This window comes from Pleuronectes platessa, chromosome 10, assembly GCF_947347685.1.
Source record: "Pleuronectes platessa chromosome 10, fPlePla1.1, whole genome shotgun sequence".
Taxonomy (NCBI): domain Eukaryota; kingdom Metazoa; phylum Chordata; class Actinopteri; order Pleuronectiformes; family Pleuronectidae; genus Pleuronectes; species Pleuronectes platessa.
In genome coordinates this window covers 4323782-4467204 of record NC_070635.1, presented here as the reverse complement: position 1 = coordinate 4467204, position 143423 = coordinate 4323782, and the positions used below count along the sequence as shown (strand labels likewise).

Here is a 143423-nt window from a genome sequence, read left to right as displayed (position 1 = left end):
CTAGAGGGAAGAACAACAATAAAATCATAATGTGCCTTCTTTAAAGAAGATTCTGCTTCCTCTCTACAGACCCGCCCACTGAACCTAAACTGTCTATGAGGTCTGAGGTCACAGAAGGTCAGACCATCACCATCAACTGCACTGTTGAAAGTTTCCCACAGTCAACTCTCACCTTGATGAAGATCAATACAAATAATCAGGCTGAAATAATCCCTGAAAATAATCTTTATTCACGACCCATCAACTCTCTCTACCACACGTTTACTGTGACTTCATCCGACGCTGGCTGGTACGTCTGCCGTGCCAAGAACACTGAGGACTCAAAGGACAGCGAGCAGAAGGAGTTGGTGGTGAAATGTGAGTGTTTCAGCTGCGGCTTTTTTTTTCAACCAAACACATCAAACCAAATCTTCCTTTAAAAAATCTGTTTATGCAAAAGTAGCTTTTCTCATGTATTTTTCTATCAACTATTACGTCTGACAGTTGAAACAATAGCACCTGAGAAATGAATGACCTAAACTAAATGTGTCTATTTGATTAAGTTCTGTAGAGCTTGGAAAATATGAATAAACTACCAGACCATATAAAGTAATTTAATCTATAAATTATCAATAAAAATGATCCAGTATTGTTAAGTGGTGCCACTCTGCTACTTAATGAATACTCCTGATAAACTACTGTGCTGCTTATTTAAATTATGAAATCAGGGCCTATACTTGTAATGGAGTATTTTGTACTGCGATTTTTCGAATTTCTTCTACTATTCAACATGACTTAAGTGTCCTGTAGTCATAACTTGATTTATTTAAATAGCTCTTCTAAAAACAACGTTATAAAGTGCTTCCGATATAACATATATAGTAACAACACATCAAAATATGAAGATACATTTAATAACAATTAAAAATGTCTCAGATTCACCTGGTCTTGATGTGAAGGAAAATGTGTTGTTGACACTGAGGGAAGAAAAACAATAAAATCATAATGTGCCTTCTTTAAAGAAGATTCTGCTTCCTCTCTACAGACCCGCCCACTAAACCTCTACTGTCTATGAGGTCTGAGGTCACAGAAGGTCAAACCATCACCGTCAGCTGCACTGTTGAAAGTTTCCCACAGTCAACTCTCACCTTGATGAAGACCTACCCAAATCCTCAGGCTTTAATAATCACTGAAGAAAATCTGTATTCACGACCCATCAACTCTCTCTACCACACGTTTAAAGTGACTTCATCCGACGCTGGCTGGTATTTCTGCCGTGCCAAGAACACTGAGGACTCAAAGGACAGCAAGCAGCAGGAGTTGGTGGTGAAATGTGAGTGTTTCAGCTGCGGCTTTATGTTTTAAACAAACAAATCAGACAAAATCTTCCATAAAAAAAACTGTCCATGCAGAAGAAAAATCTTCTCATGTATTTTTTCAGTGATCCAGTTTTTCATTAATTTTTACTTCTGATAGTTGAAACAACAGCACCTCAGGAATTTATAACCGAAAGTACTTAAATCTCAGGGCTGTTGTTTCAAAAGCTTTGTCCCCAAACTTTGTCTTCATGTATTGTTTTAATTTGAATTCTGAACTAAAATCTTCTGCATAGTATTCACAATATTACATTCTTAGTGGACCGTCACTCACATAGCAAGTGTCTTGGTCCAGATTTGTCCTGGGCCAGGAGAAGACCAGAAGTGATGGATCATTTCCTGAAGTGGCCCACATCCGTGTGCTATCTGGGTTGTGAATTAACCTGAAAGAATCTTCTGTTTCAGATTCACCTGTTGTTGAGATAAAGCTCATTTCACTTGGGTCCTTTTTCCAGATAAGCCGAGGAAGACGAGCATTTCTGTCAGTGGCTCTTCTGATAACCAAGTGAAAGTTGGTGGTTCTCTCATGTTAACCTGTGACACCGATGCCAATCCTGCCCCGACGACTTACTCCTGGTCCCGCAGCAAAAATCAACAAACTGACTCTTGGTGGAAGAACACAAACAGACGAATGCTGAGTTTAACAATACAAAGAGCAGATGAAGCTTGTTACAGCTGCAGCTCCTCAAACCTCATTGGTGGAGGGGATAAGAGTCAACCAGTGTGCATACAAGTACTGTGTAAGTACTATGATGTTTCCGATCATTTTTATGTAATTCAAATACTTTGATCATCTGCTTCCAGCTTGTGTGTGAAATGTCAGCCTCTGCTCTCGCTTTAAACTACCGTGCTGCTTATTTTAATTATGAATTCAGAGCCTACACTTGTAATGGAGTATTTTTGCTCTGCGATATTTCTACTTTTACTTAAATCTCTGTAATTCATCCACCAGAGTAAAATATAATTATGTTGATATGAAGCCTTGTGACTCCCAGTAATTACACGGTTTCTTATAGTATACATTTGGTTTCATGCAATGTTCTATTTTCACAGGTTTGCATGTTATTGTGATCCCTAATCCACTGTCTCCAAACTTACCTTGATTTACATCCTGATGAAACATAAAAACATATATTATGCAGGTTATTCTATGTTATAAAGACCATTATATTAGAAAGTGGTTAAATCTGACAGTTCTCTGTTTTCTATATCTTTGGTTACTGCAGACAGTCCCAAACATGTGACAGTTCAAGCCAATCCTGGTTTTGATGTGAAGGAAAATGTGTTGTTGACACTGAGCTGTTCTGCCGAGTCCAACCCACCAGTGAGCTCTGTCACCTGGAGGAAGACGACTGATGGGAGAGAGGAAATCATCCAACAGACTCAGACTCAGACCTTCAGGGTGAATTCAGCCAGTCCCTCTGACAGTGGACTGTACAGCTGTGAAGCCACCAATGACATTGGAAGTGGAAAGTCACAGCCAGCTGAGGTTAAAGTCAGATGTGAGTAGAATGATGCACTTGTGATGGTGAATGGATAAACAAGGAGGATATATTCTACATTACTGTGTATAAAGTAAATACTGATCAGACGTGCTGGTTCCATAAAGAAGAAAACATTACTCCACAATATGATGTCATTCAAAATAAGGTTTAGCAAACCTGATCAGAAATAAGTAAAAAAATGGAACACTTACCTAAAATCAGTGGCTGTTAGGGTTAACCCTTTGCTAGGAAGAGAAATTGCTGAGAGAAAAATTGAAAGTTTCATCAGGAGAATCTAAAGCCAGTCTGTTTCATCTTTTATTGTTTCAATGCCCATTAACTGGTGTGAAAATACGTTTCACATTCTTCTCAGTCTGGTTTTAAAGAGCAGTAATAATGTCACTTCACTTGTTGTGTATTTCATGTTTGATCTTTGATGAGGTTCAGAAAATGACGTTGTCTTTTCTCCTGAATTTCCCGGCTAGTTTCTCCAAAACACACACACATCACGGAGTCGGCAGAGAAGCAGGAGCTTGACGGGAGGAGCTCCGTGATGCTGAGGTGCTTCAGTCACAGCTTTCCCCCAGTCCAACACTACTCATGGTACAGGAAGAGTCAGGGAGAGGAAAAGGATGAACTTGTGTCAGAGCATCAAAACCACACAGTGTACTCAAACCAGTCAGGAGTCTACTACTGCATCGCTCAAAATGAAGTAGATCAAAGTTTGTCTGATCCCGTCCATCTGTTTGAACGTGAGTGAATTTCAAGACCTTATAACTGTGTGTGTTTTATTGCTCAGGAGACATGTGGGAGGTTTATATAAGATCATGTTTTCTGGTTGTCCATCTGTACGTCCCATTTCCTACGTCCTTCGCACAAACACACAATAAGAATCAAGGAGTAAATGATTTGATTTCGGTAGCCAAAGGTGAAGCTCGATATGATGCTCTCTCTCTTTTAGCCACAGGAAACTCTCTGCACATCCTGAAGTTCATCGTTCCTGCTCTATTTGTCCTGATGATTATCATTTTAATCTTTATAGTTTTAAGGTGAATGAATAAGAAGTGAATTTGATTAAATAAATACATTTCAGAGATGGTCCGGCATGTGTAACCACATCATGTCCCTCTATGTTTTCAGACTCAGGAGGAAAAAATCTATTCAACAAGGAACAACAAACATCAAATCCCCTTCTGGTTTCTCGGAGCAGTTGAGTCGTCCAGACGCCCCTGAACACCAGCCTCTTCCAGAGAGCACGTACGAGCACACCCACTCAACACACTGTCCCCACCCAGGACAAGGATCATCATGTGGGACAGAGTCAGACATGGACTGCTGCTCATGCTATAGTCAAAGCATCCATTTATGTTCTATATCCTCCGACATGAATAACACAATGAAAGTCTGCCCTGTTATTTTTGAAAGTCATTCACTCTGTATGCATATGTTTATTCTTACATATCTTTTATATTCCACAGGCCTCCGACCGACATCAACCTTGTTTACAGCATTTTGAATCTGCCCCAGGTGAGTCCCAGGTTGAGACAACACTTTAAACTAGAAAACAATAAGTTAAAACAGTCTTTAAACAGAGACTTTAGTAAAACTCAAGAAGATTTATATTAAAAAGAGTTTAATTCAAAGTGTCTAGTCATGGTGGCCTGTTGTCAGAACCGTGTCGTAGCACAATAGATTTTTTAATTATTTAACAACCAGTTGTTGAAACTTCAACATTTATATCTAATTGGCTTTATGTATATTGAAATCGTAGGAAACAGTGAATAAGGAGAGTACAAGTTTACGTTTCAGGATACTTAAGCCTCTGCCTCATCACTTCTGACCTGTTACAGCTGTAAAACTACTGATTCTTCCAAATACTCTAAAGCAAATCTAGATATATCTACTTAACAAATCTAGATATATCTAGTTAACAAATCTAGAAAAATCTCTGTAAAAACAACAAAAATGGTTGATTTTCAGTGTTTACGAATTGAAAACAAAATTAAAATGCAGTTTGTAGTTGTACTGCATCTCAGAACCATATGTACATCAATATATAACGTTCATGACTTAAATGTACAGACATGTAGCTGACATGTTGAGAGAACGTTAAAGTAACGGTGATCAATAACAATCATGGTTTGTGCCAACTGTAGGGGCTTGCTTAGGCCCGATTTAAGCTTGTCTATTCATTCTGTTGGGAGAACTGCTACTCGATAGACGTAAGTGTTATAACTCTGCTAAGAAATTGTTTCTCAACCAGCGAACGTGGTAAAGTTGACTGTTAATGCAATTAATTGTTTTGGCTATTATGCCAATTCATTTTTCTCATTACAAAGTATTTGTTTTTCACTCTTTTGTTTTATTTCATATTGTCATTATTAATGCTGCCCTTTTGGGCCTTCTTTTTGGGAAAACAAAAATTCCCATCACACAAACTACATCTCCAACACCTCCTGAGAGTTTTTCTACCTATGTCAACCGCTCTTGTACATCTCTCTTTAACACGCATGCACAGGGGAAAACTACCTGCAGTTTCTAGCCCCAAGCCGGTTTCAAGGCTCCCCTCATCACCTTTATATTATTTAAGATATATTTCTCTTATTTTAGATATTTTTCACGATGTTCAAGAGTAATCTGGAAATGTGTTGAAATATCAAAGTTAATTTCGCAGACCTCCTGCAATGCCGTCACGGACCACCAGGGGGCCGCGGACCCCTGGTTAAAAACCCCTGCTCTAAAGTCATAATTTCAATAATATGTTATCAAATATGTTTTAATGGTGATATTACAAAGCATCCAAAGTCCCAGAATCTGTTATTTGTTTTATTTTGAGAACACACGATGCAAGGATCTGAAACAAGACAACAACATGTGCACATCATTTTTAAAAATTACGAATAAAATAATCTATCAGGATATCTTCAACCCCTCAAATTGACCATGTAGAGCTACTGCCTTCCATCTTCTATCATCAGTATTAATCTGGCTCTACAGGCAGATGTGTCTTTTACTGTTCAAGCTGTTGCTTTTCCCTCCTTGTTCTTCCGTATCCTGCCCTCACTGTTTGCCCTGTCAGTAGCTGTCTATCAGTGCACTTATATCTCAGTATACTGGGGCCAGTGATTAAAAGACAACCTGTACAGCATCCATTTTAGAGCATTAATGAAGAGATTCAGTTGCTGCTTGATAATCACTGATGTTTTCTGTCTGCATCTGCTCAGGCTGCCTCTGCACAAAACCCCACAAGACGGCAAGCTGGAAACACCAAGGAGGATTCTGTCAACTACGCTCCTCTGAACTTTAAGAATAATCTGAAGTGAGAATTTAATCTTTGTGTTACAATACCAGAACAACAAAGTCGTTATTAATCAGCACATGTCATGTTGATATTTGTTTTTCAAGGAAGAAGCAAAGAAAGGTGGAAGAAGACTCCGTGTATGCAAAGGTGTCCAAGCCAACACGAGTTAAAAAGGTCAGGAACCGTGACCTCTCATTTCTTCATATCAGTCCGTATATTTTGCTATTAGGTGAATTTAATCCAGAAATTGTAGCACAAATAAACTTTAAACTACCTTCACTCTCATCCTAGAAGGAACCAGAGATCCTGCAGGACTATGATGACATTAGTGATGCAGCTGCACGTGCACCAACATCTTCAAATCTACTTGACGACCACACCAGTGAAGGTGAAGTGGAGCTGAACTTTCCACAGGTGAGATTCACAGCGACGCCCCGACGTCAGACGACCAACAGAGACTCCAGCAGCTCACACCAAGATGAGAGTCTTTACTCTAACGTCAGGATTTGACCCGAGATGTTCTCGTCCTGCTTTTTACAGCTACCTCGGGCCTGAGGAAGTTTATATTCACAATAAGTCATCACATAGAGTCTGAAGAGTTCATGTGTTAAACCGTGTTGCCATTTGGAGTATTTTAAAACAAGTTAGCAAGAAGGCACAGAAGTTACATTACTGAGCTAAAATATAATATATCAATATTTAAAACTGTTAATTAAAGGTTCTGGAGAAAATAGTGAACAAAGCTAAATGTGAGGGATAAACGGTTAAAATCCTTATTTTGAAACTTATAATGTAAATAATGTGAGTGTAAAATGATTGTATTAATAACTTTTGATATAATCTATATATACATAAATTACATGCAGTTAGATAAGAAATGCTGAGAATCACTGCTGAATGTTTTTTTTGTGCTTTCCAGTGTTGTGAACTTAATCCAAACCCACACACATGAAATGTAAATATCCTGTTGCTCAAAATAAAATGAAATATGTTTGAACAAATTATGAACTTTCTTTCTTTGTATTCAACAGCACAGTTATATAACACTAATACTGCCCTGAGTGGGAACAGTGGGAACACTGGTCCTTGTCTCTCATCATCACCACCTTTCTGTCTTTCTCTCTTGGGCTTGACTTCAGCCTCTTGTTCCTTCCCAAAGGAAAGTGTGTCTGAAGAAATCTCTTCATTTGAGTCTCAGTGAAGAAACACAACAACCCAGCTCACATATTTACATTGTAACAGTGCAGAGTAGATTCTGTCCATCAATTCACTAATTGGCCTTGTGTTGTAAGAGTAGAGCTTCAATGTGTTTAAGAGAGTGAGTGGTCCAGAGAGAGAGAGAGAGAGAGAGAGAGAGAGAGAGAGAGAGAGAGAGAGAGAGAGTATAAAGATGGACAAGGTCAGTTACAGTGTGTTGGAAAATAAAGACAACAACAGCTCCTCCGTTATTTCTCTACTGCTGCAGAAAGTGAAGGGTGTGAACCCTGAAGTGAGAAGCGGCTTCAGCCCGGGAGGAGAACAGACATCTCCCCTGTACGTCACCGACTCCGGTCTGGAGGTCGAGCAGGAGACGTTAACACTACGTTACCTTGTATATTTACCAGAAGATGATCCACTCCACCTCCTACTCACTCACCCACCGCCCACATACACACATTTTTAAATAATACCGAGGTCCGGACCTGCATGGAGCTGATTAAGTTACTTCAGATGAAGGTATTTGTCTGGGTCATGCTCTCCTGAACAACTAAAGATAGGTGAAGGGTCATAAGTTGTGGAAGGGCAGTCTGTTGGACGACTTGGGCAAAGACCTTCCAGAGATCCGAGCCCAAGCCCTTCTCTTGGCTCTCCCGATGCTCACCTCAGCCCTGGTCACCCAGAAAAAGGAGACCTTCAAAGCTCTGGTATGGGCCTCTGCGTCGCTATCCGTTGGGATGTCTGCCGTTCCCGCCCCCCTGGTGGCTTCTATGGTGGACTCGTGAGTACCGGTGTGGATCCTGACGTGCGCTGTCAGGGGAGGTCACCAAAGGGGAAGTGAAGTGGCGGCTGGCGGCGGCAGAACAGGACTTGGCCACGGTGTCGTCAAAGCTGGTGGAGATGGCCATGCCCAGACACGCCCGTTATGCCAGCCGCTCCTTTACCGCCATGCTGCAAGCTCTGAACGGCGCCATGAAAATGAAATGATGAAATGGCGGCCGATGCCGTGAAGATCGTGGCTGCAGCTCTCAGGGAGTGAAATGCTTTTCTCTGTGTGAGATGTTTCCTGTTTACGTGTTGTTCACCTGCACTTTTATGTTTATTAAACTCTCCACAAACCCTTTTGATACGTTTTCACATTGTTAGATGAAGTTTTAAATAGAGACACTGTGAATACTATGTGAGCAGGAATTCTCAAAATAAATATGAAGTAATGAAAACTGCTCTGTGCCTATCAACAAGACTTCACTACAAACAACAACTAATAGAGGAAGTGGGGGGAAGAGCATCTGAGTGCAGATACTGTGAGAAGCTGCAAACTCTATCACTGTCATCATAACACCTACAATAAGCTGTTTTCTAGCTTGCATGACAGGGGATGATAATCATTTCTTTGCATCCCTTTTCAAAGTGTGAAAACTTCCTTTTTCTGTAAAGTCTCATTCTCGGAGTGAGGCTGTGTGTGACAGACTGATACAAGTGGGTCCTCTGAGGTAAGAACAAGCTTCAATGGTTATTTATCTCCTCATGATGTTAATCTACTAGAGTAAAATAAAGTCTTTCAGAAGTTGTATTTACAGTAGATACACTGATTACAAAGAAGATGATTTTTTTTTCATAAAATTTATAATAATTTAAAACACTTTTTCTTCCAGTCAGTTGAAAAACTTTTTTCCAAATGAAAACTCAAACATTGGTTTCAGACGTCGTAGTTCCCTGAAGACTGAGATGAACCCAAAGAACCAGATATGACTTTTTAAACTGTATATTTCAGACTAAAGGTTAAAAAATGTAAATGTAATGAATACACTGTTATTTTTCCAGTCGACATATTGTATATGTGTTCTTTGGGTTCTTTGAATAAAGGTTAGTCAGACAAGTAGCTAATTTCCTATAAAATTAAAAAATAAAACAGAAAATAAACAATACTTTAGTTATTAAAGTAAAAAAGAAACTGAACTCTGGGATTAACAAAAACACTTAATTTCCTTTAATAAATGACTAATTCTGCATAGAGGTGAGGTGAATTTTGTATTTTCAAACCACAAGTTCACAACCATTTTGACATGAGGAACAAAACAAAGACAACTCTAACTGTCAGTAAAAGAAATGAAAAGAGGAAGAAGGAAATTCTGAAAGAAGCTGAAAAATAACTTATAATCACACGTTTTACAGTAAATAGAGAAAGTTATGTGATCTTAAGATGTTTTTATCCACTTTTTAATTTTTAATTTGTTTCAGAAATCCAGTTGTAGTCCCACATGAGATGGAGGCTCAGACAGTCACGTGGTTGGTTTTTCTGGCCCTAATAAAACGTAAGGATTTTATTTTTCCATTTTGAAAATGAAGTTGGTGTTTTTTTTTCCAACATTTGCATTAAAGATTAACTGACTTCTCCACTTGTGTTTTCACCGACAGATGTTTCTACAAGTGACTATGGAAGTCCCGTTAAATGTATGTACAATACAAATCTGAATATGGAAATATGTTTCAGAATATACATAAAATTACAATCAGGACACAAATGTGTCCTTCCTGCCCGAGGACCAAGGCTCCTCCGGGTGGAAATATAATTATTAACCTAACGTACATGAAAAATGGATGTTTGAACAGACAGAATGAATCTTTGAGATCATTTTAGTTGATGTGTATTTTGACTTTTTAGTTTGGTTCATGTCCCATTTACAAAAATTCATGAGGTGAGATTTATACTGCAATCAGGCACCAGGTGGCGATCTAGACACTTTGACTTCACTTTTAGTCGATGGTTTGAACTCTTCAGGATCAGTTATGACTCTAGAGTAGTTTGGCACAAAAAGATTCACTCTTCATAGTTTCACAATCAATTTGGCTACAAAAATCTGTCATAAAAGAATAAATAAACGAACAGAAAACTAGACCTACGTAAAATCAGTGAATGAAGAAAGATAAAAGTTTGTTTTCACCTCCTGACTCAGTCTGCTGGATGTCCTCGTTCAGGCTGTTTCAGAGCCTCAGGGCTCTTGTTTCAAAAGCTTTGTCCCCAAACTTTGTCCTTTTGTACAATAATTCATATCAGCTGAACTGATGAAGAGGAGTTAAGGAGCTTCAGGAGAGGAGTTCACTTTACCACAGATTGTTGGATATTTTGCTCTGCAGAACTTTTACATTTACAAGAAACATATGTAACACAGACTAAAGGGAAGAACAACAGTACAATGATAATGTGCCTTCTTTAAACAAGATTCTGCTTCCTCTCTACAGACCCGCCCACTGAACCTAAACTGTCTATGAGGTCTGAGGTCACAGAAGGTCAGACCATCACCGTCAGCTGCACTGCTGAAAGTTTCCCACAGTCAACTCTCACCTTGATGAGGATCAACACAAATAATCAGGCTGAAATAATCCCTGAAAATAATCTTAATCCACGACCCATCAACTCTCTCTACCACGAGTTTACTGTGACTTCAGCTGATGCTGGCTGGTACTTCTGCCGTGCCAGGAACACTGAGGGCTCAAAGGACAGCATCCAGAAGAAGTTGGTGGTGAAATGTGAGTGTTTCAGCTGCGGCTTTTTTTTTCAACCAAACATATCAAACCAAATCTTTCTTAAAAGATCTATAAATACAAAAGTAGCTTTTCTCATTTACTCCTCAATCAACTTTTACTTCTGAGAAATGAATCACATAAACTAAATGTGTCTATTTGATTAAGTTCTGTAGAGTTTAGAAAATATCAATAAACTACCAGACCCTATATAAAGTCATTTAATCTATAAATTATAAATAATAATGATCCAGTAATGTTACGTGCTGCCACTCTGCCACTTAATGAATACTCCTGATAAACTACTTTGCTGCTCATTTAAATTATGAATTCAGGGCCTGTACTTGTAATGGAGTATTTTTGTACTGCAATATTTCTACTTTTACTTAAATCTCTGTAATTCTTCCACCAGAGTAAATTATTATTCTGTTGATATGAAGGCTTGTGATTTTAAGCACTTTTTCTTATAGTACAATTTGTGGTGTAATTATGTAATGCAATGAATTATTTTCACAGTTTTGCATGTTATTGTGCTCTCTTATATAAATTAGTCCACTACCTACAAATTAACCATGAATTAGACCCTGATGAAATAAAAAAAAATATTATACAGGGTCATTCTATATTATAAAGACCATTATACTGAACAGTGGTTAAATCTGACAGTTCTCTGTTTTCTATATCTTTGGTTACTGCAGACAGTCCCAAACATGTGACAGTTCAAGCCAATCCTGGTCTTGATGTGGATGAAAATGTGTTGTTGACACTGAGCTGTTCTGCCGAGTCCAACCCACCAGTGAGCTCTGTCACCTGGAGGATGACGACTGATGGGAGAGAGGAAATCATCCAACAGACTCAGACTCAGACCTTCAGGGTGAATTCAGCCAGTCCCTCTGACAGTGGACTGTACAGCTGTGAAGCCACCAATGACATAGGAAGTGGAAAGTCACAGCCAGCTGAGGTTAAAGTCAGATGTGAGTAGAATGATGCACTTGTGATGGTGAATGGATAAACAAGGAGGATATATTCTACATTACTGTGTATAAAGTAAATACTGATCAGACGTGCTGGTTCTAAAAAGAAGAAAACATTTATCCACAATGTCAAAAACACAACAGGGTTCTTTTAACTATGGTGTAAATTAATTAATTCATTAAACTTATCCAACATTTCCTCTAAGTGAAAACGTCTATTTCAAACTGACTAAAGTGGCCTGTTGTCATAACTTGATTTATTTAAATAGCACTTCTTAAAAAAACGTTACAAACTGCTTCCCAAATATCAAAAAAAAATTAAATACAGAAAAATATGAATATAAATTTAGAAACCAATTAAAAATCTGTCATAAAAGAATACAAATTTGACCAACGTTAAATCAGCGAATGAACCAAGATAAAAGTGTCCTGTTGTCATAACTTGATTTATTTAAATAGCTCTTCTAAAAACAACGTTACAAAGTGCTTCCGATATAACATATATAGTAACAACACATCAAAATATGAAGATACATTTAATAACATTTAAAAATTTCTCAGATTCACCTGGTCTTGATGTGAAGGAAAATGTGTCGTTGACACTGAGGGAAGAAAAACAATAAAATCATAATGTTCCTTCTTTAAAGAAGATTCTGCTTCCTCTCTACAGACCCGCCCACTGAACCTAAACTGTCTATGAGGTCTGAGGTCACAGAAGGTCAGACCATCACCGTCAGCTGCACTGCTGAAAGTTTCCCACAGTCAACTCTCACCTTGATGAGGATAAACACAAATAATCAGGCTGAAATAATCCCTGAAAATAATCTTTATTCACGACCCATCAACTCTCTCTCCCATGAGTTTAAAGTGACTTCATCCGACGCTGGCTGGTACTTCTGCCGTGCCCAGAACACTGAGGGCTCAAAGGACAGCAAGCAGAAGGAGTTGGTGGTGAAATGTGAGTGTTTCAGCTGCGGCTTTATGTTTTAAACAAACAAATCAGACAAAATCTTCCATAAAAAAAACTGTCCATGCAGAAGAAAAATCTTCTCATGTATTTTTTCAGTGATCCATTTTTTCATTAATTTTTACTCCTGATAGTTGAAACAACAGCACCTCAGGAATTTATAACCGAAAGTACTTAAATCTCAGGGCTCTTGTTTCAAAAGCTTTGTCCCCAATCTTTGTCTTCATGTATTGTTTTAATTTGAATTCTGAATTAAAATCTTCTGCATAGTATTCACAATATTACATTCTTAGTGGACCGTCACTCACATAGCAAGTGTCTTGGTCCAGATTTGTCCTGGGCCACTTGAAGACCAGAAGTGATGGATCATTGCCTGAAGTGGCCCACATCCGTGTGCTATCTGGGTTGTGAATTAACCTGAAAGAATCTTCTGTTTCAGATTCACCTGTTGTTGATATAAAGGTCTTTTCACTTGGGTCCTTTTTCCAGATAAGCCGAGGAAGACGAGCATTTCTGTCAGTGGCTCTTCTGATAACCAAGTGAAAGTTGGTGGTTCTCTCACGTTAACCTGTGACACCGATGCCAATCCTGCCCCGACGACTTACTCCTGGTCCCGCAGCAAAAACCAACAAACTGACTCTTGGTTGAAGAACACAAACAGACAAGAGCTGAGTTTAACAATACAAAGAGCAGATGAAGCTTGTTACAGCTGCAGCTCCTCAAACCTCATTGGTAGAGGGGATAAGAGTCAACCAGTGTGCATACAAGTACTGTGTAAGTACTGTGATGTTTCCGATCATTTTTATGTAATTCAAATACTTTGATCATCTGCTTCCAGCTTGTGTGTGAAATGTCAGCCTCTGCTCTCGCTTTAAACTACTGTGCTGCTTATTTTAATTATGAATTCAGAGCCTACACTTGTAGTGGAGTATTTTTGCTCTGCGATATTTCTACTTTTACTTAAATCTCTGTAATTCTTCCACCAGAGTAAAGTATAATTATGTTGATATGAAGCCTTGTGACTCCCAGTAATTATACGGTTTCTTATAGTATACACTTTGGTTTCATGCAATGTTCTATTTTCACAGGTTTGCATGTTATTGTGATCCCTGATCCACTGTCTCCAGACTTACCTTGATTTACATCCTGATGAAACATAAAAACATATATTATGCAGGTTATTCTATATTATAAAGACCATTATACTGAACAGTGGTTAAATCTGACATTTCTCTGTTTTCTATATCTTTGGTTACTGCAGACAGTCCCAAACATGTGACAGTTAAAGCCAATCCTGGTTTTGATGTGAAGGAAAATGTGTTGTTGACACTGAGCTGTTCTGCCGAGTCCAACCCACCAGTGAGCTCTGTCACCTGGAGGAAGACGACTGATGGGAGAGAGGAAATCATCCAACAGACTCAGACTCAGACCTTCAGGGTGAATTCAGCCAGTCCCTCTGACAGTGGACTGTACAGCTGTGAAGCCACCAATGACATTGGAAGTGGAAAGTCACAGCCAGCTGAGGTTAAAGTCAGATGTGAGTAGAATGATGCACTTGTGATGGTGAATGGATAAACAAGGAGGATAAATTCTACATTACTGTGTATAAAGTAAATACTGATCAGACGTGCTGGTTCTAAAAAGAAGAAAACATTACTCCACAGAGTCAAAAACATCACAGGGTTCTTTTAACTATTGTGTAAATTAATTCATTTATTAAACTTATCCAATATTTCTTTGAACTGAAAACGTCTATTTCAACATGAAAATAACGTTTAGCAAACCTGCTAAACATTATTTAAAAAAAAAAAAGGAACAGTAACATTAAATCAGTGGCTGTAGTTTGCTTCAAAGAGAGATTGTTGAGAAAAAAATTGATAGTTTCACCAGGTGAATCTGAAGCCAGTCTGTTTTTTTTTTTGTTTTTTTTTAAAGATTATTTTTTGGCATTTTTATGCTTTATTGATAGTTTTAGAGACAGAGTTGAAATGGGGCAGAGAGGGGAGTGACATGCAGAGAACGACCGCGGGCTGGAATCGAACCCGGGTCCGCTGCTGGCCGAGGCCCATGGGGGGGACGCCCTACCAACTGAGCTAAGGGCGCCCCGAAGCCAGTCTGTTTTATCCTCCCATTTAAAGTTTCACATTCTTCTCAGTCTGGCTTTAAAGATTTGTTGTGTTATTCATGTTTGATCTTTGATGATGTTCAGAAAATGACGTTGTCTTTTCTCCTGAATTTCCCATCTAGTTTCTCCAAAACACACACACATCACGGAGTCGGCAGAGAAGCAGGAGCTTGACGGGAGGAGCTCCGTGATGCTGAGCTGCTTCAGTCACAGCTTTCCCCCAGTCCAACACTACTCATGGTACAGGAGGAGTCAGGGAGAGGAGAGGATGGAAATTGTGTCCGAGCATCAAAACCACACAGTGTACTCAAACCAGTCAGGAGTCTACTACTGCATCGCAAAAAATGAAGTAGATCACAGTTTGTCTGATCCCGTCCATCTGTTTGAACGTGAGTGAATTTCAAGGTCTTATAACTGTGTGTTTTATTGCTCAGGAGACATGTGGGAGGTTTATATCAGATCATGATTTCTGGTTGTTCGTCCATACGTCCTATGTTTGTGAACATGACATCTCTAGAAGGTCTTGAGGGGATTTCTTTAAACCTTAAATGTAAATGTTCAGTGTGATTCAGGAATGAAATTATAAGAATGTGGAGGTCAAAGGTTAAGATTGTGTCCTCACAAAACTGTGAACTCACAAGGCATACTTACACAAACCTCAACTTTCGATGAGAACTCAAAACTGTGAAGTGATTAGATATCAGTGGTCAAAGGTCACAGTGGCCTCATCAGAATCTTGGTTGATGGAGGTAAACATCTGCGGAACAGTATTTCTAGTTCAGTCTTAAATAAATATCTACACAAGGAATAAAGTTTAAACTAATTCTCCATGTTCACAAGTCTATATGATGCTCTCTCTCTTTTGACCACAGGAGACTATCTGGAGAACCTGAGGTTCCTCATTGTTGCTCTACTTCTCCTGATGATTATCAGTGTAATTGTGGTAAATTTAAGGTGAATGAATAAGAGGTGCATTTGATCAAATTCAATAAATACATTTCAGAGATGGTCTGCCTTGTTTTACCACATCATGTCCCTCTATGTTTTCAGATACTGGAGGAAATCTGTTCAACAAGGGACAACAAACAATGAATCCCCTTCTGGTTTTTCGGTAATGACACATTTGTTTAAACTTAAAAATCTATTTCTAATTGACTATTTGAATATTGGAAATCATAGCAAACAGTGATTATGGAGAGTACAGTTATAAGATTTAGGATATTTAAGCCTCTGCCTCATCACTTCTGACCTGTTACAGCTCTAAAACTACTAATTCTTCTAAATACTCTAAATTATGTCATAATTTCAATAATATGTAATCAAATATGTTTTAATGGTGATATCACAAAGCCTCCAAAGTCCCAGAATGTTTTGTTAATTTTATGTTAAGAACACAAGATCCAAGGATCTGAAAAAAAACAACAACATGTGCACATTAGATTTTAAAATGATAAATAATCTATCATGATATCTCCAACCACTCAAATTGACCATGTAGAGCTACTGCCTTCCATCTTCTATCATCAGTATTAATCTGGCTCTACAGGCAGATGTGTCTTTTACTGTTCAAGCTGTTGCTTTTCCCTCCTTGTTCTTCCATATCCTGCCCTCACTGTTTGCCCTGTCAGTAGCTGTCTATCAGTACACTTATATCTCAGTATACTGGGGCCAATGATTAAAAGACAACCTGTACAGCATCCATTTTAGAGCATGAATGAAGAGATTCAGTTGCTGCTGGATAATCATGTGGTTAGAGGAAACAAAAATCGTCAGGAGATGAAACCTCCCCTTCACCCATTTATTCTGTGCAACAAACAAAACAATTAAATCAAGAAAAATTTCTTCAAGTCCTTAGAGAATCAGATGTGAGTCTTGTATGAACTTTATTGTGCGTTAAATCCAGAAATTGTCACTCAAATAATCTATAAACTACCTCCGCTCTCATCCTAGAATGAACCAGAGAGCCTGCAGGACTATGAAAACATTAGTGATGCAGCTGCACGTGCACCAACATCTCCAAATCTACTTGACGACCACACCAGTGAAGGTGAAGTGGAGCTGAACTTTCCACAGGTGAGATTCACAGCGACGCCCCGACGTCAGATGACCAACAGAGACTCCAGCAGCTCACACCAAGATGAGAGTCTTTACTCTAACGTCAGGATTTGACCCGAGATGTTCTCGTCCTGCTTTTTACAGCTACCTCGGGCCTGAGGAAGTTTATATTCACAATAAGTCAACACAGAGAGTCTGAAGAGTTCATGTGTTAAACCGTGTTGCCATTAGGAGTATTTTAAAACTAGTTAGCAAGAAGGCACAGAAGTTACATTACTGAGCTAAAATATAATATATCAATATTTAAAACTGTTAATTAAAGGTTCTGGAGAAAATAGTGAACAAAGCTAAATGTGAGGGATAAACGGTTAAAATCCTTATTTTGAAACTTAAAATGTAAATAATGTGAGTGTAAAATGTATTAATAACTTTTGATATAATCTATATATATAAATAACATGCAGTTAGACAAGAAATGCTGAGAATCACTGCTGAATGTTTTTTTTGTGCTTTCCAGTGTTGTGAACTTAATCCAAACCCACACACCTGAAATGTAAATATCCTGTTGCTCAAAATAAAATGAAATATGTTGGAACAAATTATGAACTTTCTTTCTTTGTATTCAACAGCACAGTTATATAACACTAATACTGCCCTGAGTGGGAACAGTGGGAACACTGGTCCTTGTCTCTCATCATCACCACCTTTCTGTCTTTCTCTCTTGGGCTTGACTTCAGCCTCTTGTTCCTTCCCAAAGGAAAGTGTGTCTGAAGAAATCTCTTCATTTGAGTCTCAGTGAAGAAACACAACAACCCAGCTCATATATTTACATTGTAACAGTGCAGAGTAGATTCTGTTCTGTTCATTCACTAATTGACCTTGTGTTGTAAGAGTAGAGCTTCAATGAGCTTCAATGTGTTTAAGAGAGAGAGAGAGAGAGAGAGAGAGAGAGAGAGAGAGAGAGAGAGAGAGAGAGAAAGAGAGAGAAAGTATAAAGATGGACAAGGTCAGTTACAGTGTGTTGGAAAATAAATACAACAGCTTCTCTGTTATTTCTCTAGTGCTGCAGAAAGTGAAGGGTGTGAACCCTGAAGTGAGAAGAGGCTTCAGCCCGGGAGGAGAACAGACATCTCCCCTGTACGTCACCGACTCCGGTCTGGAGGTCGAGCAGGAGACGTTAACACTACATTACCTTGTATGTTTACCAGAAGATGATCCACTCCACCTCCTACTCACTCACCCACCGCCCACATACACACATTTTTAAATAATACCGAGGTCCGGACCTGCATGGAGCTGATTAAGTTACTTCAGATGAAGGTATTTGTCTGGGTCATGCTCTCCTGAACAACTAAAGACAGGTGAAGGGTCATAAGTTGTGGAAGGGCAGTCTGTTGGACGACTTGGGCAAAGACCTTCCAGAGATCCGAGCCCAAGCCCTTCTCTTGGCTCTCCCGACGCTCACCTCAGCCCTGGTCACCCAGAAAAAGGAGGCCTTCAAAGCTCCACGATGGGCCTCTGCGTCGCTATCTGTTGGGATGTCTGCCGTTCCCGTCCCCCTGGTGGCTTCTATGGTGGACTCGTGAGTAGCGGTGTGGATCCTGACAAAAGCTCAGTTATCTCTGTGCCTGGATGACAAATCAGTCGAGCGACTGGCCCGGCAGCGAGGCGTGGAACCCCCGAGACTTAAAGGGCTGCGGACCTGTGTGCTGTCAGGGGAGGTTACCAAAGGGGAAGTGAAGAGGCGGCTGGCGGCGGCAGAACAGGACTTGGCCACGGTGTCATCAAAGCTGGTGGAGACGGCCATGCCCAGACACGCCTGTTAAGCCAGCTGCTCCTTCACAGCCATGCTGCAAGCTCTGAACGGCGCCATTGATGAAATGGCGGCCGATGCCGTGAAGATCGTGGCTGCAGCTCTCTGGGAGTGAAATGCTTTTCTCTGTGTGAGATGTTTCCTGTTTACGTGTTGTTCACCTGCACTTTTATGTTTATTCATCTCTCCACAAACCCTTTTGATACGTTTTCACATTGTTAGATGAAGTTTTAAATAGAGACACTCTGAATACTATGTGAGCAGGAATTCTCTAAATAAATATGAAGTAATGAAAACTGCTCTGTGTCTGTGAACAAGACTTCACCACAAAGAACAACTAATAGAGGAAGTGGGGGGAAGAGCATCTGAGTGCAGATACCGTGAGAACCTGCAAACTCCATCACTGTAATCAGAATAACTTCAAGAAGCAGTTTTTCCGGTTTGCATGACAGGGGATGATAATCATTTCTTTGCATCCCCTTTCAAAGTGTGAACACTTCCTTTTTCTGTAAAGTCTCATTCTCGGAGCGAGGCTGTGTGTGACAGACTGATACAAGTGGGTCCTCTGAGGTAAGAACAAGCTTCAATGGTTATTTATCTCCTCATGATGTTAATCTACTAGAGTAAAATAAATTGTTTCAGAAGTTTTATTTACAGTAGATACACTGATTACAAACAAAATGATTTTTTTTTCATAAAATTTATAATAATTTAAAACACTTTTTCTTCCAGTCAGTTGAAAAACTTTTTTCCAAATGAAAACTCAAACATCGGTTTCAGACGTCGTAGTTCCCTGAAGACTGAGATGAACCCAAAGAGACAGATATGACTTTTTAAACTGTATATTTCAGACTAAAGGTTCAAAAATGTAAATGTAATGAATACACTGTTATTTTTCCAGTCGACATATTGTATATGTGTTCTTTGGGTTCTTTGAATAAAAGTTAGTCGGACAAGTAGCTAATGTCAAATAAAATTAAAAAAGAAAACAGAAAATAAACAATACTTTAGTTATTAAAGTAAAAAAGAAACTGAACTCTGGGATTAACAAAAACACTTAATTTCCTTTAATAAATGACTAATTCTGCATAGAGGTCAGGTGAATTTTGTGTTTTCAAACCACAAGTTCACAACCATTTTGACATGAGGAACAAAACAAAGACAACTCTAACTGTCAGTAAAAGAAATGAAAAGAAGAAGAAGGAAATTCTGACACAAGCTGAAAAATAACTTATAATCACACGTTTTACAGTAAATAGAGAAAGTTATGTGATCTTAAGATGTTTTTATCCACTTTGAATTTTTTATTTGTTTCAGAAATCCAGTTGTAGTCCCACATGAGATGGAGGCTCAGACAGTCACGTGGTTGGTTTTTCTGGCCCTAATAAAACGTAAGGATTTTATTTTTCCATTTTGAAAATAAAGTTGGTGTTTTTTTTCCAACATTTGCATTAAAGATTAACTGACTTCTCCACTTGTGTTTTCACCGACAGATGTTTCTACAAGTGACCCTGGAAGTCCCGTTAAATGTATGTACAATACAAATCTGAATATGGAAATATGTTTCATAATATACATAAAATTACAATCAGTACACAAATGTGTCCTACCTGCCCGAGCAACCAAGGCTCCTCCGGGTGGAAATATAATTATTAACCTAACGTACATGAAAAATGGACATTTGAACATAAACCATTGATAAAACGACAGAATGCATCTTTGAGATCATTTTAGTTGATGTGTATTTTTACTTTTTAGTTTGGTTCATGTCCCATTTACAAAAATTCACGAGGTGAGATTTATACTGCAATCAGGCACCAGGTGTCGATCTAGACACTTTGACTTCACTTTTAGTCGATGGTTTGAACTCTTCAAGATCAGTTATGACTCTAGAGCAGTTTGGCACAAAAAGCTTCACTCTACATAGTTTCACAATCAATTTGGCTACAAAAATCTGTCATAAAAGAATAAATAAACGAACAGAAAACTAGACCTACGTAAAATCAGTGAATGAAGAAAGATAAAAGTTTGTTTTCACCTCCTGACTCAGTCTGCAGTATGTCCTCGTTCAGGCTGTTTCAGAGCCTCAGGGCTCTTGTTTCAAAAGCTTTGTCCCCCAACTTTGTCCTTTTGTACAATAATTCATATCAGCTGGACTGATGAAGAGGAGTTAAGGAGCTTCAGGAGAGGAGTTCACTTTACCACAGATTGTTGGATATTTTGCTCTGCAGAACTTTTACATTTACAAGAAACATATGTAACACAGACTAGAGGGAAGAACAACAATAAAATCATAATGTGCCTTCTTTAAACAAGATTCTGCTTCCTCTCTACAGACCCGCCCACTGAACCTACACTGTCTATGAGGTCTGAGGTCAAAGAAGGTTGGACAATCACCATCAGCTGCACTGCTGAAAGTTTCCCACAGTCAACTCTCACCTTGATGAAGATCAACAGAAATAATCAGGCTTTAATAATCACTGAAGAAAATCTTTATTCACAACCCAGCAACTCTCTCTCCCACGAGTTTAAAGTGACTTCATCCGACGCTGGCTGGTACTTCTGCCGTGCCCAGAACACTGAGGGCTCAAAGGACAGCAAGCAGCAGGAGTTGGTGGTGAAATGTGAGTGTTTCAGCTGCGGCTTTATGTTTTAAACAAACAAATCAGACAAAATCTTCCATAAAAAAAAGCTGTCCATGCAGAAGATAAATCTTCTCGTGTATTTTCTCAGTGATCCATTTTTTTCATAAATTTTTACTTCTAATAGTTGAAACAACAGCACCTCAGGAATCTATAACCGTAAGTACTTAAATCTCAGGGCTCTTGTTTCAAAAGCTTTGTCCCCAAACTTTGTCCTTTTGTACAATAATTCATATCAGCTGAACTAATGAAGAGGAGTTAAGGAGCTTCAGGAGAGGAGTTCCCTTTACCACAGATTGTTGGATATTTTGCTCTGCAGGACTTTTACATTTACAAGAAACATATGTAACACAGACTAGAGGGAAGAAAAACAACAAAATCATAAAGTGCCTTCTTTAAAGAAGATTCTGCTTCCTCTCTACAGACCCGCCCACTGAACCTAAACTGTCTATGAGCTCTGAGGTCACAGAAGGTCAGACCATCACCATCAACTGCACTGCTGAAAGTTTCCCACAGTCAACTCTCACCTTGATGAGGACCTATCCAAATCCTCAGGCTTTAATAATGACTGAAGAAAATCTTTATTCACGACCCATCAACTCTCTCTACCACACGTTTACTGTGACTTCAGCCGACGCTGGCTGGTACTTCTGCTGTGCCAGGAACACTGAGGGCTCAAAGGACAGCGAGCAGAAGAAGTTGGTGGTGAAATGTGAGTGTTTCAGCTGCGGCTTTATGTTTTAAACAAACAAATCAGACAAAATCTTCCATAAAAAAAACTGTCCATGCAGAAGAAAAATCTTCTTGTGTATTTTTTCAGTGATCGAGTTTTTTCATTAATTTTACTTCTGACAGTTGAAACAACAGCACCTCAGGAATTTATAACCGTAAGAACTTAAATCTCAGGGCTGTTGTTTCAAAAGCTTTGTCCCCAAACTTTGTCTTCATGTATTGTTTTAATTTGAATTCTGAACTAAAATCTTCTGCATAGTATTCACAATATTACATTCTTAGTGGACCGTCACTCACATAGCAAGTGTCTTGGTCCAGATTTGTCCTGGGCCAGGAGAAGACCAGAAGTGATGGATCATTTCCTGAAGTGGCCCACATCCGTGTGCTATCTGGGTTGTGAATTAACCTGAAAGAATCTTCTGTTTCAGATTCACCTGTTGTTGAGATAAAGCTCATTTCACTTGGGTCCTTTTTCCAGATAAGCCGAGGAAGACGAGCATTTCTGTCAGTGGCTCTTCTGATAACCAAGTGAAAGTTGGTGGTTCTCTCATGTTAACCTGTGACACCGATGCCAATCCTGCCCCGACGACTTACTTCTGGTCCCGCAGCAAAAATCAACAAACTGACTCTTGGTGGAAGAACACAAACAGACGAGAGCTGAGTTTAACAATACAAAGAGCAGATGAAGCTTGTTACAGCTGCAGCTCCTCAAACCTCATTGGTGGAGGGGATAAGAGTCAACCAGTGTGCATACAAGTACTGTGTAAGTACTATGATGTTTCCGATCATTTTTATGTAATTCAAATACTTTGATCATCTGCTTCCAGCTTGTGTGTGAAATGTCAGCCTCTGCTCTCGCTTTAAACTACCGTGCTGCTTATTTTAATTATGAATTCAGAGCCTACACTTGTAATGGAGTATTTTTGCTCTGCGATATTTCTACTTTTACTTAAATCTCTGTAATTCATCCACCAGAGTAAAGTATAATTATGTTGATATGAAGCCTTGTGACTCCCAGTAATTATACGGTTTCTTATAGTATACATTTTGGTTTCATGCAATGTTCTATTTTCACAGGTTTGCATGTTATTGTGATCCCTAATCCACTGTCTCCAAACTTACCTTGATTTACATCCTGATGAAACATAAATTCTTCAGGGTCATTATATATTATAAAGACCATTATATTGGACAGTGGTTAAATCTGACAGTTCTCTGTTTTCTATATCTTTGGTTACTGCAGACAGTCCCAAACATGTGACAGTTCAAGCCAATCCTGGTCTTGATGTGAAGGAAAATGTGTTGTTGACACTGAGCTGTTCTGCCAAGTCCAACCCACCAGTGAGCTCTGTCACCTGGAGGAAGACGACTGATTGGCGAGAGGAAATCATCCAACAGACTCACACTCAGACCTTCAGGGTGAATTCAGCCAGTCCCTCTGACAGTGGACTGTACAGCTGTGAAGCCACCAATGACATTGGAAGAGGAAAGTCACAGCCAGCTGAGGTTAAAGTCAGATGTGAGTAGAATGATGCACTTGTGATGGTGAATGGATAAACAAGGAGGATATATTCTACATTACTGTGTATAAAGTAAATACTGATCAGACGTGCTGGTTCAAAAAAGAAGAAAACATTACTCCACAATGTCAAAAACACAACAGGGTTCTTTTAACTATGGTGTAAATTAATTAATTCATTAAACTTATCCAACATTTCTCTGAAATGAAAACATCTATTTCAACATGACCAAAGTGGCCTGTTGTCATAACATGATTTATTTAAATAGCGCTTCTCAAAACAACGTTACAAAGGGCTTCCCAAATAACCAAAAAGGCAAAACACATCAAAATATGAATATGAATTTTAAAACAAATTAAAAATCGGTCATAAAAGAATAAATACAATAATAAAAACTAGACCTATGTAAAATCAGTGAATGAAGAAAGATAAAAGTATGTTTTCAGCTCCTGACTCAGTCTGCTGTATGTCCTCGTTCAGGCTGTTTCAGAGCCTCAGGGCTCTTGTTTCAAAAGCTTTGTCCCCCAACTCTGTCTTAGTACAATAAATCATATCTGCTGGACTGATGAAGAGGAGTTTAGGAGCTTCAAGAGAGGAGCTCCCTTTACCACGTATTGTTGGATATTTAGCCTTGCAGTACTTTTACATTTGCAATAAACCTATGTGACACAGACTATAGGGATGAGAAACGATAAAATCATAATGTTCCTTCTTTAAAGAAGATTCTGCTTTCTCTCTACAGACCCGCCCACTGAACCTAAACTGTCTATGAGGTCTGAGGACACAGAAGGTCAGACCATCGCCATCAGCTGCACTGCTGAAAGTTTCCCACAGTCAACTCTCACCTTGATGAGGACCGACACAAATAATCAGGGTGAAATAATCACTGAAGAAAATCTTTATTCACGACCCATCAACTCTCTCTACCACACATTTACTGTGACTTCAGCCGACGCTGGCTGGTACTTCTGCCGTGCCAGGAACACTGAGGGCTCAAAGGACAGCAAGCAGCAGGAGTTGGTGGTGAAATGTGAGTGTTTCAGCTGCGGCTTTTTTTTTCAACCAAACATATCAAACCAAATTTTTCTTAAAAGATCTATAAATACAAAAGTAGCTTTTCTCATTTACTCCTCCATCAACTTTTACTTCTGACAGTTGAAACAAAAGCACCTGAGAAATGAATCACATAAACTAACTGTGTCTATTTGATTAAGTTCTGTAGAGTTTAGAAAATATCAATAAACTACCAGACCCTATATAAAGTCATTTAATCTATAAATTATAAATAATAATGATCCAGTAATGTTACGTGCTGCCACTCTGCCACTTAATGAATACTCCTGATAAACTACTGTGCTGCTTGTTTAAATTATGAATTCAGGGCCTATACTTGTAATGGAGTATTTTTGTACTGCAATATTTCTACTTTTACTTAAATCTCTGTAATTCTTCCACCAGAGTAAATTATTATTCTGTTGATATGAAGCTTTGTGATTTTAAGCACTTGTAATTTTTCTTATAGTACAATTTGTGGTGTAATTATGTAATGCAATGAATTATTTTCACAGGTTTGCATGTTATTGTGCTCTCTTATATAAATTAGTCCACTACCTACAAATTAACCATGAAATAGACCCTGATGAAATAAAAAACATTTATTATGCAGGGTCATTCTATATTATAAAGACCATTATACTGAACAGTGGTTAAATCTGACAGTTCTCTGTTTTCTATATCTTTGGTTACTGCAGACAGTCCCAAACATGTGACAGTTCAAGCCAATCCTGGTCTTGATGTGAAGGAAAATGTGTCGTTGACACTGAGCTGTTCTTCCAAGTCCAATCCACCAGTGAGCTCTGTCACCTGGAGGAAGACGACTGATGGGAGAGAGGAAATCATCCAACAGACTCAGACTCAGACCTTCAGGGTGAATTCAGCCAGTCCCTCTGACAGTGGACTGTACAGCTGTGAAGCCACCAATGACATTGGAAGTGGAAAGTCACAGCCAGCTGAGGTTAAAGTCAGATGTGAGTAGAATGATGCACTTGTGATGGTGAATGGATAAACAAGGAGAATATATTCTACATTACTGTGTATAAAGTAAATACTGATCAGACGTGCTGGTTCCAAAAAGAAGAAAACATTACTCCACAATGTGATGTCATTCAAAATAAGGTTTAGCAAATCTGATCAGAAATAAGTAAAAAAATTGAACACTTACCTAAAATCAGTGGCTGTTAGGGTTAACCCTTTGCTAGGAAGAGAAATTGCTGAGAGAAAAATTGAAAGTTTCATCAGGAGAATCTAAAGCCAGTCTGTTTTATCTTTTATTGTTTCAATGCCCATTAACTGGTGCGAAAATACGTTTCACATTCTTCTCAGTCTGGTTTTAAAGAGCAGCAATAATGTCACTTCACTTGTTGTGTATTTCATGTTTGATCTTTGATGAGGTTCAGAAAATGACGTTGTCTTTTCTCCTGAATTTCCCGGCTAGTTTCTCCAAAACATACACACATCACGGAGTCGGCAGAGAAGCAGGAGCTTGACGGGAGGAGCTCCGTGATGCTGAGCTGCTTCAGTCACAGCTTTCCCCCAGTCCAACACTACTCATGGTACAGGAAGAGTCAGGGAGAGGAACAGGATGAACTTGTGTCAAAGCATCAAAACCACACAGTGTACTCAAACCAGTCAGGAGTCTACTACTGCATCGCACAAAATGAAGTAGATCAAAGTTTGTCTGATCCCGTCCATCTGTTTGAACGTGAGTGGATTTCAAGACCTTATAACTGTGTGTTTAATTGTTCAGGAGACATGTGAGAGGTTTATATCAGATTATGTTTTCTGGTTGTCCATCAGTACATCCCATTTCCTACGTCCTTCGCACAAACACACAATAAGAATCAAGGAGTAAATGATTTGATTTCGTAGCCAAAGGTGAAGCTCGATATGATGCTCTCTCTCTTTTAGCCACAGGAAACTCTCTGCACATCCTGAAGTTCATCGTTCCTGCTCTATTTGTCCTGATGATTATCATTTTAATCGTCATAGTTTTAAGGTGAATGAATAAGAAGTGAATTTGATTAAATAAATACATTTCAGAGATGGTCCGGCATGTGTAACCACATCATGTCCCTCTATGTTTTCAGACTCAGGAGGAAAAAATCTATTCAACAAGGAACAACAAACACCAAATCCCCTTCTGGTTTTTCGGAGCAGTTGAGTCGTCCAGACGCCCCTGAACACCAGCCTCTTCCAGAGAGCACGTAAGACCACACCCACTCAACACACTGTCCCCACCCAGGACAAGGATCATCATGTGGGACAGAGTCAGACATGGACTGCTGCTCATGCTATAGTCAAAGCATCCATTTATTTTCTATATCCTCCGACATGAATAACACAATGAAAGTCTGCCCTGTTATTTATAATAGTCATTCACTCTGTATGCATATGTTTATTCTTACATATCTTTTATATTCCACAGGCCTCCGACCGACATCAACCTTGTTTACAGCATTTTGAATCTGCCCCAGGTGAGTCCCGGGTTGAGACAACACTTTAAACTAGAAAACAATAAGTTAAAACAGTCTTTAAACAGAGACTTTAGTAAAACTCAAGAAGATTTATATTAAAAAGAGTTTAATTCAAAGTGTCTAGTCATGGTGGCCTGTTGTCAGAACCGTGTCGTAGCACAATAGATTTTTTAATTATTTAACAACCAGTTGTTGAAACTTCAACATTTATATCTAATTGGCTTTATGTATATTGAAATCGTAGGAAACAGTTATTAAGGAGAGTACAGGTCTAAGATTCAGGATATTTAAGCCTCTGCCTCATCACTTCTAACCTGTTACAGCTGTAAAACTACTGATTCTTCTAAATACTCTAAAGCAAATCTAGATATACCTAGTTAACAAATCTAGAAAAATTTCTGTAAAAAACAACAAAAATGGTTGATTTTCAGTGCTTACGAATTGAAAACAAAATTAAAATGCAGTTTGTAGTTGTACTGCATCTCAGAACCATATGTACATCAATATATAACCTTCATGACTTAAATGTACAGACATGTAGCTGACATGTTGAGAGAACGTTAAAGTAAAGGTGATCAATAACAATCATGGTTTGTGCCGACTGTAGGGGCGTGCTTAGGCCCGATTTAAGCTTGTCTATTCATTCTGTTGGGAGAACTGCTACTCGATAGACGTAGGTGTTATAACTCTCCTAAGAAATTGTTTCTCAACCAGCGAATGTGGTAAAGTTGACTGTTATTGCAATTAATTGTTTTGGCTATTATGCCAATTCATTTTTCTCATTACAAAGTATTTTTTTCCGCTCTTTTGTTTTATTTAATATTGTCATTATTAATGCTGCCCTTTTGGGCCTTCTTTTTGGGAAAACAAAAATTCCCATCACACAAACTACATCTCCAACACCTCCTGAGAGTTTTTCTACCTAGGTCAACTGCTCTTGTACATCTCTCTTTAACACGCATGCACAGGGGAAAACTACCTGCAGTTTCTAGCCCCAAGCCGGTTTCAAGGGTCCCCTCATCACCTTTATATTATTTTAGATATATTTTTCTTATTTTAGATATTTTTCATGATATTCAAGAGTAATCTGGAAATGTGTTGAAATATCAAAGTTAATTTTGCAGACCCCCTGCAATGCCGTCACGGACCACCAGGGGGCCGCGGACCCCTGGTTGAAAACCCCTGCTCTAAAGTCATAATTTCAATCATATGTTATCAAATATGTTTTAATGGTGATATTACAAAGCATCCAAAGTCCCAGAATCTGTTATTTGTTTTAGTTTGAGAAAACACGATGCAAGGATCTGAAACAAGACAACAACATGTGCACATCATTTTTAAAAATTATGAATAAATAATCTATCATGATATCTCCAACCCCTCAAATTGACCATGTAGAGCTACTGCCTTCCATCTTCTATCATCAGTATTAATCTGGCTCTACAGGCAGATGTGTCTTGTACTGTTCAAGCTGTTGCTTTTCCCTCCTTGTTCTTCCATATCCTGCCCTCACTGTTTGCCCTGTCAGTAGTTTTCTATCAGTACACTTATATCTCAGTATACTGGGACCATTATATAAAAGACAACCTGTACAGCATCCATTTTAGAGCCTGAATGAAGAGATTCAGTTGCTGCTTGATAACCACTGATGTTTTCTGTCTGCATCTGCTCAGGCTGCCTCTGCACAAAACCACACAAGACTGCAAGATGGAAACACCGAGGAGGATTCTGTCAACTACGCTCCTCTGAACTTTAAGAATAATCTGAAGTGAGAATTTAATCTTTGTGATACAATACCAGAACAACAAAGTCGTTATTAATCAGCACATGTCATGTTGATATTTGTTTTTCAAGGAAGAAGCAAAGAAAGGTGGAAGAAGACTCTGTGTATGCGAAGGTGTCCAAGCCAACACGAGTTAAAAAGGTCAGGAACCGTGACCTCTCATTTCTTTATATCAGTCCATATATTTTGCTATTAGGTGAATTTAATCCAGAAATTGTAGCACAAATAAACTTTAAACTACCTCCGCTCTCATCCTAGAAGGAACCAGAGAGCCTGCAGGACTGTGAAAACATTAGTGATGCAGCTGCACGTGCACCAACATCTCCAAATCTATTTGACGACCACACCAGTGAAGGTCAAGTGGAGCTGAACTCTCCACAGGTGAGATTCACAGCGACGCCCCGACGTCAGACGACCAACAGAGACTCCAGCAGCTCACACCAAGATGAGAGTCTTTACTCTAACGTCAGGATTTGACCGAGATGTTCTCGTCCTGCTTTTTACAGCTACCTCGGGCCTGAGGAAGTTTATATTCACAATAAGTCATCACAGAGAGTCTGAAGAGTTCATGTGTTAAATCGTGTTGCCATTAGGAATATTTTAAAACAAGTTAGCAAGAAGGCACAGAAGTTACATTACTGAGCTAAAATATAATATATCAATATTTAAAACTGTTAATTAAAGGTTCTGGATAAAATAGTGAACAAAGCTAAATGTGAGGGATAAACGGTTAAAATCCTTATTTTGAAACTTAAAATGTAAATAATGTGAGTGTAAAATGATTGTATTAATAACTTTTGATATAATCTATATATATAAATGAGATGCAGTTAGACAAGAAATGCTGAGAATCACTGCTGAATGTTTTTTTTGTGCTTTCCAGTGTTGTGAACTTAATCTAAACCCACACACCTGAAATGTAAATATCCTGTTGCTCAAAATAAAATGAAATATGTTGGAACAAATTATGAATTTTCTTTCTTTGTATTCAACAGCACAGTTATATAACACTAATACTGCCCTGAGTGGGAACAGTGGGAACACTGGTCCTTGTCTCTCATCATCACCACCTTTCTGTCTTTCTCTCTTGGGCTTGACTTCAGCCTCTTGTTCCTTCCCAAAGGAAAGTGTGTCTGAAGAAATCTCTTCATTTGAGTCTCAGTGAAGAAACACAACAACCCAGCTCAGATATTTACATTGTAACAGTGCAGAGTAGATTCTGTCCATCAATTCACTGATCGGCCTTGTGTTGTAATTCAAGAGCGGCTCCTTTGAGAGAGAGAGAGAGAGAGAGAGAGAGAGAGAGAGAGAGAGAGAGAGAGAGAGAGAGAGAGAGAGAGTAAAGATGGACAAGGTCAGTTACAGTGTGTTGGAAAATAAATACAACAGCTTCTCTGTTATTTCTCTACTGCTGCAGAAAGTGAAGGGTGTGAACCCTGAAGTGAGAAGCGGCTTCAGCCCGGGAGGAGAACAGACATCTCCCCTGTACGTCACCGACTCCGGTCTGGAGGTCGAGCAGGAGACGTTAACACTACGTTACCTTGTATATTTACCAGAAGATGATCCACTCCACCTCCTACTCACTCACCCACCACCCACATACACACATTGTTAAATAGTATCGAGGTCCGGACCTGCATGGAGCTGATTAAGTTACTTCAGATGAAGGTATCTGTCTGGGTCATGCTCTCCTGAACAACTAGAGACAGGTGAAGGGTCATAAGTTGTGGAAGGGCAGTCTGTTGGACGACTTGGGCAAAGACCTTCCAGAGATCCGAGCCCAAGCCCTTCTCTTGGCTCTCCCGACGCTCACCTCAGCCCTGGTCAACCAGAAAAAGGAAGCCTTCAAAGCTCCACGATGGGCCTCTGCGTCGCTATCTGTTGGGATGTCTGCCGTTCCCGCCCCCCCCCGGTGGCTTCTATGGTGGACTCATGAGTAGCGGTGTGGATCCTGACAAAAGCTCAGTTATCTCTGTGCCTGGATGACAAATCAGTCGAGCCACTGCCCCGGCAGCGAGGCCTGGAACCCCCGAGACTTAAAGGGCTGCGGACCTGTGTGCTCTCAGGGGAGGTTACCAAAGGGGAAGTGAAGCGGCGGCTGGCGGCGGCAGAACAGGACTTGGCCACGGTGTCGTCAAAGCTGGTGGAGATGGCCATGCCCAGACACGCCTGTTAAGCCAGCTGCTCCTTCACCGCCATGCTGCAAGCTCTGAACGGCTCCATTGATGAAATGGCGGCCGATGCCGAGAAGATCGTGGCTGCAGCTCTCTGGGAGTGAAATGCTTTTCTCTGTGTGAGATGTTTCCTGTTTACGTGTTGTTCACCTGCACTTTTATGTTTATTCATCTCTCCACAAACCCTTTTGATACGTTTTCACATTGTTAGATGAAGTTTTAAATAGAGACACTGTAAATACTATGTGAGCAGGAATTCTCAAAATAAATATGAAGTAATGAAAACTGCTCTGTGCCTATCAACAAGACTTCACTACAAACAACAACTAATAGAGGAAGTGGGGGGAAGAGCATCTGAGTGCAGATACTGTGAGAAGCTGCAAACTCCATCACTGTAATCATAACACCTACAAGAAGCTGTTTTCTGGCTTGCATGACAGGGGATGATAATCATTTCTTTGCATCCCCTTTCAAAGGGTGAACACTTCCTTTTTCTGTAAAGTCTCATTCTCAGAGTGAGGCTGTGTGTGACAGACTGATACAAGTGGGTCCTCTGAGGTAAGAACAAGCTTCTATGGTTATTTATCTCCTCATGATGTTAATCTACTAGAGCATTGGTTCCCAAACTGGGGTACGTGTACCCCCAGGGGTACGCGAAGTGGTTCAGGGGGTACGCAGGGAAATATTTGATTTGCGTTTTGCATAGCTCAACATCTTTCGTGTCCTATCGCACGCGTTGCGGGGGGTTCGACCTGGAGATTGAATGTCTGAAGGGGTACGGGACTGTATAAAGTTTGGGATCCACTGTACTAGAGTAAAATAAATTGTTTCAGAAGTTGTATTTACAGTAGATACACTGATTACAAACAAAATTATTTTTTTTTCATAAAATTTATAATAATTTAAAACACTTTTTCTTCCAGTCAGTTGAAAAACTTTTTTCCAAATGAAAACTCAAACATCAGTTTCAGACGTCGTAGTTCCCTGAAGACTGAGATGAACCCAAAGAGCCAGATATGACTTTTTAAACTGTATATTTCAGACTAAAGGTTAAAAAATGTAAATGTAATGAATACACTGTTATTTTTCCAGTCGACATATTATATATGTGTTCTTTGGGTTCTTTGAATAAAAGTTAGTCGGACAAGTAGCTAATGTCAAATAAAATTAAAAAAGAAAACAGAAAATAAACAATACTTTAGTTATTAAAGGAAAAAAGAAACTGAACTCTGGGATTAACAAAAACACTTAATTTCCTTTAATAAATGAATAATTCTACATAGAGGTGAGGTGAATTTTGTGTTTTCAAACCACAAGTTCACAACCATTTTGACATGAGGAACAAAACAAAGACAACTCTAACTGTCAGTAAAAGAAATGAAAAGAGGAAGAAGGAAATTCTGACACAAGCTGAAAAATAACTTATAATCACACGTTTTACAGTAAATAGAGAAAGTTATGTGATCTTAAAATGTTTTTATCCACTTTTAATTTTTAATTTTTTTCAGAAATCCAGTTGTAGTCCCACATGAGATGGAGGCTCAGACAGTCGCGTGGTTGGTTTTTCTGGCCCTAATAAAACTATTAGGGCCAACTTTATTTTCAAAATCTTTCCATTTTGAAAATAAAGTTGGTGTTTTTTTTCCAACATTTGCATTAAAGATTAACTGACTTCTCCACTTGTGTTTTCACCGACAGATGTTTGTACAAGTGACCCTGGAAGTCCCGTTAAATGTATATACAATACAAATCTGAATATGGAAATATGTTTCAGAATATACATAAAATTACAATCAGTTCACAAATGTGTCCTTCCTGCCCGAGGACCAAGGCTCCTCCGGGTGGAAATATAATTATTAACCTAACGTACATGAAAAATGGACATTTGAACATAAACCATTGATAAAACGACAGAATGCATCTTTGAGATTTTAGTTGATGTGTATTTTGACTTTTTAGTTTGGTCCATGTCCCATTTACAAAAATTCATGAGGTGAGATTTATACTGCAATCAGGCACCAGGTGGCGATCTAGACACTTTGGCTTCACTTTTAGTCGATGGTTTGAACTCTTCAAGATCAGTTATGACTCTAGAGCAGTTTGGCACAAAAAGCTTCACTCTACATAGTTTCACAATCAATTTGGCTACAAAAATCTGTCATAAAAGAATAAATAAACGAACAGGCCATCCAGGAAGACGAGGAGACGGGCAGCGTTATAGGCCCCTAGCTGGGCATGACGGTGCAACATCCCATGGTGATTCATTGCAGCACACATTGTGATGTTCCCACCACGCTGGCCGGGGACCTGAACACTGGCCCGCTGGCCAATGACGTTTCTGCCCCGTCACCTCCTCTTCACCAGGTTGAATCCCACCTCATCAATAGAGATGTACTGGTACAACACATGAGCTGTGTCATGCGCCTGGATCCGCTGATTCAGACAGTATGAGAATGTACGTTACAGTATGGACACAGAGAGGTCCACACAGTGGGCTACAGTGAGACACTGTAGAAAAGGAACAATATTGGATTACAGGTACAATACATGCATGTGTCAGTGCTGAATGTTGGAACTTACAAGCACAAACTCTCACCATAACTCCTTCATGCCTGTGTTCCGTTCTAATGGGACCCTGAACACTTGTTTCATCAGCATGGCAGTCCTATGAAGAATACAGTCCAATGACGGTCTGGACGTTTCTAAATGTAGCATGGTCAGCCAGGATCCTAGTTTTTATTTGTCTGAGTGTGATAGAGTTGTTCTCACGAACCATATCTACAGTTTCAGTTTCCTGTTCGGCTGTGTAAATGCGGTGAAATTGCTCAACAGACCTGGATGTTTAGAGATTTGAGTATTTGTGTGTTGTAGGTTGATGCTTTGAGATTTTACTTGAGAAGTGTGTGCAACAACTGAACATTGTGTGTAGTGTTTTGACAACAAGGTGATGTGTAATTGACATCAGAGTGTAAAGAAGGAAAGTCAGACTCTAATGCAGATAAGGGAGTGTGAAGTGGTGCCAAATTGGGTCGAGTGATCGGTACATGAAGTGAAGGTTGTGCAAATTGTGCCGAATATTCGCTTTTTGTGTGTTAACAACTGAGAAAACTAATTCCTGTCTCAATCTTGGCCTACAGAACCAGTCTGAACTGGCTCGGACAAACGGCCTTAGTTCTTCTATATAAGATCCTTGCATTTGACTGTTCTCCATCTTCACTGAGATCCCTGTGACTCTCTTTGTTGATCCTTTCTGCAGAAAGCTCCTATTAAAATACACAAAGACAAATATGGTGTTCCAGCCTCCTACACATCACAGTGTGTAAAAGCCTGTCGATGTGCACAGGAAAAACATTTCTCAGCAGTGACTTCCTTAAACTGTTGAGTGTGATAATTGGGGAGTAGACAGAAAAGCAACAAGAGCAGAAGTCACTTCAGAGCAGAAACAGAGAGAGAGGGAGAGAGAAAGGTAAAATACAACATTTAACTAATACTTGACTTATATAATGTTCTGAAATGTAAAGGCTTATGTAACCATCTTTGCCTCATTCCTGGCTTTGCTGGTGAAGTGAAGGTGTGAGATGTAAATCGATTCAGAGCTGCTGCTTGTTCTCCTAAAAGAGGAAAATCCAAACGTGCAGCATCCTTTATTAAGACGATGATTTCGATGGTAGACTGTCCTCTGGTTCCGTTACTGTATGTTCTGTGTCAGGTTCGTTGGAGGAAGAAGAAGAAGAAGAGATGTTTGTTCTCATCTGGGCGACTCTGCTTTTCTCTGTGAGAGTCAGCAATGCTGAGACAGGTATTCACTTTTTATTTTACTTATATGCCAACTTTATGGTTATGAAGAAAATAGGTGGAAATAGTTTGCCATTAAAACAATTTGCTACTGACAAGGTTTTAATTTGGGATTAGGATTTCAACTATACATTTGTTTTCCAAAGTATTATACGTTGATTATTGGAATTCTTCTGTGTCGTGTTTGCTGACCTCATTTCATATATATATATATATATATATATATAAAACTGTTTAAAACTGACAGATTCACATGTTCTATTTTTTTTAAGTAGCCTTTCTTCTTTTTTGGTATATTTTAAAAGTTTAAATAATCTCTCTCCCTGTTTTTCTCTTAATGTTTGCATTAACAGGTTCTTCAGTGTGGGGGAAACAAAGTTGTCGGTTGACGGATTACTGTATCACTCTAGTTGAAGGAGAAATAACAGCGGAGGCCGGACTCTGTGTCGTGATACCATGCTCCTTCACTGTTCCTGAGGATATCAAAGTCTTACATATAGTTTGGTTTAAATGTGACCCGGCTGGACAGAGATGTGGTGAAAAAGACATATTTTTCAACAGTAGCACCTTCAGCGATCAGGTTCAGTCGGAGTTTAAAGGACGAGTGTCCCTGCTGGAGTCTGATGTGAGCAAGAAAAACTGCAGCATCATCGTCAATGACCTGAAGGAGTCGGACTCTGGAACATATCGACTCAGAGTTGAAGCTTTACCGAGTTCAGGTTCATTTAATTTCCTCCAAAGAGCAACTGTCTCTGTTCAAGGTATGAACCATTCTGCTGTATGACATGTTTGGTGTATTTGGGCCATAGGCTGCAAATAAACATGAACGACACTTCCCCATTTCCTTCCATGGTACAAAATACGTGTGATGCCACGTTGCACTTTTGGTGTCAAAGTTTGCACAGTAGAGATGTTGTGATGTAGAGTGGTGTCAAAGTCCAGTCAGTACATGGGCTCAACCGATTGTATGACCAATTAAGATGTTTCATCCCGTTACAGAGGCTAACACCAAAAAACGTATTAGAAACAAACTTTCTGAAGAATTTGCAATTTAACAAACATCAGTGTGATATGATCTCCTGGAAGTGACGGAAACAGTTCTTGTGAAAAGTTCATTTGAGTTGAGGTTTGAGTTTTTGATCCATGTCCCATTTACTAACATGGAGGTGGCAACCACCAGAGGGTGATCTAGGGAATTTGGCTTCACTTTAGTGGAGCTGTCATGTCGTCCATCTTTATTCACAGTCTATGGGTGGGACATAAAGTAATTTTGGCCGTTGTTTAGCTGATGCAGATTCCTATCGTTGCCCCATTTAAAAAAATGTGAATGAAGGGAATGATGACGTTCTGTTCTGACTCCATTCATGAACTGGTCTCCCATCAGGTCTGAGTCAGAGGCCCACAGTGATGATTCCACCTCTGACTGAAGGACAGCTGACCACACTGACCTGCACTGCTCCTGGTCTCTGCTCTGGATCTGAACCTACATTCACCTGGAGGTGGCGAGGAGGAGGAGAGAGCGACGCTGACCTCACAGGAAACATCACGGCCTTCGAAACTGAGAATGTGGCTGAGTTCGCTAAGAGACGCAGCTCGACTCTGTCCTTCTCCCCATCAGCTGAACATCACGGAACCAGCATCACCTGCACGGTCCTCTTCCAAGGAAACGTGAGCACAGAGGAGACGGCAACTCTGAGTGTGACCTGTGAGTAGAACTACTTCATTTCTGAGGGGCTGAATTTTACAACAAGAAACTTTGTGCTTTAACCACATTATATAACTGTGCAACGTGTGTTTATCTATCGTAGATGTGAAGGAAGTCAGATTAACCCAAAATGTGTTAGTGAGAGCGAGACTCTGACTCTGAAGTGCAGTGTTGAAGGTTTCCTTCAAACGTTGATCACGTGGAATAAAGTTTTTGACCAAAGCAGCAGAAATGGAACAGGAACAACTCTGCAGAAAACCACAATCAATGACTTGCTCTATTATGAAGAAGAAAGAGGAACTGCCACTCTCTCTATCTTTAATGTCACAGCAGAGCTCAGGGCTCTTGTTTCAAAGGCTTTGTCCCCCCAACTTTTTCTTAGTACATTAAATCGTATGAGCTGGACTGATGAAGATGAGTTTAGGAGCTGCAAGAGAGGAGCTCCCTTTACCACAGATTGTTGGATATTTTGCTCTGCAGAACTTTTACATTGACAAGAAACCTATGTAACACAGACTAGAGGGAAGAACAACAATAAAATCATAAAGTGCCTTTTTTAAAGAAGATTCTGCTTCCTCTCTACAGACCCGCCCACTGAACCTATACTGTCTATGAGGTCTGAGGTCGACTTTCTTCTACTATTCAACATGACTTAAGTGGCCTGTTGTCATAACTTGATTTATTTAAATAGCACTTCTCAAAACAACGTTACAAAGTGCTTCCCAAATAACAAAAAAAGTAAAAACACATCAAAATATGAATATAAATTAAAAAACAAATAAAATTTTTTTCAAAAATAAAAAATAAAAGAATAAAAACTAGAAGTATGTAAATTATACAGCGAAGTAAGATAAAAGTATTAGTTTTAGTTTTAAGCTAGTCAGGGTGTTGCAGAGCTTCCTGGTTCTTATTTCTAAAACTCTGTTCCCAAACTTTGTCTTAGTACAAAAGCTTTGTTTATTATTTAACGACATTTCAAGTCGTTTATACTTCAAAAATCTATTTCAGATAGACTTTTTGGACAAATCATTCAATGTAACGTTTAGCAAACCTGCTAAAAAATAAGTTAAAAAAAGGAACAGTAACATTAAATCAGTATCTGTAGTTTTTTTCAAAGAGAAATTGTTGAGAAAAAAATTGGAAGTTTCACCAGGTGAATCTGAAGCCAGTCTGTTTTATCCTCCCATTTAAAGTTTCACATTCTTCTCAGTCTGGCTTTAAAGATTTGTTGTGTTATTCATGTTTGATATTTGATGATGTTCAGAAAATGACGTTGTCTTTTCTCCTGAATTTCCCGGCTAGTTTCTCCAAAACACACACACATCACGGAGTCGGCAGAGAAGCAGGAGCTTGACGGGAGGAGCTCCGTGATGCTGAGCTGCTTCAGTCACATCTTTCCCCCAGTCCAACACTACTCATGGTACAGGAAGAGTCAGGGAGAGGAGAGGATGGAAATTGTGTCCAAGCATCAAAACTACACAGTGTACTCAAACCAGTCAGGAGTCTACTACTGCATCGCTCAAAATGAAGTAGATCACAGTTTGTCTGATCCCGTCCATCTGTTTGAACGTGAGTGAATTTCAAGGTCTTATAACTGTGTGTTTTATTGCTCAGGAGACATGTGGGAGGTTTATATCAGATCATGTTTTCTGGTTGTCCGTCAGTAAGTCCTATGTTTGTGAACGTGACATCTCCAGAAGGTCTTGATGGAATTTCTTTCAACTTAAAATGTAAATGTTCAGTGTGATTCAGGAATGAAATTATAAGAATGTGGAGGTCAAAGGTTAAGATTGTGTCCTCACAAAACTGTGAATTCACAAAGCATACTTTTGCCTTGTAAAAGCAATACCCACGTAACGCCTTGAGGGGACAAACACACAATTAGACTCAAGGAGTTAGTGATTTGATTTGGCAGTCAAAGGTCAAAGGTCAAGATCACAAGCGGCCTCACAAAACACGTATTTTGTCCTCTTGAAAGTCATTTTACAAAACCGCCTTTAGAGAAATTCCTCAACTTTCAATGAGAACTCAAAACTGTGAAGTGATTAGATATCAGTGGTCAAAGGTCACAGTGGCCTCATCAGAATCTTGGTTGATGGAGGTAAACAACTACAGAACAGTATTTCTAGTTCAGTCTTAAATAAATATCTGCACAAGGAATAAAGTTTAAACTAATTCTCCATGTTCACAACTCAGTGTCTATATGATGCTCTCTCTCTTCTGACCACAGGAGACTATCTGGAGAACCTGAGGTTCCTCATTGTTGCTCTACTTCTCCTGATGATTATCAGTGTAATTGTGGTAAATTTAAGGTGAATGAATAAGAAGTGCATTTGATCAAATTAAATAAATACATTTCAGAGATGGTCTGGCTTGTTTTACCACATCATGTCCCTCTATGTTTTCAGATACTGGAGGAAATCTGTTCAACAAGGAACAACAAACAATGAATCCCCTTCTGGTTTTTCGGTAATGACACATTTGTTTGATCTTAAAAATCTATTTCTAATTGACTATTTTTATATTGGAAATCATAGCAAACAGTGATGATGGAGAGTACAGGTATACGATTTAGGATATTTAAGACTCTGCTTCATCACTTCTGACCTGTTACAGCTGTAAAACTACTAATTCTTCTAAATACTCTAAATTATGTCATAATTTCAATAATATGTAATCAAATATGTTTTATTGGTGATATTACAAAGCCTCCAAAGTCCCAGAATGTTTTGTTAATTTTATGTTAAGAACACAAGATCCAAGGATCTGAAAAAAAAACAACAACATGTGCACATTAGATTTTAAAATGATAAATAATCTATCATGATATCTACAACCACTCAAATTGACCATGTAGAGCTACTGCCTTCCATCTTCTATCATCAGTATTAATCTGGCTCTACAGGCAGATGTGTCTTTTACTGTTCAAGCTGTTGCTTTTCCCTCCTTGTTCTTCCATATCCTGCCTTCACTGTTTGCCCTGTCAGTAGCTGTCTATCATTAGACTTATATCTCAGTATACTGGGGCCATTATTTAAAAGACAACCTGTATAGCATCCATTTTAGAGCCTGAATGAAGAGATTCAGTTGCTGCTTGATAATCATGTGGTTAGAGGAAACAAAAATCGTCAGAAGATGAAACCTCCACTTCACCCATTTATTCTGTGCAACAAACAAAACAATTAAATCAAGGAAAATGTCTGTAAGTCCTAAATGAATCAGATGTGAGTCTTGTATGAACTTTATTGTGACTTACATCCAGAGAGTGTCACTCAAATAATCTATAAACTACCTCCGCTCTCATCCTAGAATGAACCAGAGAGCCTGCAGGACTATGAAAACATTAGTGATGCAACTGCACGTGCACCAACATCTCCAAATCTACTTGACGACCACACCAGTGAAGGTGAAGTGGAGCTGAACTTTCCACAGGTGAGATTCACAGCGACGCCCCGACGTCAGACGACCAACAGAGACTCCAGCAGCTCACACCAAGATGAGAGTTAATACTCTGACGTCAGGATTTGACCCGAGATGTTCTCGTCCTGCTTTTTACAGCTACCTCGGGCCTGAGGAAGTTTATATTCACAATAAGTCATCACAGAGAGTCTGAAGAGTTCATGTGTTAAATCGTGTTGCCATTTGGAGTATTTTAAAACTAGTTAGAAAGAAGGCATAGAAGTTACATTACTGAGCTTAAATATAATATATCAATATTTAAAACTGTTAATTAAAGGTTCTGGAGAAAATAGTGAACAAAGCTAAATGTGAGGGGTAAACGGTTAAAATCCTTATTTTGCAACTTAAAATGTAAAATTATTTTATTAATAACTTTTTATATAATCTATATATACATAAATGAAATGCAGTTAGATAAGAAACGCTGAGAATCACTGCTGAATGTTTTTTTTTTGTGCTTTCCAGTGTTGTGAACTTAATCCAAACCCACACACATGAAATGTAAATATCCTGTTGCTCAAAATAAAATGAAATATGTTGGAACAAATGATGAACTTTAAGTTTATTGACATTATTGTTGGATTTGTGAACATGTCACAGTGCTGCATTTCTATTTTCTATCAACGGACCATTTAAACCTTAAATTACGTCTTGAAAAAGAACACATGCATGTGAGCAGGCACGTGCACAAATTTCGCCCCGACATGCTCGGCGGCGCTCACTAGAGACAGGGAGAGAGATACTGACAGACAGACAGACAGACAGACAGACAGACAGACAGACAGACAGACAGGCAGACAGGCAGAGAATTTAAAGGCAGTTTTACTGTTCTACTATTTATTTATTATTATTATTTTTAACTTCATAAATAATTTTGGCAATGGGTGCCCTTTTTTTTGGTTTGAGCACCTGCCGCCCAAAATGTCTATGCACGTGCCTGCATGTGACTGAGGTGTAATGTTTCTAAATGTCTTCTTACAGTTTTTCACAATTGTTAACACACGTTTTTCAAAACAATAACGGCTTTCTCAAAACTGCACACAGACAACTGAAAACCTCACACACAAAATGCTAAACCTGACACTCCCTTTGCAAGATGACTCTTTGCCATCAAATCTCTTACCTGTTCACAAAATGGAACTCGTGTTTTCATTTGGTACACACAGCCATATTTTCAAATGACACACACATACCATTCATTGAGAACACACAACTAAGCATTTGCTTGCACACTATCAAGCATTTACAGCACACTGAAGTGCAAAATTGAAAACACAATCATCAAAATGGAACACACCATATGAATGACAATGACTCTGGAGAATGAGTCATTTCTCCTTTTGTAAAATGTCTCAGTGTAGGCCTACTCTTTTCATAGTCAAACATAAAACAGCACACAAATATGCAGCATAAAAAGGTTTATTTCGGGACACACAGAGAACAGTACAGTAAACCGGCCTGCTCAACCCCCCCCCCCCCCCCCCCTTCACAAAAATTACAGTTTTTCACAATTTTTAACACACGTTTTTCAAAACAATAACGGCTTTCTCAAAACTGCACACAGAAAACTAAAAACCTCACACACACAATGCTGACAGGCCTCGACACTCACGTAGCCACAGGCCTCCTCCATGGCCTGGAGCAGTGGGACCCGGTCCTGTGGGTTCCGTTCATATACCTTCCACCTCCAAGCTGAAAATAATTCCTCAATAGGATTCAGGAAAGGAAAATAAGGTGGAAGGTATAGAATGGAAAAATGTGGGTGGTCCTGGAACTACTCCCACATTTGAAAGCTCACATTGTCCCGGATGACAACGTGATTGATCCACTGTGGGTCATCTGTCTGGTCAGGTGGTACCAGCAGGTCATGCAGGCCATCCAGGAAGTGAGGAGACGGGCAGCGTTATAGGCCCCTAGGTGGGTGTGACGGTGCAACATCCCATGGGGATTCATTGCAGCACACATTGTGATGTTCCCACCACACTGACCGGGGACCTCAACAATGGCCCGCTGGCCAATGACGTTTCTCCCCCACCTCCTCTTCACCAGGTTGAATCCCACCTCATCAATAAAGATGTACTGGTACAACACATGAGCTGTGTCATGCTCCTGGATCAGCATGAGAATGCAAGTTACAGTATGGACACAGAGAGGTCAACACAGTGGGCTACAGTGAGACACTGTAGAAAAGGAACAATATTGGATTACAGGTACAATACATGCATGTGTCAGTGCTGAATGTTGGTACTTACAAGTACAAACTCTCACCATAACTCCTTGATGCCTGTGTTCCGTTCTAATGGGACCCTGAACACTTGTTTCATCCACATGGCATTCCTATGAAGAATACGGTCCAATGTAGAGAGGCTGAGGGTCTGGACGTTTCTAAATGTAGCATGGTCAGCCAGGATCCTAGTTTTTATTTGTCTGAGTGTGATAGAGTTGTTCTCACGAACCATATCTACAATGTCAGTGTCCTGTTCAGCTGTGTAAATGCTGTGAAATTGCTCAACAGACCTGAATGTTTAGAGATTTGAGTATTTGTGTGTTGTAGGTTGATGCTTTGAGATTTTACTTGAGAAGTGTGTGCAACAACTGAACATTGTGTGTAGTGTTTTGACAACAAGGTGATGTGTAATTGACATCAGAGTGTAAAGAAGGAAAGTCAGAGTCTGATGCAGATAAGGGAGTGTGAAGTGGTGCCAAATTGGGTCGAGCGATTGGTACATGAAGTGAAGGTTGTGCAAATTGTGCAGAATTTTCGCTTTTTGTGTGTTAACAACTGAGAAAACTATTTCCTGTCTCAAACTTGGCCTACAGAACCAGTCTGAACTGGCTTGGACAAACGGCCTTAGTTCTTCTATATAAGATCCTTGCATTTGACTGTTCTCCATCTTCACTGAGATCCCTGTGACTCTCTTTGTTGATCCTTTCTGCAGAAAGCTCCTATTAAAATACACAAAGACAAATATGGTGTTCCAGCCTCTTACACATCACAGTGTGTAAAAGCCTGTCGATGTGCACAGGAAAAACATTTCTCAGCAGTGACTTCCTTAAACGGTTGAGTGTGATAATTGGGGAGTAGACAGAGAAGCAACAAGAGCAGAAGTCACTTCAGAGCAGAAACAGAGAGAGAGTGAGACAGAAGGTAAATACAACATTTAACTAATGCTTGACATATATAATATTCTGAAATGTAAAGGTTTATGTAACCATCTTTGCCTCATTCCTGGCTCTGCTGGTGAAGTGAAGGTGTGAGATGTAAATCGATTCAGAGCTGCTGCTTGTTCTCCTAAAAGAGCGACTCAAGGAAAATCCAAACGTGCAACATCCTTTTTTAAGACGATGATTTCGATGGTAGACTGTCCTCTGGTTTCGTTACTGTATTTTCTGTGTCAGGTACGTTGGAGGAAGAAGAAGAAGAAGAGATGTTTGTTCTCATCTGGGCGACTCTGCTTTTCTCTGTGAGAGTCAGCAATGCTGAGACAGGTATTCACTTTTTATTTTACTTATATGCCAACTTTATGGTTTTGAAGAAAATAGGTGGAAATAGTTTGCCATTAAAACAATTTGCTACTGACAAGGTTTTAATTTGGGATTAGGATTTCAACTATACATTTGTTTTCCAAAGTATTATACGTTGATTATTGGAATTCCACTGTGTCGTGTTTGCTGACATCATTTCATATATATATATAAAACTGTGTAAAACTGACAGATTCACATGTTCTATTTTTTTTTAAGTAGCCTTTCTTCTTTTTTGGTATATTTTAAAAGTTTAAATAATCTCTCTCCCTGTTTTTCTCTTAATGTTTGCATTAACAGGTTCTTCAGTGTGGGGGAGAACAAGTTGTCGGTTGAAGGATTACTGTATCACTCTAGTTGAAGGAGAAATAACAGCGGAGGCCGGACTCTGTGTCGTGATACCATGCTCCTTCACTGTTCCTGAGGATATCAACATCTCACATATAGTTTGGTTTAAATGTGAATCGACCAAACAGAAATGTGGTGATGGAGACATGATTTTCCACAGTAACACCTTCAGCAATAAGGTTCAGTCGGAGTTTAAAGGACGAGTGTCACTGCTGGAGTCTGATGTGAGCAAGAAAAACTGCAGCATCATCGTCAATGACCTGAAGGAGTCGGACTCTGGAGCATATAAACTCAGAGTTAACACTTTACCGAGTTCAGGTTCATTTAAATTCCTCCAAAGAGCAACTGTCTCTGTTAAAGGTATGAACCATCCTGCTGTATGACATGTTTGGTGTTTCTGGGCCATAGGCTGCAAATAAACATGAACAACACTTCTCCATTTCCTTCCGTTGTACAAAATACGTGTGATGCCACGTTGCACTTTTGGTGTCAAAGTTTGCACAGTAGAGATGTTGTGATGTAGAGTGGTGTCAAAGTCCTGTCAGTACATGGGCTCAACCGATTGTAAGACCAATTAAGAGTTTTCATCCCGTTACAGAGGCTAACACCAAAAAACGTATTAGAAACAAACTTTCTGAAGAATTTGCAATTTAACAAACATCAGTGTGATATGATCTCCTGGAAGTGATGGAAACAGTTCTTGTGAAAAGTTAATTTAAGGTGAAGTTTGAGTTTTTGATCCATGTCCCATTTACTAACATGGAGGTGGCAACCACCAGAGGGTGATCAAGGGAATTTGGCTTCACTTTAGTGGAGCTTTCATGTCGTCCATCTTTATTCACAGTCTATGGGTGGGACATAAAGTAATTTTGGCCGTTGTTTAGCTGATGCAGATTCCTATCGTTGCCCCATTTAAAAAAAATGTGAATGAAGGGAATGATGACGTTCTGATCTGACTCCATTCATGAACTGGTCTCCCATCAGGTCTGAGTCAGAGGCCCACAGTGATGATTCCACCTCTGACTGAAGGACAGCCGACCACACTGACCTGCACTGCTCCTGGTCTCTGCTCTGGATCTGAACCTGCATTCACCTGGAGGTGGCGAGGAAGAGGAGAGAGCGACGCTGACCTCAGAGGAAACATCACGGCCTTCAAAACTGAGAATGTGACTGAGTTCGCTAAGAGACGCAGCTCGACTCTGTCCTTCTCCCCTTCAGCTGAACATCATGGAACCAACATCACCTGCACGGTCCTCTTCCAAGGAAACGTGAGCACAGAGGAGACGGCGACTCTGAGTGTGAGCTGTGAGTAGAACTACTTCATTTCTGAGGGGCTGATTTTACAACAAGAAACTTTGTTCTTAACCACATTATATAACTGTGCAACGTGTGTTTATCTATCGTAGATGTGAAGGAAGTCAGAATAACCCAAAATATGTTAGTGAGAGCGAGACTCTGACTCTGAAATGAAGTGTTGAAGGTTTCCTTCCATCGCGGATCACATGGACTAATGCACTTGTGATGGTGAATGGATAAACAAGGAGGATATATTCTACATTACTGTGTATAAAGTAAATACTGATCAGACGTGCTGGTTCCAAAAAGAAGAAAACATTACTCCACAATATGATGTCATTCAAAATAAGGTTTAGCAAACCTGATCAGAAATACGTAAAAAAATGGAACACTTACCTAAAATCAGTGGCTGTTCGGGTTAACCCTTTGCTAGGAAGAGAAATTGCTGAGAGACAAATTGAAAGTTTCATCAGGAGAATCTAAAGCCAGTCTGTTTTATCTTTTATTGTTTCAATGCCCATTAACTGGTGCGAAAATACGTTTCAAAACACACACACATCACGGAGTCGGCAGAGAAGCAGGAGCTTGACGGGAGGAGCTCCGTGATGCTGAGCTGCTTCAGTCACAGCTTTCCCCCAGTCCAACACTGCTCATGGTACAGGAAGAGTCAGGGAGAGGAACAGGATGAACTCATGTCAGAGCATCAAAACCACACAGTGTACTCAAACCAGTCAGGAGTCTACTACTGCATCGCAGAAAATGAAGTAGATCAAAGTTTGTCTGATCCCGTCCATCTGTTTGAACGTGAGTGAATTTCAAGACCTTATAACTGTGTGTTTTATTGCTCAGGAGACATGTGGGAGGTTTGTATCAGATCATGTTTTCTGGTTGTCCATCTGTACGTCCCATTTCCTACATCCTTCGCACAAAAACAAAATAAGAATCAAGGAGTAAATGATTTGATTTCGGTAGCCAAAGGTGAAGCTCGATATGATGCTCTCTCTTTTAGCCACAGGAAACTCTCTGCACATCCTGAAGTTCCTCGTTCCTGCTCTATTTGTCCTGATGATTATCATTTTAATCGTCATAGTTTTAAGGTGAATGAATAAGAAGTGCATTTGATTAAATAAATACATTTCAGAGATGGTCTGGCATGTGTAACCACATCATGTCCCTCTATGTTTTCAGACTCAGGAGGAAAAAATCTATTCAACAAGGAACAACAAACACCAAATCCCCTTCTGGTTTTTCGGAGCAGTTGAGTCGTCCAGACGCCCCTGAACACCAGCCTCTTCCAGACAGCACGTACGACCACACCCACTCAACACACTGTCCCCACCCAGGACAAGGATCATCATGTGGGACAGAGTCAGACATGGACTGCTGCTCATACTATAGTCAAAGCATCCATTTATTTTCTATATCCTCCGACATGAATAGCACAATGAAAGTCTGCCCTGTTATTTATAATAGTCATTCACTCTGTATGCATATGTTTATTCTTACATATCTTTTATATTCCACAGGCCTCCGACCGACATCAACCTTGTTTACAGCATTTTGAATCTGCCCCAGGTGAGTCCCGGGTTGAGACAACACTTTGAACTAGAAAACAATAAGTTAAAACAGTCTTTAAACAGAGACTTTAGTAAAACTCAAGAAGATTTATATTAAAAAGAGTTTAATTCAAAGTGTCTAGTCATGGTGGCCTGTTGTCAGAACCGTGTCGTAGCACAATCGATTTTTAAATTATTTAACAACCAGTTGTTGAAACTTCAACATTTATATCTAATTGGCTTTATGTATATTGAAATCGTAGGAAACAGTGATTAAGGAGATTACAAGTTTAAGATTCAGGATATTTAAGCCTCTGCCTCGTCACTTCTACCCTGTTACAGCTGTAAAACTACTGATTCTTCTAAATACTCTAAAGCAAATCTAGATATATCTAGTTAACAAATCTAGAAAAATCTCTTTAAAAAACAACGAAAATGGTTGATTTTCAGTGCTTACGAATTGAAAACATAATTAAAATGCAGTTTGTAGTTGTACTACATCTCAGAACCATATGTACATCAATATATAACGTTCATGACCTAAATGTACAGACATGTAGCTGACATGTTGAGAGAACGTTAAAGTAACGGTGATCAATAACAATCATGGTTTGTGCCAACTGTAGGGGCGTGCTTAGGCCCGATTTAAGCTGGTCTATTCATTCTGTTGGGAGAACTGCTACTGGATAGACGTAAGTGTTATAACTCTGCTAAGAAATTGTTTCTCAACCAGCGAACGTGGTAAAGTTGACTGTTATTGCAGTATTAATTGTTTTGGCTATTATGCCAATTCATTTTTCTCATTACAAAGTATTTGTTTTTCACTCTTTTGTTTTATTTCATATTGTCATTATTAATGCTGCCCTTTTGGGCCTTCTTTTTGGGAAAACAAAAATTCCCATCACACAAACTACATCTCCAACACCTCCTGAGAGTTTTTCTACCTAGGTCAACCGCTCTTGTACCTCTCTCTTTAACACGCATGCACAGGGGAAAACTACCTGCAGTTTCTAGCCCCAAGCCGGTTTCAAGGTTCCCCTCATCACCTTTATATTATTTTAGATATATTTCTCTTATTTTAGATATTTTTCATGATATTCTAGAGTAATCTGGAAATGTGTTGAAATATCAAAGTTAATTTCGCAGACCCCCTGCAATGCCGTCACGGACCACCAGGGGGCCGCGGACCCCTGGTTGAAAACCCCTGCTCTAAAGTCATAATTTCAATAATATGTTATCAAATATGTTTTAATGGGGATATTACAAAGCGTCCAAAGTCCCAGAATCTGTTATTTGTTTTATTTTGAGAACACACGATGCAAGGATCTGAAACAAGATAACAACATGTGCACATCATTTTTAAAAATTATCAATAAAATAATCTATCAGGATATCTTCAACCCCTCAAATTGACCATGTAGAGCTACTGCCTTCCATCTTCTATCATCAGTATTAATCTGGCTCTACAGGCAGATGTGTCTTTTACTGTTCAAGCTGTTGCTTTTCCCTCCTTGTTCTTCCATATCCTGCCCTCACTGTTTGCCCTGTCAGTAGCTGTCTGTCAGTGCACTTATATCTCAGTATACTGGGGCCAGTGATGAAAAGACAACCTGTACAGCATCCATTTTAGAGCATGAATGAAGAGATTCAGTTGCTGCTTGATAATCACTGATGTTTTCTGTCTGCATCTGCTCAGGCTGCCTCTGCACAAAACCCCACAAGACAGAAAGCTGGAAACACCGAGGAGGATTCTGTCAACTACGCTCCTCTGAACTTTAAGAATAATCTGAAGTGAGAATTTAATCTTTGTGTTACAATACCAGAACAACAAAGTCGTTATTAATCAGCACATGTCATGTTGATATTTGTTTTTCAAGGAAGAAGCAAAGAAAGGTGGAAGAAGACTCCGTGTATGCGAAGGTGTCCAAGCCAACACGAGTTAAAAAGGTCAGGAACCGTGACCTCTCATTTTGTTATATCAGTCCGTATATTTTGCTATTAGGTGAATTTAATCCAGAAATTGTAGCACAAATAAACGATAAACTACCTTCACTCTCATCCTAGAAGGAACCAGAGAGCCTGCGGGACTATGATGACATTAGTGATGCAGCTGCACGTGCACCAACATCTCCAAATCTATTTGACGACCACACCAGTGAAGGTGAAGTGGAGCTGAACTTTCCACAGGTGAGATTCACAGCGACGCCCCAACGTCAGACGACCAACAGAGACTCCAGCAGCTCACACCAAGATGAGAGTCTTTACTCTAACGTCAGGATTTGACCCGAGATGTTCTCCTCCTGCTTTTTACAGCTACCTCGGGCCTGAGGAAGTTTATATTCACAATAAGTCATCACAGAGAGTCTGAAGAGTTCATGTGTTAAACCGTGTTGCCATTAGGAATATTTTAAAACAAGTTAGCAAGAAGACACAGAAGTTACATTACTGAGCTAAAATATAATATATCAATATTTAAAACTGTTAATTAAAGGTTCTGGAGAAAATAGTGAACAAAGCTAAATGTGAGGGATAAACGGTTAAAATCCTTATTTTGTTTTTTATTTTAACTTAAAATGTAAATAATGTGAGTGTAAAATGATTGTATTAATAACTTTTGATATAATCTATATATATAAATAACATGCAGTTAGACAAGAAATGCTGAGAATCACTGCTGAATGTTTTTTTTTGTGCTTTCCAGTGTTGTGAACTTAATTCAAACCCACACACATGAAATGTAAATATTCTGTTGCTCAAAATAAAATGAAATATGTTGGAACAAATTATGAACTTTCTTTCTTTGTATTCAACAGCACAGTTATATAACACTAATACTGCCCTGAGTGGGAACAGTGGGAACACTGGTCCTTGTCTCTCATCATCACCACCTTTCTGTCTTTCTCTCTTGTGCTTGACTTCAGCCTCTTGTTCCTTCCCAAAGGAAAGTGTGTCTGAAGAAATCTCTTCATTTGAGTCTCAGAGAAGAAACACAACAACCCAGCTCACATATTTACATTGTAACAGTGCAGAGTAGATTCTGTCCATCAATTCACTAATTGGCCTCCTGTTATAATGGTAGAGCTTCAATGTGTTTAAGAGAGTGAGTGGTCCAGAGAGAGAGAGAGAGAGAGAGAGAGAGAGAGAGAGAGAGAGAGAGAGAGAGAGAGAGAGAAGTATAAAGATGGACAAGGTCAGTTACAGTGTGTTGGAAAATAAATACAACAGCTTCTCTGTTATTTCTCTACTGCTGCAGAAAGTGAAGGGTGTGAACCCTGAAGTGAGAAGCGGCTTCAGCCCGGGAGGAGAACAGACATCTCCCCTGTACGTCACCGACTCCGGTCTGGAGGTCGAGCAGGAGACGTTAACACTACGTTACCTTGTATATTTACCAGAAGATGATCCACTCCACCTCCTACTCACTCACCCACCACCCACATACCCACATTTTCAAATAATACCGAGGTCCGGACCTGCATGGAGCTGATTAAGTTACTTCAGATGAAGGTATTTGTCTGGGTCATGCTCTCCTGAACAACTAGAGACAGGTGAAGGGTCATAAGTTGTGGAAGGGCAGTCTGTTGGACGACTTGGGCAAAGACCTTCCAGAGATCCGAGCCCAAGCCCTTCTCTTGGCTCTCCCGACGCTCACCTCAGCCCTGGTCCCCCAGAAAAAGGAGACCTTCAAAGCTCCGCGATGGGCCTCTGCATCGCTATCTGTTGGGATGTCTGCCGTTCCCGTCCCCCTGGTGGCTTCTATGGTGGACTCGTGAGTAGCGGTGTGGATCCTGACAAAAGCTCAGTTATCTCTGTGCCTGGATGACAAATCAGTCGAGCGACTGGCCCGGCAGCGAGGCCTGGAACCCCAGAGACTTAAAGGGCTGCGGACCTGTGCGCTGTCAGGGGAGGTTACCAAAGGGGAAGTGAAGCGGCGGCTGGCAGCGGCAGAACAGAACTTGGCCACGGTGTCATCAAAGCTGGTGGAGACGGCCATGCCCAGACACGCCCGTTATGCCAGCCGCTCCTTCACCGCCATGCTGCAAGCTCTGAACTGAGCCATTGATGAAATGGCGGCTGATGCTGAGAAGATCGTGGCTGCAGCTCTCGGGGAGTGAAATGCTTTTCTCTGTGTGAGATGTTTCCTGTTTACGTGTTGTTCACCTGCACTTTTATGTTTATCCATCTCTCCACAAACCCTTTTGATACGTTTTCACATTGTTAGATGAAGTTTTAAATAGAGACACTGTGAATACTATGTGAGCAGGAATTCTCAAAATAAATATGAAGTAATGAAAACTGCTCTGTGCCTATCAACAAGACTTCACTACAAACAACAACTAATAGAGGAAGTGGGGGGAAGAGCATCTGAGTGCAGATACCGTGAGAAGCTGCAAACTCCATCACTGTAATCATAACACCTACAAGAAGCTGTTTTCTGGCTTGCATGACAGGGGATGATAATAACTTCTTTGCATCCCCTTTCAAAGTGTGAAAACTTCCTTTTTCTGTAAAGTCTCATTCTCGGAGTGAGGCTGTGTGTGACAGACTGATACAAGTGGGTCCTCTGAGGTAAGAACAAGCTTCAATGGTTATTTATCTCCTCATGATGTTAATCTACTAGAGTAAAATAAAGTGTTTCAGAAGTTGTATTTACAGTAGATACACTGATTACAAACAAAATGATTTTTTTTTCATAAAATTTATAATAATTTAAAACACTTTTTCTTCCAGTCAGTTGAAAAAAAATTTTCCAAATGAAAACTCAAACATTAGTTTCAGACGTCGTAGTTCCCTGAAGACTGAGATGAACCCAAAGAGACAGATATGACTTTTTAAACTGTATATTTCAGACTTAAGGTTAAAAAATGTAAATGTAATGAATACACTGTTATTTTTCCAGTCGACATATTGTATATGTGTTCTTTGGGTTCTTTGAATAAAGGTTAGTCAGACAAGAAGCTAATTTCAAATAAAATTAAAAAATAAAACAGAAAATAAACAATACTTTAGTTATTAAAGTAAAAAAGAAACTGAACTCTGGGATTAACAAAAACACTTAATTTCCTTGAATAAATGATTAATTCTGCATAGAGGTGAGGTGAATTTTGTGTTTTCAAACCACAAGTTCACAACCATTTTGACATGAGGAACAAAACAAAGACAACTCTAACTGTCAGTAAAAGAAATGAAAAGAGGAAGAAGGAAATTCTGATACAAGCTGAAAAATAACTTATAATCACACGTTTTACAGTAAATAGAGAAAGTTATGTGATCTTAAGATGTTTTTATCCACTTTTAATTTTTAATTTGTTTCAGGAATCCAGTTGTAGTCCCACATGAGATGGAGGCTCAGACAGTCACGTGGTTGGTTTTTCTGGCCCTAATAAAACGTAAGGATTTTATTTTTCCATTTTGAAAATAAAGTTGGTGTTTTTTTTCCAACATTTGCATTAAAGATTAACTGACTTCTCCACTTGTGTTTTCACCGACAGATGTTTCTACAAGTGACCCTGGAAGTCCCGTTAAATGTATGTACAATACAAATCTGAATATGGAAATATGTTTCAGAATATACATAAAATTACAATCAGTACACAAATGTGTCCTTCCTGCCCGAGCAACCAAGGCTCCTCCGGGTGGAAATATAATTATTAACCTAACGTACATGAAAAATGGACATTTGAACATAAACCATTGATAAAACGACAGAATGCATCTTTGAAATCATTTTAGTTGATGTGTATTTTGACTTTTTAGTTTGGTCCATGTCCCATTTACAAAAATTCATGAGGTGAGATTTATACTGCAATCAGGCACCAGGTGGCGATCTAGACACTTTGACTTCACTTTTAGTCGATGGTTTGAACTCTTCAAGATCAGTTATGACTCTAGAGCAGTTTGGCACAAAAAGCTTCACTCTACATAGTTTCACAATCAATTTGGCTACAAAAATCTGTCATAAAAGAATAAATAAACGAACAGAAAACTAGACCTACGTAAAATCAGTGAATGAAGAAAGATAAAAGTTTGTTTTCACCTCCTGACTCAGTCTGCAGTATGTCCTCGTTCAGGCTGTTTCAGAGCCTCAGGGCTCTTGTTTCAAAAGCTTTGTCCCCCAACTTTGTCCTTTTGTACAATAATTCATATCAGCTGGACTGATGAAGAGGAGTTAAGGAGCTTCAAGAGAGGAGCTCCCTTTACCACAGATTGTTGGATCTTTTGCTCTAGAGAACTTTTACATTGACAAGAAACCTATATAACACAGACTAGAGGGAAGAACAACAATAAAATCATAATGTCCATTCTTTAAAGAAGATTCTGCTTCCTCTCTACAGACCCGCCCACTGAACCTATACTGTCTATGAGTTCTGAGGTCACAGACGGTCAAACCATCACCATCAGCTGCACTGTTGAAAGTTTCCCACAGTCAACTCTCACCTTGATGTGGATCAATACAACTAATCAGGCTGAAATAATCCCTGAAAATAATCTTAATTCACGACCCATCAACTCTCTCTCCCACGAGTTTAAAGTGACTTCATCCGACGCTGGCTGGTACGTCTGCTGTGCCCAGAACACTGAGGGCTCAAAGGACAGCAAGTGGAAGGAGTTGGTGGTGAAATGTGAGTGTTTCAGCTGCTGCTTTTTTTTTCAACCAAACAGATCAAACCAAATCTTCCTTTAAAAAATCTGTTTATGCAAAAGTAGCTTTTCTCATGTGTTTTTCTATCAACTATTACGTCTGACAGTTGAAACAATAGCACCTGAGAAATGAATGACCTAAAGTAAATGTGTCTATTTGATTAAGTTCTGTAGAGCTTGGACAATATGAATAAACTACCAGACCCTATATAAAGTAATTTAATCTATAAATTATCAATAAAAATGATCCAGTAATGTTACGTGGTGCCACTCTGCCACTTAATGAATACTCCTGATAAACTACTGTGCTGCTTATTTAAATTATGAAATCAGGGCCTATACTTGTAATGGAGTATTTTGTACTGCGATTTTTCGACTTTCTTCTACTATTCAACATGACTTAAGTGGCCTGTTGTCATAACTTGATTTATTTAAATAGCTCTTCTAAAAACAACGTTACAAAGTGCTTCCGATATAACATATATAGTAACAACACATCAAAATATGAAGATACATTTAATAACAATTAAAAATGTCTCGTAATTCACCTGGTCTTGATGTAAAGGAAAATGTGTTGTTGACACTGAGGGAAGAAAAACAATAAAATCATAATGTTCCTTCTTTAAAGAAGATTCTGAGTGTTTCAGCAGCGGCTTTATGTTTTAAACAAACAAATCAGAAAAAATCTTCCATAAAAAAATTTGTCAATGCAGCAGAAAAATCTTCTCATGTATTTTTTCAGTGATCCAGTTTTTTCATTAATTTTACTTCTGATAATTGAAACAACAGCACCTCAGGAATTTATAACCGTAAGTACTTAAATCTCAGGGCTGTTGTTTCAAAAGCTTTGTCCCCAAACTTTGTCTTCATGTATTGTTTTAATCTGAATTCTGAACTAAAATCTTCTGCATAGTATTCACAATATTACATTCTTAGTGGACCGTCACTCACATAGCAAGTGTCTTGGTCCAGATTTGTCCTGGGCCACGAGAAGACCAGAAGTGATGGATCATTTCCTGAAGTGGCCCACATCCGTCTGCTATCTGGGTTGTGAATTAACCTGAAAGAATCTTCTGTTTCAGATTCACCTGTTGTTGAGATAAAGGTCTTTTCACTTGGGTCCTTTTTCCAGATAAGCCGAGGAAGACGAGCATTTCTGTCAGTGGCTCTTCTGATAACCAAGTGAAAGTTGGTGGTTCTCTCATGTTAACATGTGACACCGATGCCAATCCTGCCCCGACGACTTACTTCAGCTGCTACTTTTTTTTCATCCAAACAAATCAAACCAGAATGTTCCTATAAAAAAACTATCATTGCAAAAGTAAATTGTTCACATGTATTTTTTCTGTGGTCCAGTTTTTTTTCATGAATTATTTCTTCTGACCGTTGAAACAGTAGCAACTGAGAAATTAATGACCTAAAGTACTTAAATCTCTGTAATTCTTCCATCAGACTAAAGTACAATTCTATTAAATTGAAGCCATCTAACTTTAAGCAGTTATATGTGTTCTTATAGTATAATTTGTGGTGTAATTGTGTAATGCAATGTATTGTTTTCATAGGTTTGCATGTTTTTGTTCTCCCTTTGATAAATTAGTTCACTACCTATAAATCTACCATGAATTAGACCCTGATGAAATAAAAAAACATATTATACAGGGTCATTCTATATTATAAAGACCATTATACTGAACATTGGTTAAATCTGACAGTTCTCTGTTTTCTATATCTTTGGTTACTGCAGACAGTCCCAAACATGTGACAGTTCAAGCCAATCCTGGACTTGATGTGAATGAAAATGTGTTGTTGACACTGAGCTGTTCTGCTGAGTCCAACCCACCAGTGAGCTCTGTCACCTGGAGGAAGACGACTGATGGGAGAGAGGAAATCATCCAACAGACTCAGACTCAGACCTTCAGGGTGAATTCAGCCAGTCCCTCTGACAGTGGACTGTACAGCTGTGAAGCCACCAATGACATTGGAAGTGGAAAGTCACAGCCAGCTGAGGTTAAAGTCAGATGTGAGTAGAATGATGCACTTGTGATGGTGAATGGATAAACAAGGAGGATATATTCTACATTACTGTGTATAAAGTAAATACTGATCAGACGTGCTGGTTCCAAAAAGAAGAAAACATTACTCCACAATGTCAAAAACACAACAGGGTTCTTTTAACTGTGGTGTAAATTAATTAATTCATTAAACTTATCCAACATTTCCTCTAAGAAAACGTCTATTTCAAAAAGATTAAAGTGGCCTGTTGTCATAACATGATTTATTTAAATAGCACTTCTCAAAACAACGTTACAAACTGCTTCCCAAATATAAAAAAAAAATGAAATACAGAAAAATATGAATATAAATTTAGAAACAAATTAAAAATCTGTCATAAAAGAATACAAATTTGACCAACGTTAATTCAGCGAATGAACCAAGATAAAAGTGTCCTGTTGTCATAACTTGATTTATTTAAATAGCATTTCTCAAAACAACGTTACTACCAAAGTGCTTCCGATATAACATATAGTAACAACACATCAAAATATGAAGATACATTTAATAACATTTAAAAATTTCTCAGATTCACCTGATCTTGATGTGAAGGAAAATGTGTCGTTGACACTGAGGGAAGAAAAACAATAAAATCATAATGTGCCTTCTTTAAAGAAGATTCTGCTTCCTCTCTACAGACCCGCCCACTGAACCTAAACTGTCTATGAGGTCTGAGGTCACAGAAGATCAGACCATCACCATCAACTGCACTGCTGAAAGTTTCCCACAGTCAACTCTCACCTTGATGAGGATCAACACAAATAATCAGGCTGAAATAATCCCTGAAGAAAATCTGTATTCACGACCCATCAACTCTCTCTCACACACGTTTAAAGTGACTTCAGCCGACGCTGGCTGGTACTTCTGCCGTGCCAAGAACACTGAGGGCTCAAAGGACACCAAGCAGAAGAAGTTGGTGGTGAAATGTGAGTGTTTCAGCAGCGGCTTTATGTTTTAAACAAACAAATCAGCCAAAATCTTCCATAAAAAAAATTGTCAATGCAGCAGAAAAATCTTCTCATGTATTTTTTCAGTGATCCAGTTTTTTCATTAGTTTTTACTTCTGATAGTTGAAACAACAGCACCTCAGGAATTTATAACCGTAAGTACTTCAATCTCAGGGCTGTTGTTTCAACATCTTTGTCTTCATCTATTGTTTTAATTTGAATTCTGAACTAAAATCTTCTGCATAGTATTCACAATATTACATTCTTAGTGGACGTCACTCCCATAGAAGTGTATTGGTCCAGATTTGTCCTGAGTCATGAGAAGACCAGAAGCTTCAGATTCAGCTGTTGTTGAGATAAAGGTCATTTCACTTGGGTCCTTTTTCCAGATAAGCCGAGGAAGACGAGCATTTCTGTCAGTGGCTCTTCTGATAACCAAGTGAAAGTTGGTGGTTCTCTCACGTTAACCTGTGACACCGATGCCAATCCTGCCCCGATGACTTACTCCTGGTCCCGCAGCAAAAATCAACAAACTGACTCTTGGTGGAAGAACACAAACAGACGAGAGCTGAGTTTAACAATACAAAGAGCAGATGAAGCTTGTTACAGATGCAGCTCCTCAAACCTCATTGGTAGAGGGGATGAGAGTCAACCAGTGTGCATACAAGTACTGTGTAAGTACTATGATGTTTCCGATCATTTTTATGTAATTCAAATACTTTGATCATCTGCTTCCAGCTTGTGTGTGAAATGTCAGACTCTGCTCTCGCTTTAAACTACTGTGCTGCTTATTTTAATTATGAATTCAGAGCCTACACTTGTAATGGAGTATTTTTGCTCTGCGATATTTCTACTTTTACTTAAATCTCTGTAATTCATCCACCAGAGTAAAGTATAATTATGTTGATATGAAGCCTTGTGACTCCCAGTAATTATACGGTTTCTTATAGTATACATTTTGGTTTCATGCAATGTTCTATTTTCACAGGTTTGCATGTTATTGTGATTCCTAATCCACTGTCTCCAAACTTACCTTGATTTACATCCTGATGAAACATAAAAACATATATTATGCAGGTTATTCTATGTTATAAAGACCATTATATTAGAAAGTGGTTAAATCTGACAGTTCTGTTTTCTATATGTTTGGTTACTGCAGACAGTCCCAACCATGTGACAGTTCAAGCCAATCCTGGTTTTGATATGAAGGAAAATGTGTTGTTGACACTGACCTGTTCTGCTGAGTCCAACCCACCAGTGAGCTCTGTCACCTGGAGGAAGACGACTGATGGGAGAGAGGAAATCATCCAACAGACTCAGACTCAGACCTTCAGGGTGAATTCAGCCAGTCCCTCTGACAGTGGACTGTACAGCTGTGAAGCCACCAATGACATTGGAAGTGGAAAGTCACAGCCAGCTGAGGTTAAAGTCAGATGTGAGTAGAATGATGCACTTGTGATGGTGAATAGATAAACAAGGAGGATATATTCTACATTACTGTGTATAAAGTAAATACTGATCAGACGTGCTGGTTCCAAAAAGAAGAAAACATTACTCCACAATGTGATGTCATTCAAAATAAGGTTTAGCAAATCTGATCAGAAATAAGTAAAAAAAATGGAACACTTACCTAAAATCAGTGGCTGTTAGGGTTAACCCTTTGCTAGGAAGAGAAATTGCTGAGAGAAAAATTGAAAGTTTCATCAGGAGAATCTAAAGCCAGTTCCTTTTTATCTTTTATTGTTTCAATGCCCATTAACTGGTGCGAAAATACGTTTCAAAACACACACACATCACGGAGTCGGCAGAGAAGCAGGAGCTTGACAGGAGGAGCTCCGTGATGCTGAGCTGCTTCAGTCACAGCTTTCCCCCAGTCCAACACTACTCATGGTACAGGAAGAGTCAGGGAGAGGAACAGGATGAACTTATGTCAGAGCATCAAAACCACACAGTGTACTCAAACCAGTCAGGAGTCTACTACTGCATCGCTCAAAATGAAGTAGATCAAAGTTTGTCTGATCCCGTCCATCTGTTTGAACGTGAGTGAATTTCAAGACCTTATAACTGTGTGTTTTATTGCTCAGGACACATGTGGGAGGTTTATATCAGATCATGTTTTCTGGTTGTCCATCTGTACATCCCATTTCCTACATCCTTCGCACAAACACACAATAAGAATCAAGGAGTAAATGATTTGATTTCGGTAGCCAAAGGTGAAGCTCGATATGATGCTCTCTCTCTTTTAGCCACAGGAAACTCTCTGCACATCCTGAAGTTCGTCCTCCCTGCTCTATTTGTCCTGATGATTATCATTTTAATCGTCATAGTTTTAAGGTGAATGAATAAGAAGTTAATTTGATTAAATAAATACATTTCAGAGATGGTCTGGCATGTGTAACCACATCATGTCCCTCTATGTTTTCAGACTCAGGAGGAAAAAATCTATTCAACAAGGAACAACAAACACCAAATCCCCTTCTGGTTTCTCGGAGCAGTTGAGTCGTCCAGACGCCCCTGAACACCAGCCTCTTCCAGACAGCACGTACGACCACACCCACTCAACACACTGTCCCCACCCAGGACAAGGATCATCATGTGGGACAGAGTCAGACATGGACTGCTGCTCATGCTATAGTCAAAGCATCCATTTATGTTCTATATCCTCCGACATCAATAGCACAATGAAAGTCTGCCCTGTTATTTATAATAGTCATTCACTCTGTATGCATATGTTTATTCTTACATATCTTTTATATTCCACAGGCCTCCGACCGACATCAACCTTGTTTACAGCATTTTGAATCTGCCCCAGGTGAGTCCCAGGTTGAGACAACACTTTGAACTAGAAAACAATAAGTTAAAACAGTCTTTAAACAGAGACTTTAGTAAAACTCAAGAAGATTTATATTAAAAAGAGTTTAATTCAAAGTATCTAGTCATGGTGGCCTGTTGTCAGAACCGTGTTGTAGCACAATCGATTTTTTCAATTATTTAACAACCAGTTGTTGAAACTTCAACATTTATATCTAATTGGCTTTATGTATATTGAAATCATAGGAAACAGTGATAAAGGAGAGTACAAGTCTAAGATTCAGGATATTTAAGCCTCTGCCTCATCACTTCTAACCTTTTACAGCTGTAAAACTACTGATTCTTCCAAATACTCTAAAGCAAATCTAGATATATCTACTTAACAAATCAAGAAAAATCTGTGTAAAAAACCACGAAAATGGTTGATTTTCAGTGCTTACGAATTGAAAACATAATTAAAAAGCAGTTTGTAGTTGTACTGCATCTCAGAACCATATGTACATCAATATATAACGTTCATGACTTAAATGTACAGACATGTAGCTGACATGTTGAGAGAACGTTAAAGTAACGGTGATCAATAACAATCATGGTTTGTGCCAACTGTAGGGGCGTGCTTAGACCCGATTTAAGCTTGTCTATTCATTCTGTTGGGAGAACTGCTACTCGATAGACGTAAGTGTTATAACTCTCCTAAGAAATTGTTTCTCAACCAGCGAACGTGGTAAAGTTGACTGTTATTGCAATTAATTGTTTTGGCTATTATGCCAATTCATTTTTCTCATTACAAAGTATTTGTTTTTCACTCTTTTGTCTATTCATATTGTCATTATTAATGCTGCCCTTTTGGGCCTTCTTTTTGGGAAAACAAAAATTCCCATCACACAAACTACATCTCCAACACCTCCTGAGAGTTTTTCTACCTAGGTCAACCGCTCTTGTACATCTCTATTTAACACGCATGCACAGGGGAGAACTACCTGCAGTTTCTAGCCCCAAGCCGGTTTCAAGGTTCCCCTCATCACCTTTATATTATTTTAGATATATTTCTCTTATTTTAGATATTTTTCATGATATTCAAGAGTAATCTGGAAATGTGTTGAAATATCAAAGTTAATTTCGCAGACCCTATGCAATGCCGTCACGGACTATCGGTTATCAAATATGTTTTAGTGGTGATATTATAAAGCATCCAAAGTCCCAGAATCTGTTATTTGTTTTATTTTGAGAACACACGATGCAAGGATCTGAAACAAGACAACAACATGTGCACATCATTTTTAAAAATTATCAATAAAATAATCTATCAGGATATCTTCAACCCCTCAAATTGACCATGTAGAGCTACTGCCTTCCATCTTCTATCATCAGTATTAATCTGGCTCTACAGGCAGATGTGTCTTTTACTGTTCAAGCTGTTGCTTTTCCCTCCTTGTTCTTCCATATCCTGCCCTCACTGTTTGCCCTGTCAGTAGCTGTCTATCAGTGCACTTATATCTCAGTGTACTGGGGCCAGTGATGAAAAGATAACCTGTACAGCATCCATTTTAGAGCATGAATGAAGTGATTCAGTTGCTGCTTGATAATCACTGATGTTTTCTGTCTCCATCTGATCAGGCTGCCTCTGCACAAAACCCCACAAGACGGCAGGCTGGAAACACCGAGGAGGATTCTGTCAACTACGCTCCTCTGAACTTTAAGAATAATCTGAAGTGAGAATTTAATCTTTGTGTTACAATACCAGAACAACAAAGTCGTTATTAATCAGCACATGTCATGTTGATATTTGTTTTTCAAGGAAGAAGCAAAGAAAGGTGGAAGAAGACTCCGTGTATGCGAAGGTGTCCAAGCCAACACGAGTTAAAAAGGTCAGGAACTGTGACCTCTCATTTCTTTATATCAGTCCGTATATTTTGCTATTAGGTGAATTTAATCCAGAAATTGTAGCACAAATAAACTTTAAACTACCTTCACTCTCATCCTAGAAGGAACCAGAGAGCCTGCGGGACTATGATGACATTAGTGATGCAGCTGCACGTGCACCAACATCTCCAAATCTACTTGACGACCACACCAGTGAAGGTGAAGTGGAACTGAACTTTCCACAGGTGAGATTCACAGCGACGCCCCGACGTCAGACGACCAACAGAGACTCCAGCAGCTCACACCAAGATGAGAGTCTTTACTCTAACGTCAGGATTTGACCCGAGATGTTCTCGTCCTACTTTTTACAGCTACCTCGGGCCTGAGGATGTTTATATTCACAATAAGTCATCACAGAGAGTCTGAAGAGTTCATGTGTTAAACCGTGTTGCCATTAGGAATATTTTAAAACAAGTTAGCAAGAAGGTACAGAAGTTACATTACTGAGCTAAAATATAATATATCAATATTTAAAACTGTTAATTAAAGGTTCTGGAGAAAATAGTGAACAAAGCTAAATGTGAGGGATAAACGGTTAAAATCCTTATTTTGAAACTTAAAATGTAATTAATGTGAGTGTAAAATGATTGTATTAATAACTTTTGATATAATCTATATATATAAATTACATGCAGTTAGACAAGAAATGCTGAGAATCACTGCTGAATGTTTTTTTTGTGCTTTCCAGTGTTGTGAACTTAATCCAAACCCACACACATGAAATGTAAATATCCTGTTGCTCAAAATAAAATGAAATATGTTGGAACAAATTATGAACTTTCTTTCTTTGTATTCAACAGCACAGTTATATAACACCAATACTGCCCTGAGTGGGAACAGTGGGAACACTGGTCCTTGTCTCTCATCATCACCACCTTTCTGTCTTTCTCTCTTGGGCTTGACTTCAGCCTCTTGTTCCTTCCCAAAGGAAAGTGTGTCTGAAGAAATCTCTTCATTTGAGTCTCAGAGAAGAAACACAACAACCCAGCTCATATATTTACATTGTAACAGTGCAGAGTAGATTCTGTCCATCAATTCACTAATTGGCCTCCTGTTATAATGGTAGAGCTTCTGTGTGTTTAAGAGAGTGAGAGAGAGTGAGAGTGAGAGTGAGAGTGAGAGAGAGAGAGAGAGAGAGAGAGAGAGAGAGAGAGAGAGAGAGAGAGAGATTTTGATTTTTTAAGTCACTTTTATTTTCTCAGTTTAGTTCCAACAAACAAGTTACTATAACATATCAAAAAATTGATCGAAAAGAAAAAACAATAATACAATATTCAAACCCAAAAAAATGACCAAAAACCAGCTGCTCTTTTTTGACTTCAAACAAAGAACTTCCACATTTAAACTCAGGAACAAAAGGTTTTCATCGGGAAGAGGATCACTGGAGTCCGGCTGAATGAGTCCATCACAGTGATCAACTGAAGGTCAGGGTGAGTCAGCTTCTGGTTCCAGCCTCTCAGCAGGAGGCTGACCACCTGACTGACCTGATCCCCCAAACGTGAGGCCAGACCTGCAGCGTAGTCCAGGTAAGGGCCACACCGCTCCAGTATGGCACGGGCTACTGGTCTCCAGACCAGGTTGGATGAGAGTGTCTTTAGACCAAAACATAAAGGGTCAAAACAGACAGAGGAAAAACAGACAGGGTTTAAACATCAAGTGGCCAATTGGGCTCGGATTTTTGCCATTATTTTTTTCAGGCGGTAAAACTCCTGTTTTGTGAACCACGGGTCATCCTCATCCTTCAACACGGAGTGTCTCACTGAGTGGAGGAAAAGTTTCAAATCAGGGAAGTAGTCCTCTACGTTAACCAGTCTTGAGCCCTTAGTCTGTTGTAAAAAGGTCTGGATGCTGGTGAAGGTGTAAAAACCTTCTTCATCCACCTGCTTGTTCTCCTGTGTTTCTGTTAAACGTTCCTCTGACTGAGAGGAAGAACACGGTGGGTTTTTCTTTGAAACTTTTGTAGCTTGGTCACTATTTGTCTTGTTTTCTGGGTTTTTTCTTTTGGCTGACAGTTTTTTAAACTCTTCCTCCATCAAAAAATCCTCCTCATCAGAGAGCTCTGCCTCTGCTCCTCTAGTGTCTGTTTGAGTGTTTCTGACCTCGTTCTCCTGATGGACATCCTCAATGTCCTCCCCCCGTGAACCTGGTGTGTCGCCCCGCGGCTCCATCAGGACAGAGGCCCCAGCACCCCCCAAGGCCGGCGGGGGCCCCGATGCAGGAGCAGACGAACCACCATCCGCCAAATCAGGCGGGGGCCCCGGTGCAGGAGCAGCGGAACCATCAACGGCCAAGGCAGGAGGGGGCCCCGGCGCAGGAGCACCGGAAACACCACTAGCCAGGGCAGGCGGGGGCCCCGGTGCAGGAGCAGCGGAACCATCGACTGCCAAGGCAGGCGGAGGCCCCGGTGCAGGAGCAGCCGAGTCACCACCCCCCAAGGCCGGCAGGGGCCCCGATGCAGGAGCAGACGAACCACCATCCGCCAAATCAGGCGGGGGCCCCGGTGCAGGAGCAGCGGAACCATCAACGGCCAAGGCAGGAGGGGGCCCCGGCGCAGGAGCACCGGAAACACCACTAGCCAGGGCAGGCGGGGGCCCCGGTGCAGGAGCAGCGGAACCATCGACTGCCAAGGCAGGCGGAGGCCCCGGTGCAGGAGCAGCCGAGTCACCACCCGCCAAGGCAGGCGGGGGCCCCGGTGCAGGAGCAGCGGAACCATCAACGGCCAAGGCAGGAGGGGGCCCCGGCGCAGGAGCACCGGAAACACCACTAGCCAGGGCAGGCGGGGGCCCCAGTGCAGGAGCAGCGGAACCATCGACTGCCAAGGCAGGCGGAGGCCCCGGTGCAGGAGCAGCCGAGTCACCACCCGCCAAGGCAGGCGGGGGGCCCGATGCAGAGGCAGCCGACTGGCCCCCACCGGCTCTGTCCGGGCACAAGCGGATCAGGTGTCCCTCCTTCCCACAGCCAAAACATTTCATGTTCCCTGATGTTACATGCACCGTGTAGTTGAAATCCTCAACTTTAAAACTAAAAACCAGGTTCAACTCTTCCTCACTTTTCTTGAGCACCATAAACACGTGTCTCCTAAAAGACACGACATGTTTGAGGTGTGGAGATCTACTGTAAATGGGGATCATTTTAATGGGGGACATTAATTGTCCATGTCTGGCCAGTTCTTTCTCTATTAGCTCATTCTTCAGGAATGGGGGGACATTAGAAATGAGGACCTTCTTGACCGGATTAGCCAGGGACAACACAGGTGTGTAGGAGCCCTGAATCACCACTCCCCTCTCCAGTAGCTGGTTAGCTTTTTCAATGCTATCCACAAACACAACCACAGCACTGTTCATACGTGAGGCCGACTTCACACTGTCATACCCCACAACCTCACCCACAGCCAGACCGACCTCCTCCACCGAGCAGTCCACAGCCGGACACAGTTTGATGCCGTGTCGGCGTGTTAACTTGTGGAGGCCGGAGCCTCCACCTGCAGCAGCCATGCTGCACAAACACAAACACACAACTAACAACTAAAAACTGCTGCTCATGACACTGTCACTCACACAGAAACAAAAAACACCTCTACTACAAGTGCAGAGGGAAAAAAGAGCAAAAAAACAGGTAGAAAAATCAAACAATTTGAACAAACTTTCTCCAGCTCACTCACCACACTCAGTCCCAACATGCACTCAGAGAGAGAGAGAGAGAGAGAGAGAGAGAGAAAGTATAAAGATGGACAGTAAAAGTTACAGTGTGTTGGAAAATAAATACAACAGCTTCTCCGTTATTTCTCTACTGCTGCAGAAAGTGAAGGGTGTGAACCCTGAAGTGAGAAGCGGCTTCAGCCCGGGAGGAGAACAGACGTCTCCCCTGTACGTCACCGACTCCGGTCTGGAGGTCGAGCAGGAGACGTTAACACTACGTTACCTTGTATATTTACCAGAAGATGATCCACTCCACCTCCTACTCACTCACCCACCACCCACATACCCACATTTTCAAATAATACCGAGGTCCGGACCTGCATGGAGCTGATTAAGTTACTTCAGATGAAGGTATTTGTCTGGGTCATGCTCTCCTGAACAACTAAAGATAGGTGAAGGGTCATAAGTTGTGGAAGGGCAGTCTGTTGGACGACTTGGGCAAAGACCTTCCAGATATCCGAGCCCAAGCCCTTCTCTTGGCTCTCCCGACGCTCACCTCAGCCCTGGTCACCCAGAAAAAGGAGGCCTTCAAAGCTCCACGATGGGCCTCTGCGTCGCTATCTGTTGGGATGTCTGCCGTTCCCGCCCCCCCCCCGTTGGCTTCTATGGTGGACTCGTGAGTAGCGGTGTGGATCCTGACAAAAGCTCAGTTATCTCTGTGCCTGGATGACAAATCAGTCGAGCGACTGGCCCGGCAGCGAGGCCTGGAACCCCCGAGACTTAAAGGGCTGCGGACCTGTGTGCTGTCAGGGGAGGTTACCAAAGGGGAAGTGAAGCGGCGGCTGGCGGCGGCAGAACAGGACTTGGCCACGGTGTCGTCAAAGCTGGTGGAGATGGCCATGCCCAGACACGCCTGTTAAGCCAGCTGCTCCTTCACCGCCATGCTGCAAGCTCTGAACGGCGCCATTGATGAAATGGCGGCCGATGCCGTGAAGATCGTGGCTGCAGCTCTCTGGGAGTGAAATGCTTTTCTCTGTGTGAGATGTTTCCTGTTTACGTGTTGTTCACCTGCACTTTTATGTTTATTCATCTCTCCACAAACCCTTTTGATACGTTTTCACATTGTTAGATGAAGTTTTAAATAGAGACACTATGAATACTATGTGAGCAGGAATTCTCAAAATAAATATGAAGTAATGAAAACTGCTCTGTGCCTATCAACAAGACTTCACTACAAACAACAACTAATAGAGGAAGTGGGGGGAAGAGCATCTGAGTGCAGATACTGTGAGAAGCTGCAAACTCTATCAGTGTAATCTGAACACCTACAAGAAGCTGTTTTCTGGTTTGCATGACAGGGGATGATAATCATTTCTTTGCATCCCCTTTCAAAGTGTGAAAACTTCCTTTTTCTGTAAAGTCTCATTCTCGGAGTGAGGCCGTGTGTGACAGACTGATACAAGTGGGTCCTCTGAGGTAAGAACAAGCTTCAATGGTTATTTATCTCCTCATGATGTTAATCTACTAGAGTAAAATAAAGTCTTTCAGAAGTTGTATTTACAGTAGATACACTGATTACAAACAAAATGATTTTTTTTTCATACAATTTATAATAATTTAAAACACTTTTTCTTCCAGTCAGTTGAAAAACTTTTTTCCAAATGAAAACTCAAACATCGGTTTCAGATGTCGTAGTTCCCTGAAGACTGAGATGAACCCAAAGAGACAGATATGACTTTTTAAACTGTATATTTCAGACTAAAGGTTCAAAAATGTAAATGTAATGAATACACTGTTATTTTCCAGTCGACATATTGTATATGTGTTCTTTGGGTTCTTTGAATAAAAGTTAGTCGGACAAGTAGCTAATGTCAAATAAAATTAAAAAAGAAAAAGGAAAATAAACAATACTTTAGTTATTAAAGGAAAAAAGAAACTGAACTCTGGGATTAACAAAAACACTTAATTTCCTTTAATAAATGACTAATTCTGCATAGAAGTGAGGTGAATTTTCTGTTTTCAAACCACAAGTTCACAACCATTTTGACCTGAGGAACAAAACAAAGACAACTCTAACTGTCAGTAAAAGAAATGAAAAGAGGAAGAAGGAAATTCTGACACAGGCTGAAAAATAACTTATAATCACACGTTTTACAGTAAATACAGAAAGTTATGTGATCTTTAAATGTTTTTATCCACTTTTAATTTTTAATTTGTTTCAGGAATCCAGTTGTCGTCCCACATGAGATGGAGGCTCAGACAGTCACGTGGTTGGTTTTTCTGGCCCTAATAAAACGTAAGGATTTTATTCTCCACTTTAAAACAATGTTTTGTGTTTTTACCAACATTTGCATAATTAAAGATTAACTGACTTCTCCACTTGTGTTTTCACCGACAGATGTTTCTACAAGTGACCCTGGAAGTCCCGTTAAATGTATGTACAATACAAATCTGAATATGGAAATATGTTTCAGAATATACATAAAATTACAATCAGTACACAAATGTGTCCTTCCTGCCCGAGCAACCAAGGCTCCTCCGGGTTGAAATATAATTATTAACCTAACGTACATGAAAAATGGACATTTGAACATAAACCATTGATAAAACGACAGAATGCATCTTTGAAATCATTTTAGTTGATGTGTATTTTGACTTTTTAGTTTGGTTCATGTTCCATTTACAAAAATTAGAAAGATAAAAGTTTGTTTTCACCTCCTGACTCAGTCTGCAGTATGTCCTCGTTCAGGCTGTTTCAGAGCCTCAGGGCTCTTGTTTCAAAAGCTTTGTCCCCCAACTTTGTCCTTTTGTACAATAATTCATATCAGCTGGACTGATGAAGAGGAGTTTAGGAGGTTCAAGAGAAGAGCTCCCTTTACCACAGATTGTTGGATATTTTGCTCTGCAAAACATTTACATTTACAAGAAACATATGTAACACAGACTAGAGGGAAGAACAACAATAAAATCATAATGTGCCTTCTTTAAAGAAGATTCTGCTTCCTCTCTACAGACCCGCCCACTGAACCTAAACTGTCTATGAGGTCTGAGGTCACAGAAGGTCAGACCATCACCATCAGCTGCACTGCTGAAAGTTTCCCACAGTCAACTCTCACCTTGATGAGGACCAACACAAATAATCAGGCTGAAAATAGTCTTAATCCACGACCCATCAACTCTCTCTCCCACTCGTTTACTGTGACTTCAGCTGACGCTGGCTGGTACGTCTGCCGTGCCAGGAACACTGAGGGCTATAAGGACAGCAAGCAGAAGAAGTTGGTGGTGAAATGTGAGTGTTTCAGCTGCGGCTTTTTTTTTCAACCAAACATATCAAACCAAATCTTTCTTAAAAGATCTATAAATACAAAAGTAGCTTTTCTCATTTACTCCTCCATCAACTTTTACTTCTGAGAAATGAATCACATAAACTAAATGTGTCTATTTGATTAAGTACTGTAGAGTTTAGAAAATATCAATAAACTACCAGACCCTATATAAAGTCATTTAATCTATAAATTATAAATAATAATGATCCAGTAATGTTACGTGCTGCCACTCTGCCACTTAATGAATACTCCTGATAAACTACTTTGCTGCTCATTTAAATTATGAATTCAGGGCCTATACTTGTAATGGAGTATTTTTGTACTGCAATATTTCTACTTTTACTTAAATCTCTGTAATTCTTCCACCAGAGTAAATTATTATTCTGTTGATATGAAGGCTTGTGATTTTAAGCACTTATAATTTTTCTTATAGTACAATTTGTGGTGTAATTATGTAATGCAATGAATTATTTTCACAGGTTTGCATGTTATTGTGCTCTCTTATATAAATTAGTCCACTACCTACAAATTAACCATGAAATAGACCCTGATGAAATAAAAAAACATATTATACAGGGTCATTCTATATTATAAAGACTAGGGATGCACCGATATATCGGCCGAACATCGGTAGCGGCCGATATTCGCCTCGTTTACTGATATCGCAGAGCTGCCAACTCTCACGCTTCCGCCGTGTGACACACGCTTTTGCATGTTTTCACACGCACTCACGCCACACATCCAATTTCTCACGCCAAAAAAAACCTGGATCTTTGAAGTGAAGCGCATGACTAAATCTATTTTAACTTGTTGACGAGACGAGACGAAAATGTTGGTGGTTAACTAAGTCACGATCATTTTTTAAAACATCATCGTATCAGGCCGTCATGAAGTACCAGGAGCGGGCGTGTGTGTGTGTGTGTGTGTGTGTGCCCCAGATAGCGCACCGGTCCCGAGGCTCCGCCCCCCGCCCCGCGCACTCGCTCAGAGACACAAGACCAGAGCTCGTTCACGTGAAGGAGCTGGTCACTGACTCACCGGCTGCTCAGTGGAAACAGTGAAAACACAGAGTTTCTCTGGTCTCAGCTGATCAGAGCTCAGCGTCTTGATCAGAGCAGAAGCTGCATTTGGTTTCTACCGAGCTGCAGTTTCTGTGTCCGCCTCCAGCCTGAGCTGCTCTCACTTTTCGTTTAAATATTTCGCCAACTAAAATATATATTTTTAAGCTATTAGGCTGCAGCTATATGTTTTTATTTATTTAAAAATAGGGTACTTCTTATTTCATACATTTCCCACAAATACGGGGAGGACTCAAATAACCCTACAAAGGTCTGTTTAATTTATTTCAAAGTAGGCCGACACTTGCCTGTGTATTTTCTTCTCTTCATAAGCGTTTGGTTTTTCCTTTGTTGTAACAGGTAAAAATATCAATCAAATGTCAACAGTTTTCTTTATTGTTGTTCGATAATTTCATAAATGCAACAAACCATAGTTTAGTATAGTATAACTTTATATAAAACTTTATTAGCTTTGTTATCAAATATGTTTTGCGGCTCCAGACAAATTTTACTTTGGGGAAGAGGGTCCATTGTGTTGCTTAAAAAGGCTACTGTTTAAGCACTTTATTTGTTGTACTTTTTTGTCTGATGGAAAGTGTGGTGGGAGGCGAACATAAATCATTAACTGCTCTTAAGAATACAATTATTTAAAATATAGGTTAGGTTTCAGTTCAGAATTAGTTGAAAACCATTGTAATCAAAATGTCAATCAACCTACCTTGGTCAAATCTTAAACAAAGGTCTATTAATTAGGCTATATTGTGGTCATTGAGGCACAACAATAGTTTTCTGGTTGAATGTTCAGCTCAAGGCTAGAAGGCCCTACAAGTCATGATCAGAGGAACATGAATCAGAAGAAGTTCAGGTATTGCACATCTTTAGCATACCACCCAAAAATCCACTAGAATGCAGGAAACAACATCTACTTAAACCAACATTTCCTGGGGGTGGACCTTCAGCTATGTCTTTGCGTCACAGAATGTAACCAATGTTGTCCATCTCCAGTCGGCCGCTCCTATCAACGACTTCGGGCCCCAAAGGCCACCAGAATGCAGCGAACAACATGGATACAACGCCAAATTCCAACAATTCCCTGATATTTGAGCCACCAACGTGTGTGGCTGTGTGCGCGGCAAAATGTTGGTCACCCCCGACAAAATCTCACTCCAAGGTTTTTTGAAAAGTTGGCAGCTCTGTATCGGCTTATCGGTAATAAACTTGACTTTCACCGATATCATTGGCCGATGTTCATATTTGTGGTAAAACCGCTGGGCACGTGCCGCGGCTGGGGGAGCAGTCCCTCCGTCGCCCTCCTCTCCGCGGCCAGAGGCTCAGTGTGCGGCACCGGGAGGTCCTCATCCGGTGGCACCTCACGGCGCCGGCGCGGAAGGCGGGCCGTTGGAGGGGACTGGGTACGGCGGTCAGCGGCGGCCACTCTAGACGCGTGTCGGGCCCTTCTCGCGGATCACCTCAGCAACGGCGACCGCTGGGGGAACCCTCCGGCTGGCCCCTGGCAGCTGACTGAGAACTGGTGCGGACCAGGGGAATCCGACTGTTTAATTAAAACAAGCATCGAAGGGCCACGGTGGGTGTTGACGCGATGTAATTTCTGCCCGACACTCAAAACAGGTAAAACTGAGGAGGGCTTGTTAAGTTATCTTGACTCACGCAGTGTAACTTGGTGTAAAAAGTATGAGCGTAGCGTCTGTTTAAGTACTTTATTCTCATGTGCATCGGCTCTACTCATCCGTCTCATGCACAGGTAACAAGGGAATTGACAACATACGTTATACACAAAGAAGCCGTAACACATCTAATAAACGGGCAATACTGCTACCGTAAATCAATGAGAAGAGCGTTCTCTATAATGATACTTTAACAGGGCTGTTTTAGACATGGTAAAAAGGTACTGTTTTAAATTATCCTTGTGGTATTTTGACCAAAATATGTTACAGACATTTCATTAAGATCCCAAGGAACCATTTCAACTTGCGGTAAAATGGGCCTAATATGCCTAATATAATGTGCCTTCTTTAAAGAAGATTCTGCTTCCTCTCTACAGACCCGCCCACTGAACCTAAACTGTCTATGAGTTCTGAGGTCACAGAAGGTCAGACCATCACCATCAGCTGCACTGTTGAAAGTTTCCCACAGTCAACTCTCACCTTGATGAGGATCAACACAAATCCTCATTCGTTAAAAAGCACTGAAAATAATACTTATTCACGACCCAGCAACTCTCTCTACCACGAGTTTAAAGTGACTTCATCCGACGCTGGCTGGTACTTCTGCCGTGCCAAGAACACTGAGGGCTCAAAGGACAGCAAGCAGCAGGAGTTGGTGGTGAAATGTGAGTGTTTCAGCTGCGGCTTTATGTTTTAAACAAACAAATCAGACAAAATCTTCCACAAAAAAATTTGTCAATGCAGCAGAAAAATCTTCTCATGTATTTTTTCAGTGATCCAGTTTTTTCATTAGTTTTCACTTCTGACAGTTGAAACAACAGCACCTCAGGAATTTATAACCGTAAGTACTTAAATCTCAGGGCTGTTGTTTCAAAAGCTTTGTCCCCAAACTTTGTCTTCATGTATTGTTTTAATTTGAATTCTGAACTAAAATCTTCTGCATAGTATTCACAATATTGCATTCTTAGTGGGCCGTCACTCACATAGCAAGTGTCTTGGTCCAGATTTGTCCTGGGCCACGAGAAGACCAGGAGTGATGGATCATTTCCTGAAGTGGCCCACATCCGTGTGCTATCTGGGTTGTGAATTAACCTTAAAGAATCTTCTGTTTCAGATTCACCTGTTGTTGAGATAAAGGTCATTTCACTTGGGTCCTTTTTCCAGATAAGCCGAGGAAGACGAGCATTTCTGTCAGTGGCTCTTCTAATAACCAAGGGAAAGTTGGTGGTTCTCTCACGTTAACCTGTGACACCGATGCCAATCCTGCCCCGAAGACTTACTCCTGGTCCCGCAGCAAAAATCAACAAACTGACTCTTGGTTGAAGACCACAAACAGACGAGAGCTGAGTTTAACAATACAAAGATCAGATGAAGCTTGTTACAGATGCAGCTCCTCAAACCGCATTGGTAGAGGGGATGAGAGTCAACCAGTGTGCATAAAAGTACTGTGTAAGTACTATGATGTTTCCGATCATTTTTATGTAATTCAAATACTTTGATCATCTGCTTCCAGCTTGTGTGTGAAATGTCAGCCTCTGCTCTCGCTTTAAATTACTGTGCTGCTTATTTTAATTATGAATTCAGAGCCTACACTTGTAATGGAGTATTTTTGCTCTGCGATATTTCTACTTTTACTTAAATCTCTGTAATTCATCCACCAGAGTAAAGTATAATTATGTTGATATGAAGCCTTGTGACTCCCAGTAATTATACGGTTTCTGATAGTATACATTTTGGTTTCATGCAATGTTCTATTTTCACAGGTTTGCATGTTATTGTGATCCCTAATCCACTGTCTCCAAACTTACCTTGATTTACACCCTGATGAAACATAAAAACATATATTATGCAGGTTATTCTATGTTATAAAGACCATTATATTAGAAAGTGGTTAAATCTGACAGTTATCTGTTTTCTATATCTTTGGTTACTGCAGACAGTCCCAAACATGTGACAGTTCAAGTCAATCCTGGTCTTGATGTGAAGGAAAATGTGTTGTTGACACTGAGCTGTTCTGCCAAGTCCAACCCACCAGTGAGCTCTGTCACCTGGAGGAAGACGACTGATGGGAGAGAGGAAATCATCCAACAGACTCAGACTCAGACCTTCAGGGTGAATTCAGCCAGTCCCTCTGACAGTGGACTGTACAGCTGTGAAGCCACCAATGACATTGGAAGTGGAAAGTCACAGCCAGCTGAGGTTAAAGTCAGATGTGAGTAGAATGATGCACTTGTGATGTTGAATGGATAAACAAGGAGGATATATTCTACATTACTGTGTATAAAGTAAATACTGATCAGACGTGCTGGTTCCAAAAAGAAGAAAACGTTACTCCACAATGTCAAAAACACAACAGGGTTCTTTTAACTATGGTATAAATTAATTAATTCATTAAACTTATCCAACATTTCCTCTAAGTGAAAACGTCTATTTCAAAATGACTAAAGTGGCCTGTTGTCATAACTTGATTTATTTAAATAGCACTTCTCAAAACAACGTTACAAAGTGCTTCCGATATAACATATAGTAACAACACATCAAAATATGAAGATACATTTAAAAACATTTAAAAATGTCTCAGATTCACCTGGTCTTGATGTGAAGGAAAATCTGTCGTTGACACTGAGGGAAGAAAAACAATAAAATCATAATGTGCCTTCTTTAAAGAAGATTCTGCTTCCTCTCTACAGACCCGCCCACTGAACCTAAACTGTCTATGAGGTCTGAGGTCACAGAAGGTCAGACCATCACCGTCAGCTGCACTGTTGAAAGTTTCCCACAGTCAACTCTCACCTTGATGAGGACCTACCCAAATCCTCAGTCTTTAATAATCACTGAAGAAAATATTTATTCACGACCCATCAACTCTCTCTCACACACATTTAAAGTGACTTCATCCGACGCTGGCTGGTACTTCTGCCGTGCCCAGAACACTGAGGGCTCAAAGGACAGCGAGCAGAAGAAGTTGGTGGTGAAATGTGAGTGTTTCAGCTGCGGCTTTATGTTTTAAACAAACAAATCAGACAAAATCTTCCATAAAAAAAATTGTCAATGCAGCAGAAAAATCTACTCATGTATTTTTTCAGTGATCCAGAGTTTTTTCATTAATTTTACTTCTGATAGTTGAAACAACAGCACCTCAGGAATTTATAACCGAAAGTACTTAAATCTCAGGGGTCTTGTTTCAAAAGCTTTGTCCCCAAACTCTGTCTTCATGTATTGATTTAATTTGAATTCTGAACTAAAATCTTCTGCATAGTATTCACAATATTACATTCTTAGTGGACCATCAGTCACATAGCAAGTGTCTTGGTCCAGATTTGTCCTGGGCCAAGAGAAGACCAGAAGTGATGGATCATTTCCTGAAGTGGTCCACATCCGTGTGCTATCTGGGTTGTGAATTAACCTGAAAGAATCTTCTGTTTCAGATTCACCTGTTGTTGAGATAAAGGTCATTTCACTTGGGTCCTTTTTCCAGATAAGCCGAGGAAGACGAGCATTTCTGTCAGTGGCTCTTCTGATAACCAAGTGACAGTTGGTGGTTCTCTCACGTTAACCTGTGACACCGATGCCAATCCTGCCCCGACGACTTACTCCTGGTCCCGCAGCAAAAACCAACAAACTGACTCTTGGTGGAAGAACACAAACAGACGAGAGCTGAGTTTAACAATACAAAGAGCAGATGAAGCTTGTTACAGATGCAGAGCCTCAAACCTCATTGGTGGAGGGGATGAGAGTCAACCAGTGTGCATACAAGTACTGTGTAAGTACTGTGATGTTTCCGATCATTTTTATGTAATTCAAATACTTTGATCATCTGCTTCCAGCTTGTGTGTAAAATGTCAGCCTCTGCTCTCGCTTTAAATTACTGTGCTGCTTATTTTAATTATGAATTCAGAGCCTACACTTGTAATGGAGTATTTTGCTCTGCGATATTTCTACTTTTACTTAAATCTCTGTAATTCATCCACCAGAGTAAAGTATAATTATGTTGATATGAAGCCTTGTGACTCCCAGTAATTATATGGTTTCTGATAGTATACATTTTGGTTTCATGCAATGTTCTATTTTCACAGGTTTGCATGTTATTGTGATCCCTAATCCACTGTCTCCAGACTTACCTTGATTTACACCCTGATGAAACATAAAAACATATATTATGCAGGTTATTCTATGTTATAAAGACCATTATATTGGACAGTGGTTAAATCTGACAGTTCTCTGTTTTCTATATCTTTGGTTACTGCAGACAGTCCCAAACATGTGACAGTTCAAGCCAATCCTGGTCTTGATGTGAAGGAAAATGTGTTGTTGACACTGAGCTGTTCTGCCGAGTCCAACCCACCAGTGAGCTCTGTCACCTGGAGGAAGACGACTGATGGGAGAGAGGAAATCCTCCAACAGACTCAGACTCAGACCTTCAGGGTGAATTCAGCCAGTCCCTCTGACAGTCGACTGTACAGCTGTGAAGCCACCAATGACATTGGAAGTGGAAAGTCACAGCCAGCTGAGGTTAAAGTCAGATGTGAGTAGAATGATGCACACCGTGATGGTGAATGGATAAACAAGGAGGATATATTCTACATTATTGTGTATAAAGTAAATACTGATCAGACGTGCTGGTTATAAAAAGAAGAAACATTACTCCACAATGTCAAAAACACCACAGGGTTCTTTTAACTGTGGTGTAAATTAATTAATTCATTAAACTTATCCAACATTTCCTCTAAGTGAAAACGTCTATTTCAAAATGACTAAAGTGGCCTGTTGTCATAACATGATTTATTTAAATAGCACTTCTCAAAACAATGTTACAAAGTGCTTCCCAAATATCAAAAAAAAATTAAATACAGAAAAATATGAATATAAATTTAGAAACAAATTAAAAATCTGTCATAAAAGAATACAAATTTGACCAACGTTAAATCAGCGAATGAACCAAGATAAAAGTGTCCTGTAGTCATAACTTGATTTATTTAAATAGCATTTCTCAAAACAACGTTACAAAGTGCTTCCGATATAACATATATAGTAACAACACATCAAAATATGAAGAAACATTTAATAACAATTAAAAATTTCACAGATTCACCTGGTCTTGATGTGAAGGAAAATGTGTCATTGACACTGAGGGAAGAAAAACAATAAAATCATAAAGTGCCTTCTTTAAAGAAGATTCTGCTTCCTCTCTACAGACCCGCCCACTGAACCTAAACTGTCTATGAGGTCTGAGGTCACAGAAGGTTGGACCATCACCATCAGCTGCACTGTTGAAAGTTTCCCACAGTCAACTCTCACCTTGATGAAGATCAACACAAATCCTCAGTCTTTAAAAAGCACTGAAAATAATATTTATTCACAAACCAGCAACTCTCTCTACCAGGAGTTTAAAGTGACTTCAGCCGACGCTGGCTGGTACTTCTGCCGTGCCAAGAACACTGAGGGCTCAAAGGACAGCAAGCAGAAGGAGTTGGTGGTGAAATGTGAGTGTTTCAGCTGCGGCTTTATGTTTTAAACAAACAAATCAGACAAAATCTTCCACAAAAAAAATTGTCAATGCAGCAGAAAAATCTTCTCATGTATTTATTCACCTGGTCTTGATGTGAAGGAAAATGTGTCGTTGACACTGAGGGAAGAAAAACAATAAAATCATAATGTTCCTTCTTTAAAGAAGATTCTGCTTCCTCTCTACAGACCCACCCACTGAACCTGGTGAATCTGAAGCCAGTCTGTTTTATCCTCCCATTTAAAGTTTCACATTCTTCTCAGTCTGGCTTTAAAGATTTGTTGTGTTATTAATTTTTGATCTTTGATGATGTTCAGAAAATGACGTTGTCTTTTCTCCTGAATTTCCCGGCTAGTTGCACACACACACATCACGGAGTCGGCAGAGAAGCAGGAGCTTGACGGGAGGAGCTCCGTGATGCTGAGCTGCTTCAGTCACAGCTTTCCCCCAGTCCAACACTACTCATGGTACAGGAAGAGTCAGGGAGAGGAGAGGATGGAAATTGTGTCCAAGCATCAAAACCACACAGTGTACTCAAACCAGTCAGGAGTCTACTACTGCATCGCTCAAAATGAAGTAGATCAAAGTTTGTCTGATCCCGTCCATCTGTTTGAACGTGAGTGAATTTCAAGACCTTATAACTGTGTGTTTTATTGCTCAGGAGACATGTGGGAGGTTTATATCAGATCATGTTTTCTGGTTGTCTGTCCATACGTCCTATGTTTGTGAACGTGACATCTCTAGAAGGTCTTGAGGGAATTTCTTTAAACCTTAAATGTAAATGTTCAGTGTGATTCAGGAATGAAATTATAAGAATGTGGAGGTCAAAGGTTAAGATTGTGTCCTCACAAAACTGTGAACTCACAAGGCATACTTACACAAACCTCAACTTTCGATGAGAACTCAAAGATGTGAAGTGATTAGATATCAGTGGTCAAAGGTCACAGTGGCCTCATCAGAATCTTGGTTGATGGAGGTAAACATCTACAGAATAGTATTTCTAGTTCAGTCTTAAATAAATATCTACACAAGGAATAAAGTTTAAACTAATTCTCCATGTTCACAAGTCAATATGATGCTCTCTCTCTTTTGACCACAGGAGACTATCTGGAGAACCTGAGGTTCCTCATTGTTGCTCTACTTCTCCTGATGATTATCAGTGTAATTGTGGTAAATTTAAGGTGAATGAATAAGAAGTGCATTTGATCAAATTCAATAAATACATGTCAGAGATGATCTGGCTTGTTTCACCACATCATGTCCCTCTATGTTTTCAGATACTGGAGGAAATCTGTTCAACAAGGAACAACAAACATCAAATCCCCTTCTGGTTTTTCGGTAATGACAGATTTGTTTGATCTTAAAAATCTATTTCTAATTGACTATTTGTATATTGGAAATCATAGCAAACAGTGATTATGGAGAGTACAGGTATAAGATTCAGGATATTTAAGCCTCTGCCTCATCACTTCTGACCTGTTACAGCTGTAAAACTACTAATTTTTCTAAATACTCTAAATTATGTCATAATTTCAATAATATGTAATCAAATATGTTTGAATGGTGATATTACAAAGCCTACAAAGTCCCAGAATGTTTTGTTAATTTTATGTTAAGAACAAAAGATCCAAGGATCTGAAAAAAAAAAACAACATGTGCACATTAGATTTTAAAATGATAAATAATCTATCATGATATCTCCAACCACTCAAATTGACCATGTAGAGCTACTGCCTTCCATCTTCTATCATCAGTATTAATCTGGCTCTACAGGCAGATGTGTCTTTTACTGTTCAAGCTGTTGCTTTTCCCTCCTTGTTCTTCCATATCCTGCCTTCACTGTTTGCCCTGTCAGTAGCTGTCTATCAGTGCACTTATATCTCAGTATACTGGGGCCATTATTTAAAAGACAACCTGTACAGCATCCATTTTAGAGCCTGAATGAAGAGATTCAGTTGCTGCTTGATAATCATGTGGTTAGAGGAAACAAAAATCGTCAGGAGATGAAACCTCCCCTTCACACATTTATTCTGTGCAACAAACAAAACAATTAAATCAAGAAAAATGTCTTCAAGTCCTTAGAGAATCAGATGTGAGTCTTGTATGAACTTTATTGTGCGTTAAATCCAGAAATTGTCACTCAAATAATCTATAAACTACCTCCGCTCTCATCCTAGAATGAACCAGAGAGCCTGCAGGACTATGAAAACATTAGTGATGCAGCTGCACGTGCACCAACATCTCCAAATCTATTTGACGACCACACCAGTGAAGGTGAAGTGGAGCTGAACTTTCCACAGGTGAGATTCACAGCGACGCCCCGACGTCAGACGACCAACAGAGACTCCAGCAGCTCACACCAAGATGAGAGTCTTTACTCTAACGTCAGGATTTGACCCGAGATGTTCTCATCCTGCTTTTTACAGCTACCTCGGGCCTGAGGAAGTTTATATTCACAATAAGTCATCACAGAGAGTCTGAAGAGTTCATGTGTTAAACCGTGTTGCCATTTGGAGTATTTTAAAACTAGTTAGCAAGAAGGCACAGAAGTTACATTACTGAGCTAAAATATAATATATCAATATTTAAAACTGTTAATTAAAGGTTCTGGAGAAAATAGTGAACAAAGCTAAATATTTTGCAACTTAAAATGTAAAATTATTCTATTAATAACTTTTTATATAATCTATATATATATATAAATGAAATGCAGTTAGATAAGAAATGCTGAGAATCACTGCTGAATGTTTTTTTTGTGCTTTCCAGTGTTGTGAACTTAATCCAAACCCACACACCTGAAATGTAAATATCCTGTTGCTCAAAATAAAATGAAATATGTTGGAACAAATGATGAACTTTAAGTTTATTGACATTATTGTGGGATTTGTGAACATGTCACAGTGTGAAAGAGTTTCGGGAACATGCATGTACACACAAAATGCATTGCGTCAAGAAAGCACATTATTTTGTGATGCATTTCTATCAACGGACCATTTAAACCTTAAATTACGTCTTGAAAAAGAACACATGCATGTGAGCAGGCACATGCACAAATTTCGCCCCGACATGCTCGGCGGCGCTCACTAGAGACAGGGAGAGAGATACTGACAGACAGACAGACAGACAGACAGGCAGAGAATTTAAAGGCAGTTTTACTGTTCTACTATTTATTTATTATTATTATTTTTAATTTCATAAATAATTTTGGCAATGGGTGCCCTTTTTTTTGGTTTGAGCACCTGCCGCCCAAAATGTCTATGCACGTGCCTGCATGTGACTGAGGTGTAATGTTTCTAAATGTCTTCTTACAGTTTTTCACAATTGTTAACACACGTTTTTCAAAACAATAACGGCTTTCTCAAAACTGCACACAGACAACTGAAAACCTCACACACACAATGCAAAACCTGACACTCCCTTTGCAAGATGACTCTTTGCCATCAAATCTCTTAACTGTTCACAAATTTCCTCAATGGGATTCAGGAAAGGAGAATAAGGTGGAAGGTATAGAATGGAAAAACACAGTGTGGATCGATCACGTTGTTCCAGAAGGACAACGTGATCGATCCACTGTGGGTCATCTGTCTGGTCAGGTGGTACCAGCAGGTCATGCAGGCCATCCAGGAAGACGAGGAGACGGGCAGCGTTATAGGCCCCTAGGTGGGCATGACGGTGCAAGATCCCATGGTGATTCATTGCAGCACACATTGTGATGTTCCCACCACGCTGGCTGGGGACCTCAACAATGTCCCGCTGGCCAATGACGTTTCTGCCCCGTCACCTCCTCTTCACCAGGTTGAATCCCACCTCATCAATAAAGATGTACTGGTACAACACATGAGCTGTGTCATGCTCCTGGATCAGCATGAGAATGCAAGTTACAGTATGGAAACAGAGAGGTCAACACAGTGGGCTACAGTGAGACACTGTAGAAAAGGAACAATATTGGATTACAGGTACAATACATGCATGTGTCAGTGCTGGATGTTGGTACTTACAAGCACAAACTCTCACTGTAACTCCTTGATGTCTGTGTTCCGTTCGAATGGGACCCTGAACACTTGTTTCATCCATATGGCATTCCTATGAAGAATAAGGTCCAATGTAGAGAGGCTGACGGTCTGGACGTTTCTAAATGTAGCATGGTCAGCCAGGATCCTAGTTTTTATCTGTCTGAGTGTGATAGAGTTGTTCTCACGAACCATATCTACAGTTTCAGTTTCCTGTTCGGCTGTGTAAATGAGGTGAAAATGAATTAGGCATCACCTCTTCCTCCTCCTCCTCCTCTCACTCTTACCCCTCTCTTTCTCTGGTTGTCGATATCTTCCAAGTTCTCCATTGTTCATCAAACAACACAGAGGCTCAACAGACCTGAATGTTTAGAGATTTTAGTATTTATGTGTTGTAGGTTGATGCTTGGAGATTTTACTTGAGAAGTGTGTGCAACAACTGAACATTGTGTGTAGTGTTGTGCAATAGTACGTAAAAAGTGTTACCATAGAATGGTGTGCCTTTAGGCACTCAATAAATTTGGTTATCAAAATAAAATGTAAAACATTAATATTTAAAATATTAATATTAAATCATAACTTTAATTGGTTAAAGTTCTCGCGTGGCACCACCCTTCATAGAAGGGAAAAGATAGCCAATTCATTGATTAAGATCAGTCTCATTTAGATCTAGTTCAATTAGAAATCTCAATATTTTACCATTAAAGATTATATAATGAACAATGAAGGTTTATGGAGTTCTTAACAGTGTAACAGTTGGCAAGATTCACTTATGCAATATTAATGACAGAACATTTGTGAAAGAAGAACATTTATTATGAACATAATAAAGTATAAAAACACAAATTACTAAACAATCAAACTAACTAACAAGGAGGTGTGTGAGTGTGTGTGTGTGAATGTAAATTAGCATGCTTTAAAAATGGTCCCTAAGATAAGAGCCCCCCCCCCTTCTTCTGAGGTTGCTTTATGGGGGTAGGTTTAATTAGGTGGAGACTATGCGTGTGTCTGTGGAGATGTTAATCAGATAATGCAAGAGTCAGAGAGACCTACAAAGGAGGCCTATGAAGGGCCTAACTAACAATTACTTTCAAATAACTTGTTGCCACAATATCACAACACATATCAAACTTATAAACACACACCGATCAAATAAACAGTCTTGCTTAGCGTAGTATAATTATTAAGCCCAGATTATGTTACCAGTCCGAGGGAAAGGGGAAAAGAAGTTGCAGTCCAGTTGCAGTTCTGTGACGTCTCCTGGGTTGGTGGTCGTAGAGTTCTGCATTCGCGATTCTGTCGAGCTGTGTGCTCAGATGCTGGTTGAAGTTTTCCTGCAGGACATCGCGTCGCTACGAGGAGTTTTGTAGAGCTTGAAGGGCGAGGAGATTTCCTTGAGAGGGGTGAGCTGGGAGCTGCACCTCTGACCTCCGGTTGTGGGTTGGATAGAGAAGGAAGCTGGATCAGCCAGGCCCCCCCCCCCCCCCCCCCTTGGCGATGTAGGAGAGAGAGGCTGTAGCAGCCTTCCGTCCTTGGAGGGATGAGAGAAGAGAGGCTTTAGCAGCCTTCCGCCCTCGGGAGGATTGGAGAAAGAGAGAGATTTTAGGCAGACCTCTCCTTATATTGGCCCCGGTGACCTCACAGGTCTTGGACCAGAGTGACCAATAGGAGTGACCCCCCAGGTTCTTGACACCTTTGTGTGATATTGCCCAAATCCCAGGACATGCAGCATCCTGTTACATCCTCTGGGAGACTGAGTTCCTTGACTGTCTTAAGACAAAGGGAACATGTGGCACTCTGGGAGACTGAGTTCACTCCAGAACATGCGGCTTGCCTGTTTCCAGTTTGACTGAAGGGAGGCCTGTGGTTTGCACAAAAACCATGTCCCAACAGTAGTGTTTTGACAACAAGGTGATGTGTAATTGACATCAGTGTGTAATGAAGGAAGTCAGAGTCTAATGCAGATAAGGGAGTGTGAAGTGGTGCCAAATTGCGTTGAGCGATTGGTACATGAAGTGAAGGTTGTGCAAATTGTGCAGAATTTTCGTTTTTGTGTGTTAACAACTGAGAAAACTAATTCCTGTCTCAAACTTGGCCTACAGAACCAGTCTGAACTGGCTCGGACAAACGGCCTTAGTTCTTCTATATAAGATCCTTGCATTTGACTGTTCTCCATCTTCACTGAGATCCCTGTGACTCTCTTTGTTGATCCTTTCTGCAGAAAGCTCCTATTAAAATACACAAAGACAAATATGGTGTTCCAGCCTCTTACACATCACAGTGTGTAAAAGCCTGTCGATGTGCACAGGAAAAACATTTCTCAGCAGTGACTTCCTTAAACGGTTGAGTGTGATAATTGGGGAGTAGACAGAAAAGCAACAAGAGCAGAAGTCACTTCAGAGCAGAAACAGAGAGAGAGGGAGAGAGAAAGGTAAAATACAACATTTAACTAATGCTTGACTTATATAATGTTCTGAAATGTAAAGGCTTATGTAACCATCTTTGCCTCATTCCTGGCTTTGCTGGTGAAGGGAAGGTGTGAGATGTAAATCGATTCAGAGCTGCTGCTTGTTCTTGTAAAAGAGCAACTCAAGGAAAATCTGAACAGGCAGCATCCTTTATTAAGACGATGATTTCGATGGTAGACTGTCCTCTGGTTCCGTTACTGTATTTTCTGTGTCAGGTTCGTTGGAGGAAGAAGAAGAAGAAGAGATGTTTGTTCTCATCTGGGCGACTCTGCTTTTCTCTGTGAGACTCAGTGATGCTGAGACAGGTATTCACTTTTTATTTTACTTATATGCCAACTTTATAGTTATGAAGAAAATAGGTGGAAATAGTTTGCCATTAAAACAATTTGCTACTGACAAGGTTTTAATTTGGGATTAGGATTTCAACTATACATTTGTTTTCCAAAGTATTATACGTTGATTATTGGAATTCTTCTGTGTCGTGTTTGCTGACCTCATTTCATATATATATATATATATATATATATATATAAAACTGTGTAAAACTGACAGATTCACATGTTCTATTTTTTTTAAGTAGCCTTTCTTCTTTTTTTTGGTATATTTTAAAAGTTTAAATAATCTCTCTCCCTGTTTTTCTCTTAATGTTTGCATTAACAGGTTCTTCAGTGTGGGGGAAACAAAGTTGTCCGTTGACAGATTACTGTATCACTCTAGTTGAAGGAGAAATAACAGCGGAGGCCGGACTCTGTGTCGTGATACCATGCTCCTTCACTGTTCCTGAGAATATCAAAGTCTTACATATAGTTTGGTTGAAATGTGAATCGACCAAACAGAGATGTGGTTATGGAGAAATGATTTTCAACAGTAACACCTCCAGCGATCAGGTTCAGTCGGAGTTTAAAGGACGAGTGTCACTGCTGGAGTCTGATGTGAGCCAAAAAAACTGCAGCATCATCGTCAATGACCTGAAGGAGTCGGACTCTGGAACATATCAACTCAGAGTTGAAGCTTCACCGAGGAGAGGTTCATATAAATTCTCCCAAAGAGCAACTGTCTCTGTTCAAGGTATGAACCATCCTGCTGTATGACATGTTTGGTGTTTTGGGGCCATAGGCTGCAAATAAACATGAACAACACTTCCCCATTTCCTTCCGTTGTGCAAAATACGTGTGATGCCACGTTACACTTTTGGTGTCAAAGTTTGCACAGTAGAGATTTTGGGATGTAGAGTGGTGTCAAAGTCCTGTCAGTACATGGGCTCAACCGATTGTAAGACCAGTTAAGATGTTTCATCCCGTTACAGAGGCTAACACCAAAAAACGTATTAGAAACAAACTTTCTGAAGAATTTGCAATTTAACAAACATCAGTGTGATATGATCTCCTGGAAGTGACGGAAACAGTTCTTGTGAAAAGTTCATTTGAGGTGAAGTTTGAGTTTTTGATCCATGTCCCATTTACTAACATGGAGGTGGCAACCACCAGAGGGTGATCAAGGGAATTTGGCTTTCATGTCGTCCATCTTTATTCACAGTCTATGGGTGGGACATAAAGTAATTTTGGCCGTTGTTTAGCTGATGCAGATTCCTATCGTTGCCCCATTTAAAAAAATGTGAATGAAGTGAATGATGACATTCTGATCTGACTCCATTCATGAACTGGTCTCCCATCAGGTCTGAGTCAGAGGCCCACAGTGATGATTCCACCTCTGACTGAAGGACAGCTGACCACACTGACCTGCACTGCTCCTGGTCTCTGCTCTGGATCTGAACCTACATTCACCTGGAGGTGGCGAGGAAGAGGAGAGAGCGACGCTGAACTCACAGGAAACATCACGGCCTTCAAAACTGAGAATGTGACTGAGTTCGCTAAGAGAAGCAGCTCGACTCTGTCCTTCTCCCCTTCAGCTGAACATCACAGAACCAACATCACCTGCAGGATCCTCTTCCAAGGACACGTGAGCACAGAGGAGACGGCGACTCTGAGTGTGAGCTGTGAGTAGAGCTACTTCATTTCTGAGGGGGGGTATTTTTACAACAAGAAACTTTGTTCTTAACCACATTATATGACTGTGCAACGTGTGTTTATCTATCGTAGATGTGAAGGAAGTCAGATTAACCCAAAATGTGTTAGTGAGGGCGAGACTCTGACTCTGAAGTGCACTGTTGAAGGTTTCCTTCCATCGCGGATCACATGGACTAATGCACTTGTGATGGTGAATGGATAAACAAGGAGGATATATTCTACATTACTGTGTATAAAGTAAATACTGATCAGACGTGCTGGTTCCAAAAAGAAGAAAACATTACTCCACAATATGATGTCATTCAAAATAAGGTTTAGCAAACCTGATCAGAAATAAGTAAAAAAATGGAACACTTACCTAAAATCAGTGGCTGTTAGGGTTAACCCTTTGCTAGGAAGAGAAATTGCTGAGAGAAAAATTGAAAGTTTCATCAGGAGAATCTAAAGCCAGTTCCTTTTTATCTTTTATTGTTTCAATGCCCATTAACTGGTGTGAAAATACGTTTCAAAACACACACACATCACGGAGTCGGCAGAGAAGCAGGAGCTTGACGGGAGGAGCTCCGTGATGCTGAGCTGCTTCAGTCACAGCTTTCCCCCAGTCCAACACTACTCATGGTACAGGAAGAGTCAGGGAGAGGAACAGGATGAACTTGTGTCCAAGCATCAAAACCACACAGTGTACTCAAACCAGTCAGGAGTCTACTACTGCGTCGCAGAAAATGAAGTAGATCAAAGTTTGTCTGATCCCGTCCATCTGTTTGAACGTGAGTGAATTTCAAGACCTTATAACTGTGTGTTTTATTGTTCAGGAGACATGTGGTGGTTTATATCAGATCATGTTTTCTGGTTGTCCATCTGTACATCCCATTTCCTGCATCCTTCGCACAAAAACAAAATAAGAATCAAGGAGTAAATGATTTGATTTCGGTAGCCAAAGGTGAAGCTCGATATGATGCTCTCTCTCTTTTAGCCACAGGAAACTCTCTGCACATCCTGAAGTTCCTCGTTCCTGCTCTATTTGTCCTGATGATTATCATTTTAATCGTCATAGTTTTAAGGTGAATGAATAAGAAGTGCATTTGATTAAATAAATACATTTCAGAGATGGTTCCGGCATGTGTAACCACATCATGTCCCTCTTTGTTTTCAGACTCAGGAGGAAAAAATCTATTCAACAAGGAACAAAAAACACCAAATCCCCTTCTGGTTTTTCGGAGCAGTTGAGTCGTCCAGACGCCCCTGAACACCAGCCTCTTCCAGACAGCACGTACGACCACACCCACTCAACACACTGTCCCCACCCAGGACAAGGATCATCATGTGGGACAGAGTCAGACATGGACTGCTGCTCATGCTGGAGTCAAAGCATCCATTTATTTTCTATATCCTCCGACATGAATAGCACAATGAAAGTCTGCCCTGTTATTTTTTTAAGTCATTCACTCTGTATGCATATGTTTATTCTTACATATCTTTTATATTCCACAGGCCTCCGACCGACATCAACCTTGTTTACAGCATTTTGAATCTGCCCCAGGTGAGTCCCAGGTTGAGACAACACTTTAAACTAGAAAACAATAAGTTAAAACAGTCTTTAAACAGAGACTTTAGTAAAACTCAAGAAGATTTATATTAAAAAGAGTTTAATTCAAAGTGTCTAGTCATGGTGGCCTGTTGTCAGAACCGTGTCTTAGCACAATAGATTTTTTAATTATTTAACAACCAGTTGTTGAAACTTCAACATTTATATCTAATTGGCTTTATGTATATTGAAATCATAGGAAACAGTGATTAAGGAGAGTACAAGTTTAACATTCAGGATATTTAAGCCTCTGCCTCATCACTTCTGACCTGTTACAGCTGTAAAACTACTGATTCTTCCAAATACTCTAAAGCAAATCTAGATATATCTACTTAACAAATCTAGAAAAATCTCTGTAAAAAACAACAAAAATGGTTGATTTTCAGTGCTTACGAATTGAAAACAAAATTAAAATGCAGTTTGTAGTTGTACTGCATCTCAGAACCATATGTACATCAATATATAACCTTCATGACTTAAATGTACAGACATGTAGCTGACATGTTGAGAGAACGTTAAAGTAAAGGTGATCAATAACAATCATGGTTTATGCCAACTGTAGGGGCGTGCTTAGGCCCGATTTAAGCTGGTCTATTCATTCTGTTGGGAGAACTGCTACTCGATAGACGTAAGTGTTATAACTCTGCTAAGAAATTGTTTCTCAACCAGCGAACGTGGTAAAGTTGACTGTTATTGCAATTAATTGTTTTGGCTATTATGCCAATTCATTTTTCTCATTACAAAGTATTTGTTTTTCACTCTTTTGTTTTATTTTATATTGTCATTATTAATGCTGCCCTTTTGGGCCTTCTTTTTGGGAAAACAAAAATTCCCATCACACAAACTACATCTCTAACACCTCCTGAGAGTTTTTCTACCTATGTCAACCGCTCTTGTACATCTCTCTTTAACACGCATGCACAGGGGAAAACTACCTGCAGTTTCTAGCCCCAAGCCGGTTTCAAGGTTCCCCTCATCGCCTTTATATTATTTTAGATATATTTCTCTTATTTTAGATATTTTTCACGATATTCAAGAGTAATCTGGAAATGTGTTGAAATATCAAAGTTAATTTCGCAGACCCTCTGCAATGCCGTCACGGACCACCAGGGGGCCGCAGACCCCTGTTTGAAAACCCCTGCTCTAAAGTCATAATTTCAATCATATGTTATCAAATATGTTTTAATGGTGATATTACAAAGCATCCAAAGTCCCAGAATCTGTTATTTGTTTTATTTTGAGAACACACGATGCAAGGATCTGAAACAAGACAACAACATGTGCACATCATTTTTAAAAATTATGAATAAATAATCTATCAGGATATCTTCAACCCCTCAAATTGACCATGTAGAGCTACTGCCTTCCATCTTCTATCATCAGTATTAATCTGGCTCTACAGGCAGATGTGTCTTGTACTGTTCAAGCTGTTGCTTTTCCCTCCTTGTTCTTCCATATCCTGCCCTCACTGTTTGTCCTGTCAGTAGCTCTCTATCAGTGCACTTATATCTCAGTATACTGGGGCCAGTGATTAAAAGATAACCTGTACAGCATCCATTTTAGAGCATGAATGAAGAGATTCAGTTGCTGCTTGATAATCACTGATGTTTTCTGTCTGCATCTGCTCAGGCTGCCTCTGCACAAAACCACACAAGACGGCAAGCTGGAAACACCGAGGAGGATTCTGTCAACTACGCTCCTCTGAACTTTAAGAATAATCTGAAGTGAGAATTTAATCTTTGTGTTACAATACCAGAACAACAAAGTCGTTATTAATCAGCACATGTCATGTTGATATTTGTTTTTCAAGGAAGAAGCAAAGAAAGGTGGAAGAAGACTCTGTGTATGCGAAGGTGTCCAAGCCAACACGAGTTAAAAAGGTCAGGAACCGTGACCTCTCATTTCTTTATATCAGTCCGTATATTTTGCTATTAGGTGAATTTAATCCAGAAATTGTAGCACAAATAATCTATAAACTACCTTCACTCTCATCCTAGAATGAACCAGAGAGCCTGCAGGACTATGATGACATTAGTGATGCAGCTGCACGTGCACCAACATCTCCAACTCTATTTGACGACCACACCAGTGAAGGTGAAGTGGAGCTGAACTTTCCACAGGTGAGATTCACAGGGACGCCCCGACGTCAGACGACCAACAGAGACTCCAGCAGCTCACACCAAGATGAGAGTCTTTACTCTAACGTCAGGATTTGACCGAGATGTTCTCGTCCTGCTTTTTACAGCTACCTCGGGCCTGAGGAAGTTTATATTCACAATAAGTCATCACAGAGAGTCTGAAGCGTTCATGTGTTAAACCGTGTTGCCATTTGGAGTATTTTAAAACTAGTTAGCAAGAAGACACAGAAGTTACATTACTGAGCTAAAATATAATATATCAATATTTAAAACTGTTAATTAAAGGTTCTGGAGAAAATAGTGAACAAAGCTAAATGTGAGGGATAAACGGTTAAAATCCTTATTTTGAAACTTAAAATGTAAATAATGTGAGTGTAAAATGGTTGTATAATTAACTTTTTATATAATCTATAAATGACATGCAGTTAGATAAGAAATGCTGAGAATAACTGCTGAATGTTTTTTTTTGTGCTTTCCAGTGTTGTGAACTTAATCCAAACCCACACACATGAAATGTAAATATCCTGTTGCTCAAAATAAAATGAAATATGTTTGAACAAATTATGAACTTTAAGTTTATTGACATTATTGTTGGATTTGTGAACATGTCACAGTGTGAAAGAGTTTCGGGAACATGCATGTACACACAAAATGCATTGCGTCAAGAAAGCACATTATTTTGTGATGCATTTCTATCAACGGACCATTTAAACCTTAAATTACGTCTTGAAAAAGAACACATGCATGTGAGCAGGCACGTGCACAAATTTCGCCCCGACATGCTCGGCGGCGCTCACTAGAGACAGGGAGAGAGATACTGACAGACAGACAGACAGACAGACAGACAGACAGACAGGCAGACAGGCAGAGAATTTAAAGGCAGTTTTACTGTTCTACTATTTATTTATTATTATTATTTTTAATTTCATAAATAATTTTGGCAATGGGTGCCCTTTTTTTTGGTTTGAGCACCTGCCGCCCAAAATGTCTATGCACGTGCCTGCATGTGACTGAGGTGTAATGTTTCTAAATGTCTTCTTACAGTTTTTCACAATTGTTAACACACGTTTTTCAAAACAATAACGGCTTTCTCAAAACTGCACACAGACAACTAAAAACCTCACACACAAAATGCTAAACCTGACACTCCCTTTGCAAGATGACTCTTTGCCATCAAATCTCTTACCTGTTCACAAATTTCCTCAATTGGATTCAGGAAAGGAGAATAAGGTGGAAGGTATAGAATGGAAAAACACAGTGTGGATCGATCACGTTGTCCCAGAAGCATTTAACAGTTACAGGCAATTTCGCAGCTTGACCAGTTAACATTGAATATCTGATATTCAAATGTTAGAACGTTCAACTAGAATTATTAGCAACAATAGCAATCTTTTAGGGTAACACTATGGGACTTAAAGTGGTAGTTCTTAATAATTAATTATTAATAAATATTTAATTTATGAGTAAATTAAATTTCACCACAATGCACTTGTTTGTAAATACGGTTGAATGTCTACTCCGGTAGCAGACTAGTGGAATTGAATTCAAGCCTCTGGCTTGACTGAAAATTCCAAATTCACCTATTTCTGGCTTTTGCCAAAAATGAAAAACACATTAATATTGCATAGTCATGAAGTTTTTGCCAACTGTACTCTGCTTCACAGGGCTACACCATTTATGTTAATTAGGTGCAGCGTTCCGCCCTCACACGGGGATCCATTTATGTTGTGCAATAGTACCTAAAAAGTGTTACCATAGAATGGTGTGCCTTTAGGCACTCAATAAATTTGGTTATCAAAATAAAATGTAAAACATTAATATTTAAAATATTAATATTAAATCATAACTTTAATTGGTTAAAGTTCTCGCGGGGCACCACCCTTCATAGAAGGGAAAAGATAGCCAATTTATTGATTAAGATCAGTCTCATTTAGATCTAGTTCAATTAGAAATCTCAATATTTTACCATTAAAGATTATATAATGAACAATGAAGGTTTATGGAGTTCTTAACAGTGTAACAGTTGGCAAGATTCACTTATGCAATATTAATGACAGAACATTTGTGAAAGAAGAACATTTATTATGAACATAATAAAGTATAAAAACACAAATTACTAAACAATCAAACTAACTAACAAGGAGGTGTGTGAGTGTGTGTGTGTGAATGTAAATTAGCATGCTTTAAAAATGGTCCCTAAGATAAGAGCCCCCCCCCTTCTTCTGAGGTTGCTTTATGGGGGTAGGTTTAATTAGGTGGAGACTATGCGTGTGTCTGTGGAGATGTTAATCAGATAATGCAAGAGTCAGAGAGACCTACAAAGGAGGCCTATGAAGGGCCTAACTAACAATTACTTTCAAATAACTTGTTGCCACAATATCACAACACATATCAAACTTATAAACACACACCGATCAAATAAACAGTCTTGCTTAGCGTAGTATAATTATTAAGCCCAGATTATGTTACCGGTCCGAGGGAAAGGGGAAAAGAAGTTGCAGTCCAGTTGTAGTTCTGTGACGTCTCCTGGGTTGGTGGTCGTAGAGTTCTGCATTCGCGATTCTGTCGAGCTGTGTGCTCAGATGCTGGTTGAAGTTTTCCTGCAGGACATCGCGTCGCTACGAGGAGTTTTGTAGAGCTTGAAGGGCGAGGAGATTTCCTTGAGAGGGGTGAGCTGGGAGCTGCACCTCTGACCTCCGGTTGTGGGTTGGAAGAGAAGGAAGCTGGATCAGCCAGGCCCCCCCCCCCCCCTTGGCGATGTAGGAGAGAGAGGCTGTAGCAGCCTTCCGTCCTTGGAGGGATGAGAGAAGAGAGGCTTTAGCAGCCTTCCGCCCTCGGGAGGATTGGAGAAAGAGAGAGATTTTAGGCAGACCTCTCCTTATATTGGCCCCGGTGACCTCACAGGTCTTGGACCAGAGTGACCAATAGGAGTGACCCCCCAGGTTCTTGACACCTTTGTGTGATATTGCCCAAATCCCAGGACATGCAGCATCCTGTTACATCCTCTGGGAGACTGAGTTCCTTGACTGTCTTAAGACAAAGGGAACATGTGGCACTCTGGGAGACTGAGTTCACTCCAGAACATGCGGCTTGCCTGTTTCCAGTTTGACTGAAGGGAGGCCTGTGGTTTGCACAAAAACCATGTCCCAACAGTAGTGTTTTGACAACAAGGTGATGTGTAATTGACATCAGTGTGTAATGAAGGAAGTCAGAGTCTAATGCAGATAAGGGAGTGTGAAGTAGTGCCAAACTGGGTCGAGCGATTGGTACATGAAGTGAAGGTTGTGCAAATTGTGCAGAATATTCGCTTTTTGTGTGTTAACAACTGAGAAAACTAATTCCTGTCTCAATCTTGTCCTACAGAACCAGTCTGAACTGGCTCGGACAAACGGCCTTAGTTCTTCTATATAAGATCCTTGCATTTGACTGTTCTCCATCTTCACTGAGATCCCTGTGACTCTCTTTGTTGATCCTCCAGCAGAAAGCTCCTATTAAAATACACAAAGACAAATATGGTGTTCCAGCCTCTTACACATCACAGTGTGTAAAAGCCTGTCGATGTGCACAGGAAAAACATTTCTCATCAGTGACTTCCTTAAACGGTTGAGTGTGATAATTGGGGAGTAGACAGAAAAGCAACAAGAGCAGAAGTCACTTCAGAGCAGAAACAGAGAGAGAGGGAGAGAGAAAGGTAAAATACAACATTTAACTAATGCTTGACATATATAATGTTCTGAAATGTAAAGGCTTATGTAACCATCTTTGCCACATTCCTGGTGAAGGGAAGGTGTGAGATGTAAATCGATTCAGAGCTGCTGCTTGTTCTCCTAAAAGAGCGACTCAAGGAAAATCTGAACAGGCAGCATCCTTTATTAAGACGATGATTTCGATGGTCGACTGTCCTCTGGTTCCGTTACTGTATTTTCTGTGTCAGGTTCGTTGGAGGAAGAAGAAGAAGAAGAGATGTTTGTTCTCATCTGGGCGACTCTGCTTTTCTCTGTGAGAGTCAGCGATGCTGAGACAGGTATTCACTTTTTATTAGGGCCCGAGCACCGAAATCGGTGAGAGGACCTATTGAAATTGAAATGATTCTTATTAGGGCCCGAGCACCGATTTCGGTGAGAGGACCTATTGAAATTGAAATGATTATTATTATTCCTATTATTATTATTTTGCTGTGTCGTTAATGAATTGGCTTTTTGAGGGTTTTACCATGCTCAAAAAGTTGTAAAAGTTTGCAGTAAGTTAGAAAGTCGTGAAAATTTACGTATTCTGGGGTATTTGGAAATGGGCGTGGCAAAATGGCTCAACAGCGCCACCAACGGAGAGCCCCTCATTTACGGAGATGCACCTCATTTAGCATTCACTGATCCTCACGAAATTGAAGACAGTTGTGTATCATCACCAGATGTACAAAAAAGCCTCTTGGAGCATTATGAAAAACGCAACAGGAAGCCCGCCATTTTTGATTTAGTGACTATTTTGGTCATATTCCATAATTTTTTACTTTAATGTACTTCTCGTAGAGCTTTCATCAGATCAACTTAAAATTTAGACGACTGTCATCACAACAAAATGAAGATCTAAAGTTATCAAAGAAAAAACTTTTCGCCACACCGTCTGACTGTGGCGGGGCGTCAAAGTGTGACGAAATGCCATCAAAACACGAGCTTCTATATCTCAGACATATTTGGTCCCATGGACTCCAAACTACACATGTAAGACAAGAGTCGCGACCTGAAGACAACAACACAAAAATCTTGACTTAAAATGACAGCGCCCCCTGGTGGCAGCAGGAAATGTCTTGTTTTTGGTACATGTTCTATTTTTATGTACTTCTCGGAGAGCTTTCATCAGATCAACAAAAAATTTAGATGAGTGTCATCACAACAATATGGAGATAAAAAGTTATCAAAGAAACAACTTTCTGACACACCGTCTGACCGTGGCGTGGCGGCAAAGTGTGATGAACGCCATGAAAACACAAGCTTCTATATCTTAGACATATTTGGTCCCATCGACTCCAAACTAGACATGTAAGACAAGAGTCGCGACCTGATGACATCTACAAAGACACCATGACTTAAAATCATAGCGCCACCTGCTGGCTACAGGAAGTGAAGCGTTTATTGCTGCGGAGCTTAAAACGCACGCAAGGCAGAGACGTGCGCTTGGTCATCGATCGCTCTCTCTTCCCCGACCGCAACAGACTTGAAATTGCCTGTGCTCGGGCCCGTTAGTGCTACAACGTAGCCCTAGTTAGGGCCCGAGCACCGATTTCGGTGAGAGGACCTATTGAAATTGAAATGATTATTATTATTCTTCTTATTAGGGCCCGAGCACCGAAATCGGTGAGAGGACCTATTGAAATTGAAAAGATTATTATTAGGGCCCGAGCACCGAATGGTGAGAGGCCCTATTGAAATTGTAGGCATTATTAGGGCCCGAGCACCGAATGGTGAGAGGCCCTATTGAATCTGTAAGGATTTTTATTAGGGCCCGAGCACCGAAATCGGTGAGAGGACCTATTGAAATTGAAAAGATTATTATTATTATTATTTTTCTTCGCTCAGTGAATTGGCTTTTTGAGGGCTTTAACGTGCTCAAAAAGTTTCTAAAGTGTACAGTAAATTAGAAATGTGCGCAAGTTTACGTATTCTGAAGTATTTGGGAACGGGTGTGTCAAAACCGCTCAATAGCGCCACCTACGGAAAAGCCCCTCATTTAGCATTCACCGATCATCAAAAAAAACAAAGACTATTGTGTATCATGACTAGATGCACAAAAAAGTCCATCAGTGCATTATGAATAACGCAACAGGAAGCCCGCCAGTTTGACTTTAGTGGCCATTTTGGTCATATTCGATATTTTTTCTTTTAAGTACTCCTCCTACAGCTTTCATCAAATCAACTTACAATTTAGACGATCGTCATCACAACAAAATGGAGATCTAAAGTTATTGAAGGATTAAGTTTTAGCAAAACCGTCTGACCGTGGTGTGGCCTCAAAGTTTGATTAAACGCCATCAAAACACAGGCTCCTGTATCTTGGACATATTTTGTCCAATCGAGTCCAAACTATACACATAAGACAAGAGTCGCGACCTGAAGACATCGGTACAGAAATCGTGACTTAAAATCACAGCGTCCCCTGGTGGCAACAGCAAATGTCTTGTTTTTCTATGTCTTACAGTTTGACTCACTTCTCGTAGGGCCTTCATCAAATCAACGTAAAAATTTGATGCATGTGTACAAAACAAGATGAAGATCTAAAGTTATCAAAATTTAAACTTTTCATCAATCTGTGTGACCGTGGTGAGGCTTATAAATTTGATAAACAAAATGAAAACACCATGTCTGTAGTTAATGGTCCAACACTGCTCTCTAGTGACTTAATATTGAATTACACCTGTAGTGCCAATATTAAGGCACCAGAGGTCAGTGTAACACCATGGTTTGATCAAGACACAAAATGTAACTATTGAAAAAGCCATTTCGTCCCCTCTTCCCCCAATTTAAATCTGTCTGGAGCCGCACAACATATTTGATAACACAGGTTATAAAGTTATATATATACATATATATATATATAGTTATACAATATATATAAAAACTATAGTTTGTTGCATTTATTAAATAACAGAACGACAATAAAGACAACTGTTGACATTTAACTGGTATTTTTACCTGCTACAAAATAGGAAAACACCATACTCTGACCATGGCGTGGAGTCAAAGTCTGATCACATGCCATCAAAACACGAGCGTCTGTATCTTGGACATATTTGGTCCAATCAACTCCAAACTAGACATGTAAGACAAGAGTCGCGATCTGATGACATCTACAAGGACACCATGACTTAAAATCCTAGCGCCACCTGCTGGCTACAGGAAGTGAAGCGTTTATTCTTGCTGCAGAGCTTAAAACGCACGCAAGGCAGAGACGTGCGCTTGGTCATCGATCGCTCTCTCTTCCCCGACCGCAACAGACTTGAAATTGCCTGTGCTCGGGCCCGTTAGTGCTACAACGTAGCCCTAGTTATTATTATTTTGCTGTGTCGTTAATGAATTGGCTTTTTGAGGGCTTTAACATGCTCAAAAAGTTTTAAAAGTTTGCAGTAAGTTAGAAAGTCGTGAAAATTTACGTATTCTGGGGTATTTGGAAATGGGCGTGGCAAAATGGCTCAACAGCGCCACCAACGGAGAGCCCCTCATTTACGGAGATGCACCTCATTTAGCATTCACTGATCCTCACGAAATTGAAGACAGTTGTGTATCATCACCAGATGTACAAAAAAGCCTCTTGGAGCATTATGAAAAACGCAACAGGAAGCCCGCCATTTTTGATTTAGTGACTATTTTGGTCATATTCCATAATTTTTTACTTTAATACACTTCTCGTAGAGCTTTCATCAGATCAACTTAAAATTTAGACGACTGTCTTCACAACAAAATAGAGATCTAAAGTTATTGAAGGATTAAGTTTTAGCAAAACCGTCTGACCGTGGTGTGGCCTCAAAGTTTGATTAAACGCCATCAAAACACGGGCTCCTGTATCTTGGACATATTTTGTCCAATCGAGTCCAAACTATACACATAGGACAAGAGTCACGACCTGAAGACATCTGTACAGAAATCGTGACTTAAAATCACAGCGTCCCCTGGTGGCAACAGGAAATGTGTTTTTTTTGTACGTGTTATGTTTTTATGTACTACTCGGAGAGCTTTCATCAGATCAACTTAAAAATTAGATGAGACTCTACAAAACAAGATGAAGATCTAAAGTTATCAAAATTTAAACTTTTCATCAATCTGTGTGACCGTGGTGAGGCTTAAAATCTTGATGTGCAAAATGAAAAGACATGTTTTCATTTCAACCATGTATGTGTTTCATGGTGTTATACTGACCTCTAGTGGCTTTATATTGCCGGCACAACCTACTTGTACCGCAATATTAAGTCACTAGAGGGCAGTGTAGGATCATGGTTTGACCAAGGCACAAATTGTGTCACCTAAGGCAGGGGTAGGCAACCTTTACTATTTCCTCCACTCTTCCCCCAATTTAAAGCTGTCTGTTGCCGCACAACATATTTGATAACACAGGTTATAAAGTTATTTATATATATATATATATATATATATATATATATATAGTCATGCAATATATATAAAAACTATAGTTTGTTGCATTTATTAAATAATAGAACGACAATAAAGACAACTGTTGACATTTAACTGCTATTTTTACCTGTTACAAAATAGGAAAACACCAAACTCTGACCATGGCGTGGAGTCAAAGTCTGATCACACGCCATCAAAACACGAGTGTCTGTATCTTGGACATATTTGGTCCAATCAACTCCAAACTAGACATGTAAGACAAGGGTCGCGACCTGATGACATTTACAAAGACATCATGACTTAAAATCCTAGCGCCACCTGCTGGCTACAGGAAGTGAAGCGTTTATTGTTGCTGCAGAGCTTAAAACGCACGCAAGGCAGAGACATGCGCTTGGTCATCGATCGTTCTCTCTTCCCCGACCGCAACAGACTTGAAATTGCCTGTGCTCGACCACTCTTCCCCCAATTTAAAGCTGTCTGGTGCCGCACAACATATTTGATAACACAGGTTATAAAGTTATATATATATATATATATATATATATAGTCATGCAATATATATAAAAACTATAGTTTGTTGCATTTATTAAATAATAGAACGACAATAAAGACAACTGTTGACATTTAACTGCTATTTTTACCTGTTACAAAATAGGAAAACACCAAACTCAGACCATGGCGTGGAGTCAAAGTCTGATCACACGCCATCAAAACACGAGTGTCTGTATCTTGGACATATTTGGTCCAATCAACTCCAAACTAGACATGTAAGACAAGGGTCGCGACCTGATGACATCTACAAAGACATCATGACTTAAAATCCTAGCGCCACCTGCTGGCTACAGGAATTGAAGCGTTTATTGTTGCTGCAGAGCTTAAAACGCACGCAAGGCAGAGACATGCGCTTGGTCATCGATCGTTCTATCTTCCCCGACCGCAACAGACTTGAAATTGCCTGTGCTCGACCACTCTTCCCCCAATTTAAAGCTGTCTGGTGCCGCACAACATATTTGATAACACAGGTTATAAAGTTATATATATATATATATATATATATAGTCATACAATATATATAAAAACTATAGTTTGTTGCATTTATTAAATAATAGAACGACAATAAAGACAACTGTTGACATTTAACTGCTATTTTTACCTGTTACAAAATAGGAAAACACTAAACTCTTACCATGGCGTGGAGTCAAAGTCTGATCACACGCCATCAAAACACGAGCTTCTATATCTCAGACATATTTGGTCCCATGGACTCCAAACTACACATGTAAGACAAGAGTCGCATCCTGAAGACAACAACACAAAAATCTTGACTTAAAATGACAGCGCCCCCTGGTGGCAGCAGGAAATGTCTTGTTTTTGGTACATGTTCTATTTTTATGTACTTCTCGGAGAGCTTTCATCAGATCAACAAAAAATTTAGATGAGTGTCATCACAACAATATGGAGATAAAAAGTTATCAAAGAAACAACTTTCTGACACACCGTCTGACCGTGGCGTGGCGGCAAAGTGTGATGAACGCCATGAAAACACAAGCTTCTATATCTTAGACATATTTGGTCCCGTCGACTCCAAACTAGACATGTAAGACAAGAGTCGCGACCTGATGACATCTACAAAGACATCATGACTTAAAATCATAGCGCCACCTTCTGGCTACAGGAAGTGAAGCGTTTATTCTTGCTGCAGAGCTTAAAACGCACGCAAGGCAGAGACGTGCCCTTGGTCATCGATCGCTCTCTCTTCCCCGACCGCAACAGACTTGAAATTGCCTGTGCTCGGGCCCGTTAGTGCTACAACGTAGCCCTAGTTAGGGCCCGAGCACCGAAATCGGTGAGAGGACCTATTGAAATTGAAAAGATTATTATTATTATTATTTTTCTTCGCTCAGTGAATTGGCTTTTTGAGGGCTTTAACGTGCTCAAAAAGTTTCTAAAGTGTACAGTAAATTAGAAATGTGCGCAAGTTTACGTATTCTGGAGTATTTGGGAACGGGTGTGTCAAAACCGCTCAATAGCGCCACCTACGGAAAAGCCCCTCATTTAGCATTCACCGATCATCAAAAAAAAAAAAGACTATTGTCTATCATGACTAGATGCACAAAAAAGTCCATCAGTGCATTATGAATAACGCAACAGGAAGCCCTCCAGTTTGACTTTAGTGGCCATTTTGGTCATATTCGATATTTTTTCTTTTAAGTACTCCTCCTACAGCTTTCATCAAATCAACTTACAATTTAGACGATCGTCATCACAACAAAATGGAGATCTAAAGTTATTGAAGGATTAAGTTTTAGCAAAACCGTCTGACCGTGGTGTGGCCTCAAAGTTTGATTAAACGCCATCAAAACACAGGCTCCTGTATCTTGGACATATTTTGTCCAATCGAGTCCAAACTATACACATAAGACAAGAGTCGCGACCTGAAGACATCGGTACAGAAATCGTGACTTAAAATCACAGCGTCCCCTGGTGGCAACAGCAAATGTCTTGTTTTTCTATGTCTTACAGTTTGACTCACTTCTCGTAGGGCCTTCATCAAATCAACGTAAAAATTTGATGCATGTGTACAAAACAAGATGAAGATCTAAAGTTTTCAAAATTTAAACTTTTCATCAATCTGTGTGACCGTGGTGAGGCTTATAAATTTGATAAACAAAATTAAAACACCATGTCTGTAGTTAATGGTCCAACACTGCTCTCTAGTGACTTAATATTGAATTACACCTGTAGTGCCAATATTAAGGCACCAGAGGTCAGTGTAACACCATGGTTTGATCAAGACACCAAATGTAACTATTGAAAAAGCCATTTCGTCCCCTCTTCCCCCAATTTAAATCTGTCTGGAGCCGCACAACATATTTGATAACACAGGTTATAAAGTTATATATATACATATATATATATATAGTTATACAATATATATAAAAACTATAGTTTGTTGCATTTATTAAATAACAGAACGACAATAAAGACAACTGTTGACATTTAACTGGTATTTTTACCTGCTACAAAATAGGAAAACACCATACTCTGACCATGGCGTGGAGTCAAAGTCTGATCACATGCCATCAAAACACGAGCGTCTGTATCTTGGACATATTTGGTCCAATCAACTCCAAACTAGACATGTAAGACAAGAGTCGCGATCTGATGACATCTACAAGGACACCATGACTTAAAATCCTAGCGCCACCTGCTGGCTACAGGAAGTGAAGCGTTTATTCTTGCTGCAGAGCTTAAAACGCACGCAAGGCAGAGACGTGCGCTTGGTCATCGATCGCTCTCTCTTCCCCGACCGCAACAGACTTGAAATTGCCTGTGCTCAGGCCCGTTAGTGCTACAACGTAGCCCTAGTTATTAGGGCCCGAGCACCGAAATCGGTGGGAGGCCCTATTGAAATTGAAATGATTATTATTATTATTATTATTATTATTTTTCTTAGCTTAAATGAATTGGCTTTTTGAGGGCTTTAATGTGCTCAAAAAGTTGTAGGAGTTTGCAGTAAATTCGAAGGCGGCGAAAATTTACGTATTCTGGAGTATTTTGAAAAGGGCGTGGCAAAATGGCTCAAGAGCGCCACCTACGGAAAAGCCCCTCATTTAGCATTCACCGATCATCAAAAAAAACAAAGACTATTGTGTATCATGACTAGATGCACAAAAAAGTCCATCAGTGCATTATGAATAACGCAACAGGAAGCCCGCCAGTTTGACTTTAGTGGCCATTTTGGTCATATTCCATATTTTTTGTTTTAAGTACTCCTCTTACAGCTTTCATCAAATCAACTTACAATTTAGACGATCGTCATCACAACAAAATGGAGATCTAAAGTTATTGAAGGATTAAGTTTTAGCAAAACCGTCTGACCGTGGTGTGGCCTCAAAGTTTGATTAAACGCCATCAAAACACGGGCTCCTGTATCTTGGACATATTTTGTCCAATCGAGTCCAAACTATACACATAAGACAAGAGTCGCGACCTGAAGACATCGGTACAGAAATCGTGACTTAAAATCACAGCGTCCCCTGGTGGCAACAGCAAATGTCTTGTTTTTCTATGTGTTACAGTTTGATTCACTACTCGTAGGGCCTTCATTAAATCAACGTAAAAATTTGATGCATGTGTTCAAAACAAGATGAAGATCTAAAGTTAACGAAATTGCAACTTTTCATAATACTGTGTGACCGTGGTGTGGCTTCCAGTTTGAGGAATGAAAACATCTATATCTGGCAGATGTGCTGCAATATTTAGTCACTAGATGGCAGTGTCAGACCATGCTTTGTGTTATCTATGCATTAACAGACTGTGTTTACAGGGTGGCCAACTTTAGAGGAGAATTAAACCTTTTACAGCATTGCTCAAACTTTGGTTTTAGTCTCAATCGCTAAGTTCTTCCTTCATGACAACTCTGAGGGGGGTGTATTTTATTTTAACTCCCTCGTTTAAGCGATATAGATGTTTGAAATTCACGTGACGTCACAGTGTAAGCTGTGTTGTGTGTTGTGAGTTCGGCTTCAACCAGTTACAAGTGAACGCCTCATGAAATGGCTTACACCCACATACCCGGTAAATTAGACACTTTGATGTTCTGCTCCTTCTCCTGACGGTCACGGTAACGATGTCTGCGCCTCCGTTTCTGTGGTAAGTCACGTTAAGTATTTTATTTCGATGTGATTCGCAGGGTGCCTTTGAATCAGCCGTGATAGCTACGGGACGCTAATCCGGGAGCTACATACCAGCTCAGTGTATATCAACGGGTTCGATGCGAATGCCAGCTGTTACCGAAACAACCGCCATGAACCCAGGTCCACCAAGCAGAGATAAGCGTTCGTTTATAAGGATGACTCTGAGACAGGAGACTGTGTGTCGGCTTCATTTTCGCTAGCGCCGGAGGCTAACTAGCTCGCTAACAAGCAAGCTAACAATATCTTCGAATGTGTGCAGTAACTGTTCTTCGATTCGATTGGGGTTATTACCGACATGAAAGGACATGAGCGGGTCCACCCAGCAGATATAAGCGTTACTTTATGCGGATGACTCTGAGACAGGAGACTGTGTGTCGGCTTGTAAGTTAGTTTCGCTAGCGGGCTAGCGATGCTAACTGAAACCTGAGAAACCTGAGTGTTTAAAGTCACATCTGCATTGCAAGAGCAGCTGTTCAAAGGAGCATTACGTGTTCTAAAGCTCTTTCTTCAGAGTAGTGTTGTAACGTGTTACAGTGAAAAGTAACCGTGTCTCCCACCTTCAGTATTTAAATCGTTAATCTCAGACAGACTTCACTGAATTCTTTTGTTAAATATGAGTAAATCATAGCCTTGTAACTTTACTAGAACAGACAGTGTCATACAGAATTGTAGGCTAATATGCACTACCTATTTCCTAAGCTGAAATGATTATGATCTCATTAACTTTGAATTAATATTTTATTATTACCATGTAAAAGTCTGTTAAGCAGATAACATGGCACATGTATGACTTAACATATCTGTGTATTTGTGTTCAATGTTCCTCTAGGATGTCCAGCGTGAGACACAACTTGAATCCAACCAGACTGAACACTGACTCCAGGTACAGACCTGTTTTCATTACTTACAAAGTATTGCACATAATACATAATGTGTTAAATTATAATGCAATACTTTTAATGTGAAATAGCTCCATACTAAACATTCATTGTCATGGTAGTGCACGTTTTAATCCAAAAGCATATTCAAATACATAGTTGAATATCCACCGAAAATAAGAATACACACTTTGTTCATATGTAACTCTAATAAATACTGTATAAGTTACATTTTGCTCCGGAATTGAACTGTGTTAAAGCGGTTCACATGGAAAATATATGTTCAATTATGTGAAGGGTGATTTTCATTACTATTATACTAATGGAGATTTAGCACTTGCTACACATTGTAAGAGCAGCTGTGCAAAGGAGCACTACGTATCCTAAGGCTCTTTATTCAGAGTCACATTGTTGATGTCCTGTCACGTGTTACAGTGAAAAATAACCGTGTCTACTAGTGTTTACATCGTTAATCTCAGGCAGACTTCCCTGAATTATTTTGTTAAATATAAATACATTATAGCCTTGTAACTTTACTAGAACAGACAGTGTTCATAGAGAATTTGAAAATGATGTACACTACCTATTTCCTAAGATGAAATGATTATGATCTGATTATTTTTATGTTTCCTCTCATTTTATTAGGGACGGACGAGCCTGAAGGACACAGCTGTGATGACCAATTGACCATGTTTTGTCTCTTATGGCAAAGCAGAAATATTAAACACTGGGTTCTTATCTAAAGTGTATCAAATCAGAAAGCAAAAGATACACATTGTTGTTATAAGTTTTTATTATATTAAACAACCATAATGAAGATAGAAATGAATTCTTATCCATGCCACTTAGCAATGACTGCCACCACCAAACAGTTGCAGGCCATCTTTATTTAAGGGAGGAATTTAGAAGTGTTGTGTAGCTTCTGATGATGATTCAGTCGTCCACGTGTTGACCACCATGTTGCTGCTGACGACGTCAGGTGCTGCAGTTCCTCATCTATGAAGAGAAGAAACGCACTGTTAAAGAATGTTTTGAGTTGTGTATGAAGCACAACAGATTTCAGATAGAACCGTTGTACTGTGGTCTGGGTTTGTATCCTAATGGTTAAATGCACATATTTTAAGTTGCTTTTGATAAAAGTACTGAAAGAAATACAACATTGTAAAAATAGATAAAATGTCTTTCTACCTCATCTGTAATATTCAAGGTGATAATCTCCCACAGAGCTATTGATAACAGTCCACATCAAGTCTCTCCACTTCCCTCAGTGTGAAAACATAATTATATAATTAATTTGAGAACTGTTTACAACACTGATGTGTGGAGATTAAAATCATATCTAAACTGTCTAATTCACTGTAAAACTCCATGACATTCGCAGGCCATCTGTAGTTAAGGGAGCAACGTATGGAGTGATGTGTAGAGGGCAGAAACTTGGACTATGGGCAGAGAAGGTCTCTGGTTCGTCTCCGGTTCGACTCCACGGAGAGACAACAAAAGACAAACCTGGATTGATCTGTCCAAAAATCCAAGAGTCTCCCTACCCTCTCTAGTGCCCCTGAGCAAGGCACCTCACTCCCCCAACATCTGCTCCGTGAGCGCCGTACATGGTCGCTCACTGCTCTGTGTGTCCTGCACCAGATGGGTAAAAAGCAGAGATTAAATTTCCCTACCTGCATGAGTGTGCCTTTGCATGTCTGTGCATGTGTTTGGGACGAATAAATGGATCTTAATCTTAATCTTTTAATCTTAATCAGTTGTCTTCCAGTTGACCAGCATGAAGCTGCAAATCTCCACCATGTTGCTGCTGAGGACATCAGGAGCTGCATTAATGAGGAGCAGAAGCGCACTGTTATGAATGTTTTGTGTTGTGTATGAAGCACCACATATTTCAGATAGAACCGATGTACTGGGGTCTGGGTTTGTATACTAATGGTTAAATGCACATACTTTAAATCGCTTTTGATAAAACGTGAGAAAGAAATACAACATTGTACACATAGATAAAATGTCTTTCTACCTCATCTGTAATATTCAAGGTGATGATCTCCCACAGAGCTGTTGATAACAGTCCACATCAAGTCTCTCCACTTCCCTCAGTGTGAAAACATAATTATATAATTAACTGGAGAAGTGTTTACAACACTGATGTGTGGACATTATAATCTTATCTATACTGTCTACTTGACTCTACAACTCCTTGACAGACTAAATAACGATGTGAAAATAGTAATGGTGAATATATCAGCCTGTATCAGAATAATGGTGAAACATAGTTATTATCACATGCAACTTACACATGTAGCATATTGATATTAACTTATTAAAATAAAACAAAGTCACAGCCAAACATACGACTCTGCAGTTAACTTGCTTCAATGTGTTCATTAGACGTGTTAAATAAACTAACTTTTATAACAATTTTATATTAAAAAAGCCTTGAGGCATGTAAGTATATGGTGATAGTTAAAGCAATAGGTTTGGTTGTATGGTTTCAAGGTTACTTACCTCTAGTTCATAGAGCCTCCTGCTGGCTACAGGAAGTGAAGCAATAATCCTTGCCGCAGTGCACAAACGCATGCAACGCAGAGACGAGCGCTTGGTCATTGAACGTTCTCTATTCACCGACCGCAACAGAATAGAAATTGCCTGTGCTCGGGCCCGTTAGTGCTACAACGTAGCCCTAGTTAGGGCCCGAGCACCGAAATCGGTGAGAGGACCTATTGAAATTGAAATGATTATTATTATTCTTATTAGGGCCCGAGCACCGATTTCGGTGAGAGGACCTATTGAAATTGAAATGATTATTATTATTCTTATTAGGGCCCGAGCACCGAAATCGGTGAGAGGACCTATTGAAATTGAAATGATTATTAGGGCCCGAGCACCGATTTCGGTGAGAGGACCTATTGAAATTGAAATGATTATTATTATTCTTATTAGGGCCCGAGCACCGAAATCGGTGAGAGGACCTATTGAAATTGAAAAGATTATTATTATTATTATTTTTCTTCGCTCAGTGAATTGGCTTTTTGAGGGCTTTAACGTGCTCAAAAAGTTTCTAAAGTGTACAGTAAATTAGAAATATGCGCAAGTTTACGTATTCTGAAGTATTTGGGAACGGGTGTGTCAAAACCGCTCAATAGCGCCACCTACGGAAAAGCCCCTCATTTAGCATTCACCGATCATCAAAAAAAACAAAGACTATTGTGTATCATGACTAGATGCACAAAAAAGTCCATCAGTGCATTATGAATAACGCAACAGGAAGCCCGCCAGTTTGACTTTAGTGGCCATTTTGGTCATATTCGATATTTTTTCTTTTAAGTACTCCTCCTACAGCTTTCATCAAATCAACTTACAATTTAGACGATCGTCATCACAACAAAATGGAGATCTAAAGTTATTGAAGGATTAAGTTTTAGCAAAACCGTCTGACCGTGGTGTGGCCTCAAAGTTTGATTAAACGCCATCAAAACACAGGCTCCTCTATCTTGGACATATTTTGTCCAATCGAGTCCAAACTATACACATAAGACAAGAGTCGCGACCTGAAGACATCGGTACAGAAATCGTGACTTAAAATCACAGCGTGCCCTGGTGGCAACAGCAAATGTCTTGTTTTTCTATGTCTTACAGTTTGACTCACTTCTCGTAGGGCCTTCATCAAATCAACGTAAAAATTTGATGCATGTGTACAAAACAAGATGAAGATCTAAAGTTATCAAAATTTAAACTTTTCATCAATCTGTGTGACCGTGGTGAGGCTTATAAATTTGATAAACAAAATGAAAACACCATGTCTGTAGTTAATGGTCCAACACTGCTCTCTAGTGACTCAATATTGAATTACACCTGTAGTGCCAATATTAAGGCACCAGAGGTCAGTGAAACACCATGGTTTGATCAAGACACAAAATGTAACTATTGAAAAAGCCATTTCGTCCCCTCTTCCCCCAATTTAAATCTGTCTGGAGCCGCACAACATATTTGATAACACAGGTTATAAAGTTATATATATACATATATATATATATATATATAGTTATACAATATATATAAAAACTATAGTTTGTTGCATTTATTAAATAACAGACCGACAATAAAGACAACTGTTGACATTTAACTGGTATTTTTACCTGCTACAAAATAGGAAAACACCATACTCTGACCATGGCGTGGAGTCAAAGTCTGATCACACGCCATCAAAACACGAGCGTCTGTATCTTGGACATATTTGGTCCAATCAACTCCAAACTAGACATGTAAGACAAGAGTTGCGATCTGATGACATCTACAAGGACACCATGACTTAAAATCCTAGCGCCACCTGCTGGCTACAGGAAGTGAAGCGTTTATTGTTGCTGCAGAGCTTAAAACGCGCGCAAGGCAGAGACATGTGCTTGGTCATCGATCGTTCTCTCTTCCCCGACCGCAACAGACTTGAAATTGCCTGTGCTCGGGCCCGTTAGTGCTACAACGTAGCCCTAGTTATTATTATTTCGCGGAGCGCAATGAATTGGCTTTTTGAGGCCTTTAACATGCTCAAAAAGTTGTAAAAGTTTGCAGTTGGTTAGAAAGTCGTGAAAATGTACGTATTCTGGGGTATTTGGAAATGGGCGTGGCAAAATGGCTCAACAGCGCCACCAACGGAGCTTCCCCTCATTTACTGAGAAGCACCTCATTTAGCATTCACTGATCCTCATGATTTTGAAGAAAGTTGTGTATCATGACCAGACGCACAAAAAAGCCACTCGGAGCATTATGAAAAACGCAACAGGAAGCCAGCAATTTAGGATTTAGTGGCCATTTTGGGAATATTCCATGTTTTTTTCTATGATACACTTGTAGCAGAGCTTTCATCAGATCAACTTACAATTTAGACGAGTGTCCTCACAACAAAATGGAGATCTAAAGTTATCAAAGAAACAACTTTTCGCCACACCGTCTGACTGTGGCATGGCATCAAAGTGTCACGAAACGCCATCAAAACACGAGCTTCTATATCTCAGATATATTTGGTCCCATGGACTCCAAACTACACATGTAAGACAAGAGTCGCGACCTGAAGACAACAACACAAAAATCTTGACTTAAAATGACAGCGCCCCCTGGTGGCAGCAGGAAATGTCTTGTTTTTGGTACATGTTCTATTTTTATGTACTTCTCGGAGAGCTTTCATCAGATCAACAAAAAATGTAGATGAGTGTCATCACAACAATATGGAGATAAAAATTTATCAAAGAAACAACTTTCTGACACACCGTCTGACCGTGGCGTGGCGGCAAAGTGTGATGAGCGCCATGAAAACACAAGCTTCTATATCTTAGACATATTTGGTCCCATCGACTCCAAACTAGACATGTAAGACAAGAGTCGCGACCTGATGACATCTACAAAGACACCATGACTTAAAATCATAGCGCCACCTGCTGGCTACAGGAAGTGAAGCGTTTATTCTTGCTGCAGAGCTTAAAACGCACGCAAGGCAGAGACGTGCGCTTGGTCATCGATCGCTCTCTCTTCCCCGACCGCAACAGACTTGAAATTGCCTGTGCTCGGGCCCGTTAGTGCTACAACGTAGCCCTAGTTTTACTTATATGCCAACTTTATGGTTATGAAGAAAATAGGTGGAAATAGTTTGCTATTAAAAAGATTTGCTACTGACAAGGTTTTAATTTGGGATTAGGATTTCAACTATACATTTGTTTTCCAAAGTATTATACGTTGATTATTGGAATTCCTCTGTGTCGTGTTTGCTGACCTCATTTCATATATATATATATATATATATATATATATATATATATATAAAAAACTGTGTAAAACTGACAGATTCACATGTTCTATTGTTTTTTAAGTAGCCTTTCTTCTTTTTTGGTATATTTTAAAAGTTTAAATAATCTCTCTCCCTGTTTTTCTCTTAATGTTTGCATTAACAGGTTCTTCAGTGTGGGGGAGAACAAGTTGTCCGTTGACAGATTACTGTATCACTCTAGTTGAAGGAGAAATAACAGCGGAGGCCGGACTCTGTGTCGTGATACCATGCTCCTTCACTGTTCCTGAGGATATCAAAGTCTTACATATAGTTTGGTTGAAATGTGAATCGACCAAACAGAGATGTGGTTATGGAGACAGGATTTTCAACAGTAACACCTTCAGCGATCAGGTTCAGTCGGAGTTTAAAGGACGAGTGTCACTGCTGGAGTCTGATGTGAGCAAGAAAAACTGCAGCATCATCGTCAATGACCTGAAGGAGTCGGACTCTGGAACATATCAACTCAGAGTTGAAGCTTCACCGAGTTCAGGTTCATATAATTTCCCCCAAAGAGCAACTGTCTCTGTTCAAGGTATGAACCATTCTGCTGTATGACATGTTTGGTGTTTTGGGGCCATAGGCTGCAAATAAACATGAACAACACTTCCCCATTTTCCTTCCGTTGTACAAAATACGTGTGATGCCACGTTACACTTTTGGTGTCAAAGTTTGCACAGTAGAGATTTTGTGATGTAGAGTGGTGTCAAAGTCCAGTCAGTATATGGCCTCAACCGATTGTAAGACCAATTAAGATGTTTCATCCCGTTACAGAGGCTAACACCAAAAAACGTATTAGAAACAAACTTTCTGAAGAATTTGCAATTTAACAAACATCAGTGTGATATGATCTCCTGGAAGTGACGGAAACAGTTCTTGTGAAAAGTTCATTTGAGGTGAAGTTTGAGTTTTTGATCCATGTCCCATTTACTAACATGGAGGTGGCAACCACCAGAGGGTGATCAAGGGAATTTGGCTTCACTTTAGTGGAGCTGTCATGTCGTCCATCTTTATTCACAGTCTATGGGTGGGACATAAAGTAATTTTGGCCGTTGTTTAGCTGATGCAGATTCCTATCGTTGCCCCATTTTTTAAAAAGTGAATGAAGTGAATGATGACGTTCTCATCTGACTCCATTCATGAACTGGTCTCCCATCAGGTCTGAGTCAGAGGCCCACAGTGATGATTCCACCTCTGACGGAAGGACGGCCGACCACACTGACCTGCACTGCTCCTGGTCTCTGCTCTGGATCTGAACCTACATTCACCTGGAGGTGGCGAGGAAGAGGAGAGAGCGACGCTGACCTCAGAGGAAACATCACGGCCTTCAAAACTGAGAACGTGGCTGAGTTCGCTAAGAGACGCAGCTCGACTCTGTCCTTCTCCCCTTCAGCTGAACATCACGGAACCAGCATCACCTGCACGGTCCTCTTCCAAGGACACGTGAGCACAGAGGAGACGGCGACTCTGAGTGTGAGCTGTGAGTAGAACTACTTCATTTCTGAGGGGCTGAATTTTACAATGTAGTAAACACAAGCAGCCGGGTGTTGTTGAAGTTGTTGATGATGAAGGAAGGACGCCGAGGACCAAGTAGTTTCAGTGTAACAAAGTTTATTACAAGAAATCACAGGTCAGGACGAGCTCTAGAGACTCGGAGACATCACACAGCCAAATGGTGAAATCTGCCTTGCAGGGGATGTAAGCACACACATATAGGGAGTTTGGCTCCACCCATGACCCCAGGCACAACGCATCCCACATGGGACTTCCGACTGAACAAGGGCACATCTTTGTGTCCGAACATGAAGGCACACTGGTCAAGAACATTCCTTCTGAGCCCATCTGTTAATTGGTAAGTGATGGTTCCCTAGGTCAAAGGTCATCCCCCAAAGGGTAAAGTAAACCAGACACACATCCGGTGGACTCTCTGAGAATGTCTTTGTTTTTTGGAAGTATATATCCACATGTTTTACTCTAACGAATATACGACAACAACAAGAAACTTTGTTCTTAACCACATTATATGAGCAACGTGTGATTATCTATCGTAGATGTGAAGGAAGTCAGATTAACCCAAAATGTGTTAGTGAGGACAAGACTCTGACTCTGAAGTGCACTGTTGAAGGTTTCCTTCCATCGCGGATCACGTAGACTAAAGTTTCTGACCAAAGCAGCAGAAATGGAACAGGAACAACTCTGCGGAAAACCACAATCAATGACTTGCTCTATTAAAAGAAGAAAGAGGAACTGCCACTCTCTCTATCTTTAATGTCATAGCAGAGCTCAGGGCTCTTGTTTCAAAGGCTTTGTCACCCCAACTTTTTCTTAGTACATTAAATCGTATGGGCTGGACTGATGAAGAGGAGTTTAGGAGCTTCAGGAGAAGAGCTCCCTTTACCACAGATTGTTGGATCTTTTGCTCTGCAGAACTTTTACATTTAAAAGAAACCTATATAACACAGACTAGAGGGAAGAACAACAATAAAATCATAATGTGCCTTCTTTAAAGAAGATTCTGCTTCCTCTCTACAGACCCGCCCCCTGAACCTAAACTGTCTATGAGTTCTGAGGTCACAGAAGGTCAGACCATCACCGTCAGCTGCACTGTTGAAAGTTTCCCACAGTCAACTCTCACCTTGATGAGGATCAATACAAATAATCAGGCTGAAATAATCCCTGAAAATAATCTTAATTCACGATCCATCAACTCTCTCTACCACACGTTTACTGTGACTTCAGCCGACGCTGGCTGGTACGTCTGCCGTGCCCAGAACACTCAGGGCTATAAGGACAGTGAGCAGAAGGAGTTGGTGGTGAAATGTGAGTGTTTCAGCTGCTGCTTTTTTTTTCAACCAAACAGATCAAACAAAATCTTCCTTTAAAAAATCTGTTTATACAAAAGTAGCTTTTCTCATGTATTTTTCTATCAACTATTAAGTCTGACAGTTGAAACAATAGCACCTGAGAAATGAATGACCTAAACTAAATGTGTCTATTTGATTAAGTTCTATAGAGCTTGGAAAATATAAATAAACTACCAGACCCTATATAAAGTAATTTAATCTATAAATTATCAATAATTATGATCCAGTAATGTTACGTGGTGCCACTCTGCCACTTAATGAATACTCCTGATAAACTACTGTGCTGCTTATTTAAATTATGAAATCAGGGCCTATACTTGTAATGGAGTACTTTGTACTGTGATTTTTCGACTTTCTTCTACTATTCAACATGACTTAAGTGTCCTGTTGTCATAACTTGATTTATTTAAATAGCACTTCTCAAAACAACGTTACAAAGTACTTCCCAAATAAATAAAAAAGTAAAAACACATCAAAATATGAATATAAATTAAAAAACAAATTAAATTTTTTTCAAAAATAAAAAATAAAAGAATAAAAACTAGAAGTATGTAAATTATAGAGCGAAGTAAGATAAAAGTATTAGTTTTAGTTTTAAGCTAGTCAGGGTGTTGCAGAGCTTCAGGGTTCTTGTTTCTAAAACTCTGTTCCCAAACTTTGTCTTAGTAAAAAAGCTTTGTTTATTATTTAACGACATTTCAAGTCGTTTATACTTCAAAAATCTATTTCAGATAGACTTTTTGGGAAAATCATTCAATGTAACGTTTAGCAAACCTGCTAAAAAATAAGTTAAAAAAAGGAACAGTAACATTAAATCAGTGGCTGTAGTTTGCGTCAAAGAGAAATTGTTGAGAAAAAAATTGGAAGTTTCACCAGGTGAATCTGAAGCCAGTCTGTTTTATCCTCCCATTTAAAGTTTCACATTCTTCTCAGTCTGGCTTTAAAGATTTGTTGTGTTATTCATGTTTGATATTTGATGATGTTCAGAAAATGACGTTGTCTTTTCTCCTGAATTTCCCGGCTAGTTTCTCCAAAACACACACACATCACTGAGTCGGCAGAGAAGCAGGAGCTTGACGGGAGGAGCTCCGTGATGCTGAGCTGCTTCAGTCACAGCTTTCCCCCAGTCCAACACTACTCATGGTACAGGAAGAGTCAGGGAGAGGAGAGGATGGAAATTGTGTCCAAGCATCAAAACCACACAGTGTACTCAAACCAGTCAGGAGTCTACTACTGCATCGCACAAAATGAAGTAGATCACAGTTTGTCTGATCCCGTCCATCTGTTTGAACGTGAGTGAATTTCAAGGTCTTATAACTGTGTGTTTTATTGTTCAGGAGACATGTGGGAGGTTTATATCAGATCATGTTTTCTGGTTGTCTGTCCGTACGTCCTATGTTTGTGAACGTCATCTCCAGAAGGTCTTGATGGAATTTCTTTCAACTTAAAATGTAAATCTTCAGTGTGATTCAGGAATGAAATTATAAGAATGTGGAGGTTAAAGGTTAAGATTGTGTCCTCACAAAACTGTGAATTCACAAAGCATACTTTTGCCTTGTAAAAGCATTACCCACGTAACGCCTTGAGGGAACAAACACACAATTAGACTCAAGGAGTTAGTGATTTGATTTGGCAGTCAAAGGTCAAAGGTCAAGGTCAAAAGCGGCCTCACAAAACACGTATTTTGTCCTCTTGAAAGTCATTTTACAAAACCGCCTTTAGAGAAATTCCTCAACTTTCAATGAGAACTCAAAACTGTGAAGTGATCAGATATCAGTGGTCAAAGGTCACAGTGGCCCGGTGAATCTTGGTTGATGGAGGTAAACAACTACAGAACTGTATTTCTAGTTCAGTTTTAAACAAATATCTACACATGGAATAAAGTTGAAACTAATTCTCCATGTTCACAGCTCAGTGTCTATATGATGCTCTCTCTCTTCTAACCACAGGAGACTATCTGGAGAACCTGAGGTTCCTCATTGTTGCTCTACTTCTCCTGATGATTATCAGTGTAATTGTGGTAAATTTAAGGTGAATGAATAAGAAGTGCATTTGATCAAATTCAATAAATACATGTCAGAGATGGTCTGGCTTGTTATACCACATCATGTCCCTCTATGTTTTCAGATACTGGAGGAAATCTGTTCAACAAAGAACAACAAACAATGAATCCCCTTCTGGTTTTTCGGTAATGACACATTTGTTTAAACTTAAAAATCTATTTCTAATTGACTATTTGTATATTGGAAATCATAGCAAACAGTGATGATGGAGAGTACAGTTATAAGATTCAGGATATTTAAGACTCTGCTTCATCACTTCTGACCTGTTACAGCTGTAAAACTACTAATTCTTCTAAATACTCTAAATGATGTCATAATTTCAATAATATGTAATCAAATATGTTTTAATGGTGATATTACAAAGCCTCCAAAGTCCCAGAATGTTTTGTTAATTTTATGTTAAGAACACAAGATCCAAGGATCTAAAACAAAACAACATGTGCACATTAGATTTTAAAATGATAAATAATCTATCATGATATCTCCAACCACTCAAATTGACCATGTAGAGCTACTGCCTTCCATCTTCTATCATCAGTATTAATCTGGCTCTACAGGCAGATGTGTCTTTTACTGTTCAAGCTGTTGCTTTTCCCTCCTTGTTCTTCCATATCCTGCCTTCACTGTTTGCCCTGTCAGTAGCTGTCTGTCAGTACACTTATATCTCAGTATACTGGGGCCAGTAATTAAAAGACAACCTGTACAGCATCCATTTTAGAGCCTGAATGAAGAGATTCAGCTGCTGCTTGATAATCATGTGGTTAGAGGAAACAAAAATCGTCAGGAGATGAAACCTCCCCTTCACCCATTTATTCCGTGCAACAAACAAAACAATTAAATCAAGAAAAATGTCTTCAAGTCCTTAGAGAATCAGATGTGAGTCTTGTATGAACTTTATTGTGACTTACATCCAGAGAGTGTCACTCAAATAATCTATAAACTACCTCCGCTCTCATCCTAGAATGAACCAGAGAGCCTGCAGGACTATGAAAACATTAGTGATGCAGCTGCACGTGCACCAACATCTCCAAATCTACTTGACGACCACACCAGTGAAGGTGAAGTAGAGCTGAACTTTCCACAGGTGAGATTCACAGCGACGCCCCGACCTCAGACGACCAACAGAGACTCCAGCAGCTCACACCAAGATGAGAGTTCATACTCTGACGTCAGAATTTGACCCGAGATGTTCTCGTCCTGCTTTTTACAGCTACCTCGGGCCTGAGGAAGTTTATATTCACAATAAGTCATCACTGAGAGTCTGAAGAGTTCATGTGTTAAATCGTGTTGTGGCGTGCACTCAGGGGTGTGTCCTCTCACCCAGTGGGTTGATGGGTAATGTTAGAGGTTTTAGCTATATATACTTCCCGTATGGGGAACATGTGTTCTTCTGAATAAACCACAGTAAACAGTACCTGCGTCTCTGCCTTTCCTTGTCTTGCCACATTGGTGACCCTGTTTTTTGGACATGTTCGAGGTAGAGGAGGATAGTGTCCCTTCCTCATCGGGGGAAGACGTATTTTCTTCCCCGGCGCCCGTGGACCGTGTCTCCACAACGACCATGGCGCCGCAGCTTCCGCGACCGGCCAGCTCCGCGGGGCACGTTAAACTGCCGGAGTTTTGGCAGAACGACCCCGCGCCGTGGTTTCTGCACGTCGAGGCTCTTTTCCATCTGCGAGGAGTAACGGCAGACGACTCCAGGTATTTTTTGGTGGTCGCGGCTTTGGACCAGCAATCCACCCGGCGCGTGATGCAGCTCCTGCGAGCCCCGCCGCTGCGCGGCAAGTACGCCGCCCTCAAGCAGCTTCTCCTCCGGCGCTACAGCTTGTCAGCCGCGGAGAGAGCGGACAAGCTACTGTCGCTTCCCGGTTTGGGCGATGGTTCGGCAGTGGACCTGATGGACGAGATGCTGTCGTTGCTGGGCTCCGAGGATGATGGTTTCCTTTTCCCGCACATCTTTCTGCGTCAGCTCCCGCTGCAGGTGCGAGCAGCCCTCGCCAACTCTTCTTGTTTGGCGGCCGGCGACTTCCGTGGATTGGCTGAGCAGGCGGACCGGATCCTGCTGACTTCGAGGAACGTCTCCGTGCAGAGTGTGGCCGTGGAGTCGTTGCAGCCGACGTTGGAGGACGACGTTCCGGCATTGACGGCTGCAGTTTCCACCCGCAGACAGCGCGGCCAGCTGTGTTTCTTCCATCAGCGCTTCGGCAGCAAGGCGCGCCGCTGCGTTCCTCCGTGCGCGTTCGAGGCACCGGGAAACGGAAGAGCCGGCGCTCGGTAGCAGCCGTGGGCGCTGGCGAGCAAGAGGAGCTGCTGTTCGTTCATGACTCCATATCAGGTAATCAGTTCCTGGTGGACTCCGGCTCGCAGAAGAGCTTTCTCCCTCCTGCAGCTACGGACCTCTCGGCCTGTGGCAGTGGTCCGCGTCTGACAGCGGCTAACGGTTCGGCTATAGAGACGTTTGGTACAAAGTCTGTGACTGTGTGTTTCAATGGACGCAAATTTCTGTGTGACTTTGTTGTAGCTTCCATTACGGTTCCTATTATCGGAGCAGATTTTCTGTGCACTAATGGGTTGTTAGTGGATGTAGCTAATCGCAGGCTCATTGATGCTGTGTCTTTTTCGTCTTTTCCGTGTCAGACAGGGGGACCCGGGCCGTTAACACACGCTAATTTCGCGGCGTCAAAGGATGTCTTCCAGCGCTTACTGGCGGAATTTCCTTCGCTGACAACGCCCGCATTTTCTGCCGCGGTTACTAAACACGGCGTGGAACATTTCATTCCCACTGCGGGTACGCCCGTTTTTGCACGTTCGCGTCGACTCGACACCGTGAAGTTAGCCACCGCGAAGGAGGAGTTTGCTACCATGGAGCGTTTGGGGATCGTTAGGCGGTCCAACAGCCCGTGGGCTTCGCCGCTCCACATGGTGCCCAAGGCGGACGGGTCTTGGCGGCCGTGCGGTGACTTCCGCCGTTTAAATAACATCACGGCCCATGACCGTTATCCCATTCCACATGTTCAGGATTTTTCGATTCGTTTGGCGGGCATGACAATTTTTTCTAAAATCGATTTGGTGCGAGGTTATCATCAGGTGCCTGTGCGGGCAGAGGATGTGCCCAAGACTGCAGTCATTACACCGTTTGGGCTTTTCGAGTTCCTGCGAATGCCGTTCGGCCTTAAAGGCGCAGCGCAGACGTTTCAGCGCTTGATGGACTCGGTGTTACGTGACCTCGCGTTTGTTTTCGTCTATTTGGACGACATCTTGGTGGCCAGCCCGTCGGTTGATGAGCATTTGTCGCACCTTAGGCAGGTTTTCCAGCGCCTTGATGGACATGGTCTCATTGTCAACACAGCCAAGTGCCAGTTTGGGCTGTCTGTCATAGACTTTTTGGGCCATCGCATTTCGTCACAGGGTGCGGTTCCTTTGCCCTCGAAGGTGTATGCAGTTGCGGATTTTCCCCGTCCGGTCTCGGTCAGGTCGCTACAGGAGTTTTTGGGCATGGTAAACTTTTACAATCGTTTCTTGCCTCGTGCGGCCCAACTCCTGCAACCATTGTATGGTGCTTTGAAGCTTAAGAAAGCCAAGGACCAGGTTGACTGGACCCCTGTGAGGATCCAGGCTTTTGAGGGGGCTAAGGCTGCCCTGGCTAACGCGGCGCTTCTGGCGCACCCCGCGTCTCGGGCGCCCATCGCCCTCACGACCGATGCTTCGGATGTGGCTGTCGGTGCAGTTGTTGAACAGCGTGTTGCGGGTGCGTGGCAGCCCCTTGCATTTTTTAGCCGCGGTTTGCGAGTTTATTACAAGAAATCACAGGTCAGGACGAGCTCTAGAGACTCGGAGACATCACACAGCCAAATGGTGAAATCTGCCTTGCAGGGGATGTAAGCACACACATATAGGGAGTTTGGCTCCACCCATGACCCCAGGCACAACGCATCCCACATGGGACTTCCGACTGAACAAGGGCACATCTTTGTGTCCGAACATGAAGGCACACTGGTCAAGAACATTCCTTCTGAGCCCATCTGTTAATTGGTAAGTGATGGTTCCCTAGGTCAAAGGTCATCCCCCAAAGGGTAAAGTAAACCAGACACACATCCGGTGGACTCTCTGAGAATGTCTTTGTTTTTTGGAAGTATATATCCACATGTTTTACTCTAACGAATATACGACAACAACAAGAAACTTTGTTCTTAACCACATTATATGAGCAACGTGTGATTATCTATCGTAGATGTGAAGGAAGTCAGATTAACCCAAAATGTGTTAGTGAGGACAAGACTCTGACTCTGAAGTGCACTGTTGAAGGTTTCCTTCCATCGCGGATCACGTAGACTAAAGTTTCTGACCAAAGCAGCAGAAATGGAACAGGAACAACTCTGCGGAAAACCACAATCAATGACTTGCTCTATTAAAAGAAGAAAGAGGAACTGCCACTCTCTCTATCTTTAATGTCATAGCAGAGCTCAGGGCTCTTGTTTCAAAGGCTTTGTCACCCCAACTTTTTCTTAGTACATTAAATCGTATGGGCTGGACTGATGAAGAGGAGTTTAGGAGCTTCAGGAGAAGAGCTCCCTTTACCACAGATTGTTGGATCTTTTGCTCTGCAGAACTTTTACATTTAAAAGAAACCTATATAACACAGACTAGAGGGAAGAACAACAATAAAATCATAATGTGCCTTCTTTAAAGAAGATTCTGCTTCCTCTCTACAGACCCGCCCCCTGAACCTAAACTGTCTATGAGTTCTGAGGTCACAGAAGGTCAGACCATCACCGTCAGCTGCACTGTTGAAAGTTTCCCACAGTCAACTCTCACCTTGATGAGGATCAATACAAATAATCAGGCTGAAATAATCCCTGAAAATAATCTTAATTCACGATCCATCAACTCTCTCTACCACACGTTTACTGTGACTTCAGCCGACGCTGGCTGGTACGTCTGCCGTGCCCAGAACACTCAGGGCTATAAGGACAGTGAGCAGAAGGAGTTGGTGGTGAAATGTGAGTGTTTCAGCTGCTGCTTTTTTTTTCAACCAAACAGATCAAACAAAATCTTCCTTTAAAAAATCTGTTTATACAAAAGTAGCTTTTCTCATGTATTTTTCTATCAACTATTAAGTCTGACAGTTGAAACAATAGCACCTGAGAAATGAATGACCTAAACTAAATGTGTCTATTTGATTAAGTTCTATAGAGCTTGGAAAATATAAATAAACTACCAGACCCTATATAAAGTAATTTAATCTATAAATTATCAATAATTATGATCCAGTAATGTTACGTGGTGCCACTCTGCCACTTAATGAATACTCCTGATAAACTACTGTGCTGCTTATTTAAATTATGAAATCAGGGCCTATACTTGTGATGGAGTACTTTGTACTGTGATTTTTCGACTTTCTTCTACTATTCAACATGACTTAAGTGTCCTGTTGTCATAACTTGATTTATTTAAATAGCACTTCTCAAAACAACGTTACAAAGTACTTCCCAAATAAATAAAAAAGTAAAAACACATCAAAATATGAATATAAATTAAAAAACAAATTAAATTTTTTTCAAAAATAAAAAATAAAAGAATAAAAACTAGAAGTATGTAAATTATAGAGCGAAGTAAGATAAAAGTATTAGTTTTAGTTTTAAGCTAGTCAGGGTGTTGCAGAGCTTCAGGGTTCTTGTTTCTAAAACTCTGTTCCCAAACTTTGTCTTAGTAAAAAAGCTTTGTTTATTATTTAACGACATTTCAAGTCGTTTATACTTCAAAAATCTATTTCAGATAGACTTTTTGGGAAAATCATTCAATGTAACGTTTAGCAAACCTGCTAAAAAATAAGTTAAAAAAAGGAACAGTAACATTAAATCAGTGGCTGTAGTTTGCGTCAAAGAGAAATTGTTGAGAAAAAAATTGGAAGTTTCACCAGGTGAATCTGAAGCCAGTCTGTTTTATCCTCCCATTTAAAGTTTCACATTCTTCTCAGTCTGGCTTTAAAGATTTGTTGTGTTATTCATGTTTGATATTTGATGATGTTCAGAAAATGACGTTGTCTTTTCTCCTGAATTTCCCGGCTAGTTTCTCCAAAACACACACACATCACTGAGTCGGCAGAGAAGCAGGAGCTTGACGGGAGGAGCTCCGTGATGCTGAGCTGCTTCAGTCACAGCTTTCCCCCAGTCCAACACTACTCATGGTACAGGAAGAGTCAGGGAGAGGAGAGGATGGAAATTGTGTCCAAGCATCAAAACCACACAGTGTACTCAAACCAGTCAGGAGTCTACTACTGCATCGCACAAAATGAAGTAGATCACAGTTTGTCTGATCCCGTCCATCTGTTTGAACGTGAGTGAATTTCAAGGTCTTATAACTGTGTGTTTTATTGTTCAGGAGACATGTGGGAGGTTTATATCAGATCATGTTTTCTGGTTGTCTGTCCGTACGTCCTATGTTTGTGAACGTCATCTCCAGAAGGTCTTGATGGAATTTCTTTCAACTTAAAATGTAAATCTTCAGTGTGATTCAGGAATGAAATTATAAGAATGTGGAGGTTAAAGGTTAAGATTGTGTCCTCACAAAACTGTGAATTCACAAAGCATACTTTTGCCTTGTAAAAGCATTACCCACGTAACGCCTTGAGGGAACAAACACACAATTAGACTCAAGGAGTTAGTGATTTGATTTGGCAGTCAAAGGTCAAAGGTCAAGGTCAAAAGCGGCCTCACAAAACACGTATTTTGTCCTCTTGAAAGTCATTTTACAAAACCGCCTTTAGAGAAATTCCTCAACTTTCAATGAGAACTCAAAACTGTGAAGTGATCAGATATCAGTGGTCAAAGGTCACAGTGGCCCGGTGAATCTTGGTTGATGGAGGTAAACAACTACAGAACTGTATTTCTAGTTCAGTTTTAAACAAATATCTACACATGGAATAAAGTTGAAACTAATTCTCCATGTTCACAGCTCAGTGTCTATATGATGCTCTCTCTCTTCTAACCACAGGAGACTATCTGGAGAACCTGAGGTTCCTCATTGTTGCTCTACTTCTCCTGATGATTATCAGTGTAATTGTGGTAAATTTAAGGTGAATGAATAAGAAGTGCATTTGATCAAATTCAATAAATACATGTCAGAGATGGTCTGGCTTGTTATACCACATCATGTCCCTCTATGTTTTCAGATACTGGAGGAAATCTGTTCAACAAAGAACAACAAACAATGAATCCCCTTCTGGTTTTTCGGTAATGACACATTTGTTTAAACTTAAAAATCTATTTCTAATTGACTATTTGTATATTGGAAATCATAGCAAACAGTGATGATGGAGAGTACAGTTATAAGATTCAGGATATTTAAGACTCTGCTTCATCACTTCTGACCTGTTACAGCTGTAAAACTACTAATTCTTCTAAATACTCTAAATGATGTCATAATTTCAATAATATGTAATCAAATATGTTTTAATGGTGATATTACAAAGCCTCCAAAGTCCCAGAATGTTTTGTTAATTTTATGTTAAGAACACAAGATCCAAGGATCTAAAACAAAACAACATGTGCACATTAGATTTTAAAATGATAAATAATCTATCATGATATCTCCAACCACTCAAATTGACCATGTAGAGCTACTGCCTTCCATCTTCTATCATCAGTATTAATCTGGCTCTACAGGCAGATGTGTCTTTTACTGTTCAAGCTGTTGCTTTTCCCTCCTTGTTCTTCCATATCCTGCCTTCACTGTTTGCCCTGTCAGTAGCTGTCTGTCAGTACACTTATATCTCAGTATACTGGGGCCAGTAATTAAAAGACAACCTGTACAGCATCCATTTTAGAGCCTGAATGAAGAGATTCAGCTGCTGCTTGATAATCATGTGGTTAGAGGAAACAAAAATCGTCAGGAGATGAAACCTCCCCTTCACCCATTTATTCCGTGCAACAAACAAAACAATTAAATCAAGAAAAATGTCTTCAAGTCCTTAGAGAATCAGATGTGAGTCTTGTATGAACTTTATTGTGACTTACATCCAGAGAGTGTCACTCAAATAATCTATAAACTACCTCCGCTCTCATCCTAGAATGAACCAGAGAGCCTGCAGGACTATGAAAACATTAGTGATGCAGCTGCACGTGCACCAACATCTCCAAATCTACTTGACGACCACACCAGTGAAGGTGAAGTAGAGCTGAACTTTCCACAGGTGAGATTCACAGCGACGCCCCGACGTCAGACGACCAACAGAGACTCCAGCAGCTCACACCAAGATGAGAGTTCATACTCTGACGTCAGAATTTGACCCGAGATGTTCTCGTCCTGCTTTTTACAGCTACCTCGGGCCTGAGGAAGTTTATATTCACAATAAGTCATCACAGAGAGTCTGAAGAGTTCATGTGTTAAATCGTGTTGTGGCGTGCACTCAGGGGTGTGTCCTCTCACCCAGTGGGTTGATGGGTAATGTTAGAGGTTTTAGCTATATATACTTCCCGTATGGGGAACATGTGTTCTTCTGAATAAACCACAGTAAACAGTACCTGCGTCTCTGCCTTTCCTTGTCTTGCCACATTGGTGACCCTGTTTTTTGGACATGTTCGAGGTAGAGGAGGATAGTGTCCCTTCCTCATCGGGGGAAGACGTATTTTCTTCCCCGGCGCCCGTGGACCGTGTCTCCACAACGACCATGGCGCCGCAGCTTCCGCGACCGGCCAGCTCCGCGGGGCACGTTAAACTGCCGGAGTTTTGGCAGAACGACCCCGCGCCGTGGTTTCTGCACGTCGAGGCTCTTTTCCATCTGCGAGGAGTAACGGCAGACGACTCCAGGTATTTTTTGGTGGTCGCGGCTTTGGACCAGCAATCCACCCGGCGCGTGATGCAGCTCCTGCGAGCCCCGCCGCTGCGCGGCAAGTACGCCGCCCTCAAGCAGCTTCTCCTCCGGCGCTACAGCTTGTCAGCCGCGGAGAGAGCGGACAAGCTACTGTCGCTTCCCGGTTTGGGCGATGGTTCGGCAGTGGACCTGATGGACGAGATGCTGTCGTTGCTGGGCTCCGAGGATGATGGTTTCCTTTTCCCGCACATCTTTCTGCGTCAGCTCCCGCTGCAGGTGCGAGCAGCCCTCGCCAACTCTTCTTGTTTGGCGGCCGGCGACTTCCGTGGATTGGCTGAGCAGGCGGACCGGATCCTGCTGACTTCGAGGAACGTCTCCGTGCAGAGTGTGGCCGTGGAGTCGTTGCAGCCGACGTTGGAGGACGACGTTCCGGCATTGACGGCTGCAGTTTCCACCCGCAGACAGCGCGGCCAGCTGTGTTTCTTCCATCAGCGCTTCGGCAGCAAGGCGCGCCGCTGCGTTCCTCCGTGCGCGTTCGAGGCACCGGGAAACGGAAGAGCCGGCGCTCGGTAGCAGCCGTGGGCGCTGGCGAGCAAGAGGAGCTGCTGTTCGTTCATGACTCCATATCAGGTAATCAGTTCCTGGTGGACTCCGGCTCGCAGAAGAGCTTTCTCCCTCCTGCAGCTACGGACCTCTCGGCCTGTGGCAGTGGTCCGCGTCTGACAGCGGCTAACGGTTCGGCTATAGAGACGTTTGGTACAAAGTCTGTGACTGTGTGTTTCAATGGACGCAAATTTCTGTGTGACTTTGTTGTAGCTTCCATTACGGTTCCTATTATCGGAGCAGATTTTCTGTGCACTAATGGGTTGTTAGTGGATGTAGCTAATCGCAGGCTCATTGATGCTGTGTCTTTTTCGTCTTTTCCGTGTCAGACAGGGGGACCCGGGCCGTTAACACACGCTAATTTCGCGGCGTCAAAGGATGTCTTCCAGCGCTTACTGGCGGAATTTCCTTCGCTGACAACGCCCGCATTTTCTGCCGCGGTTACTAAACACGGCGTGGAACATTTCATTCCCACTGCGGGTACGCCCGTTTTTGCACGTTCGCGTCGACTCGACACCGTGAAGTTAGCCACCGCGAAGGAGGAGTTTGCTACCATGGAGCGTTTGGGGATCGTTAGGCGGTCCAACAGCCCGTGGGCTTCGCCGCTCCACATGGTGCCCAAGGCGGACGGGTCTTGGCGGCCGTGCGGTGACTTCCGCCGTTTAAATAACATCACGGCCCATGACCGTTATCCCATTCCACATGTTCAGGATTTTTCGATTCGTCTGGCGGGCATGACAATTTTTTCTAAAATCGATTTGGTGCGAGGTTATCATCAGGTGCCTGTGCGGGCAGAGGATGTGCCCAAGACTGCAGTCATTACACCGTTTGGGCTTTTCGAGTTCCTGCGAATGCCGTTCGGCCTTAAAGGCGCAGCGCAGACGTTTCAGCGCTTGATGGACTCGGTGTTACGTGACCTCGCGTTTGTTTTCGTCTATTTGGACGACATCTTGGTGGCCAGCCCGTCGGTTGATGAGCATTTGTCGCACCTTAGGCAGGTTTTCCAGCGCCTTGATGGACATGGTCTCATTGTCAACACAGCCAAGTGCCAGTTTGGGCTGTCTGTCATAGACTTTTTGGGCCATCGCATTTCGTCACAGGGTGCGGTTCCTTTGCCCTCGAAGGTGTATGCAGTTGCGGATTTTCCCCGTCCGGTCTCGGTCAGGTCGCTACAGGAGTTTTTGGGCATGGTAAACTTTTACAATCGTTTCTTGCCTCGTGCGGCCCAACTCCTGCAACCATTGTATGGTGCTTTGAAGCTTAAGAAAGCCAAGGACCAGGTTGACTGGACCCCTGTGAGGATCCAGGCTTTTGAGGGGGCTAAGGCTGCCCTGGCTAACGCGGCGCTTCTGGCGCACCCCGCGTCTCGGGCGCCCATCGCCCTCACGACCGATGCTTCGGATGTGGCTGTCGGTGCAGTTGTTGAACAGCGTGTTGCGGGTGCGTGGCAGCCCCTTGCATTTTTTAGCCGCGGTTTGCGAGACAGTGAGCGAAAATACAGCGTGTTTGACCGGGAACTGTTAGCGTTGTACCTGGCTACGCGTCATTTCCGTTTCCTGCTGGAAGGCCGCCCTTTCACAGCCTATGTTGACCACAAACCATTGACGTTTGCTATGGCGAAGGTGACAGAGCCATGGTCTGCTCGCCAGCAGCGCCATCTAGCAGCGATTTCCGAATTCACAACGGACATCCAACATGTGGCGGGTAAAGCGAACCCGGTGGCAGACTGCCTGTCGCGGGTGCTGGTGTGCCCTGTGCATCTTGGGGTTGATTTTTCAGCACTGGCTGCCGATCAACCTGGGGACCCGGGTATCGTTGCACTGAGAGCTGCGAGTACCGGTCTGGAGCTGGAGGAGGCAGTGGTGCAAAATGGTGGGCCTGCCCTCCTTTGCGACGTCTCCACGGGCCGCCCCCGCCCGGTGGTGCCGGTTGCTTGGCGCCGTCGGGTCTTTGATATGGTGCACTCTCTTTCTCATCCGGGTGTCCGGGCGTCGGTGAAGTTGGTGTCTTCGAAGTTTGTGTGGCCTGGCCTTCGCAAAGAGGTCAAAGAGTGGGCGGCCACATGTGTGGCGTGTCAGCGCGCAAAAGTTCACCAGCACACTAGGGTGCCCCTCGAGCCGTTTTTGATTCCGGCCAAGCGTTTTGATCATGTGCATGTCGACCTTGTGGGGCCTCTTCCCCCTTCCCAGGGTTTTACACATCTCCTTACCATGGTAGATCGGACCACTAGGTGGCCAGAGGCGGTTCCTCTGTCTTCCACGACATCTGCGGACGTGGCACGCGCTTTTCTTTCAGCTTGGGTCTCACGTTTTGGTGCACCGTCTGATATCACCTCTGACAGAGGCCCGCAGTTCATTTCGGATCTCTGGTCGGCGCTAGCAAAGTCTCTGGGCACACAGGTTCACCGTACCACTGCCTACCACCCCCAGGCTAACGGCTTGTGTGAACGTTTTCACCGGTCGCTTAAGGCGTCATTGCGGGCTGCGCTCTCAGACGCGAACTGGTTGGATCGGTTGCCGTGGGTGATGCTCGGGTTGCGCTCGGCTCCTAAGGCTGACCTGGATGCCTCGCCTGCAGAGTTGGTGCTCGGTCAGCCGCTCCGCGTCCCAGGGGAGTTTCTGCCTCAGAGCTCGGCCCCCTTTCCGTTTCCTGTTGCGCGTCCTGCGTCACAGGCCGCTTGTGCACCGGTGCCCGTGCATCATTTTTCTCCTCGGTCTTTCGTGCCAACGGATCTCGCGACCACTCGGTTTGTTTTCGTGCGTCACGATGCTCACCGGTTTCCCCTCCAGCCCCCGTATGACGGCCCGTTTAGAGTGTTAGAGGCGGGTTCTAAAAGTTTCATTCTGGACATGGGCGGGCGAAGGGAGCGCGTTTCGTTAGACAGGCTTAAGCCAGCTCATCTGTTGGCCGGCGAAGAGGTGCTACCGGCCCGGGTTCCCCGTCGTGGTCGCCCCCCTTCTAAGACCCCTGTGCCTGTTGTAAATGATGTCCCTTCTGCCTGTTCCACCCCTGCGTTTGCGGACGGGGGTCGGCGTAGCCGTTATGGTCGCCTCGTTAAAATCCCTGAGAGGTACTGACTTTTGTACCATTTTTTTTTTTTTCTCCCTCTGGGTGTTCGGGGGGGGGGCTGTGTGGCGTGCACTCAGGGGTGTGTCCTCTCACCCAGTGGGTTGATGGGTAATGTTAGAGGTTTTAGCTATATATACTTCCCGTATGGGGAACATGTGTTCTTCTGAATAAACCACAGTAAACAGTACCTGCGTCTCTGCCTTTCCTTGTCTTGCCACAGTGTTGCCATTTGGAGTATTTTAAAACTAGTTAGAAAGAAAGCACAGAAGTTACATTACTGAGCTAAAATATAATATATCAATATTTAAAACTGTTAATTAAAGGTTCTGGAGAAAATAGTGAACAAAGCTAAATGTGAGGGATAAACGGTTAAAATCCTTATTTTGCAACTTAAAATGCAAACTTATTGTATTAATAACTTTTTATATAATCTATATATATATAAATGAAATGCAGTTAGATAAGAAACGCTGAGAATCACTGCTGAATGTTTTTTTTTGTGCTTTCCAGTGTTGTGAACTTAATCCAAACCCACACACATGAAATGTAAATATCCTGTTGCTCAAAATAAAATGAAATATGTTGGAACAAATGATTAACTTTAAGTTCATTGACATTATTGTGGGATTTGTGAACATGTCACAGTGTGAAAGAGTTTCGGGAACATGCATGTACACACAAAATGCATTGCGTCAAGAAAGCACATTATTTTGTGATGCATTTTTATCAACGGACCATTTAAACCTTAAATTACGTCTTGAAAAAGAACACATGCATGTGAGCAGGCACGTGCACAAATTTCGCCCCAACATGCTCGGCGGCGCTCACTAGAGACAGGGAGAGAGATACTGACAGACAGACAGACAGACAGACAGACAGACAGACAGGCAGAGAATTTAAAGGCAGTTTTACTGTTCTACTATTTATTTATTATTATTATTTTTAATTTCATAAATAATTTTGGCAATGGGTGCCCTTTTTTTTGGTTTGAGCACCTGCCGCCCAAAATGTCTATGCACGTGCCTGCATGTGACTGAGGTGTCATGTTTCTAAATGTCTTCTTACAGTTTTTCACAATTGTTAACACACGTTTTTCAAAACAATAACGGCTTTCTCAAAACTGCACACAGACAACTGAAAACCTCACACACAAAATGCTAAACCTGACACTCCCTTTGCAAGATGACTCTTTGCCATCAAATCTCTTACCTGTTCACAAAATGGAACTTGTGTTTTCATTTGGTACACACAGCCATATTTTCAAATGACACACACATACCATTCATTGAGTATACACAACTAAGCATTTGCTGCACACTACCAAGCATTTACAGCACACTGAAGTGAAAAATTGAAAACACAATCATCAAAATGGAACACACCATATGAATGAATGAGCCATTTCTCCTTTTGTAAAATGTCTCAGTGTAGGCCTACTCTTTTCATAGTCAAACATAAAACAGCACACAAATATGCAGCATAAAAAGGTTTATTTCGGTACACACAGAGAACAGTACAGAACTGTAAACCGGCCTACTCACCCCCCCCCCCCCCCCCCTTCACAAAAATTACAGTTTTTCACAATCGTTAACACACGTTTTTCAAAACAATAACGGCTTTCTCAAAACTGCACACAGAAAACTAAAAACCTCACACACACAATGCTGACAGGCCTCGACACTCACGTCGCCACAGGCCTCCTCCATGGCCTGGAGCAGTGGGACCCGGTCCTGTGGGTTCTGTTCATATACCTTCCACCTCCAAGCTGAAAATAATTCCTCAATGGGATTCAGGAAAGGAGAATAAGCTGGAAGGTATAGAACGGAAAAATGTGGGTGGTCCTGGAACCACTCACGCACTTGAAAGCTCACATTGTCCCGGATGACAACGTGATTGATCCACTGGGGGTCATCTGTCTGGTCAGGTGGTACCAGCAGGTCATGCAGGCCATCCAGGAAGTGAGGAGACGGGCAGCGTTATAGGCCCCTAGGTGGGGATGACGGTGCAAGATCCCATGGTGATTCATTGCAGCACACATTGTGATGTTCCCACCACGCTGGCCAGGGACCTCAACAATGGCCCGCTGGCCAATGACGTTTCTGCCCCGTCGCCTCCTCTTCACCAGGTTGAATCCCACCTCATCAATAAAGATGTACTGGTACAACTCATCAGCTGTGTCATGCTCCTGGATCCACTGACACAGACAGCATGAGAATGCAAGTTACAGTATGGACACAGAGAGGTCAACACAGTGGGCTACAGTGAGACACTGTAGAAAAGGAACAAATATTGGATTACAGGTACAATACATGCATGTGTCAGTGCTGAATGTTGGTACTTACAAGCACAAACTCTCACCATAACTCCTTGATGGCTGTGTTCCGTTCAAATGGGACCCTGAACACTTGTTTCATCATTATGGCATTCCTATGAAGAATACGGTCCAATGTAGAGAGGCTGAGGGTGTGGACGTTTCTAAATGTAGCATGGTCAGCCAGGATCCTAGTTTTTATTTGTCTGAGTGTGATAGAGTTGTTCTCACGAACCATATCTACAGTTTCAGTTTCCTGTTCGGCTGTGTAAATGCGGTGAAATTGCTCAACAGACCTGAATGTTTAGAGATTTGAGTATTTGTGTGTTTTAGGTTGATGCTTTGAGATTTTTCTTGAGAAGTGTGTGCAACAACTGAACATTGTGTGTAGTGTTTTGACAACAAGGTGATGTGTAATATTCTAATGCAGATAAGGGAGTGTGAAGTAGTGCCAAATTGCGTCGAGCGATTGGTACATGAAGTGAAGGTTGTGCAAATTGTGCAGAATTTTCGCTTTTTGTGTGTTAACAACTGAGAAAAACTATTTCCTGTCTCAAACTTGGCCTACAGAACCAGTCTGAACTGGCTCGGACAAACGGCCTTAGTTCTTCTATATAAGAAAATTTGCATTTGACTGTTCTCCATCTTCACTGAGATCCCTGTGACTCTCTTTGTTGATCCTTTCTGCAGAAAGCTCCTATTAAAATACACAAAGACAAATATGGTGTTCCAGCCTCTTACACATCACAGTGTGTAAAAGCCTGTCGATGTGCACAGGAAAAACATTTCTCAGCAGTGACTTCCTTAAACGGTTGAGTGTGATAATTGGGGAGTAGACAGAAAAGCAACAAGAGCAGAAGTCACTTCAGAGCAGAAACAGAGAGAGAGGGAGAGAGAAAGGTAAAATACAACATTTAACTAATGCTTGACATATATAATGTTCTGAACTGTAAAGGTTTATGTAACCATCTTTGCCACATTCCTGGCTTTGCTGGTGAAGTGAAGGTGTGAGATGTAAATCGATTCAGAGCTGCTGCTTGTTTTCCTAAAAGAGCAACTCAAGGAAAATCTGAACGTGCAGCATCCTTTATTAAGACGATGATTTCGATGGTAGACTGTCCTCTGGTTCCATTACTGTATTTTCTGTGTCAGGTTCGTTGGAGGAAGAAGAAGAAGAAGAGATGTTTGTTCTCATCTGGGCGACTCTGCTTTTCTCTGTGAGAGTCAGCGATGCTGAGACAGGTATTCACTTTTTATTTTACTTATATGCCAACTTTATGGTTATGAAGAAAATAGGTGGAAATAGTTTGCCATTAAAAAGATTTGCTACTGACAAGGTTTAATTTGGGATTAGGATTTCAACTATACATTTGTTTTCCAAAGTATTATATGTTGAATATTGGAATTCCTCTGTGTCGTGTTTGCTGACCTCATTTCATATATATATATATATAAAACTGTGTAAAACTGACAGATTCACATGTTCTATTTTTTTTAAAGTAGCCTTTCTTCTTTTTTGGTATATTTTAAAAGTTTAAATAATCTCTCTCCCTGTTTTTCTCTTAATGTTTGCATTAACAGGTTCTTCAGTGTGGGGGAAACAAAGTTGTCCGTTGACAGATTACTGTATCACTCTAGTTGAAGGAGAAATAACAGCGGAGGCCGGACTCTGTGTCGTGATACCATGCTCCTTCACTGTTCCTGAGGATATCAAAGTCTTACATATAGTTTGGTTAAAATGTGAATCGACTAATCATAAATGTTACGAAGAAGACATGATTTTCCACAGTAACACCTCCAGCGATCAGGTTCAGTCGGAGTTTAAAGGACGAGTGTCACTGCTGGAGTCTGATGTGAGCCAGAAAAACTGCAGCATCATCGTCAATGACCTGAAGGAGTCGGACTCTGGAACATATCAACTCAGAGTTAAAACTTTACCGAGTTCAGGTTCATATAAATTCTTCCAAAGAGCAACTGTCTCTGTTCAAGGTATGAACCATTCTGCTGTATGACAAGTTTGTTATATTTGGGCCATAGGCTGCAAATAAACATGAACGACACTTCCCCATTTCCTTCTGTTATACAAAATACGTGTGATGCCACGTTGCACTTTTGGTGTCAAAGTTTGCACAGTAGAGATTTTGTGATGTAGAGTGGTGTCAAAGTCCCATCAGTACATGGGCTCAACCGATTGTAAGACCAATTAAGATGTTTCATCCCGTTACAGAGGCTAACACCAAAAAACGTATTAGAAACAAACTTTCTGAAGAATTTGAAATTTAACAAACATCAGTGTGATATGATCTCCTGGAAGTGACGGAAACAGTATTTGTGAAAAGTTCATCTGAGGTGAAGTTTGAGTTTTTGATCCATGTCCCATTTACTAACATGGAGGTAACAGGGTTAATGACCTGTACTGCAGCCAACCACCAGAGGGTGATCAAGGGAATTTGGCTTCACTTTAGTGGAGCTGTCATGTCGTCCATCTTTATTCACAGTCTATGGGTGGGACATAAAGTCATTTTGGCCGTTGTTTAGCTGATGCAGATTCCTATCGTTGCCCCATTTAAAAAAATGTGAATGAAGTGAATGATGATGTTCTGATCTGACTCAATTCATGAACTGGTCTCCCATCAGGTCTGAGTCAGAGGCCCACAGTGATGATTCCCCCTCTGACTGAAGGACAGCTGACCACACTGACCTGCACTGCTCCTGGTCTCTGCTCTGGATCTGAACCTACATTCACCTGGAGGTGGCGAGGAAGAGGAGAGAGCGACGCTGACCTCACAGGAAACATCACGGCCTTCAAAACTGAGAATGTGGCTGAGTTCGCTAAGAGACGCAGCTCGACTCTGTCCTTCTCCCCTTCAGCTGAACATCACGGAACCAACATCACCTGCACGGTCCTCTTCCAAGGACACGTGAGCACAGAGGAGACGGCGACTCTGAGTGAGAGCTGTGAGTAGAACTACTTAATTTCTGAGGGGCTGTATTTTACAAATGGAAACTTTGTGCTTTAACCACATTATATGACTTTGCAACGTCTGTTTATCTATCGTAGATGTGAAGGAAGTCAGAATAACCCAAAATGTGTTAGTGAGGGCAAGACTCTGACTCTGAAGTGAAGTGTTGAAGGTTTCCTTCCATCGCGGATCACGTGGACTAAAGTTTTTGACCAAAGCAGCAGAAATGGAACAGGAACAACTCTGCGGAAAACCACAATAAATGACTTGCTCTATTACAAAGAACAAAGAGGAACTGCCACTCTCTCTATCTTTAATGTCACAGCAGAGCTCAGGGCTCTTGTTTCAAAGCTTTGTCCCCCCAACTTTTTCTTAGTACATTAAATAGTATGGGCTGGACTGATGAAGAGGAGTTTAGGAGCTTCAGGAGAGGAGCTCCCTTTACCACAGATTGTTGGATCTTTTGCTCTGCAGAACTTTTACATTTACAAGAAACATATTTAACACAGACTAGAGGGAAGAACAACAATACAATTATAATGTGCCTTCTTTAAAGAAGATTCTGCTTCCTCTCTACAGACCCGCCCACTGAACCTATACTGTCTATGAGGTTTGAGGTCACAGAAGGTCAGACCATCAGAGTCAGCTGCACTGTTGAAAGTTTCCCACAGTCAACTCTCACCTTGATGAGGACCTACACAAATCATCAGTCTTTAATAATCACCGAAAATAATCTTTATTCATGACCCATCAACTCTCTCTCCCACACGTTTACTGTGACTTCATCCGACGCTGGCTGGTACTTCTGCCGTGCCAAGAACACTGAGGGCTCAAAGGACAGCATGATTGTTTCAGCTGCGGCTTTTTTTCTCAACCAAAACCGATCAAACCAAATCTACCTTTAAAAAAACTATCCATGCAAAAGTAGCTTTTCTCATGTATTTTTTTTCGATTTAACTATTACTTCTAACAGTTGAAACAATAGCACCTGAGAAATGAATGACCCAAAGTAAATGTGTCTATTTGATTAAGTTATATTCAAGTCGTTTATACTTCAAAAATCTATTTCAGATAGACTTTTTGGACAAATAATTCAATATAACGTTTAGCAAACCTGCTAAAAAATAAGTTAAAAAAAGGAACAGTAACCTTAAATCAGTGGCTGTAGTTTGTTTCAAAGAGAAATTGTTGAGAAAAAAATTGGAAGTTTCACCAGGTGAATCTGAAGCCAGTCTGTTTTATCCTCCCATTTAAAGTTTCACATTCTTCTCAGTCTGGCTTTAAAGATTTGTTGTGTTATTCATGTTTGATATTTGATGATGTTCAGAAAATGACGTTGTCTTTTCTCTTGAATTTCCCGTCTAGTTTCTCCAAAACACACACACATCACGGAGTCGGCAGAGAAGCAGGAGCTTGACGGGAGGAGCTCCGTGATGCTGAGCTGCTTCAGTCACAGCTTTCCCCCAGTCCAACACTACTCATGGTACAGGAAGAGTCAGGGAGAGGAGAGGATGGAAATTGTGTCCAAGCATCAAAACCACACAGTGTACTCAAACCAGCCAGGAGTCTACTACTGCATCGCACAAAATGAAGTAGATCACAGTTTGTCTGATCCCGTCCATCTGTTTGAACGTGAGTGAATTTCAAGACCTTATAACTGTGTGTTTTATTGTTCAGGAGACATGAGAGAGGTTTATATCAGATCATGTTTTCTGGTTGTTCGTCCATACGTCTTTTGTTTGTGAACGTGACATCTCTAGAAGGTCTTGAGGGAATTTCTTTAAACCTTAAATGTAAATGTTCAGTGTGATTCAGGAATGAAATTTTAAGAATGTGGAGGTCAAAGGTTAAGATTGTGTCCTCACAAAACTGTGAACTCACAAGGCATACTTACACAAACCTCAACTTTCGATGAGAACTCAAAACTGTGAAGTGATTAGATATCAGTGGTCAAAGGTCACAGTGGCCTCATCAGAATCTTGGTTGATGGAGGTAAACAACTACAGAATAGTATTTCTAGTTCAGTCTTAAATAAATATCTACACAAGGAATAAAGTTTAAACTAATTCTCCATGTTCACAAGTCTATATGATGCTCTCTCTCTTTTGACCACAGGAGACTATCTGGAGAACCTGAGGTTCCTCATTGTTGCTCTACTTCTCCTGATGATTATCAGTGTAATTGTGGTAAATTTAAGGTGAATGAATAAGAAGTGCATTTGATCAAATTCAATAAATACATGTCAGAGATGATCTGGCTTGTTTCACCACATCATGTCCCTCTATGTTTTCAGATACTGGAGGAAATCTGTTCAACAAGGAACAACAAACAATGAATCCCCTTCTGGTTTTTTGGTAATGAAACATTTGTTTGATCTTAAAAATCTATTTCTAATTGACTATTTGTATATTGGAAATCATAGCAAACAGTGATGATGGAGAGTACAGGTATAATATTCAGGGTATTTAAGCCTCTGCTTCATCACTTCTGACCTGTTACAGCTGTAAAACTACTAATTCTTCTAAATACTCTAAATGATGTCATAATTTAAATGATATGTAATCAAATATGTTTTAATGGTGATATTACAAAGCCTCCAAAGTCCCAGAATGTTTAGTTAATTTTATGTAAAGAACACAAGATCCAAGGATCTGAAAAAAAACAACATGTGCACATTAGATTTTAAAATGATAAATAATCTATCATGATATCTCCAACCACTCAAATTGACCATGTAGAGCTACTGCCTTCCATCTTCTATCATCAGTATTAATCTGGCTCTACAGGCAGATGTGTCTTTTACTGTTCAAGCTGTTGCTTTTCCCTCCTTGTTCTTCCATATCCTGCTTTCACTGTTTGCCCTGTCAGTAGCTCTCTATCAGTGCACTTATATCTCAGTATACTGGGGCCATTATTTAAAAGACAACCTGTACAGCATCCATTTTAGAGCCTGAATGAAGAGATTCAGTTGCTGCTTGATAATCATGTGGTTAGAGGAAACAAAAATCGTCAGGAGATGAAACCTCCCCTTCACCCATTTATTCTGTGCAACAAACAAAACAATTAAATCAAGAAAAATGTCTTCAAGTCCTTAGAGAATCAGATGTGAGTCTTTTATGAACTTTATTGTGCATTAAATCCAGAAATTGTCACTCAAATAATCTATAAACTACCTCGGCTCTCATCCTAGAATGAACCAGAGAGCCTGCAGGACTATGATGACGTTAGTGATGCAGCTGCACGTGCACCAACATCTCCAAATCTACTTGACGACCACACCAGTGAAGGTGAAGTGGAGCTGAACTTTCCACAGGTGAGATTCACAGCGACGCCCCGACGTCAGACGACCAACAGAGACTCCAGCAGCTCACACCAAGATGAGAGTCTTTACTCTAACGTCAGGATTTGACCTGAGATGTTCTCGTCCTGCTTTTTACAGCTACCTCGGGCCTGAGGAAGTTTGTATTCACAATAAGTCATCACAGAGAGTCTGAAGAGTTCATGTGTTAAACCGTGTTGCCATTTGGAGTATTTTAAAACTAGTTAGCAAGAAGGCACAGAAGTTACATTACTGAGCTTAAATATAATATATCAATATTTAAAACTGTTAATTTAAGGTTCTGGAGAAAATAGTGAACAAAGCTAAATATTTTGCAACTTAAAATGTAAAATTATTCTATTAATAACTTTTTATATAATCTATATATATATAAATGAAATGCAGTTAGATAAGAAATGCTGAGAATCACTGCTGAATGTTTTTTTTGTGCTTTCCAGTGTTGTGAACTTAATCCAAACCCACACACCTGAAATGTAAATATCCTGTTGCTCAAAATAAAATGAAATATGTTGGAACAAATGATGAACTTTAAGTTTATTGACATTATTGTGGGATTTGTGAACATGTCACAGTGTGAAAGAGTTTCAGGAACATGCATGTACACACAAAATGCATTGCGTCAAGAAAGCACATTATTTTGTGATGCATTTCTATCAACGGACCATTTAAACCTTAAATCACGTCTTGAAAAAGAACACATGCATTAGAGCAGGCACGTGCACAAATTTCGCCCCGACATGCTCGGCGGCGCTCACTAGAGACAGGGAGAGAGATACTGACAGACAGACAGAGAGACAGACAGACAGGCAGAGAATTTAAAGGCAGTTTTACTGTTCTACTATTTATTTAATATTATTATTTTTAATTTCATAAATAATTTTGGCAATGGGTGCCCTTTTTTTTGGTTTGAGCACCTGCCGCCCAAAAAGTCGATGCACGTGCCTGCATGTGACTGAGGTGTAATGTTTCTAAATGTCTTCTTACAGTTTGTCACAATTGTTAACACACGTTTTTCAAAACAATAACGGCTTTCTCAAAACTGCACACAGACAACTGAAAACCTCACACACAAAATGCTGACAGGCCTCGACACTCACGTCGCCACAGGCCTCCTCCATGGCCTGGAGCAGTGGGACCCGGTCCTGTGGGTTCCGTTCATATACCTTCCACCTCCAAGCTGAAAATAATTCCTCAATGTGATTCAGGAAAGGAGAATAAGGTGGAGGGTATAGAATGGAAAAATGTGGGTGGTCCTGGAACCACTCCCGCACTTTAGCAGCCCGGTGGAAGCTCACATTGTCCCAGAAGGACAACGTGATTGATCCACTGTGGGTCATCTGTCTGGTCAGGTGGTACCAGCAGGTCATGCAGGCCATCCAGGAAGTGAGGAGACGGGCAGCGTTATAGGCCCCTAGGTGGGCATGACGGTGCAACATCCCATGGTGATTCATTGCAGCACACATTGTGATGTTCCCACCACGCTGGCCGGGGACCTGAACACTGGCCCGCTGGCCAATGACGTTTCTGCCCCGTCACCTCCTCTTCACCAGGTTGAATCCCACCTCATCAATAGAGATGTACTGGTACAACACATGAGCTGTGTCATGCGCCTGGATCCGCTGATTCAGACAGTATGAGAATGCAAGTTACAGTATGGACACAGAGAGGTCAACACAGTGGGCTACAGTGAGACACTGTAGAAAAGGAACAATATTGGCTTACAGGTACAATACATGCATGTGTCAGTGCTGAATGTTGGTACTTACAAGCACAAACTCTCACCATAACTCCTTCATGCCTGTGTTCCGTTCTAATGGGACCCTGAACACTTGTTTCATCAGCATGGCAGTCCTATGAAGAATACAGTCCAATGACGGTCTGGACGTTTCTAAATGTAGCATGGTTAGCCAGGATCCTAGTTTTTATTTGTCTGAGTGTGATAGAGTTGTTCTCACGAACCATATCTACAGTTTCAGTTTCCTGTTCGGCTGTGTAAATGCGGTGAAATTGCTCAACAGACCTGAATGTTTAGAGATTTGAGTATTTGTGTGTTGTAGGTTGATGCTTGGAGAATTTACTTGAGAAGTGTGTGCAACAACTGAACATTGTGTGTAGTGTTTTGACAACAAGTTGATGTGTAATTGACATCAGAGTGTAATGAAGGAAATCAGAGTCTAATGCAGATAAGGGAGTGTGAAGTGGTGCCAAATTGCGTCGAGCGATTGGTACATGAAGTGAAGGTTGTGCAAATTGTGCAGAATTTTCGCTTTTTGTGTGTTAACAACTGAGAAAAACTATTTCCTGTCTCAAACTTGGCCTACAGAACCAGTCTGAACTGGCTCAGACAAACGGCCTTAGTTCTTCTATATAAGATCCTTGCATTTGACTGTTCTCCATCTTCACTGAGATCCCTGTGACTCTCTTTGTTGATCCTTTCTGCAGAAAGCTCCTATTAAAATACAAAAAGACAAACATGGTGTTCCAGCCTCCTACACATCACAGTGTGTAAAAGCCTGTCGATGTGCACAGGAAAAACATTTCTCAGCAGTGACTTCCTTAAACTGTTGAGTGTGATAATTGGGGAGGAGACAGAAAAGCAACAAGAGCAGAAGTCACTTCAGAGCAGAAACAGAGAGAGAGGGAGAGAGAAAGGTAAAATACAACATTTAACTAATGCTTGACTTATATAATGTTCTGAAATATAAAGGTTTATGTAACCATCTTTGCCTCATTCCTGGTTTTGCTGGTGAAGTGAAGGTGTGAGATGTAAATCGATTCAGAGCTGCTGCTTGTTCTCCTAAAAGAGCGACTCAAGGAAAATCCAAACGTGCAACATCCTTTATTAAGACGATGATTTCGATGGTAGACTGTCCTCTGGTTCCGTTACTGTATTTTCTGTGTCAGGTTCGTTGGAGGAAGAAGAAGAAGAGATGTTTGTTCTCATCTGGGCGACTCTGCTTTTCTCTGTGAGAGTCAGCGATGCTGAGACAGGTATTCACTTTTTATTTTACTTATATGCCAACTTTATGGTTATGAAGAGAATAGGTGGAAATAGTTTGCCCTTAAAAAGATTTGCTACTGACAAGGTTTAATTTGGGATTAGGATTTCAACTATACATTTGTTTTCCAAAGTATTATACGTTGATTATTGGAATTCCTCTGTGTCGTGTTTGCTGACCTCATTTCATATATATATATATATATATATATATATATATATAAAACTGTGTAAAACTGACAGATTCACATGTTCTATTGTTTTTTAAGTAGCCTTTCTTCTTTTTTTTGGTATATTTTAAAAGTTTAAATAATCTCTCTCCCTGTTTTTCTCTTAATGTTTGCATTAACAGGTTCATCAGTGCGGGTGAAAACAAGTTGTTGGATGACAGATTACTGTATCACTCTAGTTGAAGGAGAAATAACAGCTGAGGCCGGACTCTGTGTCGTGATACCATGCTCCTTCACTGTTCCTGAGGATATCAAAGTCTTACATATAGTTTGGTTTAAATGTGAATCGACTGAAGGGAACTGTGGTGTTGGAGAAATGATATTCAACAGTAACACCTTCAGCGATCAGGTTCAGTCGGAGTTTAAAGGACGAGTGTCACTGCTGGAGTCTGATGTGAGCAAGAAAAACTGCAGAATCATCGTCAATGACCTGAAGGAGTCGGACTCTGGAACATATCAACTCAGAGTTATCGCTTTACCGAGTGAAGGTTCATTTAATTTCCTCCAAAGAGCAACTGTCTCTGTTCAAGGTATGAACCATTCTGCTGTATGACATGTTTGGTGTTTTAGGGCCATAGGCTGCAAATAAACATGAACAACACTTCCCCATTTCCTTCCGTTGTACAAAATACGTTTGATGCCACGTTGCACTTTTGGTGTCAAAGTTTGCACAGTAGAGATGTTGTGATGTAGCCTGGATGCCAGACGAATTTAGCCCCGCCCACAACAGATTTGGTCGGGCAGTTCGGTCTGGGGTCGCTCCATTGGGAAAAAATTATGGCCGGACCGGGCCAATCAGATTGTCAGGGCGGGCTTTATACGATGATTGACAGATGATCAACGGTAACGTAATCAACCACGTCATCACAGTGCCCTCGGGTTGAATTCGTTTTCAACAAACATGCCTGCCGCTGGCGAGCTGAGATGTGTAGATGCTGCCATTGAGTCTGTTTTAGAAGACATCGACAGCGCATTCATTTTGAAAGAGGAACACAGAACGTGGAGGCGACGCCAGAGCACCGCGCTAATCCCTATCGCCCCGGCGCTTGGCTGTTCACAACGGACACTGAGGCGACGCTGAACCGCCGGGCAGCGCTAATAATATCACCCGTTGATCCAGTAGATCGCTGCACGGCTTTGTGCCGGTCACACCGCAGGCTGAAGCACCACGCTGCGCCAAGGCTGCCTCGCGGTGCTTCAGCCTCCGGTGTGACCGGCACAAAGTTTTAACATGGGAGTGGATGGGAGCCAGCTGTTATTTAAGGCTTGGCGCTGCGCTGAAGCGTCCGGTGTGAACCCGGGTTAGTAAATAACTCACAATGCGTTGCTTAGCATACGTCACATACTACGTTGCTCTGATTGGTTGTAGGTCTATCCAATTGAGCGAAGAGGAATTTTACTTCCTGGTCAGTTGAAACACGCCCCATAATTTTTTCCCAATGGAGCGACTCCAGACCGAACTGCCCGACTAAAATGTTGTGGGCGGGGCTAAGTTCGTCTGGCATCCAGGCTAGTTGTGATGTAGAGTGGTGTCAAAGTCCCATCAGTACATGGGCTCAACCGATTGTAAGACCAATTAAGATGTTTCATCCCGTTAACGAGGCTAACACCAAAAAATTTATTAGAAACAAACTTTCTGAAGAATTTGCAATTTAACAAACATCAGTGTGATATGATCTCCTGGAAGTGACGGAAACAGTTCTTGTAAAAAAGTTCATTTGAGGTGAAGTTTGAGTTTTTGATCCATGTCCCATTTACTAACATGGAGGTGGCATGGTTAATGACCTGTACTGCAGCCAACCACCAGAGGGTGATCAAGGGAATTTGGCTTCACTTTAGTGGAGCTGTCATGTCGTCCATCTTTATTCATAGTCTATGGGTGGGACATAAAGTAATTTTGGCCGTTGTTTAGCTGATACAGATTCCTATCGTTGCCCCATTAAAAAAAATGTGAAAGAAGTGAATGATGACGTTCTGATCTGACTCCATTCATGAACTGGTCTCCCATCAGGTCTGAGTCAGAGGCCCACAGTGATGATTCCACCTCTGACTGAAGGACAGCCGACCACACTGACCTGCACTGCTCCTGGTCTCTGCTATGGATCTGAACCTGCATTCACCTGGAGGTGGCGAGGAAGAGGAGAGAGCGACGCTGACCTCACAGGAAACATCACGGCCTTCAAATATGAGAACGTGGCTGCGTTCGCTAAGAGAAGCAGCTCGACTCTGTCCTTCTCCCCTTCAGCTGAACATCACGGAACCAGCATCACCTGCACGGTCCTCTTCCAAGGAAACGTGAGCACAGAGGAGACGGCGACTCTGAGTGTGAGCTGTGAGTAGAACTGCTTAATTTCTGAGGGGCTGAATTTTACAACAATAAACTTTGTTCTTAACCACATTATATGACTTTGCAACGTGTGTTTATCTATCGTAGATGTGAAGGAAGTCAGATTAACCCAAAATGTGTTAGTGAGGGCGAGACTCTGACTCTGAAGTGCACTGTTGAAGGTTTCCTTCCATCGCGGATCACGTGGACTAAAGCACTTGTGATGGTGAATGGATAAACAAGGAGGATATATTCTACATTACTGTGTATAAAGTAAATACTGATCAGACGTGCTGGTTCCAAAAAGAAGAAAACATTACTCCACAATATGATGTCATTCAAAATAAGGTTTAGCAAACCTGATCAGAAATAAGTAAAAAAATGGAACACTTACCTAAAATCAGTGGCTGTTAGTGTTAACCCTTTGCTAGGAAGAGAAATCTTTGATGAGGATCAGGAAATGACGTTGTCTTTTCTCCTGAATTTCCCGGCTAGTTTCTCCAAAACTCACACACATCACGGAGTCGGCAGAGAAGCAGGAGCTTGACGGGAGGAGCTCCGTGATGCTGAGCTGCTTCAGTCACAGCTTTCCCCCAGTCCAACTCTACTCATGGTACAGGAGGAGTCAGGGAGAGGAACAGGATGAACTTGTGTCCGAGCATCAAAACCACACAGTGTACTCAAACCAGTCAGGAGTCTACTACTGCGTCGCACAAAATGAAGTAGATCAAAGTTTGTCTGATCCCGTCCATCTGTTTGAACTTAAGTGAATTTCAAGGCCTTATAACTGTGTGTTTTATTGTTCAGGAGACATGTGGTGGTTTATATCAGATCATGTTTTCTGGTTGTCCATCTGTACATCCCATTTCCTGCATCCTTCGCACAAACACACAATTAGAATCAAGGAGTAAATGATTTGAATTCGGTAGCCAAAGGTGAAGCTCGATATGATGCTCTCTCTCTTTTAGCCACAGGAAACTCTCTGCATATCCTGAATTTCCTCGTTCCTGCTCTATTTGTCCTGATGATTATCATTTTAATCGTCATAGTTTTAAGGTGAATGAATAAGAAGTGCATTTGATTAAATAAATACATTTCAGAGATGGTCCGGCATGTGTAACCACATCATGTCACTCTTTGTTTTCAGACTCAGGAGGAAGAAATCTATTCAACAAGGAACAACAAACACCAAATCCCCTTCTGGTTTCTCGGAGCAGTTGAGTCGTCCAGACGCCCCTGAACACCAGCCTCTTCCAGAGAGCACGTAAGACCACACCCACTCAACACACTGTCCCCACCCAGGACAAGGATCATCATGTGGGACAGAGTCAGACATGGACTGCTGCTCATGCTATAGTCAAAGCATCCATTTATGTTCTATATCCTCCGACATGAATAGCACAATGAAACGCTGCCCTGTTATTTATAATAGTCATTCACTCTGTATGCATATGTTTATTCTTACATATCTTTTATATTCCACAGGCCTCCGACCGACATCAACCTTGTTTACAGCATTTTGAATCTGCCCCAGGTGAGTCCCGGGTTGAGACAACACTTTAAACTAGAAAACAATAAGTTAAAACAGTCTTTAAACAGAGACTTTAGTAAAACTCAAGAAGATTTATATTAAAAAGAGTTTAATTCAAAGTGTCTAGTCATGGTGGCCTGTTGTCAGAACCGTGTCGTAGCACAATAGATTTTTTAATTATTTAACAACCAGTTGTTGAAACTTCAACATTTATATCTAATTGGCTTTATGTATATTGAAATCGTAGGAAACAGTGATAAAGGAGAGTACAAGTCTAAGATTCAGGATATTTAAGCCTCTGCCTCGTCACTTCTAACCTGTTACAGCTGTAAAACTAATGATTCTTCTAAATACTCTAAAGCAAATCTAGATATATCTAGTTAACAAATCTAGAAAAATCTCTGTAAAAAACAACAAAAATGGTTGATTTTCAGTGCTTATGAATTGAAAACAAAATTAAAATGCAGTTTGTAGTTGTACTGCATCTCAGAACCATATGTACATCAATATATAACGTTCATGACTTAAATGTACAGACATGTAGCTGACATGTTGAGAGAACGTGAGAGTAACGGTGATCAATAACAATCATGGTTTGTGCCAACTGTAGGGGCGTGCTTAGGCCCGATTTAAGCTGGTCTATTCATTCTGTTGGGAGAACTGCTACTCGATAGACGTAAGTGTTATAACTCTGCTAAGAAATTGTTTCTCAACCAGCGAACGTGGTAAAGTTGACTGTTATTGCAATTAATTGTTTTGGCTATTATGCCAATTCATTTTTCTCATTACAAAGTATTTGTTTTTCACTCTTTTGTTTTATTTAATATTGTCATTATTAATGCTGCCCTTTTGGGCCTTCTTTTTGGGAAAACAAAAATTCCCATCACACAAACTACATCTCCAACACCTCCTGAGAATTTTTTTACCTAGGTCAACCGCTCTTGTACATCTCTCTTTAACACGCATGCACAGGGGAAAACTACCTGCAGTTTCTAGCCCCAAGCCGGTTTCAAGGCTCCCCTCATCACCTTTATATTATTTTAGATATATTTCTCTTATTTTAGATATTTTTCATGATATTCAAGAGTAATCTGGAAATGTGTTGAAATATCAAAGTTAATTTCGCAGACCCCCTGCAATGCCGTCACGGACCACCAGGGGGCCGCGGACCCCTGGTTGAAAACCCCTGCTCTAAAGTCATAATTTCAATAATATGTTATCAAATATGTTTTAATGGTGATATTACAAAGCATCCAAAGTCCCAGAATCTGTTATTTGTTTTATTTTGAGAACACACAATGCAAGGATCTGAAACAAGACAACAACATGTGCACATCATTTTTTTAAATTACGAATAAATAATCTATCAGGATATCTCCAACCCCTCAAATTGACCATGTAGAGCTGCTGCCTTCCATCTTCTATCATCAGTATTAATCTGGCTCTACAGGCAGATGTGTCTTTTACTGTTCAAGCTGTTGCTTTTCCCTCCTTGTTCTTCCATATCCTGCCCTCACTGTTTGCCCTGTCAGTAGCTCTCTATCAGTGCACTTATATCTCAGTATACTGGGGCCAGTAATTAAAAGACAACCTGTACAGCATCCATTTTAGAGCATGAAGGAAGAGATTCAGTTGCTGCTTGATAATCACTGATGTTTTCTGTCTGCATCTGCTCAGGCTGCCTCTGCACAAAACCACACAAGACGGCAAGATGGAAACACCGAGGAGGATTCTGTCAACTACGCTCCTCAGAACTTTAATAATAATCTGAAGTGAGAATTTAATCTTTGTGTTACAATACCAGAACAACAAAGTCGTTATTAATCAGCACATATTTGTTTTTCAAGGAAGAAGCAAAGAAAGGTGGAAGAAGACTCTGTGTATGCGAAGGTGTCCAAGCCAACACGAGTTAAAAAGGTCAGGAACCGTGACCTCTCATTTCTTTATATCAGTCCGTATATTTTGCTATTAGGTGAATTTAATCCAGAAATTGTAGCACAAATAAACTTTAAACTACCTCTAATCTCATCCTAGAATGAACCAGAGAGCCTGCAGGACTATGATGACATTAGTGATGCAGCTGCACGTGCACCAACATCTTCAAATCTATTGGACGACCACAC

At 40.7% G+C, this 143423-nt stretch overlaps 8 protein-coding genes and 4 long non-coding RNA genes across 12 annotated transcripts; all 12 read left to right on the top strand.

Moving 5' to 3' along the window:
* The first annotated feature begins 8688 nt into the window (after positions 1-8688).
* LOC128449236 (uncharacterized) lies at positions 8689-9875 on the top strand. Its single transcript, XR_008339858.1, has 3 exons — positions 8689-8830; positions 9579-9652; positions 9756-9875. It is a non-coding gene; the product is annotated as an uncharacterized LOC128449236 (long non-coding RNA).
* Positions 9876-13382: 3507 nt separating this feature from the next.
* Positions 13383-15876, top strand: LOC128449180 (B-cell receptor CD22-like). The gene is made up of 3 exons (XM_053432233.1): positions 13383-13446; positions 14065-14340; positions 15051-15876. The coding sequence occupies exons 1-3, from the start codon at positions 13383-13385 to the stop codon at positions 15323-15325; spliced, it is 615 nt and encodes a 204-aa protein (XP_053288208.1). The 3' UTR covers positions 15326-15876.
* A 3291-nt stretch (positions 15877-19167) lies between these two features.
* Positions 19168-22662, top strand: LOC128449233 (sialoadhesin-like). The gene is made up of 5 exons (XM_053432297.1): positions 19168-19366; positions 20114-20187; positions 20290-20325; positions 21133-21420; positions 21863-22662. Exons 2-5 carry the CDS (start codon positions 20139-20141, stop codon positions 22180-22182), a joined length of 693 nt encoding a protein of 230 aa, XP_053288272.1. The 5' UTR covers positions 19168-19366; positions 20114-20138; the 3' UTR covers positions 22183-22662.
* Positions 22663-34670: 12008 nt separating this feature from the next.
* Positions 34671-36688, top strand: LOC128449179 (sialic acid-binding Ig-like lectin 14). Its single transcript, XM_053432232.1, has 3 exons — positions 34671-34979; positions 35329-35736; positions 36360-36688. The coding sequence occupies exons 1-3, from the start codon at positions 34919-34921 to the stop codon at positions 36686-36688; spliced, it is 798 nt and encodes a 265-aa protein (XP_053288207.1). The 5' UTR covers positions 34671-34918.
* Positions 36689-51218: 14530 nt separating this feature from the next.
* LOC128449234 (uncharacterized) lies at positions 51219-53830 on the top strand. Its single transcript, XR_008339856.1, has 4 exons — positions 51219-51430; positions 52178-52251; positions 52354-52389; positions 53197-53830. It is a non-coding gene; the product is annotated as an uncharacterized LOC128449234 (long non-coding RNA).
* A 6671-nt stretch (positions 53831-60501) lies between these two features.
* Positions 60502-61943, top strand: LOC128449235 (uncharacterized). The gene is made up of 3 exons (XR_008339857.1): positions 60502-61025; positions 61112-61181; positions 61299-61943. It is a non-coding gene; the product is annotated as an uncharacterized LOC128449235 (long non-coding RNA).
* Positions 61944-82815: 20872 nt separating this feature from the next.
* On the top strand, positions 82816-89241 carry LOC128449232 (sialic acid-binding Ig-like lectin 14). Its single transcript, XM_053432295.1, has 5 exons — positions 82816-83232; positions 83588-83995; positions 84603-86015; positions 86108-88263; positions 88350-89241. The coding sequence occupies exons 1-3, from the start codon at positions 83172-83174 to the stop codon at positions 84929-84931; spliced, it is 798 nt and encodes a 265-aa protein (XP_053288270.1). The 5' UTR covers positions 82816-83171; the 3' UTR covers positions 84932-86015; positions 86108-88263; positions 88350-89241.
* On the top strand, positions 86062-108800 carry LOC128449178 (uncharacterized). The gene is made up of 7 exons (XM_053432231.1): positions 86062-86076; positions 86178-86287; positions 86446-86494; positions 88169-88263; positions 88350-88429; positions 92612-92701; positions 108318-108800. The coding sequence occupies exons 1-7, from the start codon at positions 86062-86064 to the stop codon at positions 108746-108748; spliced, it is 870 nt and encodes a 289-aa protein (XP_053288206.1). The 3' UTR covers positions 108749-108800.
* Positions 100883-104346, top strand: LOC128449231 (uncharacterized). Its single transcript, XR_008339855.1, has 3 exons — positions 100883-101453; positions 102327-102380; positions 103021-104346. It is a non-coding gene; the product is annotated as an uncharacterized LOC128449231 (long non-coding RNA).
* Positions 108801-109365: 565 nt separating the features above from the next.
* LOC128449230 (sialic acid-binding Ig-like lectin 14) lies at positions 109366-113487 on the top strand. Its single transcript, XM_053432294.1, has 4 exons — positions 109366-109670; positions 110723-111010; positions 112080-112346; positions 113004-113487. The coding sequence occupies exons 1-4, from the start codon at positions 109373-109375 to the stop codon at positions 113087-113089; spliced, it is 939 nt and encodes a 312-aa protein (XP_053288269.1). The 5' UTR covers positions 109366-109372; the 3' UTR covers positions 113090-113487.
* A 3446-nt stretch (positions 113488-116933) lies between these two features.
* On the top strand, positions 116934-120594 carry LOC128449229 (Fc receptor-like protein 5). Its single transcript, XM_053432293.1, has 3 exons — positions 116934-118117; positions 119187-119453; positions 120111-120594. The coding sequence occupies exons 1-3, from the start codon at positions 117856-117858 to the stop codon at positions 120194-120196; spliced, it is 615 nt and encodes a 204-aa protein (XP_053288268.1). The 5' UTR covers positions 116934-117855; the 3' UTR covers positions 120197-120594.
* An 8193-nt stretch (positions 120595-128787) lies between these two features.
* On the top strand, positions 128788-143016 carry LOC128449177 (sialic acid-binding Ig-like lectin 7). The gene is made up of 9 exons (XM_053432230.1): positions 128788-129154; positions 129494-129901; positions 130550-130870; positions 137566-137973; positions 139455-139775; positions 140265-140501; positions 140738-140825; positions 140917-141033; positions 141255-143016. The coding sequence occupies exons 1-9, from the start codon at positions 129094-129096 to the stop codon at positions 141400-141402; spliced, it is 2109 nt and encodes a 702-aa protein (XP_053288205.1). The 5' UTR covers positions 128788-129093; the 3' UTR covers positions 141403-143016.
* Positions 143017-143423: the final 407 nt, after the last annotated feature.

Bases quoted from the DNA above. Each gene is read 5' to 3' on its own strand.
- LOC128449180 (XM_053432233.1), top strand. From the start codon at position 13,383: ATGCCAATCCTGCCCCGACGACTTACTCCTGGTCCCGCAGCAAAAACC. The intron at 13,447-14,064 runs GTTGAAGAACAC...TGGTTACTGCAG, and splicing joins AACCAACAAACTGACTCTTG to ACAGTCCCAAACATGTGACA. The intron at 14,341-15,050 runs GTGAGTAGAATG...TTTCCCATCTAG, and splicing joins AGCTGAGGTTAAAGTCAGAT to TTTCTCCAAAACACACACAC.
- LOC128449233 (XM_053432297.1), top strand. From the start codon at position 20,139: ATGGAGGCTCAGACAGTCACGTGGTTGGTTTTTCTGGCCCTAATAAAA. The intron at 20,188-20,289 runs GTAAGGATTTTA...TTTCACCGACAG, and splicing joins TTTTCTGGCCCTAATAAAAC to ATGTTTCTACAAGTGACCCT. The intron at 21,421-21,862 runs GTGAGTGTTTCA...TCCTCTCTACAG, and splicing joins GCAGGAGTTGGTGGTGAAAT to ACCCGCCCACTGAACCTAAA.
- LOC128449179 (XM_053432232.1), top strand. From the start codon at position 34,919: ATGTTTGTTCTCATCTGGGCGACTCTGCTTTTCTCTGTGAGAGTCAGC. The intron at 34,980-35,328 runs GTATTCACTTTT...TTGCATTAACAG, and splicing joins AGTCAGCAATGCTGAGACAG to GTTCTTCAGTGTGGGGGAAA. The intron at 35,737-36,359 runs GTATGAACCATT...GTCTCCCATCAG, and splicing joins AGCAACTGTCTCTGTTCAAG to GTCTGAGTCAGAGGCCCACA.
- LOC128449232 (XM_053432295.1), top strand. From the start codon at position 83,172: ATGTTTGTTCTCATCTGGGCGACTCTGCTTTTCTCTGTGAGACTCAGT. The intron at 83,233-83,587 runs GTATTCACTTTT...TTGCATTAACAG, and splicing joins ACTCAGTGATGCTGAGACAG to GTTCTTCAGTGTGGGGGAAA. The intron at 83,996-84,602 runs GTATGAACCATC...GTCTCCCATCAG, and splicing joins AGCAACTGTCTCTGTTCAAG to GTCTGAGTCAGAGGCCCACA.
- LOC128449178 (XM_053432231.1), top strand. The intron at 88,264-88,349 runs GTGAGAATTTAA...TTGTTTTTCAAG, and splicing joins AACTTTAAGAATAATCTGAA to GAAGAAGCAAAGAAAGGTGG. The intron at 88,430-92,611 runs GTGACCTCTCAT...TTTCTGTGTCAG, and splicing joins AGTTAAAAAGGTCAGGAACC to GTTCGTTGGAGGAAGAAGAA.
- LOC128449230 (XM_053432294.1), top strand. From the start codon at position 109,373: ATGATTCCACCTCTGACGGAAGGACGGCCGACCACACTGACCTGCACT. The intron at 111,011-112,079 runs GTGAGTGTTTCA...TTTCCCGGCTAG, and splicing joins GAAGGAGTTGGTGGTGAAAT to TTTCTCCAAAACACACACAC. The intron at 112,347-113,003 runs GTGAGTGAATTT...TTCTAACCACAG, and splicing joins TCCCGTCCATCTGTTTGAAC to GAGACTATCTGGAGAACCTG.
- LOC128449229 (XM_053432293.1), top strand. From the start codon at position 117,856: ATGAGTTCTGAGGTCACAGAAGGTCAGACCATCACCGTCAGCTGCACT. The intron at 118,118-119,186 runs GTGAGTGTTTCA...TTTCCCGGCTAG, and splicing joins GAAGGAGTTGGTGGTGAAAT to TTTCTCCAAAACACACACAC. The intron at 119,454-120,110 runs GTGAGTGAATTT...TTCTAACCACAG, and splicing joins TCCCGTCCATCTGTTTGAAC to GAGACTATCTGGAGAACCTG.
- LOC128449177 (XM_053432230.1), top strand. From the start codon at position 129,094: ATGTTTGTTCTCATCTGGGCGACTCTGCTTTTCTCTGTGAGAGTCAGC. The intron at 129,902-130,549 runs GTATGAACCATT...GTCTCCCATCAG, and splicing joins AGCAACTGTCTCTGTTCAAG to GTCTGAGTCAGAGGCCCACA. The intron at 139,776-140,264 runs GTGAGTAGAACT...TTTCCCGGCTAG, and splicing joins GGCGACTCTGAGTGTGAGCT to TTTCTCCAAAACTCACACAC.